The sequence below is a fragment of the Pararge aegeria genome, chromosome 3 (assembly GCF_905163445.1).
Source record: "Pararge aegeria chromosome 3, ilParAegt1.1, whole genome shotgun sequence".
NCBI classification, from domain to species: domain Eukaryota; kingdom Metazoa; phylum Arthropoda; class Insecta; order Lepidoptera; family Nymphalidae; genus Pararge; species Pararge aegeria.
Genome location: NC_053182.1, coordinates 5,424,569 through 5,546,464, shown reverse-complemented (window position 1 = coordinate 5,546,464; position 121,896 = coordinate 5,424,569). Strand labels below are relative to the sequence as shown.

At 35.6% G+C, this 121,896-nt stretch overlaps 6 protein-coding genes across 14 annotated transcripts; 3 read left to right on the top strand and 3 right to left on the bottom strand.

The window, feature by feature from the left end:
* Window positions 1-6,121: 6,121 nt before the first annotated feature.
* Window positions 6,122-9,794, top strand: LOC120637466 (pre-mRNA-splicing factor CWC25 homolog). Of its 2 annotated transcripts, none has more exons than XM_039909327.1 (4): window positions 6,122-6,310; window positions 6,453-6,665; window positions 7,912-8,202; window positions 8,738-9,794. In XM_039909327.1, the coding sequence occupies exons 1-4, from the start codon at window positions 6,293-6,295 to the stop codon at window positions 9,734-9,736; spliced, it is 1,521 nt and encodes a 506-aa protein (XP_039765261.1). In that variant the 5' UTR covers window positions 6,122-6,292; the 3' UTR covers window positions 9,737-9,794. The 2 variants fall into 2 exon arrangements, with proteins under 2 accessions (XP_039765261.1, XP_039765260.1); XM_039909326.1 differs by having other exon boundaries at window positions 6,122-6,334.
* Window positions 9,795-9,803: 9 nt separating this feature from the next.
* LOC120637464 (E3 ubiquitin-protein ligase lubel) lies at window positions 9,804-32,200 on the bottom strand. Of its 8 annotated transcripts, none has more exons than XM_039909322.1 (21): window positions 31,975-32,200; window positions 24,818-25,025; window positions 24,132-24,280; window positions 22,138-22,224; window positions 20,964-21,290; window positions 20,224-20,530; window positions 19,312-19,770; window positions 18,672-19,195; window positions 18,470-18,601; window positions 18,027-18,215; window positions 17,344-17,715; window positions 16,986-17,103; window positions 14,445-16,903; window positions 14,166-14,363; window positions 13,529-13,756; window positions 13,201-13,341; window positions 12,642-12,793; window positions 11,811-12,006; window positions 11,424-11,566; window positions 10,912-11,080; window positions 9,804-10,036 (listed from the first exon to the last, which is right to left on the bottom strand). In XM_039909322.1, exons 2-21 carry the CDS (start codon window positions 25,023-25,025, stop codon window positions 10,007-10,009), a joined length of 6,588 nt encoding a protein of 2,195 aa, XP_039765256.1. In that variant the 5' UTR covers window positions 31,975-32,200; the 3' UTR covers window positions 9,804-10,006. The 8 variants fall into 8 exon arrangements, with proteins under 8 accessions (XP_039765256.1, XP_039765253.1, XP_039765258.1 ...); XM_039909319.1 differs by lacking the exon at window positions 10,912-11,080 and adding an exon at window positions 10,691-10,884 and having other exon boundaries at window positions 14,445-16,900; XM_039909324.1 differs by having other exon boundaries at window positions 17,344-17,700; window positions 24,833-25,025.
* Window positions 32,201-34,536: 2,336 nt separating this feature from the next.
* On the top strand, window positions 34,537-75,609 carry LOC120636959 (hydrocephalus-inducing protein homolog). Its single transcript, XM_039908537.1, is given in 80 exon segments — window positions 34,537-34,632; window positions 34,811-35,017; window positions 35,359-35,557; window positions 36,469-36,607; window positions 36,893-37,017; window positions 37,393-37,575; window positions 38,111-38,319; window positions 38,485-38,722; window positions 39,221-39,425; window positions 39,706-39,773; window positions 39,956-40,176; window positions 40,478-40,711; window positions 40,909-41,030; window positions 41,561-41,747; window positions 41,986-42,135; window positions 42,603-42,796; window positions 43,424-43,689; window positions 43,767-44,209; window positions 44,283-44,468; window positions 44,554-44,632; window positions 44,706-45,523; window positions 45,613-45,783; window positions 45,996-46,178; window positions 46,284-46,493; window positions 47,199-47,338; window positions 47,421-47,562; window positions 48,194-48,411; window positions 49,890-49,987; window positions 50,099-50,270; window positions 50,272-50,520; window positions 50,567-50,578; window positions 51,045-51,216; window positions 51,292-51,524; window positions 51,872-52,033; window positions 52,576-52,616; window positions 52,717-52,788; window positions 52,859-53,058; window positions 53,145-53,399; window positions 53,494-53,604; window positions 53,743-53,866; window positions 54,165-54,330; window positions 54,419-54,550; window positions 54,778-54,901; window positions 55,234-55,402; window positions 55,731-55,957; window positions 56,471-56,670; window positions 56,851-57,093; window positions 57,654-57,836; window positions 57,972-58,263; window positions 58,336-58,584; window positions 58,678-58,999; window positions 59,558-59,697; window positions 59,801-59,904; window positions 60,113-60,297; window positions 61,429-61,619; window positions 61,699-61,808; window positions 61,930-62,107; window positions 62,201-62,323; window positions 62,393-62,486; window positions 62,637-62,828; window positions 63,288-63,477; window positions 63,601-63,769; window positions 64,007-64,299; window positions 64,389-64,581; window positions 64,764-64,985; window positions 65,509-65,675; window positions 65,753-65,940; window positions 66,046-66,304; window positions 67,441-67,621; window positions 68,228-68,397; window positions 69,473-69,605; window positions 70,547-70,692; window positions 71,021-71,156; window positions 71,682-71,834; window positions 72,590-72,757; window positions 73,057-73,281; window positions 73,801-74,022; window positions 74,110-74,255; window positions 74,332-74,512; window positions 75,475-75,609. Coding segments are annotated over 80 exon segments (14,835 nt in total).
* Window positions 75,610-76,373: 764 nt separating this feature from the next.
* LOC120637218 (nucleolar complex protein 2 homolog) lies at window positions 76,374-80,818 on the bottom strand. The gene is made up of 6 exons (XM_039908938.1): window positions 80,587-80,818; window positions 80,288-80,508; window positions 79,710-79,896; window positions 78,411-79,240; window positions 77,347-77,562; window positions 76,374-76,950 (listed from the first exon to the last, which is right to left on the bottom strand). The coding sequence occupies exons 1-6, from the start codon at window positions 80,672-80,674 to the stop codon at window positions 76,411-76,413; spliced, it is 2,082 nt and encodes a 693-aa protein (XP_039764872.1). The 5' UTR covers window positions 80,675-80,818; the 3' UTR covers window positions 76,374-76,410.
* A 269-nt stretch (window positions 80,819-81,087) lies between these two features.
* Window positions 81,088-94,286, top strand: LOC120637364 (WD repeat and FYVE domain-containing protein 2). The gene is made up of 9 exons (XM_039909177.1): window positions 81,088-81,333; window positions 81,591-81,771; window positions 81,923-82,089; window positions 83,249-83,362; window positions 88,419-88,544; window positions 89,465-89,661; window positions 91,304-91,445; window positions 92,189-92,297; window positions 93,277-94,286. The coding sequence occupies exons 1-9, from the start codon at window positions 81,173-81,175 to the stop codon at window positions 93,334-93,336; spliced, it is 1,257 nt and encodes a 418-aa protein (XP_039765111.1). The 5' UTR covers window positions 81,088-81,172; the 3' UTR covers window positions 93,337-94,286.
* Window positions 94,287-106,680: 12,394 nt separating this feature from the next.
* LOC120636958 lies at window positions 106,681-114,570 on the bottom strand. The gene is made up of 7 exons (XM_039908536.1): window positions 114,549-114,570; window positions 114,160-114,240; window positions 112,546-112,647; window positions 111,621-111,933; window positions 109,667-109,893; window positions 108,150-109,455; window positions 106,681-107,302 (listed from the first exon to the last, which is right to left on the bottom strand). Exons 1-7 carry the CDS (start codon window positions 114,568-114,570, stop codon window positions 107,002-107,004), a joined length of 2,352 nt encoding a protein of 783 aa, XP_039764470.1. The 3' UTR covers window positions 106,681-107,001.
* Window positions 114,571-121,896: the final 7,326 nt, after the last annotated feature.

Genomic DNA, 121,896 nt, shown 5'->3' with positions numbered 1-121,896 from the left:
ATTTACTTATTTAAATATTTAAGTAATATTGTATGTAAGAAAACAAACATACAGAATCTTCCGAATTAGATAACAAAACTATGGTATTAATGTGGTTACCAGTTGCACATAAAATAATACCTAATTGGTACTCCATTTTATACATGTATATTGCACCTATAATACGTTTTATATATGTATAGGTACATGTATACGATACGACCGCGGCTTTGTTGAAGGTTGGAGAGGGCAGAGGGGCGCGGGCGCGGGCGCGGTGGCACGGAAGGGGAAACACGTGGAGGCCCACCGCGGTTTCGACGCGCGTGTGAACTCTCAGGCTGAGTGCGCGTGCGTGGCTTGTCGGCCACCTTGCCTCCTCACTCCCCACTCCTCCCGCGCTCTTCTATTTTGTCTGTCTAGGACAATATGTTATGAAGTTTCATTCCATACGTAATTTAAAACAGTGATTTTAGACTTAGGTAAAAAATTTTGCTAGAGACAATATTTTTGTTTTGTCGCTTCTTGTTTTACCTAATGCTCATCTACCACAAAAATTTTAATGTATCTGCTAAAACTGACCATTTATAAAATTATAACATCTGTTATACCTAGGACAATATGTCTTCTGTTAAACCATTTCTATGAACGAAGTTTTGCTCAAAACACTTTTGTCAGGCAAAAGACATAATTATTCGCCATGGTATTCATACCTAAATGAACTTGGAAATGAATTAAAAATATTTTTCATGGTGCTTTTATTCAGGTCAAGATAAAAAAAAATGTCTACAGCATACAAGAAAACTTTTTTTATTCTGAGAGGTTTCTTTACATGACTTTGACATTCTTTGCCATATTATTAGGTTGGGTATGAGATTTAAAGTTATTTAACAGTTTTATTTAAGAATATTGTTACTGATTCCAAGAATTGATACAGAAAATAAGGAAAATAAACGGAACTAGGTACCTACTATGATACGCAATGACCGATGTAAGAACGTACGCTGAGCTTGAACTTTCATTGGATCGATAGGAAACGAAAGTGCTTCTAGGAGTTCTCACTTTCAGGTTAACGCTGGAAGCTCAGTATAAATTGAACTCTTTAATTCCACATTACTAAGGAAACAAAAATTGCTAGGTGCATGCCTACCAGTTGTAGGTTCTTATGTATATAATCATAAACAGTCATTATGATTTTTACACAGAGCCTTCGTTATTGAGAGTTATGCTTCGTTAACATTTGTAAGCACAGAGCACTTACGTGTACGCACGTACCTATTTAGGTACCTACTTTCTGATGAGAATTGATCCAAAACAAATTTGTTGAGATAACCTAGAGTCCAGATATTACAAAAATCTGGGCAGTTTTAACCAAAATATATGGTACCTATATAAAAAAACTTACAATTATTTAGAGTTTGTACAGAAGCAAATTAGTTGATACGTTTTATTAACCTAGCATTTTCATTGAAAAATATGATAAGTATGGATCCCATACTCGAAGTCAGAGTATCTACTAGGACCGGGTTCTAATGGTACCAATTCTTACTAGGTATACCACAGGGAGCCTTGTAAGTTGTAATCATTAGAAGTTTGGACACAGTAAAGAAAGCTATATAGTTAGGTAGGTAATTAATAGTCGATGAATTGAAGCTACCTACTGAAAAATAGAACCTTGCATGTTATTTTTTATAACTATTTTTATTCCATATTTTATCTTTTACATTGTAGATACATACAAAAAATGGGCGATTTTTGTACATTATTTGTATCTATTATAATAAATATGATTATTAAGATTATCTAATTATTTTATAGTAAAGGTGCAGTTGCAACTTATCCGTTCAAGTATTTTCCTATTAACCTACAAACTTATATTTTTTTATCCTTAAAATGTAAATTAACGGTTTTACATCTTAAGGATAGAGTAAATTATATAAAACAAAGGCCTAGATAAGTAGGTACTTGATAATTATACTGTCACGCGATGACGCGATAGATTGATTTCGGCATGATTTCCTAATTGAGGCAGGTTAGTGCTCGGAGCTAACCTATTAAAACATCTACCTATTGAATTCGGAACCCTGATAAGGGTGTGAGGAGTGCCCGAGTAAGTACGTTATAAATTAATTCGGTGGCAAACTGGTAAAAGAATAGAGGGTGCAGGCGGACGAGGAAGAGTGCGGGTGTGGGGTGGGGCGCGAGCGGGACGAGGTACCGACACGAGCTGCACGCGGTCAGCGAACGTTCGAAACCGCGGTGATGAGGCCACCGGCGCGTGCGCCCGATTCAACCTTCCTCAATGCGACCGCAACTGACCCGCGCCGCGCCACGCCGCTGCGCCACGGACAAACACCGATCGCCTAACGCCTCGTTCTAATGCGCGTAACCTTCCGTAATAACTTATAATTTACGTCTACAGTTTTTTTTTTTGGTAAGAATTTAACTCTTTTTGAACATCAAATTAAAAACTGTGTACCTACGAATAACATCTACATTCTTCACGTTGACCGATTAAATTGTTTTGTTCGTTAGTTTTTTCTTAGTACCTACGTAGGTACATACCTATACCAAACAAATCATTGCTTATATCCGGCTAGAGGGACCAACGATACCTACCTAGTTCCCAAATTCAAATATCTGTAATCATATTGTAGTAGGTACCTAGGTAAACCTCTCACAGGTTGGTATCTAAGATAATAAGAGTTCATACATACCTATTTGTTACCATTATTACGAGGTGTTCATTATCGGCAAGCGACACGACACGACGCGCGACGCGGTTAGGTATATTGTGTAGAATAACAGATTAATGTCTGTAACTTTGTATGGGAAATTTATCAGAAATTACACCCAGACGCGACTAGAGGAATTATTTTCGAAAATTCTATCAGTCCATTTTACTGATAGAATTTTCCTACAGTTAGGGCGGGCTATTGATAGAACGTTCGTAAATAAAAAATCAAAAGTAGGGTAAACCCGCTAAATATCGGCAACGTCAACATTTTTTACATTAAACTTTATGTAGTTTAGACATTTTTAAGTTAAGCATCAATTAATTATTCTTTACATCATTTTAATTTTTATCAACTCTTTATATTTAATTTTATATTTCTTATTATTTGCAGACTTCACTAATTTTCCTTGTATCTGCCTTTTGTGCCACAAATTGGACCTTTTACAGCCTAATATCGGCATATCTTTAGATAGGAGGGCATCAAACACTTACGTTCTTGGTCAAAAGTGATTTATGGCCATCTGCTAGTAAATATATTTTTTTTTATATTTCCATCTGCGACCCATTTGTAAACGTTATAAACTTCTTCTCAATTAATAACCCACTTCTCTTCCACATGCTAATATATGTACCAATAAGAGAATCTTTTGGAGGACTGCAAATATGGGGAACTAAACAGCTTCTAATTTATCTTCAATTACTATTGATCTAGCTTGACTTATAGAGTTCTTTTTACTGTGGCTTAAAGGTAATTTAATAAATATTTAATACTGCTAATAACCACGATGTCCATCGTTAAAACATTTGGTCTACCATCTTCAACTAGGTCAATCACTAAGATCTCTAGGAAAACCATACTTTTCTAGTGGCATTGAACATTGAACTATAAGATCCACCGCTTTTTTTTTCTCTTTTTTTCACTTCCGACTTTAACACATCCTTCGTTAATTCTGCAATTGATTCTAACGTGAAAAATATCAACCCTATCATCGTCCAGGTAAATATTTCAAAAAATAAATTAAAAAAACAATAAAAATATTATTATCTAGAATGACAGTAAATTTAATGAATTAACGATATGAACCTTCATTAGTTCTTAATACAATTAGTTTTTCGTATAAATCTTAGTACACCGCGTAGTGCTGACTCTCTAAACTCTTGCACTAAATATCAGACAATTCATAAGGTCCTTACCGGTCGTAAAACAATTTGTCACTGACCGGCCCAGAGATGACTGGCGCCGTCCATATTGCATACACGCTTTCTCAATTGAGTAAGGTATAATTTCTTATGAAAATTAGACTCTACTAGTTATTTTATAATTTATTTACAAGGCAGTGGCCGATACTAGGACGGTTTACCCTACCTACCTACAGGATTTGACTCTAAAATTAGTGACTGTTAAACGACTAAGACACCGGGAGGTATCTTTGGATCGTTCGAGTCCATGTAGGACTGCGGTGCATTGATAATGCAGTCGTATTTATATCAAAATACTTACCCACCAACTCAATGTCATGAACATTGGTTGTTAATCAAAGTTTAATCGTTTACCTAGGTACCTACCCACTTTATAAATTTACTATAACATGACATTAGGTCCATCAAGCAAATCTTGTCCCTTCATGATTACTGCTACTAGGTATAATACCTACTAAGCGAACGCTACGAACTAGGACCTCGAATTCTGAAATGTTTTCTTTTTATTTTAATCATTTTGGAAAATCTCACCTCACAAATTTTTTTTTCACTGATTAAAACATATACAGGATTGAACTTTGTAATGCCACCTGAAGGGAAAGTATTCTTAAAACCTACTGTAGACAGAAAATTTTACTCAAAGAACTGCCTTTATTATTAAACAGATAGAAAACTGCATTCAAAGATTTTCGAAAATTTGCTTGCCACACCCGGAATCGAACCGACTAAAATAAGAAAAAAAAACCTGTAGACACTTTTATTTCATAGAATCAAATATCTCAGAGAAACTTGAGAAATTAAATGAAAGAAAAACCATAAAATCTACAAACTAATTAGGTACCTAGTAGTCAGGTACCTACACAAATTTATTCTTCTAACGAATTAATTTCTCCATTAGTAGGTACCTACCTGTTGTGGTGAATATTATTAATGATATTCTGAACTTCAACTCTTGACTCGTTTACATTCGCATAATAATTATTATTAATTACTAATATACGAGTAAGTAGACAGATGCATCTTTGAGTTAATCAGCTTTAACTTGACTCATTGAATTTATAAGTCCAGATTTCATAGAGGATAACATTATCACAGACCGAAAAAATGTTATCATTATCCGTAGGCACCTACTTACCTACATAAAGAAAATTGCGTTTAAATCTATTTAATTTTAAGACTTTTAAGTACATCATACAATTTTAGATTTTTTTTATATTATATGTAAGTAAAAGCGAGTCATTGACCTCAACAGACAGCTACAATGTTCTCTGTACTATAGACGACGATTCGAGAAGGTGATCGACCGACCTCGGCGTGGTGCAAGGTAATAATAATTGTTACACGTGCATTCAAAGGGCTGAAATTACATATTAAATAGGTAGGTAGGTATGCACTATATAATGTATGTTTTACAAACTAGTAAACGCGCGTGGATTATTTTGTAGACTTAAATAGGGAACACAACTACCTATTCGTTTTCAGGTTCTAAAAGGTATTGAACGATCGAAATAAATAGGTACCTTCCTACTTACTAATATGGTAGATAGCTAGAGATTAAAACTTAGATCAAACAGTAGCTCCTTCATCTGAAGAATAACAGGTTCTTTTTTCGATATCAGCCGCGTTGGTATAGTTATTTTTTTTATTAAAAAGCGCTATCACCGTTTGATTTACAGGGCTGTTCTTTCCCAGAGTTCAATTTATTTTCGTACCATAGTATTAAACCCGAAGTTAATAATCCATCTAATCCAGCAAATGAAAAAACCATTGGTTCGCTAATTTTCGCTGATCTAATCTAATATCTTTAGTTTAGAGATAGTTTAGAGATATAATTTTTAAGTTCTATCCTTTTAGACGGCAGATCGCAGATTAGGAAAAGGAAGCCAAAGATGATACAACCATTAGGAGATAGACAGGTACAATTGGTATCCTCATTGGTCTACGACTAGTTCCAGAGAGGACATAAACCGGTTGAATTGCCTTATTTCTGCGGCATTATAGTCTACCGTACCACCTTCTCATTGTGGAAGGAGACCCGTGCTCTGCAATGGGTTGGTAATGGGTTTATGTGATGATAGTCTACCGTGCGTCAAAGTAAAAATGGGTAAATCTAGGTCTGTAATTAAAATACCTAGAACCTAGAGCTGGGAAATAAAATGACGTTGTCATTATTTTAAACGCTGACATTTGATAGTTGACAATTTACAATTTGTTCTGATTTCTGCAAGCGCCGAGAAGAAAACTGTTTTTCTAGTTTATAGCTAAAATTAATATTTTAATGAAATCTAAATAGGATCATTATTTCATATTCATTTACGACAGTAATAGCCAGTATTTAATATAGTATATGTGTTAAGAAGTCATATAATGTGTTGAACCATGGGTGGTGGAGACTTGGTATTTTTTTACACACTATATTATGTTTGTTTTGTTTCCAATTACTTTAAATCGTGAAAACTTAAAATATTATAATTCCTATAAGATGGACTAAAGTGATTTCACGAATATAAATGCCATTTTATGTATTTATTTTGTACAGAATACAAAAAAAGCTTGGCATCCCAGTACATTGAAAAATCAAGAACGAGTATGGAAGGCGGAACAGGCCGCGGCCGCGGAGCAGAAACGAATTTTGGAGTTGCAAAGAGAACGAGCCCAGGAGAGAGATCGCGAAGATTTGAACAAACTGGCAAGACAAAATTCTGATGTGATAGCGGGAACCAGCGATAATCGGTTGTCTTGGATGTATGATGTTGGTGATTTCTTTTATTTATTGGCACAACCGAGAAAGCTTATACTAATAATGAACTTAAGCAAGTTATTACTTTGTCATTTGTTTCCCCATTTTCACTAAACACGCTTAAATAGGATGCCTAATGATTTTGGTGAATCTTGTGTTGCACTAACTCTTAGACTTTGGACGTAAGGATTTAATGATCTTGTAAACTGACATTTAGCAGATAAAAAAAAAAAAAAAAAACAAAATAGATTTTTGTAATAACCTTAAATCCTTAAGAAATACAAAAACACAATACAGCAAGAATCATAGACAAATTAGGAAAATGAGTTGCCTAGTGAAACCTATTGGTTAAAGGTAAATGTAGGCCTAGGAATCTTCTTAGATTATATGTTACTTACTTAGGCATAGCCTTGTTACAATGTTACTGAAAACAGACCTGTCTCAGTAAAAGCTTCACTTTTTCTGCATACAGCCTCTATACTTTCAAAGTAAATTTTATTAAAAAGGCTTTAATTTTCTAATAATCATAATATACCATGAACCTCCACATCCCATTGCACATGTTCACTGTAAGTATTTTGGTTACTTACTTACCGGTTTGATGTCCCTATTATTACCTATTACTACTATTATAACAAAAAAAAAACACCTGGCTTAGTTTGTTGTGGGCTTTCTAGACCAGGATGCGTTTGGAACCCTTGTAGCTTTAGTTTTAAGTTAACAAATGTGGTTATGCTATCATCTCACTACTGTGACTGACTTTGATTTTGACTTTATTTTAATTGCATTTTGTACATAATTCAGTAGCTTTAATTTTTAAAAGCAGAAGTCTGATTTGTTTTCCTAGGTAAAAGTAGCCATATTTACTTAATAAAATTTAATAACTTGTACAAACTTTATAGTTCCATCTAGCTCTGTCCCATCCCTGTTCAATCACTGTTTTATATTATGATTGATGAGATATAACATTACATAAAATATAAATGGAATGTAACTTCTCCATTAGTATAACAGTACAACACCTGCAGTGTCAGTGCACCTGCAGTAGTCATACAAGTGGTGGTCCCTGGATCTACAGGGAATTCCAGGCAGTGAAAATTTGGGAATTAATATTCACTGAACTGGTCTGGTCTGATGGGAGGCAATTTAGTTGTGGCTAGTAATTACCCTTACAATAAATACATGCACTTGCCACCAGGTCAGATTGCAGTCAAGGTAGTGGAATAAAAAGAAAATAATAATCTTATTATTTTTACAGCAAAAACCTGACAAAAGAATTCAGCAAGAAGATTATCTGCTGGGTAAAGCTATAGACAAAAATTATGATAATGCTGGAAAATGTGACCAAAATGAAATCCCAGCAGTTTCACGTAGAGTTGTTGGGTCGAGCATGATCACAACAGGAGGTGATACTCAAGTGGATTTAACACGAAAGCTTCGCGAAGATCCTTTATTGTTGGTCAAGGAAAGAGAGAGGGCCGCAAGGGCTGCTTTATTGAACAATCCAGTTCAACGAAAGAAACTTACAGAGTTATTAAGAAAAGAGCAGGTTAGTTACTAAATGGTCTATTTAGTTACCTCCTACTTCTGTAAATCATTTTGCATCTGCATAAATAGAGAAACATTTGACCTTTTAAGAATTTTAAGACTGGCCTCTGGTCAACGTCTGCAGAACCTTTAATTTTTTAATAAAATGTATACAAAATCTCTGACTAAAAATAATGCTACCCATCTTCAGTGTGTGTTATTTCTGAAAATCATTAATTTTAGGCTTTTCAATTTAGTTGTTAATTGACACCATATGCTCAGTGGCGGTACTACCATAGAAGCCGAAAAGCCAGGCTTTTATTAAAAAACGAAATTTCTAATCATAACTCGCGTGTGGACCATAATCGTAGTGTTTTTTAAAGATAAGTTGTTGTTTGTTATTTGGCACATAAATAACTGCCTCATATTGGCCATATTATGAGTCGAATTAGTCCTATATGTAACTGGGCTTGCTCTTATTCAAGACCCTAGGAACACCACTGCATATGCTATGTTTGCTAAAAGACGAGAAATAAGTTTTTGTACATTAATTTTAGGAACAGAAAAATCAACTGAAATCTGAAAAGAAATCAAAAAAGAAAAAGAAAGACCTAGATGATTTGCTGGCAGCAAAACTAAGTGCATTGGGTGGTGAGAAAGGTATGAACATTGCAAAATTACTTGAATCCTCAAATGACTCAGAATCAGACAGTTCTTCAGAAGAAGAGAAATCCAAGAAGAAAAAGAAAAAGAAGAAAAGCAAATCCAAAAAGCGCAAACGTAATGTTGATTCTGAATCACCAGTCAAAAGTAAAAAATCTAAAAAATCCAAGTCGTCAAGTAAAAAACATGATGATGAGGATAATGCTAGTGAAACAGAAGCATCTCGAAACAGAAAATCTGAATTTAAAAAACACAAGAAATGTCTACCAACAAATACAAAAACTAATAGAGATGATAGATATGACAGTGATGATGACAAGTCTTTTCATAAAGAGGAGAGGAGAGATCATTCTTATCATAGTAAGAGCTCAGAAAAGCAGCAGAGGGGTAGAGAATCCAGCTCCAATCGAAAAGAAAGACACAAAATGAGATGTAGTGAATCAAGCTCAGATGAAAAAGGAAGAACTGAACAAAGACATTTTAGTGAATCAATCCCTGATCGACAAAGAAAAGAAAAACAGCAAATAGGACATGGTGAATCAAGCATTAATCGAAAAGAAGCAGCAAAAAGGGGAATAAATTCGGAAATTCGAAAGGCAGGGGACAGGGTAGAATATAGACCAGAAAAGAAAAGGTCAGGTCTCAGTGAAGAGGAGATAAATGCAAGACTAGCTGCTATGGCTGCTGCTGGAGCTGAACGAGAGGTTCAACGAGGTCGACGAGTAGCCGCCCAGTTGGCAGAAAACGCAGCTGCAGAGAAGTCTGTACCCCGTCATTCATCGCGCAATGAAGCGCGCGTGTTACCAGATTCACTTGAAAGCAGAATTCATTCAAATAGACACTATATTCAACGTGATCAGCGGCACATGAATGAGCATTTTGCTAGACGATGAAAATTAAAAATCACGTACTTAATCACGTACTAAAGGAATAAAAATAAAAATCTCGATTTTTATAAAGTGTTTAATTTTTCATTATAAGTTTTTAAATTGTGTTAATAAATATATTGACATAAAATGAATACACAAATGCTACGTAGTTTACTCTATCATTTTCGAAAAATAAACATATTTCTTGTTGATATATTGACTTTAAAGGCTCTCTTAGGGCCATTTATATAAATTAATGGGAAAAAAAGTTAGTTCTAGGAATATATTGAACACTCAGTCAAGCGGTATCTTCTCTCTGACAATCTGTAAAACGAAAGCAAACATTGTTAAAACAGGGATTCAAATTTAAAAAGTATCATTCATTTTTAAGGGTCTAATTGAAAAATTTAACTCTCAACATTGAACAGATAATTGTTGTCCGTCATTTTCACCTATGCTGTACAAAAGTTTTCAAAGAATTATGTTACGACGAACTTACTTTACCAATTAAATTATAGCATATTTTTGACCAGAATTTACATGAGGCTTAGCTAAGGCGCAGAGACTACTTACTTCTTATAATTTTTCTGGTCGTATGGGGTGACACTTTAAATATGAAAGCATTAATGCAAGAAAGACGTAACGTTAAAAGGTCAAAGGTCAGTTTTGTTCGACTCCATCAAGAGCGTGTCTTGAGGTTGGAGCTGTAGGTTTTTACATCACTTCGCAGTGCATGCCGGGAACACGTCCTGCAACTGGCCGCCCCGTGTATATCAACCTGAGCCATAGATGTTAAGTTTAGTGATCCTGTAACTACAGCGGCAACCACGCCGTTCAGACCGGAACACATTACTGCAAAGATGCTGCTCTGCTGCAGAAAAAAACATGGCGGTAGAACTTCCCGAGACGAGCTCTGTCACAGAAAGCTATTCTACTACTAAATCGTTTCTAGGCTGACGGTGGATACAGATACTCAACTGATTTTTAGTTGCACTAAAACACTGTATACCTCTGCACACATTCCGGCGTATATAGGATCAGTGTCCCACGGGCCGCGTTCGGGCAGCGGAAGAGCGCGGCGGCGTAACTCTGCCACGAGCTCGCTCACTTCCATGATAGGGATGGGGTCAAGCGAACGTGCCAGGCCGGCTAAATACTCCACGTAGTGTATCCTGTAACAACAGAGCTCGTAAACACACCTCGATTAGGCCCCGTTTGTAGAGGCCATCTAGCGAGCCGTAGGGACGCGGGGGAGGCCGTAACGCAGCTCTGCGCACGAGCGTCTCTAAGTCGTCCACTCCTAAGATCGGCAGCGGGTCTACCTTCCGCCCTCGCACCAGTCGACTCAAATACTCCAAGTAATGGTTCCTGTAAAAACACGCCGCACTGACCACCGCCTGACTATTCTATGTTACCAATAAAAAATATACATTGCAGGCGGCTTGTACATGCAAGGAAAATACAAATAAAGCCGGGGATTTATTATAGCTACTGTATTTTTTGAAGACTAGTTTTTTGTTTATAAAAGCTGGTATTTAATTACTTAGTAGGTACAGTAGGTACATGCTACGAATGTTGAAAAATAAGTCAGTTATTGCGCAGGTCTGGGATTCACGTCAATTAAAAACTCTAATAAAAAAGTACTGCACTTCAAAATTTCGTGGCGAGTACCTATTGCAAGTGTACTGACTGCAGATTGAAAAATACCTACTTGCAAAGTCCCGCTTGATTTTGTTGCACTTCACTACCACAGATGGTGTCCAAAAGACCGGTAGGAGTTTCGCGTTGCAATTGAATTGGACATCGACCAGTGGAGCCTTCAGCAGCTTTTGTTTCGTACGTGATGTTGTTCATCTGTAAAGTTACATGCATGCCATATATAGATTCGATAATAAAAAATATAAAAAATAAGTAAATGCATAATAACTTTAACTATAATAAATAGGTGATGATGATGATATACGAAGTAAACTCCACTTAAGTTTAACATACTATATTATGAACTGAAAGTCTAGGGTTAAATACCCGCACTGTAATGTTACTAAACATTACAGTGCGGGTAGCAAGTAGAACCCATTTATTTTCTTCTGAAACTTGCCTGCAAAAGTGTTTGCAACTCGCGCGGTTCCTTGTCTCGTAGATAAAAGAGGCAGTTGCGGGGATGGTGGGCGTGTAAACCCAGCCTTGAGCAGTATTCGCTAAGCCCGCAGCGGGCTCCCATCATAAACGGTTTTCCGCATCCATAACAGAATTCGTACTTGCATTGCGAGCATGTGAAGTGCATGCAACCTCCTCTGAAAGAAAAACGAAATTGTTTTTAGCCCCCAAAACCGATCCGGACGAAATATTTTTTTTCGCATTAGCACCTTTCTTTGATTGAACTGGATGTGCCTATTTGTTGTTATTTACTTTTTATTAGTTATAGCGTACCCAGCCCGCTTCGCCGGGCTAGATTTTGCTTTATTTTATTTAAACAATAAACTTACATAAAATTTTTAATTTAAGTCTCATAATATATCAAATCATTTATTTCTCTCCGTATTCATTCTCTTCTCGAGCGGGTGAAGATCATTATCTATACCCATGTAAACCCAACAGTAGAATATAACCATATTTGACAGTTTGACAGTTCAAAAATAGGAGTGCTCCGATCGTCATCAAACTTTAGAGGATTACTCGCCAGGTCAATCCGGAGATTCCCTGAAAGTTTCATTGAAATCGATCCAGCCGTTTCGGAGCTTATACGGAACATACCCACACACTTTCTCTTTTATATATATAGATAGATGGATTAAACAGGTGAATTCTTTAAATGCAGAGTATGTAATAATTGCTTACATTAGGCCTTGACTTGAAATAAAGGAATTTTGATAAAGAAATATTTGATTCAACTAAAGGTAGATATTGGTGGTATTTACAGATTATTTACCTAGATAAGGAATATTTAAAGTGACATCTTGGGCAGTCAAGGCCGTTTTCTCTCAAATGTTGCTGTACAGCGGCGACAGACCGTTCTGGATCGTTGTCTTCGAGCCACAGCGCGTATTGCTCGCACGTCATATCATCATGATTGGTGCTCCACTGTAAAGTTCAAGAAGATAAAATTAAATCTAGGTAACTTTATATTTTAAATTATATATTTTCATTAGCTACACAATCCTACTATTCATAATATAAAAGGTTAATTAAAATTTTTCTTCGATGAGTGGGCTTGTCATATCCACCGTATTCTATTGACGTCATATACGCCTGTGAGTTTGTCGTACGCGGAACGCAATATTAAAAAAATGTCTAGAATATGTATGTGACCTATTTGAATTATGAACGAAACTTGTAAGTATAGGTAAAGGTGTACACTGTCATTCTGTTCTACGGAAAGCTCCTATATAAACGGAATAGGCAGGTCTTAAAATAGTGCTGTCATTTTTAACAATATGTTTGCCGTCGAAAAGGTTCAGAATAATTAGCAAATACACATATCCACGTACGGGTCTCCTACAACTGGCGCAAGTGACTGATTTGCATTCTGGACATCGTAATCTTTTGTGTTTAGGATGCACGAAGAATCCGGAAGAACATTCCACGCACCACCGGAAGTTAGGATCTCTTGCAAGCGTTCTATCACGTAACTGGAAAAAGGAATAATATAATAGCTACTCTAGCAACAGCATATTAAGTAAATTGTACAAAATACAAAGTGTAAGTGAGGAACACAATGTGTATGATCTGGAGTAAATCTATATCTACAAATCTACTAAAATCTTTCATATATTTCGTTCAATACATGTAAAATAGAACCGAAGTCAAAAGTACTACCTTTCTTTGAAAGAGTTCATGAGTTTCTGTTTCTAATAATGTTTTCAACAAAATATCCATATGGGCAAAGTAGTCAAGCCAGTCATCTTCCGGGAGATTCTCCAACTCGGGTTCTTTACAATATGGGCAGACACAGTCGGCAATGCTTCTTTCTGTAATTTGCACTGTGAAATAGTGACGTGCACATTCACGGCAACACCTGTGCGTGCAGCGTAACATTGAAACCATCTGCAACAAAAAGTATCTATGTATATTACTAAAATAACTTATTACAATTTACGTATAAGTTATTATATTTTACGAGATAAATAATAGAAGCTGCAAACGGCTCAAAAAAGTTCTTTGTGTTCGTTCGTGTCCCGTGGACTGCGCATCGCACAAACGTGTTCTGGAGGAGTTGACAATCCAGACCTCTATGTGCTCAAAGAAATCTCTAATATTTTGGCCATGTGGCAAGGAAATGCCTGATTGTTTAGGACGCCTTATCATTGTGGGCCGCGTCGAGGGAAAAAGAAAGAGTGAGAGTGCCGAGTCGTTAGATCGACAGCATTTGTAAATGCACCCTGGTGAACATCCAATACTCATTCAGAAAGGCTCATTCAAAAATGCGTGACTCAGTTTGATAATAGGTAACTACCTCATGTTCAGGAAATTTAGAAGCACAGAGTTCACAGTCTTGATGTAAGTAAGCAACAGCCGATGCTAGGTCAACACATTCTAATGCAGCCAAGAGAGCAGCAGGGGTGTCTGTTCCTTGTGATATTAGCTTTACCGCTAGCTGTGCCTGTTCCCAGTTTTCTGTGGCCCCTTCTGCTAGTAGCATTCGAGCTTGCCTCTGTGAACATAAATAAGATCGTTAGTTTTACATATTTATTAGGTCATAATAGTTCATACAACAGTTATTTACAATTCTTACCTCCGGAGAGCCTTCAGGTAACCGAACGAGGGCTAAGTCAATGAGCTGTCCTGATACTTGACGCATTGTGATAGGCTGTGGCGGTGATGGTATCGCGAGATTAGGCTCTTCTTTATTTATTTGAATTATATTATCGTCTGCATCACTCTCGGTCCATTCATCTTCTGTACGACAGGTCTCACGGAAGAAATGGTTAGTTTTTTCATTTGCTAAATTTGTTTTTGGTGGCGATAATTCCCTTGTCATCTGGACGGGCGGAGGAGGAGCTTGCTTTTTTTTAGTCATCGTTGAAGTGGAAACTTGAACTTCAATAGCTCTTAGATCCTCCTTTGTTTTTTGGAGATGTGTCTCTGTATCTGTTTTAGTTGATTTCGATGTTTTTGTACTGAAAAGTCTTGTTTGCAGTTGTTTTACAAATCCACTTTGTATATGTCCAAATCGAGATTTTGGGGGATTTGGCGCAGGATATTGTTTTATACTAGACCTTCGAACTGGTACTTTGGACGCGATTACTTTTGTGACATTTTTATCATTTTTCTGCTTACCACTATGCATATTTCTTACAAGTTTGGGTATATTGGATTTGCTTATAACTGACGGCATTTTTGATTTAAGCGTTTCTTTTCCCAAAGTTCCTGCAGCTGAAGATTCATTTTTTTGAATCTTAAGACTTATGTGGCCACTGTTGTCTTGGTCGTTATTATCGGTTAAATCATTTAAATTCAGAATAATGTCATCTTGTTTATTGTTATGTACATTAAAACCTTTTTTGCCGTCTTCTGTACCAGATAAATCAACATCAGATGGGATTTTTTCTTTAATTTCGCCATCTAGGGTAGTAGTTTTAGATAAATATTCAGAAATAATTTTTGAATCACTCTGTTCTGGTGTGTTCATAGCTGAAATATTATTAAACCCTTCAGATGGTTCGTTAGAAGAGTCATTTGATTTATCACTATTTATAGGATTCTCTAGTGAATTTGTTAGTTCTTCCAAAGAATCATCAAAATTTTCTATAAATGCAGTCTGAAGCTGATGTTTATTTTCTGTAATAAATAATTTTATTGGAGAACTTGGTGTAAATTTTGATGTACTTATATCTTGCTTTATATAAGTGGAAACATATTTTGCCTCTGGGCGAATGATGTTGGTTTGCTCAACGTTATTGTTCAATGATGTATATTTTTTTATAGAAAGTGTTTCACGCTGCAATTCATTTAGTTTTTTTTCTTTCTCATTACTAAGCTGTTCGTAAATTTCTTCAAAATTATCAACTGCTGCGAATAAGTTATTGTTGACGTCTTCATTGCATTTATTAGTAACTTTCGTTTCATCAATTTCCACAGTTAAAGAATGCTCTTGCTGTAAACTTTTTGCAATAGAATTTAATATTTCTATATTTGAATCTTTGAAATCCTCAATTTCAATTTCTACATGATCCATCGCTTCTTCAAAATTCTCATTATCTTCAGAACTTGTTCTATTGACTGATACGCGGTTTTTATTCTGTTCAGTTACGTTGTCTTCTCCACTACAGGTAACTTCTTTTTCGTCAGATGACAGATCTTCTGATTCACCTTCGCTGCTACTAAAACTGGATTCTTTTTCAGATGACAAGCGTGACTCATTGGAACTATTACCTGCTTCGCTTTGTGTACTACTTTTATCTTGTAAGGAATGAATATCAGAATGGATTTCTTCTTTCATTTGTTGTATTAGTTTTTGTGTATTATCAACTATATCGTTAAGGTTGTTAGTTTTTTCATGTTCTTTGGTCTTAAGATTTAATGCTTCTTTATTCGAATGAATATCGAGTTGTTTAAAAAAACGATCTTTGTTTAAAAGGGTTTCGTTGTTATTGTTTAGGGTTTCAACAACGTTTCTCCTTATATTATCATGACTATTATTCTTTTTAGATTGCTTAGTAAGTGGCATTTTTATTGGTTTATTGATTTTTAAATGGTTTGTCGTAGATTCATGAGACTTCATGTGGCTGTTAGGTTGATTATCTGGAATTTTTGTGTTATTTTCTAAATTCTCTTTTGTATTTAAATTAGTATTTTTATTTAAATTTGGAAGGGGACTAAGTCGCGTAAGTGCATTATATGCATCAATGAAGTCATTTTCAGATTGGATGAATTCAGCTAAATTGTGTTTATTATTCTGATTATTGTCTTGTGCCAATTTATTTTCGCCTACATGTGTTACATTATTGCCTAACAGACCCTTTAAAAGCAATTTTTCATCAATCTGTGGTATCCCGGCTTGGATTAGGAGAGATTTTAATTTCTCGGCTATATCGTTACTGTTATCATTTTCAGTTGCATTTGTGTGATCTTTTTTTATCGGATATTCAGATTCATAATTAGTTTTTTTCTGTATGTCTAACGGTAAATACATCCAGTCATCATCTTGAAATTTGTTTGTAGTTACTTCGAATTCGTCTGAACTGTTGTCTGCTGAAATGTAAACGTGAATGTTATGATGATATGGCGACTTTTACTATGTAATGTTATTGTTTTTTTGGATGCTTAAGATTACCGCGAATGCGGTGTGAGCGGCTGGGTAAAGGGTCTGGGGGTACAGCATCATCATCAGCTCCAGTTGGTGGACCCCATACGTGACCGCGCAATCTACCTTCTTCACCAACACCGATTGCCTAAAATTATTGGTTTCATTTAATTGAGTTCAAACTAGCAATGGCAGGTTAACAGTTACACGTATTAAAACTAAGCAAAATATCAAAAGCAAAAGATCGTGTTCTATTTACCTGATGATGATACGCTAGTATCATAGTATAGGATATAATTAAGGTAACTAAATGATTTTTGTGTAACAGTAAAAATATACTACAACGTTTACAGCGTTTTATCAAAACTAGTTTTTATAAACTTTTTACCTGTCGTCGTGATCGCTCGACGCATTCATTGACAGCGGGCCACATCGCACCCCTATGCCTCGCTAAAGCCGCACGAGCTTCAAGCTCGCTTACATTAACACCCGGCGCTAGTCTAGCCGCAGCCGCACGGACACCTGCACAAAGGCTAGGCCATCGTTTACTCAACCACGCCAACGGTGCTACTGGATTTTGTGCCAACGCCGCATGAACTTCAGCGGCACTGAAGCCCAATCTTTCAGCGTCGCTCATCAACCGGGCCAATTCTAAACCTCTTTCAGCCTCTCGCCTTGATCCGGCACCAGCAAGTGCCTCTAGAGATATCGCCCGGTTGTTAGTCAACGGTTCCGGTGATGGGCCCTGTAAATCAGGAACCTGATATGTAGATGAGTAAAAATCTGTCATTAACATTTGAAAAAAAAGTTATAGAGCACGATGGGAACTCTAATAAGTTAGTTTAATAGTTTAAAGTAGACAGATTTATATCTGATTGATAAATTGGTCTTTCTTTAACTGTTTCATAAGTTTGAGCTAGGTCGAAGTACACCCTTTAACTAAGCTTAAGAAAAGAGATAGTAAAGCATGCTCATACATGAGCGTGCAATAAGTGTAGTTTATTATTTAAGTTATTATTTCTCGAATGGATATGTGATTTTTGTTGTTGTGCTTCTCATCAAATTGCTTACTTCTGAACCGTACATGCTGGAGCGGCGCACGGCCCGATTGCGACGGAGATCGAGATGAGAAGCTCGTCGCGTGAGCCGTGTAGAATTCCGTCGTCGTTCACTCTCACTCCATTCACCGCTAGGGCTACTATCGCGAGGTTCGCGCCATTCCCATCTACCACCACTAGTACGGACACTACGCTCGCTTTCCTGAAAAATATTATAAGAGGTCATTGCTGAAATTGTCGAAGAATCTCTATCATTATGGTTGCCTTGTACATAGAGATCACGTTTTAGCTATAAGGCCGTCAACTGTACAACTTAAGTTCAATGTATCGTTTTATGTCCATGTTGTATGTATTTCTCGGTGTGCAATAAAGTAAACACAATTTCTTTCTCTAGGGACGTCACAATATTATTATTTTCTAAGGTATAATTTAAATAAAATTCGCCTCTCCACTTACACGCGTATCGCTAGACAAAGAGAGCCTGCTATGCGATCTTTCTCGTCGATTCTCATCGAGCACGCGACGTCTTGGCCGCGACGATCGCGATACCGACTGAGCACGGTCCCAGTTACTTGGTACTTCATAAGTCTGAAAGTGTAGTAATAGTAAGGTAATAGTCACATTGGAAGTTATTCAAGTGCGTCGGAAATATTCTTACTTGTGTAGAAATGCTTTGTGGTGGAGGAGAAGTTCCAGTATTGGTTCTACTTGATCTGGATGATGGTCTATTAGGTTCTCGAGGAGGCGAGTTTCCAACGTACTTTTTTTGAAAATTTGGAGAGACGTTGCGAATGGTTGCCACCACTCGCAATGGGCTATCGCGAGGTGGTGATGGGCCAACAGACACGCTATGTTTAGTTAAAGGTTCACGTAAAGGGGTTTCACGTTTTGGGAAGGATTGTATTTCGACTCTATCCTGAATTAGTGATTGAACCGTTGCTGCATTTCTTGAGGTGGATACTGCTTGCTGTTTATTTGGAAGCTCCTTAGGCGGTGATGGTCCTACTGCTATGTCGTGACGAATTCGAGTTTGTGCCGTTCGTTCATTGTTTTGTTCTCTTGTTGGGGTAGCTAATCTGTTTGATGATTTAAGTACTGGCCTTCCATCACGAGGTGGAGATGGCCCGCACCCAGTAGAAGTACGTTCCTTGGAAGGCCTTGCTGTTTTATTAATTTTGTCGTCTGCAAATAAATTAAAAAAAGTTCAGTCTTTGGTTAAAAGCATCATCATTCTTTAGAAAATAGCAAAAGCAATAGCGTTGGTATTGAGTAATTACTAAATTAAAAAAATGTCTCACCAATCTTCTTCCGTCGATCATCTATTAAATTACTAGTAGGCGAAGGAGAAGATTTATTCGTAACTCTAAGTCTTGCTACACCATTGTTTATGCCGTCGGTCGAAATTATTTTTGCTTTTGTAGTCGGTGTGCGACAACAAACCGCGCATACCCTCGTTCCAGGTTCATTAACGAAAGTACAGTGCTCGCATTGCCAAGATGAGTTGGGCGGCGATGGTGCAGGACCTAGAGAGTCTTCAACCATCTCTTTTGCATTGTTAGTGTTTACAGATGGTATTTTACTTTCTTTGCTATCACTCTCATTTTCGCTCTCGGAGTCAGCGTCACTTGAAGGTAATGGTACTGGGGATGGTGTTCGGTGTTTCGATCGTCGGGACGCCCGGGATCTCACGCTCAAAGCAGGAGATGCTGCGCGTGATCCGGCCCGCGAAGCTGCCCGAGATACTGCACGGCTGTCCGCTGTTGTATAGAATATTTAGTATTTTATAGTTTTATGGATGGATTAAAAACTTTACGTCGGGCATCCGTATAGATTTACCTATATTACATTTTTGGGTCTTCATAGTTTATCTAAACGGTAAACTCAAAAAATCTAAGTTTGGTGTAGAAGATTGTATAGAAGAGTATAAAGTAGGTAGGCGGTGGGTACATATTAATAGCCTGAGTGTTATTAAACTAAATATTAAATTAAAAGTTTACTTATTTTAAGTAGAGTAGGCTTAGTTAATAATTTAGGTCCTTTAAAGTAGGATCAGTTAAGCGTTCAAAATTTATCGCAATGTTCTGAATTCTGTGATCACATATTAATTGATTTCAAATAAGTTTCAAAATACTTTTGAAGCTTGGAAAGCAGATTCTACCGACAAGAACCCGGCAAGAAAAAATACTTGGATTACATTGGTTTTGGCTTACCTCTTCGATAAGGTTGTGGAGTTTGTGGAGGATGCGGGTGAAGATGTGGGAACATCTGTGGATTGTGGGCCGCCGGATGTGGAACACAACAGGTTTGAGGCCAAGGACTCTGTCCAACCCACGAATGGTCCAGGTTAGCGCAACTACCATATCGCCATGGATTAGATGCACAGTGTGCGCAGCCGGGGCATGCCGTTGGCCCGCCGCCCAATTCCATAACTGATGTTCCACGGCGTAAAGGTCGACCCCAGCTCTGGGTAGAAAGATTCTCTTGGACTTCCCACGGTTCCAGTTGTGGAGCTTGCACCTGGTATCATCAATGGTAGAAAGTTAAATGAAGTGACGTACTGTTTCACTCTCTGAATTTAAAACAGTGAGCTTACATGATTTATTATGATTTAATATGTAGCGATAGAAACATATTCAATTAATGATTAAAAAAATAAAAACAAAAAATTCATTAACGGAATTCTTTTTTCGAAAACATTTTTACTGGTATTTTTCCTAAGAGCACTGCGTTGAAACATACAAATTCTTCAGTTCTTTATAATTTCATTAATTGGATACCTACTAGATATTTGTACGAGTATTCTTCATACAAGAAAAAATAACTTAGGTTTTAGATATAAGTATCATTTGTGTTTAAACTCTTAGACGATACAAATGATGAAATTGCAGATTAAAAATAATATGTTGTATCATTCTAATTTAGAATAGTTTAAAATGTAATATCTACGTACAACATTTTGGGGCACATTGATGCCGGATAGAGAGCCGCGTGGTCGATTCCAGGACGAAAAATGTCCCAATGTGTTTGATTGGTCATGACTTGTAACAGGTGTGTTTGAGTGATGCACAGCATTTGGCAAGTATGGCACGCTGCCCATGTGTGACGTCACACTTGGAACGCTCGGGCGCTGATGATGCATTTGCGGACGTTGGGACACAAAGTGGTTGGTATTGGTTATTGCTGCCATTTGTTTGGGTATTCCCATCAATGGGTTCATAGTAGAACGCCGATCAATGGCAGGTGGAAGTGGACTAGCGCTGAGTCTGTCGCCGCCGATCTGTTAAAAATACAATAGGTAAATTGAGCTACTTGGTTAATTGCTTTTTAAACTTTATGTGACACAAAAGATTTACGATAGTATTAATGTTAAATTATAAGTCATCATCATCATCATCTACAGCCAATTAATGCTTCAGACTATACAGAAAAGCCCTATTATCTTAAAAGAATTATATTCTTCAACATTTTAAATAGAAAAAACTTCACTTATTAATTATTATTATTTGAAGTATTTGTAACAATAAACGGGACTGATTGTTTTAATCTCTTTATTCTCCTTCGAGAGCACGAAGGTACAGCAATTGCATTTCGGAAATACGTGGAGTCTTGTTATTAGTACGCTATTCTATACTATATACTGCGTAATGACATAGTCTAGCGATATTCTCTTCAACCTCTCATTCGGGAGTACTGAGTTCGAGCAGGCTTATAGCTAAACGCTAGTCTCTCCGGACTCATACTGCGTTTTTTTAATTTAAGAAAATAAATATCATCTTCATCATCATATCGACCCATTGCCGGCCTCCTACAGGGCACGGGTCTCCTCCAACAATCTTTGCTCAGAGTTTAGGCCGTAGTTCACCACGCTGCCAGCCGCACTGGGCCGTGACGATGGCTCAGTGCGGATTGGTGGACTCCACAAGCCTTTGAGAACATTATAGAGAACTGTCTGGCATGAAGGTTTGCTCACGATGAGTTTCTTCACCGTTTAAGCAAGTGATATTTTAATTGCTTAAACACCGCGCGGTAATAATATTGTGATGGGAACCTGTACTTGAGTTTTCCATATTGTTCATTAATTCGCACTTGGCGAGCGTGGACTATGATCGGGATGATAGATTTACCTTATGTCTCCGTGGCGGCGGTACGGGAGGGGCAGCCTTCGGTGGTAGCGGTGGTCGCTCATCACGAAGCTGCGCGTGTGATAATGCCTGTAACATTGGCAAGTTGGAAATTATAAAGCTCTTATTGCCCGTGACTTCGGGGTTTTTTTCAATTTTCACGGGAACCTTTAGATCTCCAGGTTACTATTATCGTACAAGCTACACGTTATCTCTTTACAAAACTTCGCCACGATCGGTTTAGGTGCGAAACTGTGCATAGGTGACAGAAGCAATGTCTTTCTATCCCCTGTTACCCTGTTGCTTATTCGTAATAAAAAGGCTTTTTAAAACCTTCGCAATGTTTGAAACATTCAGCCAGAGATCTATAATGCCTTATTATAACATAACCGCATTGTTCATGACAAAATATAACTGTTACTTTCTAGGCTTTTTTCTCTTTAATAGGTATTTCCTAAAAGCCTGCCTATCTATGTATATGTTCTTTAATTCAAGTATATGATGAAACTAAAATATATAAAAGGACTTCTAAAGAAAAAAAATCGGCAAGAATGTGTTTTTTATTTTTTATTTTATGTCTATATTTATTTACCTACTTTTACTTTGATTACTTACAAACATTACTAGGAGCGGGACTGCAGCCAATATTTTGTCGTCGTTAGCATATATTTAGGACTAATCATTGTCTCTATTAGAGTGCACGAGTCGTTCTTTATGGTACTACTATGATAGATACCTACTTATAAAGTTATAAAGTAAGAAAAACCTAAAGAGCAACTAAGTACTCATACGTAGGTACTTGCTTTAGTGGTGATTGTAACTAATAAATTTTTGTAACAAATTAAGTAGGCCTTATTTTTAGTGACTCTACCATCCGGTTCGGAATGCAGATTCTACAGAGTAAGTAAATGAAGAAAGCAAGGAAATGGTCTGTGCAGACATTCATGTTTCACAATTTAACAATCATTTCTCTATCTTTTGATGGATGATTGATAAAACCGAAGCAGCCTGCTTCCAAGCAACATTGTCATTAAGAAATTAATGACGTAAAACATTTTTAGGGCTAAATTAAAAGTTAAAGTTAGTAATGTCTGACTTTTTTTTATCATTAAAAACGTTTTCCATTAACAACTAACTAATAGTTTCTGAAGAACTTACAAGCTTTAATGGCAAATATTTATACCGTTCAAGCTCTGTCCGATGGTTTACCCTACGTAATTACGGATAAAACATCGCGGCCTAGATATATATTTTTTATACCTTGCTTACTTGTAGTTACTACTACTACTTCTCCCCCGGTCTGATACAGTCTAAGATGCACCAGCCACTACGCCGCCGATCGGAACACAGCAATTCTATTTAGCGGAAGATATATGGCGAAGTCGTTGATGGCTACAGTAACTTCCCGGACGAGCTCTGTCACCAAAAGCTGAACTTCTCCGAAACATTAGCCGAAAAATTAACATTGGTGGCCGAAGTCGCGGGCAACGGCTAGTTTATAATAATTAGTTAGGATTAAACGTACCAACTTACCTTCACTGTTTGCGCATCAAGATGAAGTTAACGCTGGGAGTCTATAACTTTTGTTAACTAAAGCTTACAGTGATTCGTCCCGTCTATAGAAGGGTAACCTAGGAACTACTAAGTAAGTACAGACATTCTCTGTTTGTTTGCATGAACGCTGTTGGCCGCTAATGCTCCGAGCTCATTACGCACGCTTGGTTTGTATTACGTATACCTACATTTCCTTATATTTGTCTACGTTGACCAAGACACGGATCGCACCGCCGCTGCCCCGTGACATGATTTTTTTTATTAGCGAAAGCGCTTGACCACAGGCACGTGCAACGTGCAGATGTGACCTAAGATGGGACGCACTCCGTAGAAGATGAAGATGAAGAACTTTGTATATTTCCTAAATTGTTGAGGTTCACGGTTAAACGCGCGTCCGGTGACCACCATGTTACTTCTCAGTCCATACACATCTTAAAACCCACCTGTCGCTGGTGATGTCTGCGCTTGGGGTGCCGGTGGTACATGTCATCGCAGGAGGCACATAGTGCTCGACGACCACACTCAGTGCATCGAACCCGAGCTCCACCGCCTCCGCAGAGACCGCAAGAGGCATCTGCATCTATTGGGTGACCTAGGTCAAGAGATGGCCATTTAAGCACGGAGTAAGTATAGACAGAGTAAATTAAAGCTTGGTCTCCCGGAGTCGGAAAAATATTTTTTTTTAGTTTTTTCAATCTTTGCTCATAAATTGGTGGGTGATTTTAAAGTAAAATTACTGCATCGAGCCGTGTGGTCAACTTCCCACCTGAATGTGCGTGAGCGAACAAGGACTTGTTCCACGACCGTCTACGAGGCAATACGTTACTGCTGGCTTTCGGTCTTGCGAAAGACAGATTGATTGCAAGAATCAAATACAATAGAAAGAGATGTGTCAAGTCTACTAAGCCAAAAAACCGCCATGCGCGTGACGTCAGCTGTTCATCCCATTCGCGTGAAGACGAGCATAAGTAGCATAAGTGCTATTACTGTTCCTAGCACTAAGGTGCTAGGGCACAAAGGCGGCGTGATCGAATAAGTAAACTTAGGTGGAAAATCTCACACTAGGCTCTGTGAATGCCAGGTGGTTACGACAGTAATATAATAACGAGGAAATTCATTTCATTTATACCTAATATGTTATCACCTGTAGGCGGGCGTGGCGGAGGAGGCGGTGGTGGCTGGAGCTTAGCGTTGACATACTGGTCCGAGGGGAACTCCACCACCTCGTAGTCGGGTTCTGGTTTCGCCATCGGCGCCCGGTGGACGTTGGACCGGAGCGCCATTGTTGGCGTACTGGGCACCGCCGAGCGCGGGTCGCGACCACGGTTCTTTAGCATCTGTGGTTAAAATGTATTTATAGCTACTGCACAAAGAATATACTTTATTCAACGTGGAATTAAAGACAGAAATAATACTTAAACAATGCTGCTTAGCGGCAGAAATAAGCATTGCGATAGTACCCACTAGGGACGACCCCTGACACAAAAAGCTATATTACTACAAAAAAATGCGGCTGACTTACAGTACCTGTTCGAATTGAGGTATCTAACGGCGCGTGACCTGTACGAATTTGCCGCAGAAATTGAGCGATTTTATATAAAATTACTCTACATAATGAAAACATTGTTTACAAAATAAACTACGAAATGAATAATCAATCTAGGTAATCCCAAATCTTCAGATATTAGATTGAATTGAGTAGTAAATTAGTATCCTTTCCTATTCTTAGATAAGGAGACCACTACTTCGAAATTCAATCTATCGTTTTGGATTAGGTTGATTATTAAGATAAGTAAATAAAAATTGATTTTATGCGTACCTACTATAGACCAAAAAGTCATTGTTGGCAAGTTTGCCAACAAAGACTTTTTGGTCGCGACTTTTTGGACTGTTTGGACTTTTTGGTGCGCAGTTGCGCAATCATCATCATCACAACAACCCATTACCGGCCCACCACAGAGCACGGGTCTCCTCCCACAACTCCCACACACAGACACACACACTCTGCACGGGTCCACCACGCTGGCCCAGTACGGATTGGTGAACTGCGCAATAAATAAACAAAATCGGCTGTGCCTAAGTAACAAGTTTTAACAGAGGTAACGAGATGTGATAATTACGAGAAAATTTTATGAAAACCTACTAGTTAAAACATTGATATGTAGTCTGTTTTGACACAGCTTTTGCTAGTTAGTTATTTGTGTTCCGTGTGAATGGGATCGCGCACAAATGTATAATGCAAATTAACAGGTCTAAAAACAGTTATATGCTTTTTCACAGATATTACTGGTAAATAAAGTAACAGAATACTTATTTAGTTATTCCCATTCAATTTGTTTAGAGATCTGTGTACTATTTTTATAAAGAGGAAAGATTTTTTGTTTCCTTGCTTATACTGAAAAGGCTCCGAAAGTAGTGGACCGATTTAAAACGTTTTTGTACCAATAGAAAGCTATTTTATCCAGAAGTAACATAGGATATGTTTAATTTCAGCAAAATTTAGCCCAGCTGCTTTTGTCTGCGGGCGCGGGCGCTAATGTCCGTTTTCTACATTCAGTCTATCTATATTCTACATGTAATCTGTTGATTTCTAGAAGTTTCTTAGTAAAGTTGTTATTTGTTACAAAATTAATGGATATTTTTGACAATTACAACGTTGATATGTAATACAGCTATAGATTACGAATAGAAGGAATACTAGACGTAAATTAATTGTAATTCGTAAATACTACATAAATTTAGTAGGTAGATAAAAAAAAAAACACAGCGGTGCCATATACCTATCTAAAAAGTATGCTATCAAGAAAATCTATGACCTTACCCCTTGCCAGTAAGTATATGCTATTCACAGACCTTTATAGTACGTTATTTGGTAGCATAGTTAGTAGATGTTAAAAAATTTAAATTACGGCTCGTACGGGAAAGGTGTACAGGAAAGGTGTGTCTATGCATAAGGTAAGCTCTTGGGCAATATAGGTAACAGAACGTTACGACCTGCGAATCTCCGGGGAACAGAAAATATTATTTCTACGTTTAAAAGGTATATAATATATATTTTTTGTATCCTGGGACATGATTCTTAAGAGGGTATAGACCTGCGTAGCGACGTTTCAACTAAGGTTATAGGATTTTAATTACATAGAGAATCAGGGCCTTACATAGATAAGATTTTGTTCTCCTACATATTACAAGTTTTCACCCGCGTATAGCAAAACAGTTCAAATAATGACCGGTTCTCTGAAACGATATGAATGTACGGGTGTTGATATAAATAACAATGCAACGATGTCGACAACTCGCCACTAAAATTGCGTGCTACACAGAACAGTGACCTGAAAACTAGATCAAATAGCCAACTCCCAAATATATAACAAATGATGCGATTAGAACAAAAATAGATAAAGAAACAAAGATGTTGATATACTGTGACCAACGAACTCTGAATACGCTGTAACTATTATTTTTAAAGAGTGTTTTATTCTATTGTTTTCTTTCATTAGCGATGTTACAATCGAAGCGCATGGTGGTTTTATTTTTAATTTTCATAAAAAAATATGCTAAATGTAATGTACCTGAAAAAATGGTATGGCTATATATATATTTACAACTACTACGAAATTACGACTGTAAAATTAGTTTGTTCCACTAATGGGTAAAGTAGGGTGTCTTAATATGAAAGATTTATCTTTTATCGAATAATCATTTATCATAAAAACAATTCTAAACTATCAAAGAAATATTAATTATTCTTATCATACAAATGTAAGGTAGGACAGTTTCGGGCAATGAGACCTAGGGTGGATGTATATACCTTGGATATAAACTACAAACTCTACCACCACGGCTCCTTAATAATAATAATAAATATACTACGACAATACACACATCGCCATCTAGCCCCAAAGTAAGCGTAGCTTGTGTTATGGGTACTGAGATAGCTGATGATGATATTTTTTTATGAATATAATACACATAAATACTTATAATATACAGATAAACACCCAGACACTGAAAAACATTCATGTTCATCACACCAACATTATCCAGTTGTGGGAATCGAACCCACGGCCTTGGACTCAGATAGCAGGGTCGCTGCCCACTGCGCCACTCGGCCGTCAAAAATAAAGAGTTAGTAAGTAACTTAAAGCGGGTATGCACGCGATGAATTGTTCTACGCGCATTCTTTGCGCGTTTTAACAACTTGCGGTTACAGCTTTCAGTTTCTAAAATCAGATTGTTGCATATGTATCGATAGAAAAGTGCGTATAGCGCGTCCAAAACACAAAATATTTTGAATAACGTTTAGACTATTTAAGGGCTTGAATATACACAACTGTAAACTGAAACATCCCTTGGTTTTATCCGCACTATATTTCAAACTGGTCGCGGGCGTAGTTACAGACATATGAATAGGGCTAAACATCTACGCTTCAGGTTCCTAGACACGGGGCGCTTCTTCGTTGGGCGTGTTAATTGCATGCCCTGCGAAGTGTTGCTCTGTTTCCCCACTTACCTTAACGTGGGAAAAAGTCCATCAATGATTATAATAAAAATGAAATAAAATTATTCGACCAATTATTATACAGGAACAACATGGGTTCGTTACACGGAAGTCTACAGAAAGCAATCTCTGTGAATTCCTCGACTATGTCTACAGAGCCATGGATGCCGGGGTTCAGGTTGATGCTGTGTATACTGACTATTCTAAAGCATTTGATAAAATATCGCATGAAATTCTCATACAGAAGCTCGATAAAATTGGTATACATGGTGACCTGTTACGATGGCTTGCATCTTACCTTAGGGATCGTACCCAGGCTGTAGCTATAAAAGGATACTGTTCCTCATTCCTGCCAGTCTCCTCTGGTGTCCCTCAAGGCTCACATCTTGGTCCGTTGCTATTCAACATCTTTATCAATGACGTTATTTCTTGTTTTAAAAATTCAAAGGTTTTGCTTTTTGCAGATGACATGAAAATTTATAGGTCTATCAATACACTTCATGATTGTAAACTCCTACAAGAAGATCTTTTTAGATTGAATACGTATTGTAAAGTCAACCTTCTTGATATTAATGTCAAGAAGTGTAATGTTATTACTTTTACCAGAAAGAAAAATCATATAATTAGTGATTATTACCTAAGCAATAGCTTGCTTGTTAGAGTGGATGAGCTGCGTGACCTGGGTGTACAACTTGATAGCAAGCTCTTGTTCAGGTCGCACATAAATATAATTACTAATAGGGCATTTGGAATGCTTGGTTTTATCATGCGTGTTACTAAGGATTTTAAGAAGACGTCAACTCTGGTTCTTTTATTTAATGCCTTGATACGTTCTATTCTTGAATACTGTTCAGCATGCTGGAATATAACGGCAGTATAACGTGTACATTGATGCAATTGAAAGGATTTATAGTAAATTTCTGCGTTATATTAAACGTCGTAATTTACTATGTGATCACAGTATATCTGCAACTGAAATTACTTTAGAAAAAAGACGCGATTTAAGAGATCAAAGGTTGTTATTTAAAATAATACATAATTTAGTTGACTCCCCTCTTCTTCTAAGTAATATCGATTTTGCATGTCGTAGGTTAAATGCAAGGCGTAAACCTCCCTTTGCGTGGGCTAGATGGAAGACAAGGTATTCGGCAAATAACTTTTTATCTCGTGCGTGCAATGCTTTTAACAACAAATATTGTGAGACGGACATTTTTCATGTCAAAATTGGCACGTTTAGAAAATTTATTTTGACAAAATAAGTACTATAGCTTTAAAGTTTTTGTTTTTCATTTTTGTTTTACTTACATTATTATTATTTTTTCTTTTTTTTGTACAATAATTGCTTGCTAGGTACTTACTCCTAAGCAATTGTGGTTAATGTTATCGTGTTATATGTATAACCAAGTTGTGGAAACTTTATTGGTCTATGTGATACAAAAATACGGCATTACTTTTATGTATAATTATACTGTTTGTTTCCCTTGAAAAGCTAATAAATAAATAAATAAATAAATAAAAATTATAATTCAGTGACTGTCTTTAATTTCGATATAGACGTATCTTCGTTTTATTGCAGTTAACGGGCGTGGTTTACGCGGTTTTAAAACACGCGCCTAGAAAATCCACCGTTCTAACGAGGCGATATAGAGAATTCGTGTAATGAGGTTAGAGAATAAGAACCGGAACTATGTCAAAGCGTGTACCTAGATGATACGGGGCTGAAAATAGTTTGAGTTGCCATTTCGGTTCCATATAATCGACTTGGGATGTTAGCTGTAAGTATATACACAAAATATAGAAAACTACTTCCGTCTCGATGGAAGAACTGACTGTTAGGTGTAGGATTTTTCGTCCAGTCAGTACATCTGGGTTTCAAAATAGTTTGGACGACGCCAATGTTATATGGTGAATAAGGATGAATCTGCATCGAGTTTAATAATAATAATATTAAGACAACTAAAGCTCATTTTTTAGTAATACAACGTAAACGACTATGTAATTAATCTATATCAGTGGCGTGCATAGAGGGTATGCACAGAGTATGCATATGATATAAAATGAAGAATATCTCCAGGTCGAGCTATAAAACACCTAAGGATAGGCATTGTCACAGTTATAAAAAGCCTACTCTCAAGTATTTATAACTCATACTGAAGATTTTATTTAATTTTATAACATCTGCATACCCTGTGCATACCCTCTATGCACGCCACTGATCTATATATATTATATATAAAAGTAAGTTGTGTTAGTTGCACCATTTATAATTCAAGAACGGCTGGACCAATTTTTATGACATTTGATTTTTTGTATTCCTCTTAGACCGGAATAGGATAATAAGTATTAAAATTTAACATTCATAAAAAAAAAATATGATCCGCGGTACGAAGTTCGCCGGAACAGCTAGTTATATTATAGAATGATATTATAAACCGTAATCGTTTAAGAAACCTATCTATTCATGCGAGAGGGGCCTTGTCCAAACCAGTGGGACATTCGTCAGTGGGATCAGCGCTATCGAATGAATTCTTATGGCATAATTAAAAAACGCGTTTTGTGCTTGTTATTTGCAGGCAAGTCGATAACTGCACACTAATAGGCTTCATAAACCAAGGTGTAGACTGAACTGATATAGATGGTTTTCTTTAGTATACATTGCAAGTTCCATACCGCAGGAAACCGGAAAACAGAAAATAATCGCGAACAAAGCCGCAGGTATTTGGCCTTTCGCGAAGCCTCTACGTGTATCGCATGATCTACGATGTTTGTGACTTGTAGGGCTACGCTTTGTAGCGCACTTGTGACAAGTGTATTTATCCAGGGATTCTGTGTTATGTGAGATGGTACATGCTAAGTCTAGACTATCTAGTCTAGACAAGCTAAGACTACAATAAGCAAGTTTATTATGTGGTCTAAACTCGTTACATTTAATAAATAATTTGTTACTGTGTATTCAACAAGCGCGTCGCAAGGAGCCCCTGGAGGTAAGCGGCACAAAACCGTGGAATATGGAACTCCCTACAAAATACCAGTGGTCGTCTCTCGGTTGATATGATGATGATGATGATGATAGACTGTATGACTGACTGTGATCACTCAAGATAACCGAATAAACGTATCGGCATAACTATACATTTCTTTAGACAGAATTGCTTTATTCCACTAAATTATTTCATAATAAGTAGTTGGAATAAAGGTCATTAATTGTTTTTTTGTGTTTTTCTTAAAACATGTCAATATTATACCTATCTTTTGATAACGAAAAATATTTTATTTGTTCCCACACTAAGGATTAGATAATTAGTAGACATGAAACTAAGAAAATATATACTCTCTTTTTAAAGGATACAATAAGAATTTCTTTATTATCGCTAAGGGAAGATGTTAATATTACATATCACCAAATTGCTTTAATTAAAAAAAAAAATCATGTTATATCTTGGTAGTCACTTATTATTTTTATAATAGAATAAGATATATAATAGAAACAGCAAAGTAAACGGCAGCTGCGACCGGGACAGGGCGGGCGTTGCCGCGACGCCAGCTCTCGTCGACCCATTTATTCCGCCTCTCATATCCCAAAATATCGAAAGCATTTACATACTTACCGCAACATAATATACAACGACGTAACCAAATCTCAAGAATCCTATGACCCATTTAATTTCAATATTGAAAACTCGTAATAATCTTGTACATTGCTATAAAAGTGTGTTGTATTTTGTACATGTCTTGTAAAAGTACTTAAGCGTAAATATGTATATTAATAAAAGAAAATACGTTGCCTTTGGTCCCAAATCCTTATATGCCTAAACAACACTGAACTGGATCAACTGTAGCACTTTGAATAGCAGAAAAATACTGAGTTACGCATATCTCTTGCTATAAATTAGATGTTTATGATACAGTTTAAAAATCCCGTACACTACTACACTCACGAAATATATATCACGGTGGGCACATCACGGCAAGACCGAGCGATCACTACAGGCGTTCCGAAATCCGCTAATCTTGCGCCCTATCCGGATGAAATTGACAGCGAGAAGACGCGTGCGCCGACATCGCCTCTATTTCGGTCCACGTTGCCCTGTTTCTACTAAAATTACTGCGCGATGCTATTTCCGCACTCCACTCTATGCGCCAGGCACCTTGCTAATTCGTGAAGTCCTAGAGGTCGACATCTCTTTTAATTTGTGTTGCCTTTTTTGTTTGCCTATCAGGTCACATGCCTTTTTTGTTTGCCAATTAGGTAAATATTAGGTAATTCAAAATTTAGGTTTGTACAAGCTTTCAAATAATGTTTTAAATCATAAATAAGCAGTGGATATAAACATGCTACACTTGTTTATCGTTATGAATTTCATAATTTTTCATTCAGGGCCTATAATATAGGACGTTAGGCTGCTACCCTATGCAACAGTCTAATGCTCGTACCTATTTTTTTTTTTTACTTTATTGCACAAGCAAAAAAAAAAAACAGTTTGCAAAAGGCCTTCGGGCTTGCAAGGAAACGAGTGAGGGTGTGGGCAAAACTTTAGGAAGTAAAATATATAAATATATGTATAGTATATATTTATACTTATAATAAAACTGTAACTCGAAGATTTCTGTACATTTAATATATTTTGAAAATTTTGACCGGGGGAATTCTTAATAATCGATACTGAATCCAAAACAGATTTTTATTTAATTTTTGTCTGTCTGTCTGTCGGTCTGTCCGGGCATAACGCGAAAACTACTGAACAGATTTAAATAAAATTTGGTATAGTGGTAACTGATACTCCGGGTCAACATATAAGATACCTTTTATCCCGATAAACAAAAACGTTCCTCCGGGAAACAAGATAAAAATATTTACAATTTTACTTTATAGCTCCGTTAAATTTGATAATTATTTTTTATTTTACAGTGTATACTATAAAACATGTAGTGTCTAAATTTGAATGAAGAACTGATAAATATTGTCGGAGATAAAGGATATAACTCTTCACAAATAACAGTAAGTAGCAAGGAATATGGAACAACGATCGAATACATGCGTACCATATACTACTTAATATTATAAATGCAAAAGTTTGTGGGGGTGGATGTATGGATGTATGTATATATCAACTAAAATAATGACAACTTATTAACTCAGTATATGACGTAAAATAATAGTAGATACATAGCTAGCCACGATGACTCAAACGCGGACGAAGTCGCGAGGTTCCGCTAGTTTATTTATAAAATTTATAGACATCCGTGTACATGAAACTGAACGTGTATTTAGAATTAAAAAAGAAAAAAGAGTAAAGAAGAAAACATGGAGTGTTAACGCCGCGGAGAAGGGTATCACTCAAACCTTTTTAAGAGGTACTCTTTAACCAGTCTCTTCAACGACGGTCTAGAAGTGGCTCTTTTTATTGACTCCGGCAACTCGTTCCAAGCCTAACTGCTTCTAAAGTGAAAGAGTCTGACATAAATCAGTATAGTAAGCAGGCACAGACAGTAGCAAACTATTAAAGAAGCGCAGACTAAGACCACAGACTGCAGCCTTCCACTTAAATAAGGTACAAAGTGTGCTCTTAAGGTACAAAGGTGTGAGAGGATCCAACATAAGGCGATGTCATTTAATTGTATTGCAAATTGGGAATATGGAAGTGCTCTATCAAAATAAAATCAAATACAGTTTATTGTACACCATATACAAAGCAATACTAAACACAAATGAAAAAAAGAAAGTAAAGGTAAAACAAGGATAGCATCAAACTTTTTAACCCCTTAAGGTCGTGTTTAAGGTCGTGTCGTCTGCGTACACTTCAGAATTGGTCTAAAGATTTGCTCGTTAACAATTTTTAATCTTACCACGGGAACTTTTTGAGAGATCGGTATAGAAAGTTCATGTCCTATTCCATAGCAAAGGAGACATGCATACAAAATTTCAAAGCTGTCTGGCCGCGGCTCAACTCGTAAACAATTTTCCCTCGGAAACTTCTTAAGAAATCGGGATGAAAATCATGCCAAATTTCATCTAAATCTGTTCAGCTTTTTTTGCGTGATTGCGTAACAAACATCCACACTTTTAGATTTATAATATTAAGTAGGATGACAAAAGAAGGTAGCTCCATAACTTCTAGGCCCGCATCCACGAAAACTCTCAAGGTTTCGAGAAGAAGCCTTGTAAGCCAAAAGCGTATAATGTGTAGCAAAAAAGCCTAATAAGTATTCATTAGCCTGCCGACTTTCTGAAGTTTCTTTATTCGAACATGATAATAAAATGACATTGTCTGAGCCACGACGATGACAGTGATTGGCATTTAATGTTTTTGAAAACAACTCGAGCACAGCAACAAAATACCTAAGAAATGGATATACTGCATAAATTCAAACAAAATGGTTATTTTACAGCCGATTTATACCATTTATTGGCCAAAAAGGATCAAGCGGGATCGTCTGAAGAGGTTAACCAACAATTATTCTACTTTGATTAAAGATTTAATAATTCTAATATCTTCTAGCCCACTTGCCGAATTTTCTATCTTTTATACTTTATCATAAAAGAATACAACTCAAAAAAGATCTTGTCGTATTACGGTATAAAAGATTGACTCTACATTTTGAGCTTCAATATTCTTTCAGATCATACCGTCAGATTATGTGAGAGAAATGAAAATGAGCACTACGGAGAGGATACGTAGCTTAAATTGTATTAATATAGACAACATCGTGCACAGCGGCAAAACCAGTAAAGTTGTTTTATCGTTCACACCAAAAATTATTGTATTCCAGAATTTCAAGCCGAATGATAAGCTTGTTGCAAAATTTTCTGTTAAAAATATAAGCAAGGTAATTAACAAAATAAATTTTAATTATAGTATTTGTAATTCCCATTCAAAGTTTCAACCCCAAAAGTGTTAGAGTGGCAACCCCACACCGGTGAGCGCAGCGTTTGTCGACCCCCAACCAGTGGGGAGCCGCGGGATACAAGCGGCCCAGAATTGTGAAGTTTGGAACGCCCTACAAAAGACCTATGATGAATCGTATTTTCTTCTTTTACTGTTCTGATTTTCATTCAAATGCAATATAACAAATAAGGTCTTTTGATGTTTGAGGATTTATAATTAAAGCTGGACAAGCCTTTAAAGCAAGAGTTGGAAGATTTAATGAACTGATATTTGATTCAACAGGGACCAACATTTTTAAACATGGCTTATAAGGAATCTTCCTACTTCTTCATCAAGCCAGTTGGAGGTCAGTTGCTCTCGCGTTTAGCACCTGGGATAAGCGTGTCTTTTGCTGTAACCTTCCAACCCGTTCAGTATGAGGACTATACGCATAGAGTAACGTTTTATACTGATATTGATCAGTATGTGTTGCCATTGATTGGTGAGTAGTTTCATGTATACGTAGGCCTTATGGACTGGGATTGGACACCATTTTTTTTAATTGATAAAACGTTACTAGATTTAGTGTTAGCGATATATTAATATTAAAAATTTACTTTATATGCTTGTTACGTAGATGCATCTTCATGTATAAATTTAAAGAAGTTGTGTGTTATAAATTTAAAGAAGTTAAAATAATGACGGTGCATAGTCAGTACATATATGAAAATTTAATTTATGTCCATAAAAATATATCAAAATTTAAAAAGAAAATGCACTGTAACAATATTAATATTAGAAGCAAAAATAAACTCGTTGTGCAGTTTACTAGGCTACACAAAATTGCAAATTCATTCAAGGGCAATTGTATATTATTTTATAACAAATTACCAAATATAATCTTTGAGTTGCTCTCAATAAGTTCAAAGTTTATATAAAACGTAAGCTTACAGAAAAATCCTATTATAACATTAAGGATTATTTCAACGATAAAAAAGCTTGGGTGTGAATTGCTCTAGCTTCATAGCTTAATTTAAATTTACTGGAAGATGGTGATAACAAAAAAATAAATTTACCCGGCTAAGTTTGTTGTGGGCTCTTCTTAGACCAGGGCGCGTTTGGAACCCTCGTAGCTTTAGATTTAAGTTGGCGAACGAAGTTATCACCATCCCGTTACAATTATGTAAACAATTATGTATGAACGCTTCATAAGTGCCTGTGATAGGCCTACATGAATAAAGAAATTTTGTATTTGAATTTTGAATTTTTTGTAAAAGAGCTATTCTCAATAGAACAAATAAATTGCCAATGGATAACATATACTTCATAGATTATGTCCCATCTTTATTTAAAGGAGATTTATTTACTTACAAATAAAGAAAATAATGGTAAACAATATTGAAATTGTTTTAGCTATGGGACCAAGACCTGTTTTTGATTTCCCTGATAAAATTGTAATACCGAAAACGCCGCTGAAGGTTGAAAACCAATTAGTCTTTTCGGTTCACAACGTAGGAATGGTGGCAGCGGGATTTACCCTAAACGTTAAATGGTAAGCAGGTTTATAATTCTCCCAGAACACAATCATAGGTTCATGTACTAGCCATTTCTTAGGGAACACCGGAGACTTCTAATATGCGCTAGAGGTTGATTATGAAAACGACTTCGTTTTTCTCTAAGTTATTAAATACCTATTAACAAATAAAACTGTTACTGAGGTTATATCAGTTGCCAATTGCGTGTATAATTTAGTAAACTTAATAATATCGTTGATGATATTGCAATAGTTTAAGTATAATTGTTTTGATGATTTTATGATATTATCCATTATTTTCAGCCCTTTTACAGTACAACCCAAGTCTGCGTATATGAATCCTAGTGAAAAAATTGATATCAGAGTTGGTTTCAAAACAATGCATCTCGTTGAAACGCAGGGAACAATGCATGCAACTTTTGAAACAGGTATTTTGGTAAAATACATAGTCATAAAATTTTCGGTCTCATTGGAATTGCTATAGATCCAAAGTATGAGTATGAAGATATAATAGCTTATGGTATCTGGTTGTGATTCTGGTTTTTTGTGTATATACGAAATTTGATAATCTTTAACTATATATTATTGCGACCTCGTGTAGTTCGATCAAGTCTACCAGCGCTCCTAAAAAGCTGCAGCTATTAGCTATTTATCATAAAATTGATTGTTTAGATCTAATTACCAGTTATGATGTCTTGATGCTAAACATGAAGTTCAAAGTATTAATTTTATTATTTAAGAAACGTTTCAAAACTTTGTAATAGTAACTAATGATTAAAACTAAACACTCTTACTACAAACAGGAGAAAACTTTGGAATAAAGCTGACGGGGTCTACGTATACAGTAAGTATAGAGTTAGAAAAACAAGTTGTGAGATTCCTGGATACCTACAAAACCATGGTGAGACAGCAGACATTGAAGATTACAAATAAATCTGATTACACGCTTACGTATATGTGCATGAAAAATGATTGTGTTTACAATGGTAAGATGTCGTTTTTTCTTTATTTTATGGTAAAAATGTAATTTTTTCTGTTACTAAAGATTTTAAACTAAGATTTTTGTGGTTAATAATCATTTCCTAGAAATAGTTCAACGGGTACTTGCCACGATAATATTATGGCATTTTTAGATATTTCAACACACTTGTTTCTTTTGTTCTTACTCTTTTTAATGTTTTCAATTTGGCTCTTTGAAATTCCATTTCGAATGAAAATTTGTCAGAAAGGGCGACTTCTATGTTTTTTCCGTTCACCAGTGACGTTCTTCTACAATTAACATACACCGTTTTAACATGAATACATTATATTGTCATAAAAATTTGTAAAATTAAGTTTTCCAGTACGTACTATGTACATGATTATTAGCACGTATGACGTGGTAATATAGTCTCAGCAACCACTGATGATTTAGAAGTCAATTAACAATTTGAGAAAAGCGTATACTTGTTGCTGCTCATTTTTCGTATAATTGGCAGTTGTAACATCAAAATAATACGTAAAAATTACTGTTAAAAATAGATTTCGAAGACAAAGTGAATTTGGCAACAATTTTTTACGATCTAAAGCAACATGAATCAGCGAAATCGAACAAATTAGTGCATTATGATGTACTGAGTAGTGAAGAACATTTAAGAGTATATACGAGAATATTTTATGATGAAATACAAGCACTAGTGGCAGATGAAAGCCTGGTTTTTCAGAATACTCATATATCTGTAACACCAATTGTAAGTATTGGAAAATTAACAAAAGAAGCTTTGGTAGTTTGTGAATTAATTTTCGACTAGTTTAGTATAAAAATGTATTAGTAACAGAACTATATAAGCAATTTTTGTTAAGAAAATCAATTGATTTAGTTGGGCTTAATGCATGCAACTTCTTTAATATTTCAGAAAGGCAAACTGTGGCCCAATAAAGTAACAGAGCTGACTATAACATTTGCTCCTAAAGATATAGGAGAATTTGATGCAACTGTGTATTTAGATGTGGACGGGGTAAACGATCGTCTGCCTTTGAAAATTGTTGGTACCTCGTTACCACCTTTAATTAACCTGAATTTGGAGACACTCGACATGGATAATGTGTACATAAACAATATTTACAAATACGAAATTGTTGCTACGAATAAAGGTACTGTAGTAAAAACCTTCTTTCCATAGTATAAAACAAAATCACTGCTCAACCGCTGTTTGTACGCTAAGATCTTTTAAACTATACAACGGATTTGAATTGAGTTTTAGCAATAGATAAGAGTGATATAAGAGGAAGGTGGATATGTAGTAAACATGTATTTTATAGCAAAATTTTAATGTGATTTCTTAACAGATATATTTGTATGCACTAACATTGATACCCCGGCTATACCTTAGGAGTTAGATTAGATGTACTCTTCATTGTATTATTCATCACATTAAACTACCCCGCATAAGTAACTACATTGCAGCTATACAATGCCGGTTCGTTAGTAACTTATAAACATTTTAGTATTTTTACTACATGTAGTGCAATATTGCGAATTTGAGATATTATGATCATTGCAATGCTTGTCTACCGATAAGAAGAATAAGTATTAAGGACTCCGTGGTGACTGCGTTAATGCATTGGTAATATAGGTTTTTGGTGTTACAGGTCATATAAATGGTATAATTGAGTACAGACATTCAGCGCCCTTATTCGGAAGCATAATCTCGTGTTCTCCAGAGTCATACTGTATGCGTCCCGGCGAAAAAAATACATTTATCATTTCCTTCTGTAACTCTAACCAAGGACCTTTTTTCGAAGAAATAGATTTTATCATACGAGAATCTAAAGTGGAGCTAAAACTGTATTTAAAGTAACTAATAATGACCATTTATTATTTTGCATAATTACTGTAAATGATACTGAGCTTATTATTACAAACTTATCAATATATAAAAAAGTAAGCAGGAGTTGTCGATTTGTGTATTCAAAGATTTAATTAATGCTTTTATAATTTTTAATAGTGTTTTTTCCCTAGACTTGGAGGAAATATTAATTTAAAATGCATGTAAAAAACCTCTCGGTTCCGAAAAATTTTTCATATGCATTTTAAATTTATAAAATTAAGTAATACTATTTTTCATAATTTTCAGAGGTGTCGTGATTTATCCGTCATTGATGTTCAGTATACCATGTCTCGATTTTGGAAAAGTCAGTGCCGGTAAGTATTACTGTCTCTAAATATTCCGCACTGGGCTAGCGTGGCGGACAACGGCCTTAAAACCCCTTTTCATTGTGGGAGTAGAACCGTGCCCTGTAGTGGGCATGATGATGATGATGATTTTGGCTGTAGTATGTAATCCATTGAGCTAAGAATCAATTTCAATAAATGTTTACATATAGGAGTACCCAAAACAATGGAGTTGGAGGTTATAAACGAATCCCAAGTAAATGTCAATGCGAATATAAAGATATCGTCGGACGGTCCAGAAATTCGTAGCATCACTTTGAGAGATTATGCTGTAGCAGAAAAACCCAAACCGCAACTACCTCAATGGCCAAGGGAGTTTGATATAGAACCTTATAACATTAAAATAGGTCGGGAGTCAACTGTTTCCATACGAGTAAGTGTGTAATGTCATGCTTGTATTTTTACTAGATAGAGAGATAACACTAACAATAAACATCTTTGAATTTTAACCCAAGCACTAAAACAATGTGCTTGGTTCTACATTTGAGTATTTGGAGTAAGCAGACAAGCCGGTAATATCTTCTTCATAACAACTTACATAAATATCTCTATATACTTTTAAGAGAGTTCTGAATAACATAAAGAATTTCATACATTTAGCTATTTGTAAGTTACGGCTTCAGTATAATTTAACGCCTGATATGCGCTGCTGACGTTTTTATTTTCTTTGCAAGGTCACACTTACAGCTAACTTAATACGGGCAAATCAAACCTACCTTGAGTTGGAAATAGATAAATCGGACAGTCCACCGATAGTTTTGCCGGTGACATTCAATGCCATGGTGCCCCAAATCATCCCAGCGCCCGATATTAAGATGCGAGCATGCTTCACAGATTACCGTTATACATTGGATGTTAACGTAGTTTGTCAAGATTTCTGGGGATATTTTACGTTGGAGGAGCCTGAGGTAAGCTGTTCAAGGGTCTGAGGGTTGCTCAGCTGAAATGTGCTAGGAGAGCTTATACTATTCTTCCAATGGATTCATTAACTTTGTTCTGCGAGGGTAAAGAAATAGAAATAATAAACATTCATTTTAATTTACTACAACCCGACTAACCTGTAGAGTGTAATTTATAATTTATTAAATTAACCTTTATCCCTCAGGAGGAGTCGACATTAGAGGTCGAGGTAGGCATTAAGCAAGGAATAATTGAACCAAACAGTATACTAACATTACCAGTAACAGTTAAGACAAGTGTACTTGGTATTCAGGAGCATGTCATCAGGTATGTAGTATACTTTATCACACCTCACACGGTACACATGGGATTTCATTACCCACTACTAATGAAAGAGCACATGTCTCACCGTGCACGCTTTGTTCGTTGGATTACTATGTAGAGCTGGGTTAAATCAATTGAACGGGATAAGGATAATACTATACGTTGCCAGCAAACACTTAACGTTAGAAAATTTAATCTAAACCCCTTCTCATTGTTGGGGGAGACCCGTGCCCTGTCAACCCACTGTTGATATGATGATGATTGAGTTGAAGCGAATCTTCCTAATTCACGTTCGGGGCCTTTGAGGCTTGCGGTCAAAATTGGATTCGGGACTATAAAAAAATGCACGTCCTGAATTAACAAAGTAATCGTCAACTATTCTCTGAATTAGTTATTGTAATCAGTAGATACAAAAAAACGAAACGAAATAAAAAAACACTCTACCCTACACGTTAATCCATCTCTGCGAAATTTATTGATTTCCATAGCACCTTTAGTTCTAACTGCATATCTAGCGAAATTTATTGTTTTAGGCTTAATTTATTCGGCATGTCAAAACCAGTGGAGGTATGTCGCATAACAGGCTGCGGAATGCGACCCATCGTCACTTGCAACCCTATCGCTTTGCATTGGGGACAGGTTAAGCTCCTGACGAGGACGCAGAAAGTCCTGACCCTTTGTAACGATTCACCGGTTAACGTGAACTTTAGGGTGTCTTTGGTAAGAGTGCTTTCTTTATTAAATAATGTTTCAATGGATTTAGCTGTAAGTTCATCATCTTTTTATGCTTATCAATTGACACCAATTTTTTTTGCCATTGGCTTTTTTATTTCTAAATAATAAGTATGTTTTGAAATTATCCTATAGAATGTCTGTTTTATCTGTAATTAACTTATTATCCTTTATTTTGCTTTTTGTCATTTTCGTTAAATTCCTGCAAAGTATTTAATTTTATCAGCTTAATCGTGATGGAAGATGGCACGTTAACCCGATGGAAGGGTATATAGAACCAGAGTCAGAAACTCAACTTATCGTCAGTTTGTACCTTATTGACGCTGACAGTTACACAAACAAAGCTGTTATCCATTTGGAAAATGTTAAAGACATCGTAAGTACCGTTGATGTTGCGTTTTCTTGTCGCTACCTCTTTCGGGCTTTCATTCTTAGGTAACCATGAAGCTTCTTAATATATCTAGTAGATACCAGTATGTAAAAATTAAACGGATGTGTACTATAGTTCATCAGATAATTGAATTCCATGGGTGCTGTCCTATGTGGAAATCTTGGAAATGATTAGTTATACCTAATTCGGAATATTAACGAGTGCTTTTATACTAATTACAAAGCTAAACTAAAGCTACTTAGTTACTCTAAAGAGGAGGATGCTCTAACTGAAATAAAATCAAAACTATCATTGTACTCGCTCATTTATAGTTCACTAATTCCTTTTGGCTTCATATTTGTAACCTATAATTAAGTTCGCCTTGTAATCTATTTATTATGAGTTGGTAAATGGTTCATGTACAAAGAGTACCTACATGTCAAAAGAGATTGTTTTATTACTATTACTTTCAGTTAGTTCCTCTGTCAGCAGCTGGAATAGGGACCAGCATTTTAGTCGGGGAACACAGGGATAAAATACTGCTGGGCCGCCATTTTACGAAAATACCTTTGAATTGTAAAGTCATGATGGAAAACTGCGGCACTCGTTTCCACGTTTTGGAGTGGAGTCAACATTACAAGGCGCCTAAAACAAAACAACATTCATCGTAAGCAACACACGATTTTGTGTTTTACTGTGTCATTATGTTGCGGTTATACATAGGTACTGGAATTTTTTTTTATCGTTCAAAGCCCAACCTCAATTTAACAGAAACAATAAGCTAGTAACATGAACTCCCAACGAGTCACACTGTAACCAGCTGAGATCTTTTTTCTCATCGAGTCACACGTCCCTTTGGTTCGACTCGTTCGGAACCGTAATTAACAAAATAGTTGTAACGAGTAACACGTGTGACTCGATGAGCAAAGAAAATTCCCAACGAGTCACACTTATATATTTATATGGGTGATGATGATAGGGAAATTAGACAGATTATTCCACGAATCTCCATCAACAATCCCTAACATAAGTTATGCCTTTATGATGAAGCTATTAAAAAGTTGTTAAATCTTCATTGGTGCAAATTCATCGAGTGCTGTAAAAACTTTCATTCTAGGAACTAAGTTTTTTTATTTATATCTATACCTACTTCTATCAAAACTGTAAAATATTTCATTGACGAGGATTGCCAATGGGCAGTATCGAAATAACCCAAATAAACAATAATTTTTTTAATAACTAGCTGTATCCCGCGATTCCAATAAAAAAAAATTAATCAGTTTTCCATTTTTAGTGCATTCTTTAACATGGAATCGAGTTCGTTTAAAATATCAGCAGGAGAAAAAATAGAAATGTCTATCACTGGTTTGTCCTACAAAGTATCTACTATTAAAGAAATGTGGTATTTAATAGGCAGTGTTGAGGGCATAAATAAGAAAGAACTGTTACTGGAATGCCAAGTTGCAGCTGAATTTGTTGATCCAAAAATTGAGTTATCAGCTTCTATTATAGACTTTCAATATAACTATGGCCCTTATAGTGAATTTTATAAATTAACAGGTAAAAGACTTAATTTTCGTTACACATGCAGATTACGGAATTTCTGAATGGTCTACAATTGTTTCTTATCTTTTTAGATCTGGTAACTATAAAAAATGTCTCTAAGTTGCCATTAGATTTTGAGATCACCGTTAAACAACCATTTGCGTTCGTTCAAAAACATGGCTCGTATAAAGTGTCTCAAGGCGAGGAAATGTTATGTGGATGTATATGCTATAACGAGGCTGATTTAAAAACCCCCAGTAACATAAATGAATATGGATTACAACGCTCCAAACTGTTTATCGATTATTTAACTTTGAAACCAGTTGATCCTCAGAGAAAGGGTCCTTTACACTTTTTTGAAGATACAAATAAAATTAAATGGGCATTTAATCTCACATATCTCATAGAAGAACGTTTAGAAGATCAAGAAGAAATGAAAATCCATATACTGTTCGACACTTCTAAGCATACAACACTAAAGTCCAGAGTTTATTGTGATTTAATGCGTTTACGATTTAAAGGCCACAAAAATAAAGTGAGTAAGCTTGTGACACAAGAATATTACAATCATGTCAGAAGTTCAAAATGCCAATATATAGTTTTTTCAGGATGCAATAAAACTTATCGGAAAAATAAATTTCCCAAACATGTTCGTTCTAACGCCAAAAGTAGATTTTCAATACATTTTAAATGGCAGCATCGCTAGTAAGATGATTAAAATTCAAAATGTAACACCTCTTCTCGTGTGCTATCGATTTAATTGGAAAAAGTCTACAATTACAAAATTGCCGCAGGTAAGTTTTGAACTATTTTTTTTTAAACAAACATGGTTCCAAATATAATTATGTACCTATTTTAATCCGTTATCTTATTTTAAAGCGCGAGGTGCAAAAAGTCGATCGAAGCGATATTAACTTTAATAAGTGTTCTACTCCTATAACTGAAGCACCAGCTAGTGGTAAGATTAAATTATATGATATAAAAAAGTATAACGTATGTTTTAATGATTATTATGTGTTACGGTTGAGCAGGCGGAGCGGAACTTCATGAAATTTTAGCGTGTCGGACGCCAGCCGGTTCTCCTGTCTACGCATTAGCAGAAAATAATGCAATAGACTCTCCGGCTCTCATGAATGAGGAAGCTATTGAATTATCAGCAGATTATTCATTAAAGCAAGAAAATAATAATATTGAAACCAGAAACTACAAGGTCATCACGAAAATCTCACCAATGATAAAGACAAGTTGTGATACCGAATTCGAATGGATACATAAATTCGTAAAACTTAATAAACGTTACGATATTTCCATAAATGACTTATTAGAAGTTGTTCCCCACTCGGGACTTTTAAAACCAAATGAAGTTCAATATGTGAATGTTATATTTAGACCAAAAGTTAATATAAATGTAAGAGCCACATTAGAATGTGAAGTATTAGGTGGACCACCGGAAACAATAACTGTAACTGGGCAAAGTTCTGACTTGTTGTACAAACTTAACACTCATAAGATTAATTTTATGATTCGTTCTTTTCATGAAAACGCAAGTGAAGTTTTAATCATGTCCAATATTTCCCAACTACCTTTCGAATATAAAACATACTTAAATGAGCCTAAGTTTGAAAATGATCTTTATGGAACTATACTTGGTTTAACACCAACAGAAAAAGTTTTGGAACCAGGGGAACAAACAGAACTTGAAGTAGAAGTGCGACCAGGTGTAGTGGGATACTTCCATACGACATTTATTCTGGAAATGGGTCATATTCCTTTCGTACCCATTGAAGTTGTAGGATGGGGCGTTATACCCCAAGTGTACGTTTGTTTACCAAGACCTGATATATCGCAGGTAAATAGTGAATTCATTCAACAAAATAATAAAAATCTTGATTAAGTAATTCATAAACTTTTATTAAAACACCAATATTTTCTTCTTAGCTTGACTCTAAATTAGGGTATAAAGCCATACCAATCCTGACACCAGGATATTTAGAAGCCATCAATAAAATGTTCACCACATCCGTATCGAAACTTTTAAATTCACCTTTGACAGAGAAATGCTTTGAAGATCGGTTTTTTCAACAGGATTGGCATATATGCTCGGCTTGGGTAAAAAACATTCATTTTAATATATAGTGTTGTTATTACAAATACCAAATATATTTCAGAATTAACTCATCAATTTCGGGATATCCTTATGATATAGAGAGTTTTGGTCGTCCACCATGATAACTTATGATTTGGCTAAACTAAAATGTACCATAAAATCAAGGGCATACATTATATTCAAAAGTTTGAACTGAAACTTAATTATATTTCAGGATGCATACCCCTCTACCATGGACATTGAAATGGCTATAGAGAGGATGTTAGTTACAGATTATATAACATTGCATCCAGATATTCTTAATTCCTATCAAACAACTTCAAAAACGGGTTCTATCCCCGGATTTAGCACAACACCCTATGTTATTGACTTTAGTGTAGTAATCACTGGAAGTACGGTAATTGTATTGTTATTTTTATTCATATTTAATCTACTTATTTTTCTTTTATAAATAATTAAGATTTCCTCATAAATGTCAAAATCTTCTCGTCTCGTCTTCCAGATACATTGCAGTGTGGACATAATTAATTATGGCCCAATTGTTAACAAATTGCACTTTGCTAAAGGAACTCATATACCAAATTGGTTAACGGTGAAATTGTGCGGAAAATTAAACCCTGGTGAAAGTGGCAAACTAGAAGTAACCTTTGCACCCACCTCGATATTATTTACTGAACTAGAGCAACATGTAGAAACCTCTTTTAATATTGAGGTAAGGATTAAACTATATTAAATTTTGTAATTTTCTTTAGACATAAAACATTTCAAGCGACGGGTTAGACATGCTGCTGTGGCAAAAATCTAGTTTGTCTTTCAAATGATTAAAAAAACATAATTTTTTCCTTAAAAATAACTAATCTCTGGTATTTTGTTACTTGTGCCATTATAATTATATCCTTCAATAAGGCATTCTTTCAGGACTATTTCCAAAACAAAACGGTGTCGATAATTTACACGTAGCAGACATCACTTGCGTTTTTTCATAAATCATTAATTAATGTAGTACTTCCTACGATGCCATCGTTTCTTAGCTTCTTTATTACGATTTGACCAAACTTGACTTTAACAACGCTAAAGTTTAAGTCTGAAATCTGTCCGCCATGTCTTACCTATCTCTAAGTGTAGTGTAATAAGTGTTAACGAATGAGTTATGAAAGATAAGGACACTGACAAATTTATGTTTACTTACCGTGTAGAACAGTGTATCAGCGTTATATTTCACTTTTACAAACAGCGAGGTATCGTAAGTTAGTTTATATACCATTGACAACTCGTTTCAATTTCGCAGAGCAAAAATCTAAAATGCCTTTCCGAATACTTTACCTACAATATACTTAGGTTCTACCAGTATAGTATACTTATAGCAATATTATCTCAAGTTATATAGAGTTAACACCTACATCCCTTCTATTTTCAGGTTCCCTACGGAGTCACGATTCCTATTCAAATTACAGCCCTCTGTGCGGTGCCCTACTTGGCTTCAAATGTATCTAAGATTGATTTTGGTTCTGTCCAATGCGGGGATAAAATTATAAGCAAAATTCCACTCAAGAACGTGTAAGCTATCATTAAGTGTACCAAGCGCTTGTTAATATTTTTCGTAGTTTATCTTTAAATTCATTTATTTGGTTTTAATTAGAGGAAAACCTACATGCATTTGGTTTGTCACCTTGAAGCTCAAGAATGCAGGTACCAACGCCTTGATGGTTCTTAACAGTTCAGGAAAATATGACCCTGGAGAAGGAGGATGGCTTAGTATATCATTTAAACCGACAATGGAGGTAACGTAGGATAACAAATATATTTATCTGTATAAAAGCCAGGCCAAACCACGTACTCATGACCTTCAGGGTGCGACCAATCAACAAGCGGGCTTTTGAGGAAGTTATATGATTGGTGGCTCGCAGGACTTTAACTTTAACGCTGTTAAGAACGAAGGTTGTTTGCAGAGTTGTGGTTTTAGTTTAGGTGGAGTTATTAATGAGTTGGTATGATATGTTCCTTCTTGATCCATCCATACTTATATCCTGAAGATGGGTTTAGGTTCCTTTTTATTATGGGATAAGTGAAGGTAGAAAAAAAAATACGAAAAATACAAGTGCTTTTAACTATATACTGGTTAAGTTAATCGTCATCATCATCATATCAACCTGTAATCGGCCCATTAAAGGCACGGGTCGCCTCCATCAATGAGAAGGGGTTGAGACCGTAGTCCAACACGCTGGCTCCAGTAGGACTCAAAACGCCTTTGATTAAGGGGCAATACAAAATAATTCTTCAAGTAGGTGACTTCCTAAACAAGGGTTACATTATTAAAGTTTATTTGCTTTTCCTGAACTTAAGTAAACCCAATCATGCTGTGATTTTAGTCATAAAACACCTACTGCTAACGCATAAATTTTATTTCAACAGATGCTGTATGAGGGTTTCCTTATATTTAAATTTCACATGAATCCTAATAGGCTGACAATACCAGTGATCGGACAAGGCATCGTACCTCAAGTACACATAATTGGACCAAATGTAACTTTTCCACCGACTTTGCCGTGGGCAGAAAGCACTGAATTCTACTTCGGCCTTACAAACCCCTGTCCATTTCCCGTCGAACTTATTATAACACATAGCGATAAGTAAACAATATTATCTTATTTTAATACCTAATAAACTTTTAATCACTTATTAGATTGCTTGCAGTAATGTTAAAATTTCTGTTCTCAATGTGTTGTCTGTTTTACTGTATTATTTTATATTTTGCGATTAATTGAGTTTTTTTTTCTTCTGATAAGTTGACAAAGGTTACTTACGGGATAAAGGTTACGTACGTTGGTAAGTTTACAGCCGAATACTGAAACTACAGAATTAAGAACATACATAATCCTCATTCAGCCAATATTGTATGCAGTGTATTGGGTTCAAAAACAGTGAAAACGCCCCGCGCACGTCTCACTTTACACCCGCAGAATGTACCTAGCTTACAAACTTTTTCCCATTTTTCCATTTTATGATAAACGTTTAGAACATTAGAGGTATTAGAGGTAAAATAATTACTGTCCAAAGCTAAATGGAATAAAGTGTCTCTAACCGTTCGAACATTCGGTAAAGTGGAGTGGTTTTTGATGCTTCAATATTAGTCGTGTACGCGGTTTCTGTATTTTCTTAATTCTGTGACTGAAACATGAAGTAATAAAATGTTAACTGCACAAAGACAATCGTTGGACATTTTTTTTAAATAACGCATCTAATTCAGGATCCTTTTCTTTTACCTCCTAAGTAAAATGCAAAATTTATAATGTATTTAAAGCCGACTATGTATGAGTTGGACTTTCACTTGCACGCACTGATAAAAGGACGGACAAACGGAGCGTTAGTAATATGCAGTTGGCACCTCTCAAGTGGCTCATGGACCCCAAAAAAATTTCGGTTTTTTACAATGTTAATATTGGCTTTAGTATTGAAAGTTTGCTGCTACGTAAACTTTTATAATTGCAGGAAATGGAAAGAGGAGGATGAAATATATCAACTGCTTAACAAGTTTTACAATAATCCTGATGAAATGCTAGTTCCCGCTATTAAACCCGGTGCGGGGATGCCAGCTGAGATAGTTTATTTCTATGAAAAATTCATGGAAAAAGTTAAAAAGTATGAAGTACAATCTTACAATAGATTTTAGATGTATATATAAACCATAGCGAAAATAAAGCCACATTCCTAGATATTAATAGTCCACTGCTGGACTAAAGGCCTCTTCCCCAGGGAGGCCTTGCATGGCGGACGCTGCTGAACGTACTCCCTTATATTCCTTTAGTTTAATCGTACGACAACCGCGGTAAGAAAAAGAATGGTGACAACTGTATTTTTTTATCTGCCATCACTACATCGTGACCTAGAAAATATGTTCTATACTCAATGGGTTCCGACCAAATATATCTTATCAATGAAATAAATTATATGTCAAACTAAATCACATTTTTCAGATGCAAAGAAGAAGAAATTCTGGCACATAAAGCTTCACAGGCACGAACGATAGCTGCTTCCAAGTATTGTTTCACTTAACGATATTTATAAAATTTAATAAAAAATATACAAACGTTAAGCACTGTTTTTACAGGAAAACCAAGAGTCCAAAAAATGCTCCAAAGTCATCAGGTGCAAAAGATGTAGTTTCACCAAAAGTACTTCGTCGGAGTGATACTGAAATAATTGCCGGTTTGCTGTTTCCTTTATTAAACTAGGAGATACTTTAGTATAAAAATATATATGTAAGGGAAATACCTTATTAAACCTTTTTTATTTTACAAAACTGTGCGATAATTTCAGATGTTATTATGGAAATGAAATCTGCCAAAATTGACCCGTTGCAAGAATGTCTCCATGGTTTCGATACTATATCAATCGGTACTGAAACCGACAAAAGGTCTAAAGGAATGGTGATTTTAGTACATGGATCGCCATGTGAAGGTAGGTCACTTTTTACTTAAATATATTCAGTTTAATCAACTGTTTAAAAATTATTATATCTACTGTAAAAAATATGTTTCAGAAATGCAGTGTCAGGAAATGGCCTATTCGCTAGGAAAAGCTCTTCGCTTACCGACAGTTAATATAGATTGTTGTATTGTAGACGCGTTATGTGTGTGTGATTGCGCAGCTAAATCTATAATAATAAGCGCCATAGATGAACTGTATGAAACAGCGCGGAAGTATTCTGCAAAAGAGGACGAGTATACTGATGCGGAAGAGTGTGAAGGTGCATATTTTATATAGCATATTAGTTCGTTCGTGTAGAAATTTTGATGAGTATGCGTCTGACTCTTAAACTACCTGACCCTTTATTTTGCAAAATAAAAACTGAATTTTCGTTTTGTCTGATTTTCAGTCCTGGAAACTCTAGAAATTCTGATTAAAGTAGGCTTTTTGTTATTTTAACTTGGTAGAGTACACAATTGCACTTTAACCATTTATCAGATAAATCATAAACTATCGGAAATATGAAAAAATTAACGAATAATAATACTAATATAAAATAATTGAAATACAATGAAATATACCTATTCTGTATTTATAAATCTGCAGTCTTTAAGAGATAATAGCGAAATCCTCTCATTTTCTGACAAACTGACAGACTTATAACACACTGACTGACTAAAGACATACTGACAGGTCAATTAGAAACTCTACAAAATCAAAATCTTTGCAAAATAGTTTAAAATATTAAATATGATAATAATTTTCTGATTAATTTTACAGCTGGATCTGATAAAAGAGATGATCCTTTTGATATCATATTGAAGAAGATAAAATTTTTAGCTGTTCATAAGAACGTTGGTACACCTCGTTCTAAAGTAAGTGTAAAAAAAAAGAAAAAGTCTCCAACTTCATCTATTGGATCACACACTGGTGCAGGAGCTGTTGGTTCTACGACAATGTTTCATATGGTAAGAGAAGTTTAATTTTCATTGGGTCTTAAACCTAGGAATAATTATTATGAATTAGTTTCATTTTATTTACAGGATTTAGTGCAAGAGCTTTTAACGGACTATTTCAAATTGCCTAAATTCGAGAAAGGTTTTATAGTTGACTCTTTGACGAGTAATGTTATACAAAGCCCTCCAGTGGTTCTCACAACTGTTATTAAAAGTAAACATACAATATGGAATATTCATTTACTGCTATGCCACTCTGATTTTAATAAGTGGTCTCGGGCCTATGAGGAACTTCAACGGGAACCAGATTTAGTTGATGAGTAAGTAATTAAAAAAAGACCTAAAGTAAGTATATATCCAGGCATCTTGAGGTTTTGAACTTGATCAGTGGAAGGTTAATCTACAATTTTTCGCAGCATGTGGGCACTTGCACCTTTTTTTTACTATTTTATTTTTTCCGCGATCACGATTGAAGACGTGAGTCTGTGAAATCCAAATCGGAAAATATTTATGCCGATTTTCCAGTTTTGTCAAATTAAAAAAAATACAGATAGCTGATAGCAAGCAATAGGCAGTTTATACGGTTCTGGAGGGTAATGTCACCCGGAAAGTAGATATGTAGAGACATATATTGGAAACTAATTGTTTCAAAATATTTTTGTTATAGGAGCGTTTACAAAGTTTATTGTGACACTGAAATCAAAAATATTGTTGAATCATTAAATAACATGGAAAGTGAAGAGTACGAAAATATAAGTCCAGAATTAAAAGCAATATTTGTTTCATATGGTTTAGAAGAAAGACGTAGAAAACATTATGAAAAAGTCGGGTACAGTGTTTATTTATACTTATTTTTAACTCGTGACGAAAAAAACGTCGTTTATGTGTGGTGGGGTTTTATAAGTTTTACGTGGCTGTGTGTGTGTGTGTGTGTGTTTGTCTGTCTGAGGCATCGTATTTACCGAACGGATAAATTGACTTTGATTTAGTTGCTTTTGTTTGAAAAGTGAATTAGCCGGGAGTCAACAGTCCAAGATTGCCGCCGCCACAAAATTACAAATTTATATTTTTCACAATTCCCTCAATATGAGAATCGAAACGAAAGAGAATGAGATGAGAGACTAATGAAATAATGTACTTACACTACTTTGTATGTCGAGGGTTTTTAAATTTATATATTACTAGCTGACCCCAGCGCCATCTGTCGGGCTGATTTGTGAATCTAAACCATCCAGGGTGCCCAAACGCATACCAAAATTCATTTAAATCGGTCCAGCTATCCATGAGGAGTTCAGTGACATACACACGCACACAAGAAATATATATATAATATTAAATATTTCACCAACTTATCCAATAATTTTATTTCAGTCTTCCCAGTGATAATCCTGTAAAAGATAAAACTAATAAAGGTGTGTTTTCGGCAGTGTACTGTTTATATATTTCATTAATATTGTATGAAGAGTTAATAAAATTTCATTTTAGTTTCTTGATTCTGTATACTGTTTATAGATGCGTACAGTAAATCTGTGATAGCAGTTGATAATGAATCAAAAAAGAAAATAAAAAAAGAAGATTTAAAAGGTAAACTACATTTTTATGTCCTTTATGTGTGAAAATTTATTATAACGATGATATTTGCCTGTTATTACAGGAAAACCGACCAGTGAATATGTATTAATGAATATCAAATATAATGATTATCTTAAGAACACCTTTGAAAGACTTGTAAATATTGCTAACAATTGGATTACTGCACAGAGTGAGCTGGGGAGTCCTCTCTATGATTTCACTGGACAAGTAGTTAATCTATCCCAAAAAAAGTCTAAAAAGAAATCTGATGTGCAATTACAGGTGATGAATGCTTTTGTGTAGCTTTAAATTTAAAAGCCGATCTATGTGAGATAAAAGTAAATATAAAACATTATTTATATTTGTAGGGTTCCGAGGAAAGTTTTTCACAAAGAGGTTTTCCGATGACAATCATAAGCTGCCCATGCCTTCTTTATAGAAATGCGATATTAAACATGTTTTCTGAATCAAATCTTGTTCGGGAAGCTTTAAAAGAAGAAGAAAAGTGTGATATTCTTAAGTGTCCCATAAACAAAAACGTTTACACTGTATTACTTCCTAAAACATTTCCAATAATAACTCACGAAGAGCCTTTACGATGGTGTTATTTGGATGAACCACCGGTACATACAAATTATGTTTAGTCCAATAGATTTATATTAACGTATCTACTCATGTCTTAGGAGTTTTAAAGTTATGACATGTTTTGTTTAACAGATTAAAAAATGCGAATGTAATCAATTGAACGATTTAAATTTGTTGGATGACACTAACCAAGATAATGTGTTAAATATTTTGTCGAAATGGCACTGCACGTGTGGCAAAAAGGTAATTTGTTTTATAATCATTATTTAATTGAAAAGTATCTCATCCATTCTGTTGTGCTTTTATGAGTTTAGAGCAGCGGCCAATATCTATTGACATAAAAATGTTATGAACATAATTACCGAGCAAAATTATTTCCAGGTAACTTCTTCACAAACTTCAACTAGCGAGATTCCATCGAACTCGATGGAGAGAATGGCAGAAGAAGCGAGTGAAATAGATGGAATTTATCCGTTGCCATTACGCAATGTGCAATCACTTTTAGGTATTTCAACATCTCATCATTTTAATAAAAGCTACCTGTATTGCTTTTTACAAGTTTTATTGTGCACACATTAAGCACATTTTCTTCTTATTTCTCTTCTTTTTCAACCTTACAAATGATGTTTGTGAATTATTTAATATAGTTAAGTAAAGTTAGATCATATTACTATTTGTCAGTAATATATTGAGGTATAGAAATGAAGCAATATGTGGAGAAATGATCTAAATCTCGCACTTTTTTCCTGGCAAAGCAGCCTTAACACAATGAAAATCTTTATTAAATTGTTATATTATTATAGAACAAAACACCCGTATAGTGTTGCAGCCCGGGGATTTACTTCGATGCAAATATACCTTTAATCCCCAATATGAAGGGAAATTTAACGTCAGACGGTTCGTTGAAGTAAGTGGGTGGCCTGATTCACGAGTTGATATTGTTGTGACTGGAATATGTGATTTGCCCAGGTATTTATCTAAACGATAAAAGTCAAATATCACTTTCATAACTAACTAATTTACATTGATGCTTAGCTTCTTAATGCATTCATTTAAGGTTGGATTGTCGTCCTAAGAAAATGTTTGAGAATTTTGCCAGAAGGACTATAAACGATAAAGTCTATAAAGTAACTTATTTGGATGAACAGAAGCTTTTCGAATTTGGACCTATTTTCATAGGAGCTCAAAGGTACTTAAATATTTTGTTTTGTGGGCTTTTTTCAGACCAGAATTTTGATTAAAGTCGTCGAAACGTAAAGTGTATCTTTCCACGACTATAATCAACAAAAATAAATACTGATATTAATAATTTGGTAAATATCAAAATACGTGAAAAACGCACAAACATTTAAAATATTGAACTTGATTGAACCTACCTGGTAATAATACTACTATAATGCTATAAACTTGTTGCAGGATATATGAAGAAAAGTATACAATTGATCTAAGAAATCCTTCCTTGCTTACTACAGATATTGTAATAGAGTTTCTGGATGACACACCAGTGTTCGAAGTAGACAAAACGTTTGTGAGATTAGAGGTAATGATACTTTTATTGATCTGACTATTGAATGGGTTACGACTTAATAAATTGTGGATGTTCTGATTCAGATGATTATGTAGTTTTTAATATATACATTGAAATTCTCCCTGCTGCAGTGGTTAGCAAGCTCGACTTAGGACCGAAAAATCGTGCCGTTAGGCCAGAAATGGATTTTTTTAAAGAGAAATGTCAATCGGTAGTGAAGAAATTGGTTCTAACCTAACAAGTTTTGACTCGATTCATATTTTTAATCCAGGACATTGTTATCCGTAGTTGAACATACTAAACCCACTAGTTGCGTATCTTAATATTCTTCTTAACATTCTAAGCCTGGATGTAGAGGAAACATGTCCGTATCAGCAGCTCCAACTGAAGTCGGTGTTCATATGTGCAATATATTGTTCTGCGTTAAAGACAATCCAGAAATAGTCTCAGTGGCTATAGCATGTAGTGGAGTTGTACCGATAATTGAGATATTGCCATTGACCAAAATGATAGGTAAATAAGCAATTTTTTACTTAGTAACTTAATAGAAACCGCAGAGAGATACAACATCAAAAACTATATTATTTTTTTGCTTCAATAAATCTTATTTACACGAAATAAAAAGGAATAGCCTTTTCTAAGCAAAAGTTTAGGGTAGTTTTCCTGTGACACCCTGTTACCTGCGATTCTGATTTTTTTGCATGAAGGTATGTAACACGAAAAAAAAATTTTTTTTTTTTATTTTCATAACCATACTTCTAGTGGCACTTCTTTTTTCTTTAAATTAATATTTTACTCTTTGAGTTCGTTGAATTTTATGAAATATCGAAAAAAATTTCAGAGTACGGGAAACATTTACTGTATCGCAGAGAGGATGATAGATTTATTGTTAAAAATGATTCAATTCTACCTATCATGTGGAAAATACGCAATGCAGAGGATTTTGTGCAGGATTTCATTATATCTGAAACGACTTGCGTAGTGCCCCGAAACGAGAATCAAGTTGTGGCCGTAACGTATATAGCAAGTAGAGTGGGTGTGGTATCGAACAAACCATTAACAATAGACGTAAGTTATATAATATAATCATGATTACTACATATTATATGCAGTAAATCTTTATCTTCTTCTATGTAACATGTCTGTTATTTCTAATAATAACACAATTTTTTTTTTTGTTTTTATACCTACCCTTGTAATTATGTTTATTTCTTGTTATGGAAGAGCGGTGCCTTCGGACTAGTAGTAGTAGTAATACTTACCCTTAAAAGAAGGCTCCAGCCATTAGCGTTTACAGTAATTTTAATTACCCAAATAACCTTTTTTTATTCTTTTTAGTAAACACAAGCCATGAATTTGATCAAATAAAATGAAAATAAGTGGCTATTGAGGTCGTTAAAAGGATTACTACTTCTACTATCATTTCTAAAAATAAATTAATTATACGTATGGTATAATTTATTTATATATATAAATTTTAGTTAAAGCAGTAATCCTTTTATAAAGACCATTTGATTGAGTTTTACAGTCTCTACTTTTATCTTTAAATGTTATTTTTTCAACTTTTTATACAACTTCCAGATATACGATGCGGAAGGCCGCGGTGACCCGTTGATAATCGACACACTATTTTTATCGGCCGAATGCTACGATGTTATGGTAGAATGCGCTTATGAAATCCCTTCTGAAAATTATCTCAACTATGGTAACGTCAAAGTTAACTCTACTGTTGTTCGAGAGCTGTACATGCTGAATAGAGGCAGATATAATGTTTATTACAAGTAAGTATACCTTTTTATTCCTAAAACTATCATTAATGGTTTTTTTTTGTTTAAACACGATCAAAATTTTAAAATTATATAATTTTTGAAATAAATTTCCTCTTATTTGTGTTAGGTGAGGTTTTGCATCAATTATTCGCATCTTTAAGTTTTTTTACGTTTTGTTAAATTACCTTTAAGGCTGAAAAAGGTAAAGAATTTTCCTGAACCATCTTTGCTACGATCATTTTCGGCAACACCAGAGTGTGGCATCATACCTCCCACCATCAAGTTGATCACCACAGAGTTCGAATGCACACCAACAACATCGATGAATTTGGTAAACGTGCCTGCCTACATTTGCTCCTTGTTGGACGGCAGCAAAAACCAAGTTGTCGTTGCTAAGTTTCCAGTTTGTGTTACTATCGCATCATTTTATAACACGTTAGTATTCATATTTACTGTATTATTATTTTTATTCTTAATCGACTACAAGTGTGCCTATATCAATCTCACTTACTGGTAAGGAGTGATGCAGTCTAAGATGGTAGCAGCCTAGTCTGTTAGGGGATTATAAATAAAAATTATATTAAAAAAAACCGATAGTCCGTTTCTACACGGCAGTATGCCGGAACGATTAATCTCTTCTTGGAAAGTATTTGTCAGTGATAAAAAGCCACGGGCGAAGCCTCTTACCAGACCAGACTAGAGAAATTATAAATTCGTAAATTGCCCCCGCCGGAGATCACACCCGGGACCTTCCACTTACCTATAAAACCACACCTCTCCCCACTGCTCCAAGGAGGTCGTCACATAGCCGAATAGCGATGATGACGATGATATATAAAAAAAATAAGGTTAGTAAATTAAAAACCCCCCGACTAATCAAGTAAAAAGAAAAGCGGAAAGGTTCGTCATATGTAGATAAGATTTACCTCAAATTATGAATTAGAACTACATAAAGTTAGAATTTATGTCAATTAAATAAAAATATTTGTTTTTAGATTTACTCTATTCCCCCTCGGAGAATTGAATTTCGATATTATTCCTGTTGGAAGCGCAGTAACAAGAGAAGTTATATTAAATAACACAAGCAAATGCCCTTTTACTTATACAATTGTTTTACCCCCGGAATATCAAATTGACCGTGATGATACGCATGCACAAGTTAAAATTAAAGATAACAAGTAAGTTAAATAAATAATAATATAAGATTAAATCTAAAAATTATTTAATCACAAAAAAGATTGAAATGCATTGTAACTTAAGAACAATTTTACTAAAAAGTTATTTATTTTCTCAAAAGAATTATTTGTCAACAGATTAAAGAATCCTCCTTTAAGATGTGGTAATTTTTTGATTATGAATGACGACAATCTGCTTGCACCTGGGACAAGTAGAACACTTCAATTACAGTTTTTGGCAACAGCTGCAAAAACAGTCGAGGAAACTATAAATTTTATAATTAGCGACACCTGTCCCGCAGAAGCACAAGGTGTTCCTCTTAAATTAGTTGGAACGGGAGCTATGCCTTCTTTGGACTTTTGGAATATTGAAAACACATTTCGTGACCATCTCATTGTCAAAAATCTCTCTGAATATACAGTACCCGAGGTATTTTTATTTATTATGAATATTTATTAATTATTACGGTGCTAGAAGCTAAAGTTTTCTAAAATTTTTTAGCCATCTGCCCATTGTGTATTCGTTGAAGACTCAGTGACGCTTCACTTTTTCTCTGTAACTGTAAACTCGAAATTTGTGGCAGTCATTGATTTGTACAACAGTGGCTTGGTCGCCTGTGCTTTGACTATGAAATTGCACTACCAAACTAATTCAAATCAAGACATATTTTCGTTAGATAAATACGAAACTCATATAGAACCACTGCTGCATAAGAATCTTGGAATTATATTTACTCCAAAAACTCTTCAGGTAAGAAAACTCTTCAGGTAAGATATTAGTACAAAAATTTAATTTAATTATTTAATTTAAATTTTAAATCCATTTTTTACTATCGTCTTTTAGGAATATAGAGCTGTTCTAGAGATACGTTTGAAATTACTACAAAATCATGAGCAATCTTTCAAAATATGCCTTATAGGGGAAGGCGTTATACCCAGAATTCATTTGGTTTCTCCGCCTTTGAGACATCAGCAGTTGGGAATACTTCGTTTTCCTGTTACTTGTTTGGGTTCGATTAGCGTTAAAAAAATACGATTTAAAAATGTCAGTTCAGTGGAGGCTACTGTAACAGCGAAAGTATTATTTTCCGCAAATGAAGAAAGGCCTGTATTCTGGCTAACTTCGGTTCCTGATAATGATCAAATGCTTATACGCGAGAACAGTGGTAAGTTTCAATTAAAAGCGATAACGTGCAATAATAAAGGCAAAGACTGTTTCCTGTATCACTCAGTAGTTATGTGTAATGAGAATAAGAGATCCAAATTTCAAGAAATTTTAATTAAGATCACTTTTAAAGAACCTGTTTATAGATATAAACTAATGCAACACTAGTAAACATGACCTTATTAACTCTTATAAGAGCTAAATAGAGTAATGTAAATTCTCAGGAAGAGGAGCTTAGTTACAAAAACCCACTAAAAAGAATTAGTAGGTTTTATAGGAAAACACGCGTGCCTGGGAGTTCTACATAATGTTCTCAAAGGTGTGTGGAGTCCACCAGTCCGCACTGAGCCAGCTTGGTCGACTATGATCCCCTTCTCATTGTGGGAGGTGGGCTTCCAGTTTTTCTTCCTTGTTGGGTTAGGTGTCCGCTTTACCTTTAAGTTGTAAAAAGTGGTGGTGCATAATTTTTAATGAATAGTTTTGTATTCAAAGGTAATACAACAGTATTATATAATAAGAGAAAAAAATATTACTGGAAAAAAATATTCCTGATTTACAGACAAAGTTAAGTCTTTGAAGAATATAGTAAAACCCGGAGAAATAGCAACAATATATGTAAAATATAACCCTATAAGGAGAGGTCGAACATCCTGTGATGTAAAGTTGACGATTTCTAAAAACCCTTATGAGTTTTTTGCGGTAAGGAAATTTAAAAATAATCATGCAATTTGGCACTTATGTTGCCATTGAATAGGAAATCGTAAAACTTATGTAAGCATAAACTATTAAGTAACATTTATAGGTCCTATGCGAGGCAGAGGCATTTATGGAAGATGTTATCCTGGTTGGATTGGAGATGCTATCTATGGATATAGATTTAGAAGCTTACACGAAATCTGTAGAAGGGTATTCTTATTAAACTAATATTAATCTCCTTTTCATAATAAGGTTAATAAATTAATCCATTTCAGTATAATATGCCCTGTTTATATATTAATAATGTATTGAGAATAAATTTAAACAATGAATGGATTGAAATGTCCATTTTGCATCATGTATTTTATTTATAATGTGGATTAATACTTTTATTTACAAAGCCATCTTTACCATTAAGGACAGTATCTACGGCATCGACACTCGACAGTAGAAAAAAAAGCAAAAGTGCAACTGGGGATAAAAAAAAGTTAAAACAGTTAGAAGGCAAAAAAAGTAAAAGAACATCTCAGGGATCGTTTAAACTAAGCGAAAGTGGCGAGAGTGCTGTAGAGCATTCCGTTTTGAAATATATATTAAATTTTGGTAAGATACGTTATATGTACCTGATGGTTTCTTTTCGAACTCTAATACATTTTCCAGGTATTAAAAATGCATATTTATTTATTAAGCCACTATCAAATAAATATAACTTGTGTAATCACAAGTTATATTTATTTTATACAATTCCCTTATTTTTTCTTTTTAAATAATCTGTGTGCCCTTTGGCAAAAGCCTCCTCCAATCCCTTCCAGTCTTCTCTATTTATTGCAAGTGTTCCAAGTTTATTTATTTATTTATTTATTTATTATTTATGTACCATAAATTGTGATTGTGAACATAAGATACATGAAGTGTACAAAGGAAAGCTTATCTCTATAAGAGATCTCTTCCAGCTACCCCAGGATGTGAGTAAGAAGATTTAATTGTGGTATAGGTCAAATAAAGGTACAATATATTTCATAACTACTAAGTATATTTAATATATCTAAATAATAACAAAATTCTACATACTAATACATTCGAATATACTATATATACAAAATACATAAAAATAATATAATAAATATTTATATAATATAAATATAAATATATATATATAATAAGTAAACAGTGATAAATATACTATGACAACGATAGATAATGCTCCTTTACATTGTGTTTAAAAGAGTGCACCGATCGGCAGTGTCTAATATGTTCTGGTAGTAAGTTCCAAAGGTGTGTAGCGTGGACGAAGAAGTTTTCCTGCTATAGGTGCAATTTTTAACCATATCAGATTTTATTAGGAAAACACTGAAAATCAAAATGAATTTAATAAAATATTAAAAAAAATACCTCATAGAGCAATGCTTTTATTCGGTAAATGATTTTATTTATATTAAGCTTCGCAAATAAAATCGGTTTCCCTTATACAATGTTTTGCATATGTTTTAAAAATTCATAGAATTATTTTATTTTAAAAATGGCTGTGCCCAAATTTGTTGTACATAGGTTACATTACATAATTAGATTAATATTATAAATGTAACATTATGTATTATGCTGAATAATGGGAAATTGAAATTGAATTTCGTCTTCTCATCTTTTGAATTGCCGTCCCTGCCTCATCTTTCCCTCTCTGGGGTACACATTTACACAACATTTATATGTATCTAATTATATTCAATCAAATTTTAGGTGGATGTGAGTTATGTGTTATGCATAAGAGATCAGTAATTATGGTTAATAATTCTGAAAAGGTGTACAAATTTCAATGGGATACCGTAGAACACCTTCTGATAAAGCCGGCTATTGGTTACATATCGCCCGGAGAAGAAAAAGATATAGAACTTGCATTCTTCTGCGTTCAGCCTGTAGCTATCAAAAAGGTTAAATAGAATAATTTCTTCAATAGAATCATTTTAAAACTTACGTTAAGAACTATATTACTTACTAATTTCATTACAGAAAATTTTAAATTTAAACTTGAAAGCGATATGCGACGACTTTTTGACCTTAGATTTAAACGCAATGACTTGGGATAATCGACAAACTGTAACTGTATTCGATCATAACAGGTTCGTATTGCAGTTCTAGAGACATAAAATGTACTTATAATAAGTTTGTAAGATAGTTTACTCCAAACTACTGTTTAGTTTTCAAAAATGTGTGTTATAATTAAATAAATGTTTCAAGCAGAGATGTAGACGTGAACGAAAGATATGAAACAGTAATAAATGAACAAATCAACACAAATCCTGAGATTACTCTGGATAAAATAAATATTGTGGTGATTTATTCCGCTATGACAGAATATACTAAATATTTATGCAACTTGGAACAAGAAATTAAGTTGCAGGACACATTTATATATCAAGTACGACACTTCGCATCACTACAACTTAAGTATTTCTTAAAATGGATACATTGATATGCGTTTAATTTAATAAAAATATATTTGGATTTTCAGGTCAGAAATTTAACCTTTAAAGTAGAAAACACTGGAAAAGTGCCAATGAAAATTGTTTGGAATTTTATAATAGACGACGAATATCCAGCTCGGTTAGATAAGTATAGTAAAGATCACAAAGAAGTAAGTGATTCAAATGTGAATTTATCTGGTAAAAATTTCATACTTCTCACGATCACTTTTATTCTATAGGAACAAATTTTAAGTACTGACGCTGAAAGTTTTGCTGACTTCGAAATTAAGCAGACATATGACACGCAATCACTCTCAAAGGGTGCTGAACATGGTATGATACACAAAACTGGTCACGTTTATTGATATACATAGTTCTGAATTAAGTTTTCAAGTGATTGTTTTTATTAATTTCTGATATTTATAATACTTTATAATATCAATTCTATGAAAATATTTATTTCTTTTGGCTTTACATTTTCAGATCCAAGTAAAATAACATTGTTCAGCGGTAGCGCCAGAAGAGACAGTGTCGACACTTGGTTCGAAGTAGATTTGCCGTTTGTAATCGAACCCGCGAAAGATTGTTTGAAACCCAATGAAAGTCGCAAATTCAACGTTACCTTTTCACCGCTAGAGGCGTTCTTGTTTAATGTTAGACTGAAGAGTAATATAGGTAGAAAATCTAATAAACTAATTTTACATATTATTAAAGTTTTAGTTGCCTGCTTTCTTTGGCACCAGGCTTTCTCAAATAATGACTATTATGTATATATATATATTGACAATATTTAGTACCTAAGTAACTAAGTTTATCTTATTAAATTTATTAATATTTATCTATTTGTGTCATTTATGTATATTATTTAAATATTATTTTGTGTAGGTACACCCTAACCCATCTTTTTAACTTGTAGGTCCTTGTCCTTTGGTAGGCTACCTGGTAGTGATCACTTTAAAGCCATAAGGCCGCCTATCGTACCTTTACTTTATTTCTTTCAAGTGTGATTTTTATAGCTTCGTATATGATGTAAAATAAAGTGTATTTTGATTTGATTTGATTTAAGCAGATATCAGAATATTTTTTTAACATCTAAAATTTTGTATGCAAAATAAATGTAAACTCGTGTTTCAGATAACTTAGATCCATACGATCAGAATGTATCCTGTAAAATATTAGCCAAATCGTTAGTTCCCTACGTTCACCTTGATGTAGAGGAAAGTGACTATTTGACTTCTGACAGAAGAAAAACAACTGGTGTAGCACTGCCGGAACACATTACTGTATTGGAATTTAACGTTTTGGGATCCGGTTGCTACAAGAAGTTAGTAAAAACTTAGATAAAGTCTTTTTTATCTTCTTTCAAGTTTTCATCTGGCATGTTAAAGATAGTATAATATTTGCGATGAAGAGGTCATATATTTATTTATGGTTAATTTTATTGCAGATCATTTGACGTAATCAATCCAACATGTGATGGTTATGAGTTCATATTCGAGATGGTACTCTCAAACAAGCCTGAACTTATTCCAATGCACTGCAACATGTTAAAAGGATATGTAGAGGGCGGTACATCAATTGAAGTAGTTTTTACTTTTTCGCCGACATCACCTGGGGTATGACAGTTCTTTTTTATTACCACATTCTGCTGCATCGCATTATTAAGTATACTTTAATTTGGTCGCTTTTTAGAAACATCATCATCATATCCGGTTTATCGAACTTATGGACGGTTACCCCTATGTTTGTACAGTTTGTATAACTTTTTAGTTTCGCCGCTGTTTTGATATTTAAAAAAATAAAGGTGGTACCTAAATCGATCCTTATTTGTTTAACTGTGCGTTTGTCACCAGGTATACGAGTCACAGTGGAAGTTCATCATACCGGTCCATTCTCTTGTTATAAATCTATTAGTTGTCGGTATAGTTCGGGAGCCGATTGTGAACTTTGTTCCTACTATTCTGATTATCAAGAACTCTTTGGTAGGTTTTACCATAAATAACGAGGTGATATTAAGGAATAACGAGCTTGAATGTTTGAATTTCGAGTTTAAAGGGAATTCAATCTGTGACGAGTCCGGTAAGACACCGATAATCGTAGAGCCGGAAAAAGGTGTTCTCAAACCGAATTCAGATACACCTATAAAGTGAGTAAAATTCTTATTGTATTTTAGAAATTGTAACTTTAGGAAAGTTGCAAAAAGTACTTATATTAAATTAAAATATTTTGTTATAGGATTATCTATACACCAATCCAAGACGGGCCTTTGTCATTCAAGATATTTTGTAGCGTGACATACATAACAAAATTGATAACTCTATGTGTAAACGCACTTAGCCATTCAATTAAGCCTAAAGTCACTTACTATTTGGTTGGGAACGATCACATATTGAATAGTGATGCAATCACTAATATTCATTTGGACCAGGTAACAGATATCAAAACTATGTTTATCTTAGTTAAATACTATACGAGCATTCATTAATTTATCCTCAGACTATTAATATCTCACTGTTGGATCAAGTTCTCTCATAGGAGAGAGAGAATAAGAGAATCCTAGCTCGATAATATTTCCTTTAATTTAATCGATAAATTATCATTCCCTAATAGACAGCTTCGACATATGAACGTACTATTCCATTCGTGATAAAGAACGATGGCTCGGCTACGTTCTTCTTCGACTGGAATTACAACACCAGTGAAGTTAAGAAATACCTTCAGCTGTATGTAGAGCCTAGCAGCGGACACGTCACCCCAGCTAACGAAATAGAATGTGTCCTTCACTTCACACTAAAACAAGTTCCCGTACAAGCCATTCCTGTAACGTTATCGGCAAGTATTAGCTATGTGGATTTTACTGTACTTTTTACAACCTGCATGTATCTCGAAAGGAATACATTCTGAAGGATACAAAAAAGGAAAATATGTAATTGATTCTAGTGGTATCGAACGACATCCCTCCGACCTTTTCGCTCGCTCTTATCTACTGAACATCCAAAAATCTAATGAAGCAATAACCTCACAATTAACAATTAATTACGAATTGATTAACATAGTTATCCGTTTTAACTAAAATGAAAAATTAATTTTCTTTTCTTTACCATTTTAAAATTTACTTTATTTTTGTATTTCTTCTAATATGTCATTTTTTAACAGGACTTCCCCTCAACTCGGTAGGTACTGACAGAATACTAGCGCTGTGGGTACATTAGTATCTGCAACATTAAGCAGAGTCAGAACCTTTTTATTGGCAGACTTTTTATAATTAAGAATTAAAATTAAGTTACTCCGTATGTGAGTCTATTTGTGTTGTTTATAAACATTTTCTATTATATATTTTAATATTTTTATTCAGATTTCCGATGGGCCAGAATACAAAATGTTTCTCCACGCGGAAATCGAAAAACCGCTGTATCGCTTCTCTTGCAAGGAATATAATTTTGGAAGGTGTATCGTGAATGCTCCAGATAATACTTACAAGAAAAACTTTGCGTTTGAAAACGAAGACAAAGTGCCCATTACGTGCGTTCAGAAAATATAAAATATAATGTGAATTATGTAATATTTGAAAAGACTTATAATTTCATATAACTTTCTAGATTGGAATTGAACTTTTCGAATTTACCAGAATTATTTGCTGTCTTAACGCCTGACTGTACGGTTGCATCAAGTCAACGGGTTAAAATACCAATATATTTTAGACCAAAGCAAGTAAAAGAATATGAATTTAAGCTTCAGTTTTGGGTAAATTCACTTTGTGAAGAAATCGTTACAATTAAAGGAGAAGGTACGGACAGAGATAATGTAGATGCATATAAAGTGAATATGCAAAACTTAGATGAATGAGCTATTAGTTGCTGGATTAATAATAGAAATAATTTATGCATTTTAGGGGTTCCCTTACTCTTCGACCTATATGAAGGTTGTCAAAAGAGTTTCAATCTGGGAGCAGTTAAGGTTGGAGAAAGAATTGTACGATCAATAGAAGTGATGAATCACAGCAAAGTTCCAATCGAAGCCACGTTCATATTCAAAGTTATGTATGAAAATCCGGAGGATACTTCTGACATGAAATCTGAAGGAACTAGCGCGTGTTTAAGTCCTAGCGTAACCACTGTTGCCAATCAAGCAAAGGATCAAGGTCAATCTAGGTAATGACGAGATTCCGTTTTTTTATTTGTGTTGTTACAGTAGGATTCGATAATTTTGAATAAGAACACCTGATGGCTCTTGTAAGACTTGATTTCTTCTAAGCAGTACAAAGTTTCAGAACACACTTCCAATCGTAGGTCAATCGTAGTCCAGAATGATAGCCAAGGTCACTATATTTTACATTTAACACTTGTTTCACTAAAATATTTCTTCGACGTTACTTCACATCGCTCCGAACCAGAACCCAACCCCAGAACATTATTTTTCCGGAAATCGTAAACAAGTAAATAAAAAGAACGATCTAGAAACGTTTCGAAGTTCACGTATTTTCGGTATTGCATTAGGTATTAAGGTCCTTTGTAACAGTACTTATATACATTGACATCTCAGATGCAGGCGAAAAAGTTGAGAGAGTGCAGAACTCTAATTATTTAAGTACGTTGCTTAATGATACCTTGAGCAGTGATCAGATAATTAAAACTAGGATTTAAGTAGCTAGAAGTACAGAATGAACAGAATAAACAAAGTGCTCTCAAAGTGCAATATCTCGCTCATAATGTTATACGGATGCGAGTCTTGGACTATTAAAGAAGACCTCAGGAACCGTATAGAACCTTTGAGATGTAACATACTTATGTTGGCCATTAGTTGGACTCTTAAAGTACCCAATGTGAAAGTTCTGCGACGCCTCGCGTTTGCACACACATTTAAAGTTGCATATCTAGGGCACGTGCTAAGGCATGCGAGTTATGAATTACTGCAACTTACTATGATGGGAAAACTTCCCTCAAGGAGAGGTGTGAACCTCAGACAGTGGACTGGAATCGCGAGTGCAGAATTGTGTTTCCCTAATCCTTAGTTTGCCTGGCAGAGATCGCTAGCTAATCAATTAGGCCGCCTTTTGTATTCTGCTTCTGTCTTTATTTTTTTTTTTCATTTGCCTTCAATTCAAAGAGTAGGTATAGTATTATGTCGCGGCACGTGTCTCCTCTCAGAATTACAAGGGTTTAAGCCTACCTTAAAGTGTGGAGAATATTTAATTCGCTCACTTCACACTCCTTTTGCCGATTTACTTGGTTTGACATAACTAGAAACGTTTACCTTAGTTAAAAGTTATCCAACTCAATTCATACAGGGGAGAAATGCTGCACCAATACAAGAAAAATAAAATCCAAGAACAAATCGATAAAGATTCCGAGAACGCGCTATCATCTCTAAAAGTGATTCCGAACAAATGCACTATCAGGCCGTATATGAAAGTGCCTTTGAGGATACAGTTTAAACCAGTTGGACAGATTAGTAATCTGGATGTTCAGGTTGACTTTTCATCATTTTAACAAACTCTAATTTAGCTTGCAATTTCAACCCGTTGCCGGCCTAGTACTGGGCACGGGTCGCCTCCTACAATGACAAGGCTTACGCCGTAGTCCACCACGCTAGCACATTGCGGATTGGTGGACATTTAACCATGCAAAGTTACAGTTATTTAAATGTTATGTTTTATTGTGATTGTGGGAAACATAATATTATATAGCTTTCGTCTAGTTGCTAGAGACAACATTTTAAAACTCCTTTCCTAGCCAATTCACGAAAGAGAAATGCCTACTCTAATTAAAGAAATAACTTTCTATGAGTAGCATCTTATCGACTCCGACATAACAGAGCATTACCGTAAAATTAGTATGTTTAGTTTGGAGTAATATGCTTACTTTTTGAATTTTTAATAAATGATATGAAAGTATTTCCAGTAAATAAGTAAGCCAGTGTCTTAGTTAAAAACTAGCTGTTGTCCGCGACTTTTTGCACGTTTTTTTTTATTTCAGAGATGTCTCTACTGCCAGACATCTCTGACAAGACTATTTCTTTCTTTCTTTAATTGATTTGAAGTCTCGGTGCCTACTAGTATTATGTGTTTCCAACAGCTGAACATGAAAGTGTTTCAATTTGAGCGTCCATTAGTAAAATTGAGTGGATGCGCTACTGGAATGAGTTTGCACTTCAGTCAGAACTCAATGCAGTTTGGTCGCGTACGCAAACGCGGCTGCAAGATATTGAAGGTCATGCTTTTTAATAAAGGAGATTTTAGCGCCAAGTATGTACGAAAAACCATTTACCCATATCTTTCCCTATCTCCATTATAAGAAATACAAAATTAAATCTCGAACAAATTCAATTCCAACGCAGCGCACTTTGGTCCCGGTTGCTGGCTCTTTATACGTTCAAAATCATTATTTGTCGACCTTCCTAACGCAGCAGTGGCTTGTTACCACCCAACCAATAAAGACGAGCCGCTACACGATTTAGCGCTCCGGTATGATGTCGCGTAGAAACCGAATAGGGGTATGAGTTACAGAATTGTAATTACAACGTGTAACGTGTTGAATAATATTGAAGGATGTTTAGCACATTTCATAAGGAATCATTGTGTAAAAATATTAAATCAAAAGAAGCATATTTATTATTCCATACATACGAATTAAAAAAATTTAAGTATTTATTTATGACAATCCTATTGAAGATAAAAAACCGACACGGGCATAGTCCTACCAGGAGCCACATGATTTTAATTTTGCATGTGATGTTAGGGCTGTATCTGATTACTTTCTGTAAAAACTACAGCAGTGGTTTACTTAAAATTTCGTTCTTCTTTCGTTTCGGTTTCACAGATAAATCTCAGATAGTACATAATGAACCTCAGCTTAAGCCTTATTATTATTTTATTTATATTATTTCGGTTTTCATTTACAAGTTGTATATAATGGCCATCCTCCCAACACTTATTACAATGTGAGATTGCAGTCGAGGGCTAGTTAGCCCTTTATAGCCGTAGTGGAATAAAAAAAAACTTGAATTCAATTTCCGTTGCTTTGTGTTTCGCAAAATAAAAAAGTTGTTGGTTTGAAAGTTTTATACAGCCTTTATGCCTAGTTTTATTTCTAAGAAGCCATGGGAACTTGAATTTTATCAAACCGAGCCTATGCAAACTTAGGTCCTATTTTAGCGAGCAATTATTTTTTAATAAATCTCGGATTCTGATTTGAATGGTATATATTAGTAGGTGTTATTTTTATAGTACGATAGATTTCATTATAAACGCCTTACGTATCTTTAATCTCAGATTTATTTATATACAATGACTATGATTCAAATTAATAAATAATCTGCAGATTCTGGTGGCAACCTTTGGTATCGAACGAGTTTAATATATCACCCATGCAAGGAAATATCGCAGCTCACACAAATGTTACATTCACTGTAACTTTTAGACCTATTAATCACAATCCTTTTATTAAAGTTTGGGTAAGTTAAAATGTTTACACACGCATATTTTTGTTTTTTTAATAATTAGGTGTACCTATTGATAATGTAGAGACATTATGTTACTGTGAATTCGCTCTTTTATCTATACTAATAATAAAACTGTAACGGGTCAACGTTGCTTACCCAGCGCTATCGACCAATACTATGCCACTTATTACATTTATATTATTTGCAGTCATTTGTTATAGGGATTTTAAAAGTATTTTAAATAAGGCTAAACGGGAATAGGTTCGCGGGCCGGTCATTTGCGTTTGGCAATGTTTACGTGATTGAAGCTTTCAAATAGTGGGTGATTAAAGCTCCGAGAGCAAGAACAAGTATATTATTCGCCCACACCTCAGTCGTACGTTTAAATATGTTAAAATACTATCTGTACTTAATATTATAGGTTTGTATAGTTGGCACTACCAGAAAGATGGTAAAAACTTTACGTTTAGTATTTGATTTACTGAGGTAAGTGTAACATGTGTAGCAATACGTTGCGTCCCATACTTAACGCATGCGAAGACGCAGGGCACATCTAGTTTCCAGTGTATCTCGAATATACGGCCTAGTTCGGTTTCTGACGGCGTCTTATTTGAGCTAAGATTGGCCTTAGCGAGATTCCATAACACGATTGGATGTTACTCAATGCCCACCAAAGCATAGCAACGCTTTGGTGGGCATTGCTGATATATCATAGTACCAACGTGACGATCGCAACTCGCAATTCTTTCTGATTCATCATCCTCAGCATATCAAAATCCAGCCAGTTAAGATACAGTACCATGAATTGAGCCAATATAAACATTAATGTTTATATGTAACAACAATTTTACATATAAAAATTAAAATAGGAAACTAAAGTTCGAACATTGCTCTGCACTGACCTAGCTACTTAATAGTTTCCATTCCACTAATGGTTTGAGCTTAATTTCCAGGCAGTCTGTAATATAGAGGACTACCCACCCCTAGAGCTGTCGCTCTATGCTACCTGCATCGACACAGGCAACGTTCAGAATAAAACATTATATTTGGATTGTCCTGTTAGAGAAGTTAATACACAATACGTGGTAGTAACAAATCCGTAAGTTTGATTCAAAGAAATTCAGTTAAAAATTCAGTTGGCCATCATAATCATCGTTAGTCACAACGTGTGAACGTTTCTCTCCAGTGTGTGCCCAGCACACACCGGAGAGAAACGATAAGTAAAGAATAGGTAAAGACTAAAGATAAATTAGATTAACGCGCTCTCCTAGGTAAGGAGATGAAACAAAAAAAAAATTCGGGCGATAACACAGAACTTATTGACTGAAAACCCCAATAGATTCCTAACTAACTTTCGCCAGGGAATCGAACTCAGGACCCGAAGTCAAACGTGCTTACATGCTTAGTGTTGCTTCATTTTCTTTCAGTTCTGATGATATGTGGTTCGTTTTATCCGAAATTTCGGGCGGCCCTTTTGAAACTTTGAAGGAGTTCTTTATAGAGGCGAATTCCACTTTTGACATACCGATTCATTTTAAACCTAAAACTATGGGAAAACATGAGGTATTGTATCTCTATAATCTTAATATTCCTCTTGATACATAGTCTAGATCTACAAATCTTGAAGTTGCTGCATGGAAGTATGAGAAACACTTCTATATGTAAAATCAAGACGTAAGATTGTGGGTATCTTAGGTCTTACCAAATATTTTACTGCCTCAAATCACACTTGAGATCGCTATCAAATGTTTTATATCGAATGAAAAAAAACTTCTATACCCAGTAATGATTATAGAATAATTTAATTTTATTATTATACACATACACGTTATTAAAGCTTAAATATACATTTTTGCATACGAAGTTGCTCATACTTACCGCTATACGTAGGGTGAAGTGATCCCGTGAGATGGTGAAATTAAAGAATGCCGGTTTAGAATGTAGTAGGTCTTGGTTAGGCACATATAACTACTAAGTTACCACACATTGATGAAATATTTTAGTAGGTATGTGCCTATCTACGAATGATTCATAATGAGGCCTATTTGAATAAAGGAGCTTTGAGTTTAATACAAAGTTTTGAAACAGAGTCAAGTGTTATTTTCTCCGTTGGGAGAAGCTGCGCTCTTCATTACGCTTGTAGGATCCGCCGCGCAACCCAATCCCAACGGCACCATCAATATCGCGGTGTCCGCTAAGGTGTTCCATACTGAGAATCTGCTCGTTCACAACATTACTGAGGTAAGCTGGACCCTGGATTATTAACCGGTTTATCAGCAGATTATTGGATGCTATTGGATTTAATGACTGAAAATCTAGGAGTGTATTTTGATTTACTTCTGACGTTCATTAATTTCCTTCCCTTAAAATAATTTATTTGTATCATCAATTCATGAATGGCAGGGCACGGGTTCCCTTCAAATTAAGAAGCGTCTAGGCAGTTGACTGAATTCGTATTAGTAAACATCACATGCCTTTGAGAAAATTATGGCGAATTCTCAGGCATGTAGATTTCCTCAAGATGTTTTTCTTTACCTTTCAAGGAAGTGGTATTTTAATTGCTTAAAACGAACTATCTTCGAAAACGGAGGCCTAATCTTTAACCACTTATCTGTGATTCAGTATTGAATTGTTTCATCAAATATCAACGGCCCACTACGGGACACGGGCCTCCTCCCACGATGAAAGTGAGTTAACGCCGTAGGACACCACGCTGTCCCAGTGCGGGTCTTAGGACTCCCCATACCTTTGAGAACCTTATGAAGAACTCTCAGGAATGCAGGTTTCCTCATGATGTTTTCCTTCACCGTTGAAGTGATATTTTAATTGCTGAAAACGCACTTGACTAAATGTTAGAGGTGCCTCCGCTGTGATTCGTACTTGACCCCCGAAAGTCGAAGTCCTACCCACTGGGCTATCACCGCTTCCCCACGTGCAATCACATGCAAAAGGTTGAATTATTTAGCCATTGTTAATTATTATGTCACTATCTTCAGTTTCCAGAGTCGTATATAGTTGTAACAGAAGTCCTTAAAATAATTCCGGATAAATATGAAGGCTACTACGAAATCAACCATCCCGATATAATTAAAGTGTGGGGAGAGGCAGTCGCGACGTGCCGCTGGAAATTTGTGTGTTACGAAGTGGCGGAAATACATACAAGAGTGAGTCTATCATCACACTATCTTAAAGTTCATTATACATTTATATATATATTCTGTGTTATACCGCTGAATGGTAACAAACACACCGCTCGATTGTGTCAGCAATCAATAGTTAATTATGACCAGATGTATGGCTTAATATAAAGCGAAAGTTACAATGTACAAGACGATAGCGCGAGCAGTGGAAAAGGCTGAAATTTCAAGTACGCAATTATCGGACACGCTTCTCCAGGAGGAAATAAGTTCTGTCTGATAGAAAAAAAGGTCGATTAAGGTTTAATTGCGATTTCTTTCTACAGGTGATGTTCATAAATGAAGTTAGTCGCGAATATCAATTCTATATCATGGTGATTCAAGTAACGGCAAGCAAGATTGTGGACACGCTCTCGTTCGTCTCGCGAGCTCGTGAGTCCGTGCAGCGTGAACTGAAGATTAGCAACCCCCTCGCTAAAGAAGCTACGTTTAGCATCAAGTGCGACAAACTCACTTGTATTGAAAGTCTTAAAATAGGCAGAAATTCAGAGGTAGGTACTTGTTAATACTTTTTGTAAAAGTAAGTATCAAAAATACATTTAAAAGAAGCGAGAGTTTTGAGGCGTAGATATAATTAAAGATTTAACCTATATTTAAGCCATAAATGAGACTAGGAAAAAAGAGGACAAAGAGGACAATCCATAATAGGCTGACGAGTTGCTCAGCGGCAGAAATCACATGACAAAGTCTAAGTTGGCAAATCAGTCAGGATGAGATTACAGTTTACCATACTGGATTAAATGACAAAATGGCTATGACTGTCGGAAACGTTTAGTTTAATAGCTGATTTCTTACAGTTATGCCATGGTGCTGCGGCACAGAGGAGTAGTTGACCACAACGAAGCAACATACGCCTAAATTATTATATATATTTTTTTTCTTTTTCTCTGTCCTCTTGTAGTATGTTGTAATTTATTTATTTATTGTGGTTAATAAATATTTTTATATTAAGGTTTTTAGGTTAATAAATATTATTATATTTATTATTATTATTATTATAATAATTTCAGGCTATTCTTGCTATGGTGTACTCACCGCTGGTGGTAGGAGACGTGAAAGATACACTCGAAGTAAGCAACCAACTGGTTGGAACGTACTTCTACAGTGTGAATCTTAAGTGCTTGCCCGCTAAAGTTAAGAAGCTCGAGTTTACGACACCCCTTGGATCCTGTTTACCACTGCGTCTCAGAATACAAAATAATACTGATGCCCGAGCAAGTTTCACAGCAACGGTTAGTACCTAACTATTTGTTGATAATTTTTCGTAATACTAGATGAAATCCTTATAACCGTCAACCGATACCTATTATTTCACTTAGGTCTCGCATCCATCGATTATAACCGAGCAAGAATATAATCTGGGTCCTTATGAGAAAGGAAAATTCCAGGCGTGGTTTGAGCCAACGGAGCTTGGAGTCCAAAACTGTACGGTGTCCTTTAACTCACAAGTGGCTGGAGAATTTGTGTACGTTGTATTTAAAACATAATTATAGTTTATGAACTAACAATAAATTAAATCGATGTTAATTCGCCGCTTACAGTTTCAGCATAAAAGGTACCGCTAAGCAACCGAATCCTCAGGGGCCATTCGAAATAAAACTTGGGGGATCCATCACTATTACTTTTAAAAACGTATTCGTGAATTCGCGAATGTTCAAGATACACATAGATCGTGAAGAATTTTACACCAAGAGTGTATATGAGCCAGTGAGGTCCAAGAAGGTAATTATTCTTAGATTATCTTTGCCAATAGAAGAGTCGGCAATTTCGGTTTTGGTGTCTAAACAGCGCTTTCTGTCGTCGTCCGGACGTGGTAGAGACGATCACGGTTTGGACTAAAACCTAGTCCAAACGCCCACGCAGACCGAAACGTTGACCTAACCACAGGTCCGAGCTTTCGCAGGAAGTACCCTTAAGTCGACGTCCCCGCTTGTCCCCGATGACTTGCGAGCTTTCGCGGTCGCCCCCCTATCGCGTCCCCTAGGTCAGGGGTTCGCAACCTTATTAAGCCAACGGCGCAATTACAAGTTAAGAAATTAGCAACAGCGCTCGCTTCCTAACGTATTCGGTTAAAATAGTGTTAGGCTTTAAAGTAAGGCATATAGGCGCATAAAATAAGACATCCTCATTGTGAAACTAATTAAACCATAATCAATAATAAATTTTAACAAAAAATTAAGAAAAATAGAACTACCCCAACAATGGGATGGCTGATGGTGATCTCCACATAATGTTTCAAAGTGTCGAACAAGCCAAGACACCGCTGTACAAAAAATTGTTTGCCGAGTTTTTTGAAGTAGGTACCTAACAGCAGGAGCGCTTCGCGGTGTACCTCTGTACTTTCTACGGCGCGGCGCCCAGGTTGTGAAGCCCCGCTTTAGGCGTTTATCAGCTGACAGATAAGATCCGTTCAAAACGTTGCTTTTTTGCTTTTTCGGAAGGACACTTGCCGATAACCACCTGAGGGGTTGCTACGGCGTCACCGGGGGAGTGGGGCGAGCGCGAAAGCTCGCCATGAGACGAGCCCCAGGGCTCGACGACATCGGGGGGGAAAGTTCAAAACGTGCAAACTGTTCGACTTAAATACTGCAATACTATTTGGTTTAAATATAGGTATTTTTGTAAAAAAACGTTAACAGTTACTGATGTTGAGTAATATTTATAATATAGATTATTTATTCCAGGATTTGAAAATAGTGGTCTACTTGAACGATTTAGTTAATCGCTCTTCGTTGCCGACCGGCTGCCTTACCATAGAGAACTATGAACCAGCGGAGCCTAAAGTGCACTGGACGTATTTCTTGAAGGGAGTCTTGTGATTTAATGCTTTTTCTTACTAATCTCTTGTTAATATATTAATTTATTGTTAAAAGTGATTTATTCCTGCCAATAAATGTGACTGTACGTGATAAATGAGGGGAGGTTGCAGCTCTTATAAGTAGATATATTATTATGCATGCACACCTCAGCCGATTGATGAAATAGACAAATCTTTACATTTATTTCTTACAAGTCCACCCTAAGGCTACCAGTCCACTGGAGCAGAGCGAGGCAGCCAAACCGAGAAACGGAGAAATATTAACCAATAGGATTGCACAATATCTCCGCTGCTCTTAAGTGAACCAGACACAGTACGCAACTTCGCTCCGCATTAGTCAGTTCTCGGCTCCGCTTCGGTGAACGGGCAGCCTTAAGTGCAATCTCACCCGATGGTTAGTATGATGCAGTTTAATAAGACTGCATCATAACTTACTATAAGGTGGGGACCTCCCACTTAAAAACACTGCGCTTGCCAGAGAGGTCGTTAAAAATTGGAGGCCTGGTTCTTCTACTAAAAGTATCATTGCGTAAGGTATTGGCCTATTTATTAATGAAGTTAGTATACTGTAAACTAAGTTGCAAGACTTACAAGACGCGTGTGAAGAAGCGGGCATGACTTGTAGTAATTAAGGACAGGGTATATTCATCTCTTAAAATATTTATAGCAGTCCAAAGATTATTTCAAACTTAACCCACGCTAACTTTTTGGCGAAAATACGTCTCTTTACACAATGCGTTAGGCAGGTTGTAAAAAGAAAAAGGATTTAATTATATTTTCTTTATTAATCAATTCTCCTTAGTCACCAGTCACTAGCACTGAAATCCTGTACAACATCTCCTTTGTCCGGTATACTGTCTATTTCAGGCATCAGTACCTTTTTCTGTACTTTCTTTTTATTGATCTTCTTTTTAACTTTTTTTGGTGCTGGATCCTCAGTGCCTTCTCCTAATTTAAAGTGATCCCCTTCATCTTCACTATCCGAAGGGAATAAAACTAAGGGACCTTTGTTTTCTGGTTTCTTTATTTTTTCTTCAGAGTCTGCTATTTTCGCTCTCTTGATCATTGGCAACTCACCAGCTATTTCATCGTTCTTAGTTATCTTCTTCCGTTTCTGTATCTTGTTAACCTTGTTCCAGTTCTCAAAGAACGTAAGCAAGGGTGTGCCTTTGACCCTAAGGCTCGCTTCCCATGCCGCTATCATCTTATCTTCGCTGAGACCAAAACTGATTTTAGCTCTCTCCTTCTCAATGAACTTTGAGTTTTCCTCTATCTTCTCTAAAAGCTGCCGCATTTTTTTTGTGTAATTCGATACTGAGCATGATTTGAGGAATTGCTTCATCTGAGAAAAAAAATAAAAAAAATGTATTCTCCATCTATAATGTTTTTATTACACCTGTCGTTTTAGTGGCGGCTTCTTGTGACTTCGGCCGCCTTTCAACTTTTAATAAGTTTTCCATAAAAACCTTAATACTATATTGGGCGTGTACACCACGACCCACTGCGTCACGTCGCCCGCCCGTGTTTTCACTTCGTCTACTCAGCTCTTAAGGTCGGTTACTTGATGCTAAATATTCTAATAGCCTACACTAGTTTGCTATTAAATGCATCAATCCAATTTTCAAATCAAACAGGTAGTTCCAGCGATTAACGCAGAACAAGTGAATAAAAGCTTTATTATTAAAAAAGATTTACAGGCAGGTGTTGTCTTTGAAAATAGAAAAAAAAACTAATTTACCTGAATTACAGCCAATAAGGTTATATCTGGGAACGCGATAGAATGGGATTCATTGGTGGTATATTCTAGAAGTAGACCATAAACTCTCTCAATGACTGAATCTTTGAACCCATTCTCCATTAGCTGAGACTTAGCTAACCTCAGCACACACGAGAAGTCTAATGGTTTCATTGAAACTTTCTTATGCTTTTTGTTGAAATCATACGACGTTAGGACCTGTAAATAATATATTTTTATTTATAATATATATATTATAATATAGAAACATAGCCTAATCCAGCAGAATACTTGGACATGTTTAAGTAAAAAAGACAATAAATTTTTCGTGCTTGAATAGATAGATATATAGAGTGAGTTTTTAAACAAAATAGTGAATATTTATCACTAAACAAATGGTCATAGCTTAGTGGTAAGGGCTCCACTTTCGGGGCATTCAATTTTAAAACAAGGTGCGTATTTCAATTCGAAATTTTTAATGTTATGTTATAAAGCAGTTAAGCTTTTATGGTGAAGAAAAACCATCACGAGGAAACCAGCATGCCTGAGAGTTTTCTATAATGACTTTGAAGTGAAGTTCTAAACCCTTTTCTATCTGTAGGAGACCCATGCCCTGTAGTCACCCAGAAATGGTTTGATGATGAGGATTCAAAGCACATAGCTAAAATATACTAATACTATTAAATAGATATTTCAGCCTGTAGAAAAACCATTGCATATCATCCGGCCCTGCCTTGCACTATTGCTTATGCAAGTTATATCAACTCTTTGATCAATAACATACTAAATGTTCTATCAGTTGACAAAAACTGTACTTGAAATAAGGATGAATGGGGTGCAAAGTTATGTTATATGCGAAAAACGCAATATCTTATTTTAAATAAGGACATATAAAATGTTCTAAGTAACATTGAAATATTTTAATCACTCAACAAAAAATAATCAGATTATGTATGGGATTAGGGAACACTGAGTCTTTAAACTTAGCAAATCTGCTCCTTCCAAACAGACTAAACTACTATTTTGCAAAGAAATAAAATAAAACAATGAATATAATTCATACTCACCTCTACAAGAAACGGCAAGACTGGAATAAATGTATTGGTCTCCTTAGATAGGTTTACAAGAATCTCAACACATTGAAACCTCAGTGGATAATATTGATGCGTGGGCACCAGCTTAATGGTATTTGTTATTACCATTACCAGAGGGTAAAGTAAGGGCTGCAACTGAGGTTTATTAGACGTAGCCGATATCAATTCAGCCCACAAATGTAGAGAATTTATGAATTGCCAATTATAAACTGCTTGTCTATTTTCAATTTTTTGCACAACAATCGCGTTACGCAAATGTATAGCCAATTGCCTTATGTACAGAAAAACATGCTGGTATGATATGTTTAAATCCAATGTGAACATTTCCACTAACGACCGTCTCATGAAATTTATTCCTGGCCAAGTTGAAGGGCTGACAAATTTACAATTCTTCACGTATGTCAAATACATTGCTTTTAGCACCAAATCTAAAAGTGCTGTTTGCTGATTCCGTGTTATTCTTAAAATGCATAGAAATGCAAGAACCCTTACGGTTTCTTCACTGTTACTCCACAAAGATATCAATTTCTTTAATGCTTGCTTTGATATGCTTGTAAAGCAAGCAACATATACAGACATTTGATGCAGATGTTTGAGGAGCACAGTTAAAATATTGTCAGATGTTACACTGCTGAGTAGTTTTAACAAGTCCTTAAGATATGCTAGCAGAGGTCCCTTGATCTTAACATAGTGTTTACATTTCTGTGGGTCCTTCCCAGACTGCTCCATGCCCAAGTACTTTTTAATTGCAGCAGGTAAATATAATACACACATTTGTATTACAGAGTTAAAAATTGATGAACCTAAAACAAACATTTTTGATATCTATTAAGAATTTTCTAAATAATATAAAACTAGTGGACCCGCGACTTCGTGCGCAAATGAGCCAACTTAAAAAAATATTTGTCCCACTTTGATCCCACTCTTGCTAAGCTATGATCATGATTTAATTTGCCATAAATAGATCAATAATTTAACCACATAGGATCAGAATACCCACATATGATTGTTGTTGGTGAAACACACATTGTGGGAGTACTACTTGTCAAGCCCCTGATTCAGTAACATTTTGACTTTGGATGAATTTACAACTTTTGTATTTATAGTATTTTTTATTGTGGCATTTTAATCACTGAAGAAGCAAAGTAATAGGAGGCTATGCTACAACAAATAAACTGTAGTATTAGGTCAAATAGTAGAAACTTATTAGGGAAGCAAATAACACAGCAAAGATGAACACATACACATTTAGAAAAATTAAAACAGTTTTACCTTCAACTTTATATTCCCCTGTGGATGTGCCATCTTCACTGGTGGCTCGCAACATAGCTGCATTGAAAGCCTTTATAACAGTGGTTATTGTTGCTAGCTTAATTTTCCCTTCGCTCTGCAAGTCGGTTTGCCACTGTACTACCATCTTGAGTGTGACCCTGCCTTGCACAGGCTTAGCATTTTCATCCTGTAACAACAATTGTAAAACATAAAACATTTTTTTTTAAACAAATTAAAAAATGGGCTTATGAAAGTTTTTCAAAACTTCATGAAGATCATGAAAGAACAGTTCCCAGGTGATTGTTATGATGATAATTAAACAAATTTGAATGTGATTAAAAATAGTCATTTTTTGCCTGTAATGTATATAAACCATCTTACCTCTTACAGCAAGATATTTTCTCACATTGTTTAGGAGACAATATTTATTTAAAATTATGGGAATGTCTAAGAGGGTTTACATCTATAAGTAAGGTACCCACATGGCTAATTAATATTGTTACCCAATCAACCCTTTTTGAAACTGCACAGAACAGCTAGTTCATATTAAAAGTTAGCATCATATTATAAGCACATACTTCAAAATCACTCTCGTCACTGTCGCCTGTAATAGGGCCGGGCACGTGTAGCTGGTCTCCATCTTCGTCGCCCTTCTCTGAAATATCATCCTCAGAATCCGCCTCAAAGTTCAACAGATTCTCGTCATTTTCTTCGAGGAAATTGTAAAAGTCTGGATCAATCTTTTTCAACTTTTCTAGAGATTTTTTATGACTTTCAGTATTCATTTCATCTTCTGAATCTGAAAATATTGAAAATATTTCAATACACTGTCAAATACGTATGAATTCCGGTAAAAATAATTAAACAATAATCTAACCTGAGTTGTTTTGTGGTTCTTCTTCTTTTCCTGGCTTTTGATGCGGCATTTTAGGTTTTTTAATTTTTGTTTTCTTGACAGACGGCATAATTCTTGATAATGACTAAACTAATGAATTACTACCAGATATCTAACTGCAAATTACAAATAATTTTATTTTATATATTCAAAACAGAACCTCGTGGTACTGTTTCATTCACATGACACATATGAACATTGCCATTGGCATTTGACATCTAGTCGTTTTGACACTGTACGTAAACAATGGTAAACCACAGAGTTCGATTACACAAATAGCCTCGGCGTGGCGTTTATATTTTTTTGTAGCCCATCGTCAGTCCTTAAGCTCCTTTAATAATAAATTTTAAATTGAACAAATCTTTTATTTCATTTTTTTAATCTAAAACAATTCAGATATAAAAATATTCGTGTTTGTAATTTTTAATGCTTCATCGATTAATATAATTGACTATTTTTTTATCAACGAACTACAAACCGGAATGTCAAATTTATTATGACGTTTTCTTTTTCGTTCTCCGAAAGAAGTGACGAATAAAGTGTTTATTTGCCTTTTAAATTGCAAAATATGGCTGCTGAAATTAAACCTGCACCGAGGACCCCAAATGACAGGTTTTCTACAACAAAAAAGCCGGCACTTCTCAATAAATTGGAAGGTTGCACCGACGATGTGAACGCAGCAGTGGTGATCCCTGGCGAAGACGGAGTTATTAGTGTTTGCGATGATAAGTATGTAATTTATCAGCCCTTTATTTAGCCTACTAAACTAATGTATTCTCATCTCCCATTACAAGACATTTAAGATGTATCTGCATATATGTTTTTTGCTAATCATTCTAAAGGTCATTCTGTAAGCAGCTCCTTAAATTTTTATAATATAACGGTAATATTCTACATTCTGGCTATCAATTAGTTTGACTTACAAACTAATTGATAGTTATCTAAATAACTAGTAATAATGTGTCTCATAATTGGTTATTGAACAGGACAGTCCGAGTATGGCTCAAAAGAGATTCTGGACAATACTGGCCGAGTATTTGTCAATATATGCCATCTGGATGTACATCAATGTTCTACACTCCCGAGACAAGGCAACTATTTATAGGACAGGAAAATGGCACCATTTCTGAGTTCACACTAGCCGCAGACTGCAATAGGATAAACCCTGTGAGTACACAAAATTTTTGGTTTTCATACAGTTTAGTGAATAATTCGAAAGTTACTGCACTATTGTATTTTAAAAAAAAGTAGTTGGTATAATTTCTACCTTATCGTCTTCATTTTCTACCTTAACCAACTTTTCATTGTTTTTGTTCAGACAAGGGAATACTTGGCCCACACTGCACGAGTTACAGCAGTGGTGTTTTCATTGAGCTGTGAGTGGGTGTTGTCAGTGAGTCGAGACAAGTTATTCTCTTACCACTGCAGTGAAACTGGAAGGAGAATCGGTGGTTATTCCTTCGAGGCATGGTGCACAGCATTACAGTATCCTTTTTAATAACATTCCAATAGCTATGTCTCTTTCAGTGGACTGAGCAAGATATTAGGCACTGGTCAAAAAATAGTGTTATTTTTAGGGAGGTATGTACATCCAAATCTGTAAATATGGTAATTAAATTACATCCCTTTTAAATTCTTTGTAACGGTTGTTGCAGTTTATTGTAGTAGAACTAGGTGTAAAAATTATGAGTCACTTTCACAGTGATAAGTGCTGTTTCATATTAAGTGGGAGTTCCTAGATCTTGGTTTTTGAAGGTCAGAATAATTACTTTCACTGTCACAGGTAAGTAGGCTGAAATTGTAAAGTAGCAGTCAGCAATACTTGGAATTTTCTTTAACTGAACATCATTCAGATAGTATTAAATTACTAGTGATTATATGCATATTTTTGCATCATGTTATTGGTACCTTCTGTGTTGCTATATGTTATGTTGGCTTGTGATATGGCTTCACCTTGAAATATTACTATTTCTTATACCTGTATATTAACTTGAAGCCAGAGAAGAAATTTATAGTATGTTTGTACTAGTTCCTATGCATATTTTTTGGTTTTTGTTAGGCTAATGCTATAGCGATTTTATTCAGACTATTTAAAAGGTTAAAGTTAGCGTATTTTTATAGGAGTTACAAATTATTTTAAAAACAAAATATGAAACCCTATATAAATAAATTATTATGATTCAAGTTGCTTTTAGAAAACAGCTTGATTATTAATAGTTTTGCTTTGTGTTTACAGTAAAATGTAATTAGTTATGATTTGACTACAGAACCCTACTTGAAGCATGTTTGACACATACTTCATCAGTCTTCTGGCAGGTTAAATAAGATAAAGCGAGCGGTGGCATCGTTTTGTCGTTGATTTTCAATCAACACATGATGATGCACTAAACGCTTTTTATCCACACCTCTTATACCTAAGGTGTGGAATGACCTTTCTTCAACTGTGTTCCCTGCCACATATAACTTTAGTACCTTCAAGGCAAGAGGGAACAGGCATTTCTAGGAATCTCTAAACGGTAGTAAAATATAGACACGCTACATTAAATGACATGAAATTTACATATTACTTGGAATCCAATATGTAAATTTTATATAATTTAAGTAATTTTTTATGTTATAACATTTCCTGAACAGCTCTAATCAGGTTCGATTCACAGTCGAAATACGCATTCGTCGGCGATTACAGCGGGCAGATAACAATGTTAAAGTTAGATAATAACTGTGCAACCCTAGTAACGACGCTAAAGGGACACACTGGGTATGTTATTTTTAATGCACGCAACGTAATTTGCAACCACCTACTGATTTAACCTACTCAACTTTATAATGCCCCACAGCTGGGCAAAGGCCTCTCATAGAGTTAAGGCCTTCCAATCAGGCTTGCAAGCTTTAATGATCAATTGTTATACATATTTGGAAACATTTATGATTAATTATTATTAAGTCTGGTACAAGTTTATTGATAAAATGTTAAAATACAACTTATAACCAAACTAATTAATGTAAAAAGCATCCCGTGGTTTGGTGAAGAATAAGAATGCTGGCTGCATTGCCCCGCTGCCAGCTTGATCCTTTGCGCAAAAAATGAGCCAGCCAGATAGATGAGGCAGCAAACCGCGTGTAGTGTCTTCGCAAAAATGTTATTTACAGTGGTGAGCGCTGTGTGTTTAACTGTGAGTGTGCGTTGGTTCTTTTCCAGGCAGGGGAAATTTGAGAATTTATAATTTCAGAATTTCCTCTGGTCTGACCCGACCAACGTGCCGCCGCCGAGCGATTACACGTTTCGGTACGATGCCACGAATAAACATATATATATTATGACAATAGCGTATGGTTACGTATCAACGCCAATTTTCTAACTACACTGAGAATTCCGCGAACTAAAACGTAGGTAATATCGGTTCAAACATTTTCAAATATGTCCGCTGGGTTCGAACTCGGGACCCTCTACTTATAACCCACACCGCTCACCACTGCGCCAGGGGTAGTCAATCAGGTCGTCAGGAATAAGTTGCGCGGGACAGATGGGCAATGCCAAGTTGCTTTGGTTAAAAAGTGGCACAACAAGAAAAATTCTTGCTGAAGATAGGTTTTCTATAGAACGCCATATTTGACTGTAATATACGACGATATTTATCTGTGACGCTTGCGGTTTTTGTATTATTTCATCTCGTAGTTATTTGGTAATAAATAATGTAGATTGTAGTCTAAGATAAAAACTGAAATGATAGTTAGAACGACACTTCTAATTGCTTACGTCAGTGGTACGAACACCTCATATACATAGCATCGTATGGTGTGTATAAGCATCCCATGCGAGTTATACATATATAGTTAGTAACATTTTGTTACTATTACCTGTACATATAAAATAAAATGTGAATGTGTGAATAAAACCCCTCCTGTTGGGAGAGGTCTTTGGTCCAGCAGTGGACTCTTATAGGCTTTTGATGATGATGATGATGATAAAATAACTAATAAAATTGCCTTAAAACGACTTTATAATGATACAAGTTAAACTTATTTTTGGTAGGTACTATTTTCTAACTTTGAATTACAGCTCTTCGGAGTGTTAATTGTATAAATACACAGTTTTAATGTGCAGCCGTTTAAACAGTTATTTAATTCACATATATGAGTCGTGTTCAAGGTCATTGCTTGTTTATGACGTCAGCACGCGCTATACACAGATAAAGTTCGGCTAATGAACGCCGATACTGATGGGTGTATGTAAACGCTTTGTATGCAAACGACGAAATAATGTACCTATGCATCTTTTATTTACATAGTAGAAAACCATTTCATTCCCGCTGTTTGTACGCTTAGATCTTTGAAACTATGCAACGTATTTGATTGCGGTTTTTAGCAATAGATAGAGTGATTGAAAAGAAAGGTTTATAAAATGCATGTACTCTAGTACATGTATGTACTCTAGTACATGCATTTTATAGCAGAGAAACGCCAAGGTATTCAAAAATGTATAAACCGTTCTGGTTTTCAAAGGTTGGTCCTAGGTATCAGCATTTCGTCCAATCTAAGCTTTGGACAATGCATCGAGTCCAAAGCTAAAACTGCTGGCAAAAAACTTGGCATCCTCAACAAAGTTAAGCGCTACTTCACGCCAGAACAGCTTCTAACCCTGTACCAAGCTCAGGTTCGGTCGTGCATGGAGTACTGCAGCCATTTATGGGATGGCTCTGCCAAGTACCAGCTCGATGCTTTGGATTCGGTGGATCGTCGTGCTAGGAGACTCATTGGCAACGACCTTGTAGTCAGTAGACTTCAAAGCCTTGAACACCGGCGCAAGGTTGCTTGTCTGGCTGTTTTCTACAAGATACATTTCGGAGAGTGTGCTCAGGAGCTATTCGATTTGGTCTAACCATCTCCTTTCTACCATCGAACTGCGAGGCACCGAAAGAATCTGCACCGTTACGTGGTTGAAATACCATCAACACGTACGAAGCGTTTTGCTTCTTCCTTTCTGATCCGCACCGCAAAGGCCTGGAATGCCCTCCCATCTTCCGTCTTCCCTGATACCTATAATCTGGGTACCTTCAAATCAAGAGTGAATAGGCATCTTCTAGGCAAGCGCGCTTCATCTTAGGCTGCATCATCATTTACCATCAGGTGTGATTGCAGTCAAGCACTTGTCTATATACTTTAAAAAAAAAAAAAGGTAGGTACGGGTTGTGAATAGCATACGCATTCTCCGGCCAGTAATAAAAATAAATCAATAATAATGATAGCCTGTAGTTTTGACCAAACATAATAATATTATTGTTAATCACTCCCCACATTACTAGTCTAGCACCTGTGGGAAGCCGGGGCGGGTTACTAGTTACTGACATAAATGACTTAAACTAGGGAAGTATCTACTAAAAGGTATTCCCTTGACTATTCGACGATATTGGGACTCGTTGGCCTAGTTAGCGTGTTTAGCTAGGGATAACGAGGTCCTGAGTTCGAATCCCGGGTCGGGGGAAATAAATTTAGTTATTGTGTTTTTATCGTTAAATAATTTTCAATACCTGGAGTTAGGAAAATGGCGATGGCCCGGGAGCACGTTAAGCCGTCTGTCCCGGTTTTTATCACTTCAAAAATTCAAAATTCAAAATTCATTTATTTCAAGTAGGCCTAATTCAAGCACTTTTGAAACGTCAAGTCTGTCCGTGTGTAGTGACTCTACCACCGGTTCGGAAGGCAGATTCTACCGAGAAGAAGCCGGCAAGAAACTCAGCAGTTGCTCTTTTCCAACATCAAAAATTTACATTTTATATTTTAACATTCATTTTTCTATCTTGTGAGAGATGAAAGCGGAGCCGGATGCTTCCAAGCAACCTTGTCATTAAGAAACTCATCAATTGTATAATAACCTCGCTGTAATAAATGTGTTTTAACACATTCTTTAAACTTATGGATTGGTAGGTCCAAAATTATCTTAGGAATCATATTATAAAAGCGTATACTCAATCCCACAAATGACTTCTGCACCTTTCGCAGACGATATGCAGATGTCACTAATTTATGACCATTTCTTGTAAGTCGACTGTTTATATCCACTTTTTGTTTATAAAGACTAATATGTTGTCTTACAAATACTATATTGTTATAAATGTATTGTGAGGCTACCGTAAGTATACCAATTTCTTTAAATTTTTCACGGAGGGATTCACGTGAGTTAAGTTTATATATTGACCGTACAGCTCTTTTCTGCAATATGAATATAGTTTCAATATCAGCAGCTTTGCCCCATAATAAGATCCCGTAAGACATCACACTATGAAAGTACGCGAAGTAAACAAGTCTTGCTGTTTCTACGTCAGTAATCTGTCTAATTTTCCTGACGGCGTAGGCAGCCGAGCTTAGTTTACCTGCTAGTGTATCTATATGGGTACCCCACTGAAGCTTACAATCCAAGGTCATGCCCAGAAAAACTGTGGGATCTTCCATTTTTAGTGATTCTCCATTTATTATTATATTTTTATTAACTTTCTTTACATTTGGTAAAATAAATTCCACACACTTAGTTTTTTTTTGCATTTAAAAGTAAATTATTGACAGTAAACCAGTGCGACACATGCGACATAGCACGGCTTACATCGTCAGAGTTGTCTCTACCTCTATCAGTTTTAAAAATTAGAGATGTATCATCAGCAAACAGTACAATGTCACAGGTTTCACTGACATGGTGTGGTAGATCATTTATATACACCAAAAATAGAAAGGGACCCAAGATTGAACCCTGTGGGACACCCATTGACGTAGCCGACCCCTGCGACTTAATGTCTTTTATGCAAACCCTTTGTGCAAACACTTACTTGTGATAATAGTTGTTAAAGCCCACTAACCCGCATTGTAACAGCGTGATTGTATTGTGCTCTTAAACAGTCTCTCCTATGAGAGAGGAGGTCTATTTCCAGCAGTAGTATGCTCGGGATGATGAGAATTCCACGATGTATTCTCATAGATGATGTGTTGGACTGAGGCTCCGCAGCTCATTAAATTTGCAAATTGAAATCCGATTTCGGTCTGCATTGGCAATGAAATGCATCAGCCTAATTAAATATTAATGTTTCATTGCTAAAGAGCCGTTCTCTCATGACATACAGAGAGGTATATAATATAGATCATGTGAATCTAAATTCATTATAACTATTATACAGACCTTCTTATTGAGTTCTCATCTATATATATACTACTGTAATACTGAATGCTGAGTTTCTTGCCGGCTACTCTCAGTGAAATCTGCCTTCCGAGCCGGTGGTAAAGTCACTACAAACAGACTGGCTTGACGTTTCGAAAGTGCTTATAAATTAGGCATACTTGAAATAAATGAATTTTGAATTTAGAATTTTGAATAATAAATCAGAGGACCTTGTTTTTTTGTTTGAATACGCTAACCTAGGAACTACCAGTCGGATTCGGAAATCTTTTTGCATTTAATAAGACCAATTCTTTCGGAAGATGTACGCTACCCTATGTATATATATATAATTATGTATATGTATATAATTATTGTAAATATTTTCCCTAAATAATTTTCATCCCTATTCAATTTAAATAGGAATGAAAATTATTTTGGGTAATTTAAATGGCCCCCCAGTAATTTAACCCCTTTAAGGGCCAGCGTGGCGGCCCTTAAAGGGGTTAACCCCTTCTCATTGTGGGAGCAGACCCGTGTCCTGTAATGGCTTGTTATGATGATGATACATGTTTCAGGATTTACAAAATCGCAACCCCAAAAGTGGACCCGAAAATGAATTGCGAACGATGATTATCAGGTTCTTTAATATTGTTAACCTTTGTGTTTCTAGCTCAGTGAGAGTTTTAAATTGGGCCCCCATTCCACAATTGCTGTTCAGCGGTTCGTTCGACCAAACTATTATAGTTTGGGACATCGGCGGGCAAAAAGGCACTGCGTACGAACTTCAAGGTCATAGGTAAGAAGATTTTTTAGTTTGAACAAAAGTCTCTAAAAAGTGATCAATGCTGAAGTCTATGATTTTTTTACATCTAACATTAATTCATAATGATACAGGAAATTATCCTAAAAGATACTTACTTCAGATATATACGTGTAAATGAAAAGCGAATTACTGGAGAGGCTTTAGAGATATATTATATGCAGTCTCTTAGACTTGTATGTGTTATATGTGTAACCGAAACGCTAATAGTTTTTGGGTAAACCATTGTCATAGATCTTACTGAAAGAAATCAGATACAGCCCTAACATCACACAGCAAAAGTATAATCAAGCGATTCCTGTCACTTCATTAGGTTCGCGTCGCGTAGCGTAGGTACTATGAGCGTGACGGTCTTTTATCTTCAATTGGGTTGTCATAAGTAAATACTTGGAATGTTTTGAATTAGTTTGTATGGAAAAATAAATATGCTTCTTTTGATTTAATATTTTCACCCTTCAACAGTATGTCGTAGTTCTGTTACACGTTGTATATTCATACAATAAACCAGCCAAGTGCCAAGTCTTCGAACAGTGTGTTGCCAGTGATGACTTACTATGCGCCTCATAAGAAAGTTGAAGCTTTTAGACATATAATATTTTACCATTAATGTTAGGTGATGGTGATAACTACATTTGTTCACTTAAAACTAAAGCTAGGAGAGTTCCAAACGCGCTCTGGTCTAAGAAGAGCCCACAACAAACTTAGAGAGTAGGTCCATCGGTAAACGGCTTTGGTCTACCCCCAACGAGGTGGGCACACGAGTTCCAGCGAGTCGTTAGCCCAGGGTCGCGGATTTTGCAACTCTCTACAAAATACCTTTTTCAATCGGTTGAAGTGATGATAAATGATAATGATGATGGTGCTATTGACTTTGGGATCACTGTCCTTATTCGCAGTAACAAGGTGACGGGCCTGTGGTATGTGGGCGGTTGTCAAAGACTGGTATCGTGCGGTGAGGACGGCGCCTTAGGGGTGTGGGAGATGGGGGTGCAACGACGCGAAACGCCCGCGTGGCGCGAGTCCGACCTGTGCCAGCTGTGCCGCGCGCCCTTCATATGGAACGTCCGCGCTATGATGGAGAAGAAACAGCTTGGTGAGTGAACAAACGGGAAGAATTTCCCGAAAGAATCGTACCTACATTCAGTCAGTTTTGAGACATCTATGCCCGATTTTAGACAACTCATATAACCTAAGTTGTCTATGATTCGTGTCACCGGGTGTGGTATTTTTTGTTTTTGTTATCTTATTTAAGGTTATTAAAAAAAAAAAAAACGAATTTATATTTTTCTTAAGTGTAAATTTTTGAGTTCCCTAAACATTGCGCAGAGCCGAATCGGTGTCGTAACTTTAGATGGCGCCCACCGTCGTTAATTATATATAATAAGAATATTTTATCTAAGCATCACCCAAATCTTTAGACATCTGATCCCTTTCCTAGGTTTAGTGAAAACGTGCATTAGGGACTTACAAATAAATGTGATTTTTCACTTTTGGTTTAATTACATCCGATTGTAACGTTAGCAAGTGAGTTCTTCGCCCAAATAATACACAGGTTCCGCGTTTTACATTTTATTTATTCATCTATTCATACTAGTCCAGTCATTTAAGCTTAAATTAGGTAAGAATCTCGGAATTCGAGATACCCAGCTGTAAGTCTGTAAATACTTGTATATTGACACCCTAAAAGTTGTCTCAAAACCTATAATATATCTCGAATTCCGAGGTGAACTTACTATAATGACTGGACTATACTTACATAGAATATAGTTTGTTGGCGCCCTTAAGCCTTTTCGATTTGTCCGGGTACTGCACACTGCTCTTAAATAACATATTAGGAATTTTAAGTTATCTTAGCATCTTTCACAACTAAAGATCACGATGCCCTGGCCTATAAATAGAGCAACATTTCGCGGGGCATGCAAGGAACACGTCCTATTGTCACCCTGTTCCAACCTGAGGCGGAGGGGTTAGGCTTCACGTGCGTGTACTCACATCAGGTACCACAGCCGGAACACAGCAATGCCTCGCGGCTGGCTCAAGCATGGCGATAGTACTTCTCCGGACTAGCTGTAGCAAAAAGATCTACTACTCCTAAAAAAATAATCTGTTAATCCGTGGGGACCTTGAATTGTTGCTATTGGATTTAAGCATACCGAATAATAACTCAAAACTTAACTATAAGTACTTATGCATGGCGACAGTACTTCTCCGGAGGAGCTCTGTCACAAAAAGCTCTACTACTACAAAAATAATCTGTTAATCCGTGGGGGTCTTGAAGTGTTGCTCTTGGATTTTAGCATACCGAATAGTAACTCAAAACTTAACTATACTTACGCATGGCGAGAGTACTTCTCCGGACGAGCTCTGTCACAAAAAGCTCGACTCCTACAAAAATAATCTGTTAATCTGTGGGGACCTTGAATTGTTGCTATTGGATTTTAGCATACCGAAAAGTAACTCAAAACTTAACTATACGTTAGGATGCTCCGATGTCTGAGCGAAACGTGCGTAGAGAGTCCATTTTGGAAGATCTTTTTGGCGTGGAGTATAAAGATTGAAGAAACTATAAATTAAACAACACAGATTCTCCTGCTTTTTGCGGAGATTTTCATAAAATATCATGGGATCCCATAAAGTAACGCTTGTTTCTATGCAATATATAAAGTTTGAAGAAATTATAAATTCTGCTACTTCTACCGAACGTATGAATTCAGCTAAAGATTCGGTATCCTTAGGTCTTCGCCAACACCACTGCCGTTGGTGCGGCGCAGCGGTGTGCGGTGCGTGCTCGCCACACCGGCTACCGTTGCCGGTTATGGGCTTCGAATTCCCACAGAGAGTGTGCGCTGCCTGCTACGACACCTTACGCCATGAGCCGTGAGTATTCTTTTTTTGAGACTAGCTTTCGCCCGCGGTTATTGCTGGTTTTTACAAATCCCGTGGGCTGTATTCCTGGGATAAAAAGTAGCTATATATATGTTGCACTTACAAATAACTGTATGATAAAAATCCAGCTGATTGGTTGCTTAGTTAAGGCGTGAAGGAAGGTAAAAACTACAGGGCACGGTTCTCCTCCTAAAATGAGAAGGGGTCTAGGCCGTAGTCCACCACGCTGGCAAAGTGCGGATTGGTGGACTCCTCGCGCCATTGTTCACATTCACTGTTCTCTCAGTCATGAAGTTTTCCTAACGATTTTTTACGCGAGTTATATTTAGTTAAATTAAATGCGCATAACTTAGAAAAGTTACAGGTTCGTGCTGGGATTCGAACTTGGCCCCCCGAAGTTGAAGTTGAAGTCCTACCCAATGCGCTATCAGTCTATCTAGTATCATTCTGATATATTATGGGTTATTACTATAATCAACTGGAAAATGTTTGTGTGATGAGCATGTTTTTTTTCTGGTTTATCTTTATGTTATTAGTATTTAATATTTATGTATATTATTCATAAAAATATTCATCAGTGCCCATAACACAAGCTACGGTTACTTTGGTGCTAGATGGCGATGTGTGTATTGTCGAAGTATATTTCTTTTTTAAACAGCCTAGTAATGGACCGGTACATATCTCCTCTGGCTGATGATGGGTTGATATTGATGACTTGATGATTTGTCTTACAGCCGTGAGTCCCTAGCGTCATTCCACGATATGAAACACGCGGTTGGGTCGCTCTTCGTCGACGAGGCGACAGGACGTATGTGCACGGCGGGCAAAGATCGAGTCATCAAGGTAAATAATTGTTTTATCTTTGTAAATTTTCCATATTAATTATTATTATTATTATTATATATGTTGAGTATGATTTTTATTAGAATACATTAATTATGGGTAATTTAATGTATGTTTATGTCTTATTTGTATTTATTTATATATATATGTATATATATCATAGTTATATATTTGTATAATTTTTAAATCTTATTGATTTACCACCTACCTCTTTTCTATGTTTTACCTTTTACACCTTTGGTTTTCTGGAAGAAATCGCTATGTAGCGATAAGGCTACCAAATTGTACTCTCTTGCTCTATGTTTATATCTTTGTAACTACTTTTTTTCTTTGGTGTACAATTAAAGTGTATTCATTCATTTATTCATAAATAATTTATACTAAATTAACTACAAATCGAAGAGTCTAATAATGAGGAGGTTATTATTATTATTATATTAATCTACAACGTGTAACAGAATTTCGAAATAATATGAAGGATGCATAAGTATATTCCATAAGGAATCAAAAAATATATATATATTAAATCAATCCATTTTTCCATACAAACTTATTCAAAACATTCTATGTACATATGACAACCCTGTTGAACATAAAAGACCGACACGCCCATAGTACCTAGGCTACGCGGCGCGTACCTAATAAAGTTATAGGAGTCACATGATTTTTATTAAAAAAAAAACTACGGCAGTGGTTCCCTCTAAAGCTATTAGGTTTTTGGTTTCACAGATAAGTCTCAGAGACAGTACATAATGCACGTCTAAAGCCTGAGAAGTATTGAAGTATTATTTCGGTTTTCTTTTACACGTTGTATATTTATTTAAAAAGACATGTAGCATTTTATCTTAAATGAAATTCGAATTCCATATTTCACCACGCCCTATTACTTGAACTTATTTGTGTGTTAGTGAAATAAATAAGTTAAAATAACTAACGATTGGCAGCTTTTGATCTAATCGAATCATATAATTTAATCTAGGTATGGGACATCAGCATGCTTCTTGCGCCTGCGCCGGTACCGGGCACCAGTGAACAGTAGCTGCGATTAACGACGTTATCAAGACTAAATTAAGTCGAGATTCCTCTAACTACTTTGTGTTAACACGAATCTGTCCGTCAACGATTAATCTATACTGAATGTCTATTCTGTGTTTAAAAATCGAAAAAAAGGAAGATTATATGATAGATGTACGGAAAAAAATTATTTATTTTTAAGTTAAAAGATTTATTTTTATTATTATTTAGTGCAAGTAATCTTTGCAGGCAACTTTTTAAAATGAATATTATAATAAAAAAATATACTTTGTCAATGTTTTAAAAGCTTTATTAGGTTTGTTTCTATTTGCTAAAACTAAACTAATATTCGTCTAACGCATAAGTTTCTTTCACATCGAATATATTGCTTGAGCAGTTTACTCGCTGGTTCCGAAGAGTGCCCTATAAATATGCTGCTGCTGTCCGTCTGTTCGTCAGTACGTCTATTTATCAGCGGACTGAACCGGATGAACCGTAATAGGTACACTATTAACATTTTCATAGAGTGTGTACTTCTATTGCCGCTATAACAATGCAAAAAAAAACTTTGTCCGTCAACCGGTGTAGGCACAGGTTGACGGACGGACGCTTTTGACCGGAACACAACAATGCCGCTTGGCGGCAGAAATAAGCATAGCGGAAGCACTTCACCGGACGAGCTCCGTTATATAGAGTAAACGCTAGAGTATATATTGCATATACTCATATTATTATATTGCATACCCGTACAGAGAGTATAACTCGCACTTCACACTCGCCGGGTTTTTTCTGTATTCCGTGATACGAAAAAAAGTACACCTGCTTTTTGCGAGATAACGAGACTTAGGATAAAATTATTATGCTATTTTATCCTAAGTCTCGTAAGACTCGTCCTTATTTTTAGCCTTTCATAAGCTTATTTTCATAAATTACTAAATATCCCTAACGGACGAAGTCGCGTGCTTTAGTTATACATAAAAGTCAATATTAGTTTAGTATTAGAATTATTATATTCGTATTTAAATGAAATGATCTTTATTTATGTAAGAAATTGATTATTGGAATAAATAAACATTTTTTGTTAAAACGAATTATTGTTTAGGCTTGATAACAAAGTGCATGTTAATCTAATCGAAAACCATTTCCATTTATTTCGCCTTATTGAATGTCATGTAATGTATGTATAGTCCATTTATTTTTATCTGTCATAGTGAAAACTATCTTTCAAAGACTTTCAAGTTCATGGTATAACAAGATAGATTTTTTTTAACTAAACAAATCTGTCTCCTGTAATAACCGCTAAACTTGACAAAAAGTATAGCGTTGAGAGCACGAATACGTATACCTAAGATCCAGTTAGGTATCCAATTTCGAGGTGAACTGCCGAATCAAACTGGATGGGCAGCGTTCGGGAAACTCCACGGACTTTTCCGAACGCTGCCCATCCGAGTTTGATTGAATGAAGAGATGTCACGACATCTCTTCTTCTAAAACTAGAAAATAGATTGTTTTCATTATAAGACAGTAACGAAAAAATGGACTATAATGTTAAAGTTTTTCATAATTATATTTGTCACTGTTTACATTCATATAATGTATTGTTAATGGTCCAACGAATGTTTTTGGTAACATTTAGTTTTTTCTTTCATATTAAAGTAAGACTGAATCCTTTCAAGATAATAATTTATAAAGAGGTCTTGGAAACTTAGATGTGTGTAACTTAATAGTGTAGATGTTACAGTAAATAAATAATCGAACATATAATAAAATATATTCTACTAGTATTCTTGTTTTGATAGATGCGAGTTTTTCTTGTAGAAATGGTTGGGCAAGCTTGTTCCGTGTACAGGGTATACTTACAACATTACATAACTTATTGGGCCACACATATAAGAGGTCGGGCATTTTTTTCTGAACCTGAAATTCAGAACTGAGTTAACCTCAAACTGGTGACGTGTATATACTGACTTTTACGATACAAAAAAAATCTAACTTCTTCGTTGGTCTAGGTTTGCAAATCTGCAGGTCACGAGGTCCCCGAGATGGACCAATATATTGGTATCGGTGTTTTTCTACTAAGAAATTCTTGGTATCAGCCCCGAGCTTGGAAATTGCCGAATATTTCCCGCGTAGCAAGAACATCTCTCTGGAATTGACCACCGTGGTAGAAATCGGTCAGGTAAAATGTATATATACGTCACAAAATTGTGAGTCGTGTTTCCTTTAATTTTATCGTCCTAGTTAACATAGCTTTGGACATGTTTAAGTTAGTTCGTGTTCAAATCTGTGAGGGCCACAAAATCGATAATATTCTTGCTTGTTTTGATTTTATATTCGTAGCTAAGCTAGTGTGATTTTTGATTGACTAACAGTGCTTTGTGTACACAAATCCAGTCACTAGTTAATTTGATAAACGATCTGCTCCGTTAATTAAACTACAATGAAATGATCATTATTTAAAAAGGGTAACTGGTAATAACCAGAGAAACAGAAAATCCGACAGTTTATGTACCGACAGCATACCTAGTACATAATCCATAAAACAAAACGTGTTTCGTTTCACTTCCCAGTTATCATATTTTGAGATATTATAATTATGTTTTGAGAATAAATCGTTAATTGTCTTGTAATATGTGGTCACTGTTCACTTTATAGAAAAATATTGAAATACCGAACTAAAGCTCCAACCATTTTAAATTTTATGTAAAATTAAACTAATTGGGGTACAGGTAACTAAAGTTTTTATGAAATTATTTATTAAATTAAAAAAATGTGTGTTCATAAAATGTTATTTAATCTGTGTCAGGGACACAGACAATATGTTAGACCAAAAAAATATGGTCTCCTTAAAGTTTAAAAAATACTGCTTAGTTATTAACTTACTTATAAGGATGTGCTTGTTTATTTTTAACGTTTATTATTGATCAAACTTATTTAGTGGTTCTAACCTTTTTCATTACTTAATGCTCAGAATGTTTCTAAAATTGAGTTCAACCAAATGCCTACAGATAATGTCATTGCAGTGCTTAAACGTTTTTTTCAATATACCAACATCATTCAACTGTGCGTTCAAAAAATAATCATTCTAAATCTAAGATGCTAATAAATAACGGCTTTCTTTTTTGTACATTAGCAACGTAGATTATGTAGTTATTTTTTTATATTATTTTGTGCTCAGACTTCCTAAGACAATTTTTTGATCCTGAGAGCAGTTAAACTAGTAGGTAATAATCTGTTCGATATTTTGAACATAATCGCGAAATGGCCATGGGCGTACATAGCTCCTAGAACCCACGTACTTTAGGGTTTCAATGTGCTGCTGTGGAATGGTGATGAACCCGCACTGGAAAGCGCAGTTTTGGTAGACCCCCATGAGATGGACAGACGATATAAAACGCGTCGTAGGGATTAGCTGGAAACAAGCGGCACAAAACTGTTGCTTTTTTGAATCCCTACAAATTATCTATTTCCTGCAGAGGACGTCTTGTGATGGGATTATCATGATGGTATACGATAAGTTGGTAATAGTAATACTATATTGCACCATATTATTTCACATTACCTATTAATAACTGTCAAAGTGGTGATTCTGAATTAAGATCATTTCAACATAAAAAAAAGAATGCATGATAAAACTGGCTTGGAAGTTACAAATTTAATATTTTGATATTCAGTATGCACGTTTACATTCTACTGTCCTTTTTTACTCCACTAAAAATAGAGGAGCAAACCCTATTTTATTACGAAACCGTTCTTTGTATAACTTTTTATGTATTTTTTTTTAATTTTCTTAAATGAGATTAATTGATTTATGTCTTCAATAAATCAATTAATCTCATGAAACAATTTGTTTTTACTTAAGCTTGTTTGCTGATATGGGGACAGTGGCTACTTCCGTAATGATATAATGCATAGAAATCAAATTTTCTCTAAGAAAAAATGTCTCCAAACTGATCACTTTCCACGGCCAAGAGGGTGTTGTATATTATATATATATATATATATATCTTTACTATAACCAAACTATTGTTATTTTGAACTTCCTTCTCGGTGCCATGAAAAGAGAAGTATCTCTAATATTGACACCAACAAAGCCATTGTCCAATCCCACTTCTGATACTAAATGTTTCACATCCTATTGGCATTTTTGTATCAAGAAAAAATATACATTTAGTACAGAGGACACGCTTCTAGTTGCTTTAGCTCTTCTGAATTATTTTGATGTTGGTATGTCGAAATGAAGGATCTGTAAGTACATATACTTATTTAATGTAAGATTTGATAATGTTTGCTAACAAATGATAATTAAAATAAAGTGGTTTAATATTCATAATTTAACTTAATAAAGATTAGTAATGCTATATAGGTTGTCGCAATCTTAATTTAGTATGTTACTTATCTACATTAATATTATAATTATGAAAGTGCTTCTGTTGTATGTGTTTATTTGTTTTTTGTGTCAAACATTGCATCAGATTTTTATGGAATTTAACTCACATTTAGCTGGCGTATCATTAAATTTAATGACACAACTTTTAGTCCCGGAAATAAAAACTGTTTCGGTAGTACTTTGAAAAACGGTAATAGTCGCGAACGAAATCACGGGCCACTGCTAGTTTGTTATATTTAAAAATATATATTTTTTATTATGTTTATAAAAGTAATGATGTAGTATTAATACTTATTTGAGATAAATTTTTTGAAAAACCTATTCTGAAATTAACAGATTTAATACTAAGTGTTAAAACTTTTAAAGGGATCAGTAGAACACATATTTCCAAAACCATACAAAACATATAATAATTTATGATAAGAAGTATTGGAAAAACTTAAATGTAAGTTGCTTAGTGAAACTATTTGTATTAATAATCAGTGTATCATATTTCATTATGAAAGCCGTGATAGTCTAGTGGCTAGGACTTCGGCTACACATTTGGGGGGCCTGGTTCGAATCCCAACACGCACCTCTTTGTTTTCTAAGTTAAGTGCGTTTTAAATATTAAAATATCACTTGCTTCAACGGTGAAGAAAATGCTTGAGAGTTCTCCACAATGTTCGTGTATCCACCAATCCGCACTGAGCCAGCGAGGTGGACTAAGGCCTAAACCCATCCCATTGTGGAAGGAGACCCGTGCCCTGTAGTGGGCCAGTAATGAGTGGATATGATTAGTTAATAATATTCAAACTATTTATACAAAACCTATGTCCGGTGTGGACCAACTGATTAATTAAATTCGTCTAAAAACTATATCTAAAATAGATCTGTATAACCACACCCGGATATCAAACTGACGCAATAAATGCTACTTTTAAGTACTGCAAATATTAATACGAATCATGTAGCAAATTAAAAGCTGGCCCCTGGGTTTTTTTTTACCTACAAAACTGTATGACAATTATGTATTTGTAATTTTTCATATTGAATGTATACATGTAGTACAGCTGCTGCGTTAACATATAATAATTTATTTCCAGATTCTAATACCTCTCTTAATTACTGTTAGTTAAATAGTACTTAAGTAAAAATGTGTTGTTATGAAATAAATAGTTTCGAATGGCGTACGTACCTACATCCGATCGTTATTTTTAAACTATTTTTCCATTCCGGAATTCTGATATATATTTAAAAAAACTTTAGTAGTTTCATATGGAAAGGGTTTTATTGGAAACACTTCGAACATTCCTAATTTTGTTTCATGAAAGTGCATTTATTGGCGTCATGTATCACATTGTATTTATGACGGATAAAGGCTTGCGCACATTCCGGCAGAACGCAGGTCGCATATTTAAACTCTGATCAAACTGAAGCGAATGAAGCTTAGGACGCAGGAAAGAAGCCGCTCGCGTCGATTGCACGTCTTTACGTGTTTAACGTGTATTTTTACGTGTTTAACAGCGTTCAAGATTTTACCTAGAGCACGACCTATTAAGAAGCGCGTGTAGAAGTAGGACTTTGTGATCGTACGCTGGCCGAAAATTTGAAGAAAGCAGAGTCAGGCCTTGCCGCTTCCCTGTGTGACCCTCGTTTAACTCGTATTGGCGTATTAAATTTGGCGCGAATAGTCGCTCAATTAATCACATGGGTGACTTTTTATACGAATAGCGAATGCAGAAGTGCCACTTTCTTATCTTGAATCATGTAAAATTTGACTTTTAAGCGACCAGCACCTGTTCATATAAAATATACGAAAAGAATTACACGTGAGTAATTCCGATGCTGCCCGCTGTGGTATGCAAACGCCTTTAAGGCTTAGCAACTGAAAAAAAATGTTCATAAACATATTTACTCAGCCAAAAAAGTTCAGAATTTACTTGTGAATAAATTAATGTTAATGATAGTTAAAAAAAAATTTGGATATATACGTAATAGTATAAAATAATATTAGAATACAATATTAATGGCTTTTGAATTCGTTGCCAAACATATATTTTTAGATCTACGATTTGTGTAATAAATTGGCTGGACTAGTCTCATTTGCAGTTTGATTATTTATTTACAGTTAATTATTTTTATTTAATTGTATTCTGCAGGGTTATTTGAAAAAATAATACTTACAAACTTTTAGCGGTGATTAAACATTATTTTCCTAAACTGTTTTGGGTTCTGGTTGTCTACTATATGCTTATCGTAATATACAATACTATATTTTTTAATCTTAAAATTTACAGTCCTTGAAAAAAGAATTCATGTAGCGCACCATATTAATTCAGATGAAAGAGAATTTATAGCCCTGAGTTTTTTATTGTTTTAAAAATATTCAGTATTAGTTTACAATCAAAAATACCGTCACCCATCCACTGTTGGTTGATTCTCCATTCTCTCTTTCTAACGCTCAGAAAAAATCAAGCCAGTTTCTGGATACAGGCGGCACAAGACCTAATTAAAAAAATTCGTACCAAAGACATGGCCACCATTCATTAATTTCCTTACAGTTACTAGTCTGTGGTGATTTGTCATGTCCATACAAAATTTGCGATGAGTTAATAACTGACGTGTGTAGATGATTAGTTGGCAACTTATGGGAAAGATACTGAATTGGGCAGCTTTCCAGCACTGTGCTTCTAATAATTTAAATTATTTATTTCATTATTATTTTATTAATTTCATTAATATTTGGTTGGTTGGTGTGGGGTTCTGGGCTTATAAACCTCCACGACTCTTATGGTATTAATAAAAACCCTCAGGCTACGGCTATGCTGTTATTTAAAAAATTACCCTGTACGTGTGGTTCGTCAGATTCGCGTGGAATAAAATGGATGTAGGTTTTTCGGGTCACGTAAATAAAACTAAATCCATACATTATTAAGTAATAATACATTTATTTATGTTCGTATATTCCTTTTTGTTCAGTAAACATCCGTTACTTTTCTTACTGCGTTTGAATTTGACGGACTACATATTAATCAATTTACTATATAATTTAGTAGGTATATAATGTTTGTTTTGTTATTATGTAAGGTTTGGATAAAAGATATATTGAAAAAAAAAAGAAATTACTTTAAATTATGTTTATTATACCTAAAGATAAATATTTTTTTATTCACGGAGCTTAATTATTGTGTTTGTAAATTAACACTGTAAGATAAAAGTCACTGTAATTATTAGACATATGTTATCTACATCTAGGTCGCTTAAAGTTTTTATGCCAATAAAGATAATAAATTACGCTTACATTTTTTAATTTCATGAGGTAGCTTATTGAAACTGCGATGTTATAAATATTAAAGAGGGCAGTGAACTATTTACATTATTATTCTACTATTAATAAATACTAATAATATTAAGTCTTATTAATAAACGTAGAATGGGAACAGCTAGATTACCGATTAGGGACCGAATCAATTATATAAATAACACGTATATACTATAGGTTACTACAGGTTAAGAAACTATGAAAGAGTTATTTTTATACGTATGTATGTTTGTATGTTTTTCTTTGGTGTGGTGTGGTTGTTGTTTTTGCTGCTATTTTAGAGGGTGGATGAGTGGCTCTGTTGTTGTTGTTCTATTCGGTGTATAAGTGGTGGTTGTTGTTGTTGTTCTAATGGGTGTATGAGTGCTTGTTGTTGTTGTTATTTTAGGGAGTGTATGGGAGATTACAGATATACATAATTGAGATAATCGGTTGATTTTATTCATTAATTTCGGACGAAATTTGTTAGGTTTTTTTTTCACTACAACTTTACACTTTTTTCACCTTGAGTGAAATCTTGGTTGGTAAATCCTGTTGGTAAGGGATGGTGCAATCTAAGATGGTAGCGTGCTAACCCGTTACGGATATAACAGTTATATTAAACCTATACCCTGAATCGGTACGAGACATCGTGCCGGAACGCTAAATCGCTTAGCGGCACGTCTTTATGGATGGGGAAGAGCTAGCCACGGCCGAAGCCTCCCACCGCACCAGACCAGAGAAAAATCAGAAATTATTGTTTCCCTAATAGCCCATGCCGGGAATCGAACCCGGCACTTCCCAAATAAAACCACCGCGCTCGCTGCGCCAGTAAGGTCTCCACAAGACAATTCCTTGTGGATCTTTCTTTTAATATAAAGTAGCTATCACCTCTAATGTATCAAAAAAAATGTTTGTAGCTTATTCCTCCCTCTAAATGTAAAATATAAAATGATGAAGTGTTGATAGCCTAGTGGTTAGAACTTCGGCTTCACTTTCTTAGGGAAAGAGTTTTCCCGGAACCACCGCTGACTTTTCGAAGTTATGCGCGTGTTAGGAAATAGGGAATTACAGCACTTTATCTATGATAAACCCGATGATTATATTAAATATATCAACAAATAATAGTTTGTATACTCATTGATAATGTATTGAAAATAGAATAATGGACTTTAGTAAACTGTCAAATAAAAGTATAGGATCTATGGCGGGAGACGCGGGTTTGACAAGTTAGATTGGCGGCAAAGAAAAAGTGAGGACGGATTTAAATTAATTAATTGAGAAAAGGAGATTAAGTAAAGTATTGTGGATAGAACGTTACAAATTGGGAATAGATGATTTATAATGGAAACGATATACTGAAGGAAATATTGTTGTGACGAAACAAGAGTCGTATGTATTGGTGATGGAGTTGAGATAAGTTGTTGGTACTATGTTGGTACCTGATGTGGCATCAGATAAGTATATCTCTTATATCCTTTGGGTTATTCAGGTATAATATATGGAGCCCTAGCATTATTTTATACAGATAGCGTATGTAGCAGAGGTTGCTCTATACAAACAACTTGTTCCAAAAGTCCTGATGTTATAAGTGATCATAGTAGTTATGTTTGACCTGTCTTATATGTCTTGTATCAAAGGGCCTAGCGTTATAACATATGATAATGTTGTAATTGTGTTTATAAGTCTTGTTTTAATTGATTGAATAAAAGAGCAACGGTAGAGTTTCTTGCCAGTGGTCTTCTCTGCCGAAGACAGCATTCCGAACTGGTAGTAGAGTCATTTGAAGGTTACAAGTAATATGAATTATAGAGAAGCTTAATATACAGTATAAGAGTCAGTCCAGTTGTTTTATTTCACTCCTTAGGAAGTCAGGTTTATAGAGTACAGACCCACAACACTGCTCTAAAGCAGGTTGGTGGGCTTTAAAGATTTCTTTTATAAAATGAATACTTTAATAGGAAGGAAGAATAATAGTCAAGAGAATAAATGATTACTGCTAAGAAACTAGGTATTTAGCTTCAATAATACTGTTAATTAATGAAAGATCTTAAGTGCCATCCTGAACATTGTTGGTATTGAAGTGAATATCTGAATACCTGGCCCTTCCATTTTCTATATTTTTTTTAGCATCAGAAGTTGGATCCTATTCATGTCCAATTTATGCCTTTCTCTAATGCAGATTTACTTTTTTTAGAACCATCCCGTCAAATATGGACATAGTAAAGAGTTTGATGTTTTTTATGATGCCTCAACTATTTGCTGCTATGTGCTAAAACAGAAACACTCTGGAGACAAAGCACCATGCTTGGTGAAATTCTGTTTAAGAACCAATGGATAACCATCTTGGCAAATGTGGATATAGTACATGGTTTGATGTTTTTGATGATGTCTAACTAATAGCTGGTATGTGCTAAAACAGAAACACTCTGGAGACAGAGCACCAGACTTGGTAAAATTCCATTGAAGGATATGTGGTTTGGGGAACCAATTGATGTGATATTTTTATTTATTTTATCTTTTTGTGATTTCTACTTTTGAAAGATAGTACTTATTACCTGAAACTGATATGGACTAGTGGCTCTTTGTATATTTTGCTGAAATGATTAAGTCCAAAATATAATTGATTTAAGTTTGTTTGTGAAAACCAACAAGACAAGTTGGCCAAACAGAATGTGTAATAAGTTTGATAAATTTGAATTATCAAGTTTTATTTAACCAGTCTGGTTAGACAAATAGAATTTATGTTAGGTTTTATTTTATTAGTCTGTCCAGGTTAAAATAAATTAACTGGTCAGGTTAGCCGAACGTAATGTGTAATAGATTTTTCTTATAATTCTTATTTATTACATACAAGCTTTCAAGTTTAAATTAAGCAACTAGTCAGGTTAGCCAAATTGAATGTGTGTTAATTTTTAATTTATGTTTGTGTGCTCAGTTTTCAATAATTAACTAGTCAGGTTAGCCGAGCTGTTAACTTTTATTTGGGAACTTTTCTATGTACTTCGAGATCGAAGTACTTGTCAGGAAAGCCGAGATAGGAGAGATTATGTAAATTATTCAGAACTTATAAAAGAATACACATAAAACAAAACAAAAAAAAAACAAAAAAAAAAAAAATTTTGTTGGTAGAATAGAATAGAATATGATTATGTATCAGAACAATACATATAGGGAAAATTACTACTGAATAGCTAAATGAAATAGTTTATATGTTGGGTTGTGTGAAGAAAAGTATTAGGAGTCAGCTTAAATGTTGTGGGTTAGGTTAGGTTAGAGATCTTTCAGTATGATGTTGAGAGAAGTTCTTAAAAATGATATAAATAAAATACAATTATGTATAAACAAAATAATGTTGCTGCTGCAAAGGAAAATATATTAGTTGCATTATAAATAATTAGATTATATTCTGTTAAACAGGTGGTTTAATTGATGTTTAGATTGAAATAATCTTTGAATAATAGAAATAACAATTAAACATAAACCTTGGCTTTTATGATGAGATGATAAAAAAAAAGATGTAAACTAATAGAAATAATTCCATCTTAGCGTTTTTATATTAATTTATTTATATTTATCTTATATATTACTTGACTTGGACAGTGGAAAAAATATGAATATCACCAGTGGGTGATGATGTTATTGATATCACTTGAGAGTGATGATGTTGTTGATATCACCAGTGGGTGATGATGTTATTGATATCACTTGAGAGTGATGATGTTGTTGATATCACCAGTGGGTGATGACGTTATTGATATCACTTGAGAGTGATGATGTTGTTGATATCACCAGTGGGTGTTGGTGTTTTGGTATATATTGGATTGACTATTAGACTGTACCGATTGCATCTGTGACTAAATGAGACTAACAATGTTAATGACAGAATTTATGGGAAATACAATTACCTGTGTGGATATTTTGATAAAGTTGGACTAGAGGCAAAAGGATAAATTGTTTGAGATTTATATTGAGATGGAAATATTTGGATTGTGATTGTACATGTTAAAATGTACAAGATAAATGAAAATGAGTATTTTTGATTTACATTGTTGAAAATTAATCATTTTACTTTATTAGAAGTATTATATTGTTGTAATATGTAAAATGGTGTGGAATTTTAATGAAATAATTTTTTTTTGGTCTCTTTCACTTTAATTATAAAATGTTATGATTATGCCTATCTTTTGATAAAATATTGTTTACAGTTTATTGATAAAAGTGTATACAGAATGTAACTGATTTGATGATTTTTTATGCTTATATACCATGAACTAATTTTATAGAGGTGTACATAAGATGATGTATTTATAAGGATGTTCTTTGAACCTAAAGACTTATGATACAATACATATACCTAAAAAGAATAACCCTATGTACTTCGAGAACGAAGTACTTGTCAGAATGGCCGTGTTAGGAAATAGGGAATTACAGCACTTTATCTATGATAAACCCGATGATTATATTAAATATATCAACAAATAATAGTTTGTATACTCATTGATAATGTATTGAAAATAGAATAATGGACTTTAGTAAACTGTCAAATAAAAGTATAGGATCTATGGCGGGAGACGCGGGTTTGACAAGTTAGATTGGCGGCAAAGAAAAAGTGAGGACGGATTTAAATTAATTAATTGAGAAAAGGAGATTAAGTAAAGTATTGTGGATAGAACGTTACAAATTGGGAATAGATGATTTATAATGGAAACGATATACTGAAGGAAATATTGTTGTGACGAAACAAGAGTCGTATGTATTGGTGATGGAGTTGAGATAAGTTGTTGGTACTATGTTGGTACCTGATGTGGCATCAGATAAGTATATCTCTTATATCCTTTGGGTTATTCAGGTATAATATATGGAGCCCTAGCATTATTTTATACAGATAGCGTATGTAGCAGAGGTTGCTCTATACAAACAACTTGTTCCAAAAGTCCTGATGTTATAAGTGATCATAGTAGTTATGTTTGACCTGTCTTATATGTCTTGTATCAAAGGGCCTAGCGTTATAACATATGATAATGTTGTAATTGTGTTTATAAGTCTTGTTTTAATTGATTGAATAAAAGAGCAACGGTAGAGTTTCTTGCCAGTGGTCTTCTCTGCCGAAGACAGCATTCCGAACTGGTAGTAGAGTCATTTGAAGGTTACAAGTAATATGAATTATAGAGAAGCTTAATATACAGTATAAGAGTCAGTCCAGTTGTTTTATTTCACTCCTTAGGAAGTCAGGTTTATAGAGTACAGACCCACAACACTGCTCTAAAGCAGGTTGGTGGGCTTTAAAGATTTCTTTTATAAAATGAATACTTTAATAGGAAGGAAGAATAATAGTCAAGAGAATAAATGATTACTGCTAAGAAACTAGGTATTTAGCTTCAATAATACTGTTAATTAATGAAAGATCTTAAGTGCCATCCTGAACATTGTTGGTATTGAAGTGAATATCTGAATACCTGGGCCTTCCATTCTCTATATTTTTTTAGCACGCGCGTACTGCGCAAAAGCAAGTGATATGTAAAATTTTACATATCACTTTCTTTTGCGTAGAAGGAAAATATCGTGAGGAAAACGGCATGCCTGAGAGTTCTCCATTACGTCCTCAAAGGTGTGTGAAGTCTACCAATCTGCACTACGCCAGTGTGGTTGACTACGGCCATTCTGAGAGGAGGCATATATCTAGTAGTGGGCCGGTTATAAAATATGAAAATTGATGACTGATGCCTAATGACCAAAAAAAAAAAGTAACGGAATTGAAAGGATAGATTTTCCTAATTCGGTCCCTGTTAACACATTTGCTCACATAGCATATTCCACATCGGAAATTCGTTAAAAACTATTTCACGTTCATTAAAAAAACAAGTTATACAAATGCCAATGACATGTTGCCATGGTCAGCCTTTACAGTCAGGTACATCGTGTCTCCACAGTCCTCAGTGGCCTCGGTCAATGAATCATGCAGCATATGCCAGTTCAACCGGCTTTAGCGTTAGTCAGCGTCCGTTATCTCGGACTCAGCCCGGACATGTGTACTGTTCTTTATGCACGCACACTTGGCCGTTGAACACCTGTTCCGCGGGACAGGTCAGGAATGTTCGAACACCGGACACACAGAAGTAGTAATGTCTGCACTCGGTTCCCAGTTGCACGTAAAAACCGTCTCTCTCACAGTACCTCCCGCCGTGTTCTATGCTGTTACGTCTGGGAGCACCGCATATGTGATGCATAGGTTCCACGCATGCATGGCCGTCGAATATTTTGCCCGCGAGGCAGGAAAGCGTTGCCAGTTTGTCGCCGCCCTCGCAGTAAAAGTACCTATAACATGTATAAAAAGATTTATGCCCGTTTTTACAACTCCGAAGCAGGCAATGCCTAGATCTCTCTACGTCGTGTTGCTCATTGCTCGTGAAGTCGTGACCCCTTCCTCTTACAACAATTCGGACGATTTTGTGCCATTTGACTCAGCTTTAAGCAACGTGTAAAGCAATATGCACTTTGGTTTGAGAGCAGTGCGGATTTTTTCCGACCAACGAATCGGGCTACGACAACGAATGCCTAGTTACGAGAAAAATCTTAGAAGATTCCTACTATTCCCCTAAAGTTTGGTGGAATGGTTTTTCCTAAATCATTCGGCATTGCCAAAGGTTTAGTGAAAACGGGCGTGAAGTTTCTAACACATAAGTAACGTAATTAAAGTTTACATCTCAGAGGTACAAAGAAATTCTTATGTGTCATAGTTTTAAAACACAATTACAAAACAGGATTTAGTTATCATTTCGATCCGTTTCTATTAAAGGTTAATTAGAATTATTAAAAACGGAGTAAGTACCTGACCCTTGAATGTGCAAAGTAATATCATTCGTAATCAGTGCAGTTGTTTAGTAAATAATTTAATATCTAGTTATTAGTAACATTTATATCCTAGTTTTTCTGTTTTTTTACTTCTAGGTACCTACGTATATGATTTCAAATTTGGGAGATACACCTACATATCATTAAAATTGATTCAGCGTTTTATGAAATGACAAAGCAGTGAGATAACTTAAATAGGTAAGTAAAAGCTTTAATAACTAACGGTGTAATTATTTCTCATAGAAGGCAAGTTATTTTGGACACTAGGTTACTGTTAAATTAATAGATCTTAAAATAAAGGGTTTTGTACCTGTGGCAATTTGACTTCAGCTCTGCGTGATAACCGTCAGATAATCCCGAGCAGGTGTAGTCATCGCGAGGACACACGGCGGGATGCGTTAAGACGCACATCTCGCCGTCGAACACCCGGCCCGCGGGACACGCGTACACTGCTTTCTTTCCATCGATGCACGAGTAAAAACCGCGACAACCAGCATCTGTAGCTCGATAGCGTCCATCTTTTCGCCCGTAGCACGAGTCCCGCTCCAAACTGGGGCATAGATATTGAAAAGTCGGCGTACATCTCGTACCGTCGAACACCTGTCCGACCGGGCACGCCAGACTCGTGCGTAAAGTGCCCTCGCAATGGAAATACCGTGTGCAATTCGAATCGAGGTCCTGATAAGTTCCGCTCGGCATACCCTCGCATTCTGCGGACGGATCGGGACCTTCGCAGTAGTAGGACTTTCTAGGAACACATCCGACGCCATCGAACACGAAACCTAACTCGCACACGCCTCGTGCTGTCACTCTTTCCCGACGACATTCGAACCACGTCGAGCAGTCGCGCCAGTCTCTATAGAGTCCGTCTTGTCGGTTGAAGCAGGGACTTCGCGCAGGAGGCGGGCAGTAAGTCCCCGCAGCCGGCTCGCAACCACTTCCCGAAAACAGCAGAGCAGGATCGCACACGCCCCGTCGGATAACGCGATGTGATTCACAGACGAAGTATTCCCGGCAGCCGGTGGAACGGTCTGCGTATGCACCGTCTGGTGCGTGTTGGCACAATGAGGAGCACGCTTCGTCTGAGCAGAAGTCAGCATCTCCAGCTGGCAGAGGCACAGCGGCGGAGCGTGGCGGTGGGCAGGTGCTCACGCACGCCCCGCCACACGTCGTTACCGCACGTAATTCTGATCCGCGGCACTGCAGAGTACGTCGGCATTCATGCGAAGAGTCCGGATATTTCCCATCTGGGAGTCCTGCACACACTGGCTCATAGCAGGTTCCGGCACCTCGGGAGCACGCTTGCCTAGCTAGGTCGAACCAGGATCCCGACGGGCAAGCGTGGTCGACGGCCGTGCCGTTATCGCAGCGGTAGTAGTGTCGGCACGCAGTCCCAGGTGTAGCATAGGCCAACGTATCACCAGCGGCGCATACGCGACGGGCACAGGGCTGACCGCGGCGCGGGACGCATGCTCCTGCTACATCACTGAACACGCGTCCCGCGGGACACGCGTAGCGTCCCTTTGCTACGCCGGCCGAGCAGCGCACATATTCCTGGCACTCCGTATCGAAGTCGGCGTAGAGCCCGTCCTTATTGCACGTGATATCGTGTCCACCTGCACAATAAAAATACATTATTTAATGTTAGCATATTAGGTATTTTTCAACGGACGCATTCATTTATTGAATTGTGTGGGCACTAAAAAAGTGTATCCTGGTGTAGCGTTGTTTTTCTGCTCGCTAATCGAGATTGTAATTAAAACTTAAACTGCAATAACGGAACAGGGAATCGCTGTCATAATAAATATTTATGACGGCTGCACTTACTTGCAACTGCGAGTAAAGAAGAGGCGGCGACGGCGACGAGTGCGGTAGACGCAAGCGCGCGGCGGCTGACGCGGACGAGCGCGCACGCAGACATGTCGGCAGCGACTGAGTGACGCAGCGCGGATAGGGTTCCTTGACATTCGCACGCTCCCGCCGTAACTTGATCCCTGCTGCCCGGATGCAGCCTTCGAGTTAGGAATCTAGACACGCCTTGTTTTGTGACGCCGCTTGAGCGAAAACGACCGCGGTCGTAGCGATGACCTTGACCTTTACCTTATGTAACGCTCATGAGAAAATTTATTTTCTTTCTATCGCTGAACGAAGGCAACAGTTTTTCATGACAGAAATAACTCTGGATTAAATAGCTGCCTATTTTTATTCTATTTATTTCCCTTATTGAATCGACTATGCATAAAATAGATATGTCAGTATATAAGCAATATCAAAACTTGTTTGGGAAAGCCATTCAAATTCTATCGCCCCTTCTGTTCAGTAGGATAACAATTAAACTAATCCAATGTCAGTCTTGTTAACAAGGCTTCCATTATTGTTTCATTATTCTAACTACAATCGCTCAATTACCATTCTATCATCGCATCCGTGGGAAATTAATATAAAAAGTTCGCGTCAAAACGTAATAAATACCGGGTATTGAGGCAGATTCTCTCAGAAATCCTTATCAATCTTAATCTCCAACAATTTCAGTATTGGCAGTCTCAAGATGATGGCTACTTCATAACTCAACGATTTTATCAATATTGATTATTGTTTAACGAAGTCACCGCCTCGAGTTGGTCTGTCTGTGCGTGCTAAACTCTCTTTAATACAGTTTTCGGTAATGATTCAAGTTGATTTTATTACAACTTTCAGATATTCTTGTCCCACTCAGCATATGCCAATATGCTGGAGGATGTAGCTCATATTCTCCTAAGAGAATACGAGTGGGATCTTCATCTCAGCTCCTCCACGCTGCGAAGCAGATTCTAGGCATGTTAAAACAAACTCTTTAGATTTTAGAAAGAAAGAAAGAAAAACTTTATTTGGATATACACACACTAGAATTAAAATACAACTTAATAGTCTACACAACAATTATTATAGGAACGGTGTGATCCCAAAATGGTCTTCACTCAGCATGTTTGCAGTGCCTGTTAAGACACAGCGCTGATCTTCCGTGAAGCCAGACGTGACGTTTGGACGGTAGGCACTGTCAGAGCGACGCTTAAAAACTATGGGTACAATAATACAATTTAAAAGTAATATAAAATTAAAAAATAAGAAGTGTAATAATAAATAAAAAATAATATAAAAGATTTGTATACATATATAATATTTTGTTACGATCGAACCGATAAAAAAAATAAAAAATAATAATAATAAAAAATAAAAATAAAAATAATAAACACACTTAGGCACCCTTGTTCAAATATTTTGTTGTTGGAAAAGATATTCTCTTAATTTCTTTTTAAAAGAGAGTTTAGACATGCTAATATCTCTTAATGGCGGAGGTAGGTCGTTCCAACATTTAGTAGCCGCGAATTTAAAACTACCACGAAAAGCAGCCTTAAAATGTCGCGGCATTTTAAGGGTCCATGTGCGATTTGACCTTGTATCCAAACTTTTCAGCCACGCGTATTTATCATATAAATAGACAGGCTGCTGAAACTTTAATACTCCGAAAAGTAATGAAGCTAAATGCAAATCCCCCCTTGTTTTCATATTAAGTAATTTGGCGTCGTTAATAAACGGTGAGGTATGCGTTCTAGGTGGAATATGAAAACAGAACCGAGCACAGGCGTTCTGAACGCGTTGTATCAGACGCTGAGTGCGAACAAGCAGTCGTGGTCCGTACAGTGCATCAGCATAGTTAAGCTTCGAGAGTATTAAAATCTCACATACCTTAACACGCACATCTACGCTTAGGTATTTCCGCACCCGGTATAGTGTTCTTAACCTGTAGAAGCAGCTGCGCGCATTTTCAAGGATGTGGTTCTCAAAACGAAGTTCACTATCCATTAGTACTCCCAGATTTCTGGCCTCATTAGTGTACTGTAATGTTTCATTTTTAACACGTACTGCATAATCGTTGGGCGATACTTTTGCTATTGCTTGGCGTGATCCAAGCAACATATATTTGGATTTGGTAGGATTTAGGACTAACTGGTTCATATGAGCCCAATCTGCTATACTGGTGAGATCAATATTTAATTTATTAATTGCTTCACTGTGAAGACCTGGTTTAAAAGAGATATACAATTGGATGTCGTCTGCGTACATATGATAATTACAATTTTTTATGCTATTTACTATATCTGCAGTGTATAATATAAAAAGGATAGGACCTAGGATTGAGCCTTGTGGTACTCCTCTGGACAGGAACTTCTGCTCCGAAGAAACTGTCCATCCTGTAGAATCACGCAGTTCTACGTGCTGGCTCCGCTTACTGAGGTAACTCGTGAACCACTTAATCGAATTTGGGGAAAACCCGTAAAACGTGAGTTTTGCAATTAAGAGGGCAATATTAATTGTATCAAATGCACGTGAAAAATCTAATAAGGTTAGCACTGTAACTTCACTCAAATCCTGTGAAGCCAACATATTATCCACAACGTCAATTAGAGCGGTGGTTGTACTTCGAAACTTTCTGAAACCGGATTGCTTATTTGGTAGAAAATTATTGCTTTCGAGGTAAAATGATAATTGAGCACATACGACTTTTTCAAGAATCTTTGAGAGGCACGGGAGAATACTAATTGGTCGTAAGTCTTTTAGTTCTTGAACATTTGATTTTTTAGGTAGTGGTTTGACCACTGCTGACTTCCATATCTGTGGGAAAGTCCCTGTGCTGATAGAACGATTTATGATTTGTGTTATTATACCTAGTGTGGATGGCAGCGTTAACAGAATCATATCCAAAGAGATGCCATCCACTCCCGTAGCATTACTCTTGATAGATTTAATAATCTTAGCGACTTCAATTTCTGTAACCGGTTTTAATTCAAAGATTAAATCACATCGATTATTTTGATAGTATAAAAAAGGGATTCAGGCACATCGTCGCAGACAGGCACGTTAAGGAAGTGGTCATTAATAACGTTAGGGTCCCTAAAAACTTCAGCAACCTCAAAGTCTTTTGTATTGTTGTTGGCTAGAACATGGCCAGAAAATTTTATAGTAGGTATGGATGAATACTTACTACCTTTAATGGTTTTATGCAATCTGGGTGGCCTGCACCCAGATTGCTTTTGTAACGAGCCTGAGCTCTACGGGAAAAGTTTTTATACTTTTCGAACACGCGAACTGCTTAATACGTGCGGAAAATGGCTCAGAGAGAAGAAGAAGATTGCCTTGAGTCTTGCTCGAACATCTCGTTTTCATTCGACATTGGCAATGTTAGGAATTTAATTTAGGTGTCGAGTCGCGGTGGGCCGTCCTCTACGGGTGGAAGTTGTCGCAATTATCTCTTATCGGTCGATCATTATTTTGCACCTCGATTACCTACTACAGCCTTCAACATCCGTGAGGAATGGCTTATCATTTTAAGGGGGCCTTTATATTCGAACATATTGTTTCTCTACCCACTCTATTTTTTCTAACCTGTCTTATGGTAAACCATGTTTTCATTACGGACATTAGAAAAAAAAAGTGTAAAAAAAAGATATATTCTTTATCCATGTGTTTACATTTCACTGTTTTACTCCGCCGATAAAGCCATTATATTACAACTATATCATAACAATATATTTATATAAAACTTAGAAAGCACATAACTACGAAAAGTTAAGAGTTCCATGTCGGGGATCGAACTCGGATCTCCGGAAAGGACGGCTAAAGTCTACCACAATGCTATCGTCCCTTCCACTCCCGCCGGAGAGCACGTTAAGTCGTTTGGACCGGTTATTTTTAAATATTATTACTCATTACTTATTTATTTATATAGTAATCGTTAAAATAATAATAGTTTTAATAATAGAAATGGTTAAATTATAATAATTATCGCTAAAAGTCCAACACCCGCGGTACCTACAGATATGATGGGGAAATATGAGTGAGGAAACCTGTGCCTAGCAGCGGACGCTCGTAGATATGATAATGATGACTATAAGTAGTATCTGTATCTCATCAAGTAGGCACTAAATTGATTTACCTAAATGATATTGATATTTCGTAGTTTCGATGGAAATACCAAACGTGGGAAATCCTCAATACCTACTCAAGTAGTGTGGGTAAACTTCACCGGCACTCGAAAACAAAGCAATCAGGACGATGACGACGTGGAAATATTTCCGAAAATGCAAATATTTTTTTGCCAATATTCCTTAAAGGATTTTTTGCTTCAGTGGTCAAGCGGTAACTTTCCATGCAAATGTTTTCAATCCATTTTTTTCCGAGACCAATGTGCTTCTAATTATTGCGACAGTTAAAATATGAGATAAATATAATCAATTTTGTATACTGGTGTTTACCATTCCGTTTATTTTTTTGTTTGCTACCTCTGTTCGGCTCAGTCACTGCACCAATCTTGATGAAGTTTGGCACATTCGGTACATCTAGCTTGCATTCTGAAGATGGACCTATAATTTTTTTTATTCGAGTAAAGCACTGCTCAAAAGCTAAATATTTATCTGTCTAAATATGTTTAAGCTAATAATGTGGAGTGGAACATACATATTTTCTATGCAGTTCCAGAGGCAGTCTTAGGAAACCAAAAAAAACGCGGACGATGTACCAGTATAATTCCTATGTATCAAAAGTTTAATATTAAAAACGGCCCCGACACAGCAGTCAATACAATCAAGTTAGCATGTGGTTCTAAATAAATTGCATACATGCAACTAATATGCGGACCGGATCAGTCTAGTTACAAGGTCATTAAACTCACGTATCACGTGATGCCCAATCATGGCTATTGTTATTATCAATAGGTGAGTATAATGTCGCGATGTGGGAGACAGCGTAATTGACAATCTCTTGTTTCAAACTAAGATATAGGATCTCGTTTCCATATATATGCATTTAAGTAATGCGATTGCCATCCTTCTCAGGTAGAATGGGTTATATTATATAAAAGCACTTTTGAAACACATAGTATGTCTGTTTGTAGTGACTCTACCACCTTTTCTTAAGGCAAATTCTACCGAGAAGAAACAAGAAACTCGTTCGCTCTTTTCAAATACCTCTACATCTATGAACAAAGTAGTTTCCGCCGTTTATACCATGAGATATTTTAAAATACGCAACGGTTTTTAGCAATAGATACATTGAATACTTCATTGAACAGAAAGTTTTACATGAAGTATATATATATTACAAGAAAGAAAAACCAGGAAATTCATAGATTTTAATGTAAATTTTGTTCACTTACATTGTCCACCAATCTGCACTAAGCCAGCGTGGACTTCGGTTTTAACTTCTTCTAACTGTGGGAGGAAACTCGTGCCATGTTGGGCCGGCAATGGGTTGATATGATGATGATGACATTGCAAGCGCTGGCTGAACTTACGAGATAGATCAAGTTAATGTAGTACGGAACTGTATATCTTAAAAAAAACTGTTAAATGTTTATCTTCCAAGGATAACCCACTAACTATTTTTATCTTTTACATATTACAAAAAAAAAAAACCTAAGTATTGCAAGAAATTAATTTGTCGGATCAATTTGTTGATAAAACGGTCGTATAAATTAGTTGAATGAGGAAAGATACCATAACATAATATATTTAACTTGGTATTTTAAAAGTACACGTGGCTTTAGTTTAATGGCAATTATAAGTGATTTATGGAACAAACAAAGTTGTCGTAAACGGTGTCCTGTATTAGTTAGGTAGTTATTACCTACTACTTTATCATATGCATGACAAGCAGCCATTGCAATAATATATTTGTTTCAAAGATTTCACCGGTTAACTGCTACATTTTGAAGCCGGTGCCAAGTAAAACATAAACAATACTAGGTCCATAGTTATTTAAAAATTTAAACAATCCAAAAATACTTTTTGGGTAATATGAATATTAGCTCTAAAATACTTGTCATAATACCAACTAACGTAGATATACTTACTCATAAATCTATGTGCTACAAATTTTTGAAGAGTTTTTGAAGAGTTCTGTGGACCTCTTCCTCCTTTTCCACCTGCGGAACTCTTCATCAGATCTATATCATTTAAATTCGTCCATTTCGGAATAAACCTATTTCAAACGAAAAATGAATTTTGCAATCCGTATATAAATGACGGCGTGATGTTCGATGTGAGTATTATGTATTGTATACAATAAGTATTTAAGCGAAAACAGCAATTGCGGTTTATCTGATATCACTTTTTGAAGAGTTCCGTTGTGTACCTATCTCCGGAACTCTTCATCAGATCTATATACTTTAAATGGGTCCATTTTAGAGTAAACCCGTTCAACCTCCCGTCGGATAAATTAAAAAAAATATCCGAATCAATAACCACCTCTTTTTTGAAGAAAGTAGTTTAAAAATAGATATGTTTCTACTTACCATAACTTTAAAAAGTTATAAAAAACTGTATGAATATGTATATATGCACTCAATTGCATGTTTTTTTGCACTGTTTACAGTTTATAAATACAGCAAATTATTATCAATTTGAATGGCAGTTAAATGAGAACTTAATCGGTAGGTTGGACGAAATATCGCGGATGTATCGTTTTTGTGCGCACGCCTATCTCATAAATTATGGATGCTGCGCGGTTCCGCGCCCGAAGCATCTGCCGGCCTCAACGCTCAGTTCTTTGATCCGGGTTATTGTTTCAATACCTAAAGTATTGTCATGCTATTAAGTTGTTGAACTCAAATTACAACTCAGGAATATAATAATTGTTGTTTGTTTTATTATCAATATCCGAACCATGTGACGACCTCTCTGGCGTAGTAGTGAGAGCTGGGGTCTTATGAGAAGACGGTCTCGAGTTCGACCCCCGGCAGGTAAGGAATTTATAATTTCTGAACTTTATCTGGTTTGGTCTAGTGGGAGGTTTCAGCCGTGGCCAGTTATCACCATACCGCGAAGCCGTGCAGCCAAGCGATTTAGGCGTTCCCTATGTTTAGTAAAAACGGGCATTAACAACCTACGTAGGTAAAACCTACGGTATAAACCCGGATCTCTCAGTTAAAAGCCCACTGCGCCACAGAGGTCGACGAAACTAAAATACGTACCTAAAATATCATGCAAATGGGATATCATTTAAAGATCAAAATCAATCATAAATAAAAACGACGATTAAGGTATTTAAAAATCGTATTAAATACAAGGATACACAAAATCAACATCGCATTACATAACAAAAAATTGAAAGTCCAAGCCGACATCCGATGGAGTGACCTTTTATTTAAATTTTTAAATGCTCTAAAGCGGATCTAAGTATCGACGACGTGCTGTCTACTCTATTGATTCCAATTTATATATTCACTTAATTTTAGACGTTCAACGATTTTTATATAGGAAAATTAAACGTGAATGTGATAAATACTAGGGCCTATTTTTGTTTTGGTTTTGAAACCCCTTAGTAAAATGTATATGTCATCTCTGTTCAAGAACTATGACGAATCGGTAAACATCTGGGGCATATTCTTAGACTTCAGACCATTATGATGGGCAAAATAAAGGTTCTTTACCTAGAAGTTTCAGTAGAAGAATGAAGTCGTGACTTAGAAACTACCGATAACAGACTGGGATAGCTAACGTTGCAGAACTTATTTACGCAACGTTAGCTATCCCACTTACGTCGTACGTCGCAGAACTTACGAAGAATAAAACGATGTAAGTTGATTACTTTTACATTTAGGTAGAAAAATGAGTTTTGAAAATTCAAAATGTATTTATTTCAAGTAGGCCTGCTTTATTAGCACTTTCGAAACGTTAATTAAGTCTGTTTCTAGTGATTCCACCGGTTCGAAAGGCAGTTTCTACCAAGAAGTAGCCGGCAAGAAAATCTTTAGATTCCAATATCGTTTTACAGTTAACGATAAATTTGTTGTGGGTATATAGTAATTAATAACGATGGAAACGAAAAAACAAAAATTCTGTGCGGACAAAGTCGCATGTAATTGTTCGGTAGGGTAGGAACCTAGTCAATCTGTCAAAATTTGTTTTTTCTGACGTCATACCTTATTTCCTATGCAGATGCAGTGTATCTAAAAATAGTAGGGGCGTAAGTTAGGCGGATTATGTAAAAACAGCGTCAGGTCTGAAGGTTATACTGCGCAGTTCGTTATTTATGAAATTTCAGCGTGTGTGATCCGTGTTAATAAAAAAAATCTCGACATTTCTAATTTAAAATAAAAAAAATCTACCAAATAACAAGATAAAAATCTTTTTGAAATTTTTATCTTCTACGTTAGTAGAAAACATGATACTAACAATAAAAGAAAAAAGGTATTTAACATTGAAAGTTTTATTATAACGCATTATCTAGTTAATAAAGTTTATTTAATATCACAAAAAATATTAGTACATAATTAAAGAAATGGATATAATAAACATAATTAAATTTGTAATACTAATAGACTCGTTATGGGACAACCACGTTTCACTCAACATTAAAATTTGAGATTTTTGTACAATTGAATCAATTGAATCAATTGAATCACCGGAATGAGCCCGCAGACTTAAGCAATTGGAAGTGTACACTGCCAAACCTTATAGCAGGGTGGGTTTTTTTTGTGACAGCTTGCGTGTGCATCGTAAAAATTTACCGTCATAATTTTTCTCTATCGCGCCAAAAGCACTATAACTTCAACAGAGTGTCATACTTTGATATCATTTTAGGTGTTTTTATTTCGTTGTTGGGTCATGTCGTTGTATCGTCTTGTTCACACGAACAAACCATAACATGACGTACGAGTAACACCACAACACCATTGTACCACCTTTTCGAGTGATAGGGAAACTCCCATCCCTCGAAAAGATTGACTAAGTAGTTTTGACGGTCCCTACGTAAATTCCCCTTACTACAAATGACAAATTTTAAAGTAGAGCGCGTGTATTTCATATTCTACTTAACACTAGCTGACCCGTGCAACTTCGTTGCACCAAATCTATTATTACCGGAAAACATAAATAAAATGTCATTTTCTAAAAACGAATCCTAGCTAGATCGATTTAGCGCCCCCGAAACCCCGTGTATACTGAATTTCATGAAAATTGTTGGATCCGATTCCGAGATTCCAATTATATATATACAAGAATTGCTCGTTTAAAGATATAAGATAAGATTAAGCCTTGAAATTTGGTACAAAGTTTCCTTGGTTTTACGAAAAGTAAAATAATAGATAATAAAAATTACTCTTATTGTATTATTGGCACTTATTTCCTTGTACATGGCAATATTACTTATTGACTTTTACGTGGTAGTATCAAAATTAAGCTGAGTCGTAATTGCCATTTATGAAATTGTACGTGCATATTAAAATGTTGTTTGCAGTATTGCAGTGGCTGACATACAACTTAACTTTACCACAAGAGTATGGGTTGAGAAATTTCTCACAACAACCGGCGATATAGAGTATAGGGTAGGAACGTTAAAAAAAAAAGAGTTCATAGTTTAAAGTTTATCTGTATATTTAAGACTTTGGGCCATGTCCTCTACGGCCATGCCATGTCCATGTCCGGCCTTCTTCTCGGTAGATTCTGCCTTCCGAACCGGTGGTAGAATCACTACATACAGACAGAGTTGACGTTTCAAAAGTGTGTATATTGAAATAAATGAATTTTGTATTTTCTTTAATTTTTTTGACAGGTTACCTACCTACCTTAATCTTTATAATAGTCATATTAAAAATAGTGTCATGTTGCACGTTGGTAGGGAACCCTCCGTGTGTAACACCATTTTTCGTGAATTATAATAGAATCGGTTGTCGAAATTACACTTCCAAACCCATTATATACCAATTGGAAACTGTTCTTAACATCTTGATAGCCCAAGGAAGATCAATAGATATCTTGCGTTGATCTTCCTTGGGCCTATGAAACTCAATGTTGAAATTATCATTGACAATGTCGATGATAATTTTCAACAATTTAGCCTTGTTCGAATATGTCTCTAGCCACTCATTGTAGGTCAATTCACTATCTTATTATAATTTAGGGGTTTCTTTCCGAGTCTAGAGTGATTTCACTGAGGGAAATAATCATTCTTGACTTTGGCATGATTATAATTACGTGCTCTCTCAACACAAGCTATTGCGTGTCCATTGCAATCAGTTATTGCCATCAAAGCTGTTCGTACGAGGCCAAGAATAGCAAAGGTATGCAAAAACGGCGTTTAACACACAGTGACCCGTTCGTTCGTTCGTTAAGTTTTTAGCAGGTAGTACTTGACTGAAAAAATAAACTTTTTGAAGAACCCTCCGTAATAATTCGTTTCTTATCAATTATTTCACATCACCTAATCAATTAATCTCACTGCCGCACACAATAAGCAAGGAACCATCTGTTTCCTCTTTGAACTTTAATCGACACTGATCATCGCAAGCAGGTAATATAGACTTTTCAGATTTTACGTTTCCATTTGAACTGACGTAACATATCGTAACATTATCTTGTATCCTATCAAAAGAGCTGAGTAGTCAGTGAGATTAGTAGGAGATCAGTGTAAGAATGAGGCGTTCTTCTAACAGCGCAATCTCTTCCCATTTCTGCACTCCTGGTAGAACGATTCGCAAAAAGTAAGTATAAAAATGGCATTTCCACTTTTTTCCAAGGGGGCTTGCTAAAATTAAAAAGCTGTAGCCACCGGGGGTTTTTGTATCGGCAAGCCAAAGAGTTCTGCTTTCAGTGAGACTGCACGATTTCACGCCACGATGTATACATTTTTAAAAACTCAACCTCGAAAGTCAAACTCCCAAATTTTCTGCCAAGTATCCTATCAAAAGAGCTGAGTAGGCGTAGGTGTCTCTACTCTTCTGCTGTGAGTATTTAGTTTCAATATCAGCAGCATTAAAGATAAATTAATCATAAATATTCCTCATCAGTGTAAGAATGAGGCGTTCTTCTAACAAACCGTCACAGCGAAGGGTAGCTGGGTTTAGCTAGTAATTGTATGAATGGTCAACTGCGCACGTTCACGACAGCGCTCTTTTTAAGTGACGCGATCCATACTTGTAAATTTGGGTCGCTACCGTACCAAAAGTTTGTGTAGTGTGCAATAGCCGTATCTTTTATTATATAAGACAGGATCTTTCCATTTTTGTGAGTGACCTCCTTCCGTATAAGTACGATAGGATCTGTACAAGTCTGGACAAATTTAATATGGTTTTGTGAGATGACGAACATATGAAGCATAATGCGTCGTAAGGAGAATGCAATGCTCCTGCCGGAACTAAGAGAAGATTTTAAAGCGTAAAGCGCTGTACACTGGATTGTCGCTCTGTACTTCATTTTATTGCCGTTACACAAATGATGAAACATAATATATCAAAAAATTGGTTGTCTATAAAGTCGGCTTACTGACGATAGTTGAACGTGACAACGTCCTCAGAAAATACTGATGGAATAGATGCATTTTTCAAAAGAAAATTTTAATTTTATTTGTTTGATAGATATTATCGTTGCTATAAACAATTGACACCACATTCACTTTTCACTGCACTTGATCCTTGCCGAAAACATGTAAATGTATTATTGTATAGAAGCTGTCCACGCGGACGCATCGCTCACTCAAGTAGGAGAGAGACAGATGTCGAACGCGGAGACCGACTGTGCCTCTTTGTCGCTCGTTCCGCGCTCTCGCTTGCACTTCAAGCCTTGAATTGAACGCCTCAGAGCGAGGTAACGCCGCATACGTCATGTTTTTTCGTGCGTGCAGCCGGCTCCATCGAATTATAAGATGTTGTCACGTCAAAAAATAAGATTGAAATAGTTTTTCATCAAACTCTCTCAAACTCAAAAAACTCTCTCTCTTTGAGAGAGCCAAGTGTAAGTTGGCGGGCTTTAAAGATGAAAGATAAGGACAGAGAGGGTATTAGACATAGACTGACGCATGCCGCTGCAATATGATTTTGTGGGCTTTAATGATAAGAGGTAAATAGTCTGCTGTCTAAATGATTATAGCTAATAAGAGAGAGTATTTTGGAGCATAGTATAATGTGAGTTCGAGTGAAAGCTCAACAATGATAGGTAATAAGAAAGCGGTTATTAAATGTATTAATAACCGCTTTCTTTTTTTTTATTTATTTATATATATATATAAAATATTAATAAGCGAGA

Bases quoted from the DNA above. Each gene is read 5' to 3' on its own strand.
- LOC120637464 (XM_039909318.1), bottom strand. From the start codon at position 25,025: ATGCTAAAGAACCGTGGTCGCGACCCGCGCTCGGCGGTGCCCAGTACG. The intron at 13,757-14,165 runs GTAGTTACCTAT...TTTTTGTTGCAG, and splicing joins CTAAATTTCCTGAACATGAG to ATGGTTTCAATGTTACGCTG. The intron at 11,567-11,810 runs GCAAGTTTCAGA...GTAACTTTACAG, and splicing joins AGTTGCAAACACTTTTGCAG to ATGAACAACATCACGTACGA.
- LOC120636958 (XM_039908536.1), bottom strand. From the start codon at position 114,570: ATGATTGGGCATCACGTGATAC. The intron at 112,648-114,159 runs GTAGCAAACAAA...AACCGGTTACAG, and splicing joins AGTGACTGAGCCGAACAGAG to AAATTGAAGTCGCTAAGATT. The intron at 111,934-112,545 runs GTATAATAACAC...ATATGTACGCAG, and splicing joins AACGCTGCCATCCACACTAG to ACGACATCCAATTGTATATC.
- LOC120637466 (XM_039909326.1), top strand. From the start codon at position 6,293: ATGGGTGGTGGAGACTTGGTATTTTTTTACACACTATATTAT. The intron at 6,666-7,911 runs GTTGGTGATTTC...TTATTTTTACAG, and splicing joins GGTTGTCTTGGATGTATGAT to CAAAAACCTGACAAAAGAAT. The intron at 8,203-8,737 runs GTTAGTTACTAA...CATTAATTTTAG, and splicing joins AGTTATTAAGAAAAGAGCAG to GAACAGAAAAATCAACTGAA.
- LOC120637364 (XM_039909177.1), top strand. From the start codon at position 81,173: ATGGCTGCTGAAATTAAACCTGCACCGAGGACCCCAAATGACAGGTTT. The intron at 83,363-88,418 runs GTATGTTATTTT...TTGTGTTTCTAG, and splicing joins ACGCTAAAGGGACACACTGG to CTCAGTGAGAGTTTTAAATT. The intron at 89,662-91,303 runs GTGAGTGAACAA...CGGTATCCTTAG, and splicing joins GATGGAGAAGAAACAGCTTG to GTCTTCGCCAACACCACTGC.
- LOC120637218 (XM_039908938.1), bottom strand. From the start codon at position 80,674: ATGCCGTCTGTCAAGAAAACAAAAATTAAAAAACCTAAAATGCCGCAT. The intron at 79,241-79,709 runs GTAAAACTGTTT...TGTTTGTTTTAG, and splicing joins AGGGGAATATAAAGTTGAAG to GTTCATCAATTTTTAACTCT. The intron at 76,951-77,346 runs GTAAATTAGTTT...TTTTTTTCTCAG, and splicing joins CCTTATTGGCTGTAATTCAG to ATGAAGCAATTCCTCAAATC.